The 136938-nt window shown below is 34.4% G+C and overlaps 16 protein-coding genes, 1 long non-coding RNA gene and 1 pseudogene across 35 annotated transcripts; 9 read left to right on the forward strand and 9 right to left on the reverse strand.

Moving 5' to 3' along the window:
• The first annotated feature begins 228 nt into the window (after positions 1–228).
• On the forward strand, positions 229–2966 carry LOC142547101 (glycerate dehydrogenase). Its single transcript, XM_075655183.1, has 13 exons — positions 229–541; positions 654–737; positions 867–1007; positions 1236–1357; positions 1430–1511; positions 1593–1665; positions 1742–1833; positions 1923–1997; positions 2156–2263; positions 2347–2424; positions 2509–2553; positions 2638–2752; positions 2833–2966. Exons 1-13 carry the CDS (start codon positions 419–421, stop codon positions 2853–2855), a joined length of 1161 nt encoding a protein of 386 aa, XP_075511298.1. The 5' UTR covers positions 229–418; the 3' UTR covers positions 2856–2966.
• Positions 2967–4145: 1179 nt separating this feature from the next.
• LOC142544877 (SKP1-like protein 1A) lies at positions 4146–5388 on the forward strand. Its single transcript, XM_075651904.1, has 2 exons — positions 4146–4526; positions 5051–5388. The coding sequence occupies exons 1-2, from the start codon at positions 4212–4214 to the stop codon at positions 5222–5224; spliced, it is 489 nt and encodes a 162-aa protein (XP_075508019.1). The 5' UTR covers positions 4146–4211; the 3' UTR covers positions 5225–5388.
• A 4395-nt stretch (positions 5389–9783) lies between these two features.
• LOC142547102 (glycine cleavage system H protein 2, mitochondrial-like) lies at positions 9784–12725 on the forward strand. Its single transcript, XM_075655184.1, has 3 exons — positions 9784–9974; positions 10961–11220; positions 12365–12725. Exons 1-3 carry the CDS (start codon positions 9899–9901, stop codon positions 12491–12493), a joined length of 465 nt encoding a protein of 154 aa, XP_075511299.1. The 5' UTR covers positions 9784–9898; the 3' UTR covers positions 12494–12725.
• Positions 12726–22343: 9618 nt separating this feature from the next.
• On the forward strand, positions 22344–26130 carry LOC142547103 (putative protein phosphatase 2C 60). Of its 3 annotated transcripts, none has more exons than XM_075655185.1 (5): positions 22344–22654; positions 23136–23562; positions 23656–24023; positions 24646–24882; positions 25427–26130. In XM_075655185.1, exons 2-5 carry the CDS (start codon positions 23244–23246, stop codon positions 25694–25696), a joined length of 1194 nt encoding a protein of 397 aa, XP_075511300.1. In that variant the 5' UTR covers positions 22344–22654; positions 23136–23243; the 3' UTR covers positions 25697–26130. The 3 variants fall into 3 exon arrangements, with proteins under 3 accessions (XP_075511300.1, XP_075511301.1, XP_075511302.1); XM_075655186.1 differs by lacking the exon at positions 22344–22654 and adding an exon at positions 22695–23019; XM_075655187.1 differs by lacking the exon at positions 22344–22654 and adding an exon at positions 22695–23015.
• A 429-nt stretch (positions 26131–26559) lies between these two features.
• On the reverse strand, positions 26560–30126 carry LOC142547104 (protein CHAPERONE-LIKE PROTEIN OF POR1, chloroplastic). 2 transcript variants are annotated; one of them, XM_075655190.1, is made up of 3 exons: positions 29626–30124; positions 28246–28606; positions 26560–26968 (listed from the first exon to the last, which is right to left on the reverse strand). In XM_075655190.1, the coding sequence occupies exons 1-3, from the start codon at positions 29971–29973 to the stop codon at positions 26793–26795; spliced, it is 885 nt and encodes a 294-aa protein (XP_075511305.1). In that variant the 5' UTR covers positions 29974–30124; the 3' UTR covers positions 26560–26792. The 2 variants fall into 2 exon arrangements, with proteins under 2 accessions (XP_075511305.1, XP_075511306.1); XM_075655191.1 differs by having other exon boundaries at positions 26813–26968; positions 28192–28606; positions 29626–30126.
• Positions 30127–33004: 2878 nt separating this feature from the next.
• Positions 33005–34407, forward strand: LOC142547105 (uncharacterized). Its single transcript, XR_012820588.1, has 3 exons — positions 33005–33123; positions 33651–33802; positions 33929–34407. It is a non-coding gene; the product is annotated as an uncharacterized LOC142547105 (long non-coding RNA).
• Positions 34408–35106: 699 nt separating this feature from the next.
• On the forward strand, positions 35107–40291 carry LOC142547106 (V-type proton ATPase subunit B2). Of its 2 annotated transcripts, none has more exons than XM_075655193.1 (15): positions 35107–35258; positions 35502–35566; positions 35883–35938; positions 36071–36169; positions 36570–36629; positions 37302–37417; positions 37508–37712; positions 38071–38199; positions 38282–38419; positions 38699–38849; positions 38948–39030; positions 39362–39409; positions 39497–39550; positions 39668–39751; positions 39848–40291. In XM_075655193.1, the coding sequence occupies exons 2-15, from the start codon at positions 35509–35511 to the stop codon at positions 40031–40033; spliced, it is 1467 nt and encodes a 488-aa protein (XP_075511308.1). In that variant the 5' UTR covers positions 35107–35258; positions 35502–35508; the 3' UTR covers positions 40034–40291. The 2 variants fall into 2 exon arrangements, with proteins under 2 accessions (XP_075511308.1, XP_075511307.1); XM_075655192.1 differs by having other exon boundaries at positions 35126–35254.
• On the reverse strand, positions 40095–44188 carry LOC142547107 (putative hexosyltransferase MUCI70). The gene is made up of 7 exons (XM_075655194.1): positions 43780–44188; positions 43515–43694; positions 43188–43256; positions 42908–43104; positions 42251–42666; positions 41785–41969; positions 40095–41446 (listed from the first exon to the last, which is right to left on the reverse strand). Exons 1-7 carry the CDS (start codon positions 43850–43852, stop codon positions 41076–41078), a joined length of 1491 nt encoding a protein of 496 aa, XP_075511309.1. The 5' UTR covers positions 43853–44188; the 3' UTR covers positions 40095–41075.
• Positions 44189–51339: 7151 nt separating this feature from the next.
• Positions 51340–55522, reverse strand: LOC142547108 (putative polyamine transporter At1g31830). Of its 4 annotated transcripts, none has more exons than XM_075655197.1 (2): positions 55129–55522; positions 51340–53091 (listed from the first exon to the last, which is right to left on the reverse strand). In XM_075655197.1, the coding sequence occupies exons 1-2, from the start codon at positions 55216–55218 to the stop codon at positions 51643–51645; spliced, it is 1539 nt and encodes a 512-aa protein (XP_075511312.1). In that variant the 5' UTR covers positions 55219–55522; the 3' UTR covers positions 51340–51642. The 4 variants fall into 4 exon arrangements, with proteins under 4 accessions (XP_075511312.1, XP_075511310.1, XP_075511313.1 ...); XM_075655195.1 differs by having other exon boundaries at positions 55093–55522; XM_075655198.1 differs by lacking the exon at positions 55129–55522 and adding an exon at positions 53946–54131.
• Positions 55523–56931: 1409 nt separating this feature from the next.
• On the reverse strand, positions 56932–68302 carry LOC142547109 (serine/threonine-protein kinase STY46-like). Of its 3 annotated transcripts, none has more exons than XM_075655201.1 (16): positions 67736–68302; positions 67394–67508; positions 61949–62012; positions 61648–61801; positions 61035–61086; positions 60540–60650; positions 60284–60334; positions 59776–59951; positions 59585–59692; positions 59345–59418; positions 59029–59204; positions 58519–58614; positions 58175–58255; positions 58046–58099; positions 57789–57923; positions 56932–57327 (listed from the first exon to the last, which is right to left on the reverse strand). In XM_075655201.1, the coding sequence occupies exons 1-16, from the start codon at positions 67927–67929 to the stop codon at positions 57259–57261; spliced, it is 1710 nt and encodes a 569-aa protein (XP_075511316.1). In that variant the 5' UTR covers positions 67930–68302; the 3' UTR covers positions 56932–57258. The 3 variants fall into 3 exon arrangements, with proteins under 3 accessions (XP_075511316.1, XP_075511315.1, XP_075511317.1); XM_075655200.1 differs by having other exon boundaries at positions 61916–62012; XM_075655202.1 differs by having other exon boundaries at positions 61648–61767; positions 67387–67508.
• A 10504-nt stretch (positions 68303–78806) lies between these two features.
• LOC142547111 (uncharacterized) lies at positions 78807–82657 on the forward strand. Of its 5 annotated transcripts, XR_012820589.1 has the most exons (5): positions 78807–79472; positions 80352–80471; positions 81124–81155; positions 81224–81269; positions 82404–82657. XR_012820589.1 is itself a non-coding variant. In XM_075655208.1 (4 exons), exons 1-3 carry the CDS (start codon positions 78915–78917, stop codon positions 81139–81141), a joined length of 696 nt encoding a protein of 231 aa, XP_075511323.1. In that variant the 5' UTR covers positions 78807–78914; the 3' UTR covers positions 81142–81155; positions 82404–82657. The 5 variants fall into 5 exon arrangements, 4 of the variants coding, with proteins under 4 accessions (XP_075511323.1, XP_075511319.1, XP_075511320.1 ...); XM_075655208.1 differs by lacking the exon at positions 81224–81269; XM_075655204.1 differs by lacking the exon at positions 81124–81155.
• A 3612-nt stretch (positions 82658–86269) lies between these two features.
• Positions 86270–87716, forward strand: LOC142547110 (NAC domain-containing protein 6-like). The gene is made up of 3 exons (XM_075655203.1): positions 86270–86562; positions 86639–86922; positions 87106–87716. Exons 1-3 carry the CDS (start codon positions 86397–86399, stop codon positions 87469–87471), a joined length of 816 nt encoding a protein of 271 aa, XP_075511318.1. The 5' UTR covers positions 86270–86396; the 3' UTR covers positions 87472–87716.
• A 284-nt stretch (positions 87717–88000) lies between these two features.
• Positions 88001–89306, reverse strand: LOC142544189 (uncharacterized). Its single transcript, XM_075651253.1, has 2 exons — positions 88435–89306; positions 88001–88016 (listed from the first exon to the last, which is right to left on the reverse strand). Exons 1-2 carry the CDS (start codon positions 89304–89306, stop codon positions 88001–88003), a joined length of 888 nt encoding a protein of 295 aa, XP_075507368.1.
• Positions 89307–91413: 2107 nt separating this feature from the next.
• On the reverse strand, positions 91414–101023 carry LOC142547112 (serine/threonine-protein kinase BSK1-like). 3 transcript variants are annotated; one of them, XM_075655211.1, is made up of 9 exons: positions 100357–101023; positions 100111–100246; positions 99678–99811; positions 99450–99555; positions 93476–93561; positions 93086–93274; positions 92462–92626; positions 92258–92371; positions 91414–91779 (listed from the first exon to the last, which is right to left on the reverse strand). In XM_075655211.1, the coding sequence occupies exons 1-9, from the start codon at positions 100690–100692 to the stop codon at positions 91729–91731; spliced, it is 1317 nt and encodes a 438-aa protein (XP_075511326.1). In that variant the 5' UTR covers positions 100693–101023; the 3' UTR covers positions 91414–91728. The 3 variants fall into 3 exon arrangements, with proteins under 3 accessions (XP_075511326.1, XP_075511325.1, XP_075511324.1); XM_075655210.1 differs by having other exon boundaries at positions 91414–91792; positions 99693–99811; positions 100357–101022; XM_075655209.1 differs by having other exon boundaries at positions 91414–91792; positions 100357–101021.
• Positions 101024–108488: 7465 nt separating this feature from the next.
• Positions 108489–111788, reverse strand: LOC142547113 (protein HIGH CHLOROPHYLL FLUORESCENCE PHENOTYPE 244, chloroplastic-like; annotated as a pseudogene).
• A 5754-nt stretch (positions 111789–117542) lies between these two features.
• Positions 117543–123491, reverse strand: LOC142547114 (mitochondrial import inner membrane translocase subunit TIM44-2-like). 2 transcript variants are annotated; one of them, XM_075655212.1, is made up of 14 exons: positions 123213–123491; positions 123019–123131; positions 122418–122501; positions 122212–122287; positions 121740–121784; positions 121190–121633; positions 121023–121091; positions 120122–120186; positions 119971–120039; positions 119809–119881; positions 119486–119590; positions 119318–119389; positions 118283–118345; positions 117543–117791 (listed from the first exon to the last, which is right to left on the reverse strand). In XM_075655212.1, exons 1-14 carry the CDS (start codon positions 123291–123293, stop codon positions 117654–117656), a joined length of 1497 nt encoding a protein of 498 aa, XP_075511327.1. In that variant the 5' UTR covers positions 123294–123491; the 3' UTR covers positions 117543–117653. The 2 variants fall into 2 exon arrangements, with proteins under 2 accessions (XP_075511327.1, XP_075511328.1); XM_075655213.1 differs by lacking the exon at positions 123213–123491 and having other exon boundaries at positions 122212–122340; positions 123019–123129.
• Positions 123492–126077: 2586 nt separating this feature from the next.
• Positions 126078–127648, reverse strand: LOC142547116 (uncharacterized). 2 transcript variants are annotated; one of them, XM_075655216.1, is made up of 2 exons: positions 127444–127648; positions 126078–127121 (listed from the first exon to the last, which is right to left on the reverse strand). In XM_075655216.1, exon 2 carries the CDS (start codon positions 127105–127107, stop codon positions 126178–126180), a length of 930 nt encoding a protein of 309 aa, XP_075511331.1. In that variant the 5' UTR covers positions 127108–127121; positions 127444–127648; the 3' UTR covers positions 126078–126177. The 2 variants fall into 2 exon arrangements, with proteins under 2 accessions (XP_075511331.1, XP_075511332.1); XM_075655217.1 differs by having other exon boundaries at positions 126078–127141.
• A 1086-nt stretch (positions 127649–128734) lies between these two features.
• LOC142547115 (protein DETOXIFICATION 45, chloroplastic-like) lies at positions 128735–136057 on the forward strand. Of its 2 annotated transcripts, XM_075655214.1 has the most exons (14): positions 128735–129281; positions 129809–129996; positions 130369–130512; positions 130626–130750; positions 132240–132375; positions 133019–133115; positions 133234–133334; positions 134428–134591; positions 134686–134757; positions 134867–134983; positions 135076–135171; positions 135259–135380; positions 135569–135620; positions 135715–136057. In XM_075655214.1, the coding sequence occupies exons 1-14, from the start codon at positions 128929–128931 to the stop codon at positions 135724–135726; spliced, it is 1779 nt and encodes a 592-aa protein (XP_075511329.1). In that variant the 5' UTR covers positions 128735–128928; the 3' UTR covers positions 135727–136057. The 2 variants fall into 2 exon arrangements, with proteins under 2 accessions (XP_075511329.1, XP_075511330.1); XM_075655215.1 differs by lacking the exon at positions 135715–136057 and having other exon boundaries at positions 135259–135392; positions 135458–135579.
• Positions 136058–136938: the final 881 nt, after the last annotated feature.

Raw genomic sequence — 136938 nt, forward strand, 5'->3', positions numbered from 1 at the left:
AATTCGAAATGAATTCCTGACGTGTTGTGATATATGAATTTAATCACATGATTTATAGATTTATTTTATCAAATCCCCGACAAAAATGTCTTCAAAAATTTGAAAAATCACTGTGCAGAAATGTACATGTACATGTATGCATGAGTTAATATGCAAGTTCTGTTTTAAGAACTCTGAGTGCTAAATTTGTCATTTAACAAGAAGATAGCTCCCCATTCCTCTACGGCCACCCGATGGTTGTATTATCTATTGCCAAACGAGAGGTCCAAATACTCTTCGCAATTCAACAATAATCTAGTGTTCAGCAAATCAAGAATTGTTTAAAAATTTGCCACCTCCAATGATACACAAATGAGATAACTGATAAACATTGAACACTACAAGCACACACTCTAGTGTGAAATTTATCTTCAAACAAATGGCAAAGCCTCTGCAAATTGAAGTCCACAATCCGAATGGAAAATACAGAGTTATCAGCACCAAACCCATGCCAGGAACCCGATGGATCAATCTCTTGATAGAACAAGATTGTCGGCTTGAAGTAATTTTCTTTGCTGAGAACCATAACCATTTATTCGGACTTTGTTTTTCCGGAACCTTTCGTATTGATTTTTGCTTTGATTCTTGTATTTTCTGAACTCTATGTGACACAGATATGCACAGAGAAGAAAACTATATTGTCTGTTGAAGACATCCTTGCTTTGATCGGTGACAAATGTGATGGAGTCATTGGGCAGGTTGATACACACATGTAGCCTTTTCTTTGCTCTGTATGAGTTAACGGATTTTGGGAGCCAAAACTTTCATGTTTTCCCATGGTTGTGTTTGATTTAGTCCATTTTTATGAGTGTTTTTTTTTTCTGCAGTTAACCGAGGACTGGGCGGAGACACTATTTTCTGCATTGAGCAGAGCAGGAGGAAAAGCATTTAGCAACATGGCTGTGGGGTACAACAATGTTGATGTGAATTCTGCTACTAAATATGGTGTTGCTGTTGGAAATACACCTGTAAGTTTATTTACTTTTGGTTGTTTGTGTATACCTTGACTTCATATAGAGATATAAACGTGGAAGAACAATTGTTTTGAATGTGTGACTTCCTGTGTGTGAAATGCTTGTTGACTGGATATTAGTGTAAGCATTTCATTCGGCATGATTGAAAATTTGTTCTTCCGTGAGAAAATACAGATGGGTATTCAAAATATTCTTGATTTTAACGGTGGCCGTGTTGCTTAGGGAGTACTGACAGAGACTACTGCTGAGTTAGCTGCTTCACTTTCATTAGCTGCTGCAAGAAGAATTGTTGAAGCAGATGAGTTCATGAGGGCAGGATTATACGATGGATGGCTTCCTCATCTGTATGATATTTAATCAACTTTTAATGCTTCTTGGCCAATGCAGCAACATAATTTGGCCATTTTTGGTTAAAGATTTGTAGGAAATTTACTCAAAGGACAGACAGTTGGAGTTATTGGAGCTGGTCGCATTGGATCTGCTTATGCTAGAATGATGGTAATTATATATAACTCTTGTAGGTCATATAACAAATCTGAAATGCTATGGGTACTGCTTCAAACTGATGATCTGTGATAGGTTGAAGGGTTTAAAATGAACTTGATTTACTATGACCTCTACCAAGCCACTCGTCTTGAAAAGTTCATCACAGGCACGCGCTCATCAATACTACTGATGCAGTTATAGTCCTATTCATTATCAGATATTTATTTACCTTGAAACTGCAGCTTATGGGCAGTTCTTGAAAGCCAATGGTGAAGAGCCTGTAACTTGGAGAAGGGCCACTTCGATGGATGAGGTTCTTCGAGAGGCTGATTTGGTAAGCTTCCTCCTGGTAAAACTTTGATTCCTGTGCAACTTATCACTGGGCCTTTGATTGTTCATTTTCTATGATTCAATATTTTGCAGATAAGCCTGCATCCGATCCTTGATAAAACAACTTACCATTTAGTCAATAAAGAAAGACTTTCAAAGATGAAGAAGGTAATGTAATATATGTTTTGAACTGATAAAATACCATAGCCTGTGGTGAACATAGAAGTTTCTTGGGGCACGACACACTTTACATGAAATTTGATTGCCTTTTCATTCGCCACAATTTCTATATATAGCTTCCTCTACTCATGCAAATCCCAATGTAGGAAGCGATATTAATAAACTGCAGCAGGGGGCCTGTTATAGATGAGGTAGCTCTGGTCGAGCATCTGAAAGCAAATCCTATGTTTCGAGTTGGTCTTGATGTGTTTGAGGTGATTGAATATTTATTCCTCCATCTTCCGAGACCTTAAAGCACTGTACTAAAACGACTAATCTACGAAAAAATGATCGATAGGATGAGCCATACATGAAACCTGGGCTAGCAGACATGAAGAATGCAGTTATTGTTCCTCACATAGCCTCTGCTTCCAAAGTAACATTATCTGTGCTTTTTTTCACCTCCTGAAACCATTTAAAAATCACGTTGAATACTTAAATTTCTACTCTTACGACGCAGTGGACGCGCGAGGGAATGGCTACACTGGCTGCTCTAAACGTTCTGGTACCCCATACCTAAATAAAATTACATAGCCATTATTAAGGCCTACAATTTTATTTGGCAACCTTTTCATGGTTTGCATTACAGGGAAAAATAAAAGGATATCCAGTTTGGTCTAATCCCAACAGCGTGGAGGCGTTTCTTGACGAGAAATCACCTCCGCCTGCTGCATGCCCGAGCATTGTCAATTCAAAAGCTTTAGGTAAATATCTGCCGTTCAAGCACAATATAATTCTTGATGTTCTTTCTTCCCCTAATCGTGGTTTCGTTAACTGGTCGCAGGTTTACGGATTTCGAAGCTCTAAACAAATGATATGCAGCCTGCAAGAATACTATGTATCTTATGCAAAGCACATAAACATGGAGGAAACTCCAAGTTTTTTTACCGTACTAAAAACTTTGGTGACACTGTTTTACGGGTGAATTTTACGAGAGGAACGAAAAATAATTATTATTTTAGATATGGATCTGATCGATCCGTCAAACTAATATAGACTATTTGTTATGTAATTATATTGTAGACAATAATGTCAAAACTTGAAGATAAGAAATATTTTAAAAAGATTTGAGGTTGGAAAGATAAATCAAAATTAAGGATCAAGGACTAACTGAGGTGTATTTAATTCAGAGTTTCGATGATTTTTTTAAATGATAAACTTTTATAGATTTGATAGATTTTTATTGACTTTTACAGAATCTCACATATTTATAAACAGATTTATCTAGATTCATGTAGATTTTTTTGCAATATTTTTATAGACTTTTGTGAATTTTTTTTTATATAATTTTATAAATTTTGTACTTAATTATAACATATTACTTTTTATTAATGTCTTTAAACCAATAATTAATTGACACACATAACCAATAATTTCTTTAAACCAATACCTCTAGACTTTTATAGAGTTTTTAAAAGTCAATGTTGAATACCACTTGACTTTTTAAAACTCTATGAAAGTCTATTTTGAATACCACTAGACTTCAATAGAGTATGTAAAAGTCGTAATTGAATACATCTAGACTTTTAAAATCTACAAAAGTCATTAAAAGTTAATAAATCACCTACATTGAGTACATCCCCCTACGATATTCACTTCAACGACGAGTTTATTTTTCAAATTCTATCTATATTTTATGATAAGAAATATATTTTTAAAATTATAATCCATTATGTACATGTAAAACGTACATTAGTCCGAGGTTCACCAAATATGCATCGGAGAATAAGGCAGCAGGTTTCCACATAAATACATAAGAGTTTGATTATTTATGATTTCATAATTAAAAGATTACAATCCAAAAGGAAATATATCTCTAAAGATTATATAAAAATACTTTTCAAACGATATCTTGGTAAGCAAGCAAGTTCGTGCAAAAATAGAAAAGTTCTCGCAGCCATATTTAATACGGTATAGATATTTTATTAGAGAATGTTTCCTTATCTAATATAATATAAAAAAAATTAATAAAATCAACAATTTCAATTTTAATTTTATAATTATAAAATATTTTGAATGGTTTTTTTTTAAAAAAAAAAAATTCCTAATGTTCCGTTCCGCGTATCCTAATGATTTTTCTATAAATATGACAACACATGCACAAAAGCTCCAATTTATTAATCTTTCTGTTGGGATTAAACAGTTAGAAATTCCAAAAAAATCATGTCTTCCAAGAAGATGATCAAGATGAAGAGTTCCGAGGGGGATATGTTCGAGGTGGAGGAGTTGGTGGCCATGGAATCGCAAACCATAAGACATATGATCGAAGATGACTGTGCTGATTCCGTCATCCCCCTGCCCAACGTCGCCTCCAATATATTGGCCAAGGTGATCGAGTACTGCAGGCGCCACGCGCAAACTGCTCCCGCTCCCAAGGCCGACGCTGATGTCCTCGGTATGATGGCCGATAGTGAACTGAACCAGTTCGATACCGAATTTGTGCGTGTTGATCAGGACACGCTGTTTGATCTCATATTGGTAATTCCAATCTCCCTCTCTCTCTGTGATTGATTATACAATTCTGCTGTTTTCAAACCTTCCCCCTTGTTTTTTTTTTTTTAAAAAAAAATTTACGTTTATGTTCATCTTTTGTCATCCAACTATTTTTCTTAATTTACCATTGTGATTGTATCTTTAACATGGATTTATTTGGATAAAGATAATGTAAATATATTAAATATGTAATTTTTAGAGATAATATATGAATTTTTTAAAGTGGATTTCGTGAAAACTAATTGGTGTGTCGATCTTTATATATAATATGGATTACTCCTTCACAAGACCTTGAAAGTTGTAGAAAATTAGTAGTATGGAAGAGATTGATCCTTGCAAATTCGAACCATCACTTCTATTTGAAGAATCAATGTTTTTTCTTCTCACATGGAAAGTTTTTGCGACGTACGTTGTTCTCGATTCATTGAGTAGGCATGTTGTGTTGCTCCTGAAGTTGGTATTGCCAGAATGTTTTGGTACTTATTTCAATCATCTTTATTTATTTTCAGGCTGCGAACTACTTGAACATCAAGGGCTTGCTTGATCTCACATGCCAAACTGTTGCCGACATGATCAAAGGGAAGACCCCGGAGCAAATCCGCAAGCAATTCAACATAAAAAACGACTACACCCCTGAGGAGGAAGAAGAAGTTCGCAGGGAAAACGCATGGGCATTCGAGTGACTTGTGCTTGCATAATCTTTACTTCTTGATATTCCTATCTCTTTATAGACCCGAGTAAATACAACGTGGGATTATGTTGTTGGTCTTTTCTTTTATTTTTAGTCGAATTGTTGATTCTGCTTTCTTAAGTAATATTTGATTACTCAAGTCTCATCGCTCCAATAACTTGAAACAATTTCTATCCACTAGTTTGAAACTTTGGATCCCATTAGGCATAACAAATCCAGCAACATACTCAAGTCGATCGATACACGTCCATTGTTCCTGCACTTCTTTGATGGAGGTGCGGTGGTATCGGGTGAGACCGACTGGACTAGAAGCCCGATCTCCTTTGATATGCAACTTAATTCAACTACTAAAAACCCATTGTTGGGGGCTGATTTTCAAGTTGATTCAGTTATGAGCTGGTGAATCAGTCCATGTCCAATGTTTCGGGGCCTTTTACGATGATTTATACACTTTCATATTGAATTTTTTTTATCAGTCCGTATTTTATCTTAAAAAAACCTATCTACAATTTTTTTTATATAAAACTTAAAATTATATGTTTTGTTACCAGAACATCCCTACCTTTATATATTAAATTACTGATTAATCGTATTCACTTCAAGTTCGAAACTAAATAATCATGAGCAAAGAGCTTTATCTAGCATAATTTATTGTGTCAACATGATTTGCAGATTACTATATTAAATTCGATGTTTACCCAATGTACAACCAAAGTAATCGTTTAGCCCGTGGGTTTGTGTTAAAAAAAATTAAAGAAAAACTAAATAATTTGCAAAATTATAATAAAAATTAAATAATACATAAATAAGAACGAATAAATTTGAGTAAAATACTTTTTCTCATCTTTAAATTAAGATTCAGTACCTAGTTATAATTTTTTTTATAAATCAGTACATGACAATGCCATAATTTTAGTTTTTAACTCCCCACAAATTCCAGTTTACATTTTTGCCTTTTTTGTTATTTACAATGGAATAAGAGTAAAATTTTTTTTGACTCACAAAATACTTATTTTGGAGTTTCAGATACTTGATTTGGATATTTGAATACTCCAGATGAGTAAAAAATAATGGATCTTCGAGGATTATCATAAATTCAATCATTGTTGGTTTTTCATTGAAAATGCATTAAGATATTTTATTTAGTTCATTTATTTAAAAAAAAAACATAGTTTATTCCTTGTCATGGAATAAGAAAAAAGTACATATTTTGAGTCTTTGACATAAAAAGTACATATTTTGGGGTTTCAATATTGATTTGGCTATTCGAATATCCAAATATTTAAGAAAATAATCGATCTTCGAACGATCACCATAAATTCAATCATTGTTGGACTTTTCATGAAAAAAATATTAGGATGACTTTTTCATGTCATATAATTTTATTAAAAAAAATATAGTTCATCACTCATAATGGAATTAAAGTATTTATTTTGAGATATAATGTACCTATTATAGGGTTTCAAATACTTGATTTAACTATTTGTATACTCCAGGTGTCTAAAAAAATACTGGATTTTCGAGCGATCACCAGAAATTCAGTAATTATTGATCTTTTCATTGAAAATACATTAGGATACTTATTCATATAATTTAATTTTTAAAAAAACATAGTTCATCACTCATCGTGAAATAAGAGTAATCACTTATTTTGACTTACAAAATACCTATTTTGGGGATCCAGATATTTGATTTGACTCTTTTAATACTCCGAATATGTAAGAAAGTACTGGATCTCGGGCGATCACCATAAATTCAATCATTGTTGGTATTTTTTTGAAAAATGCATTATGTAGTATTTGCAATCAGTACCTTATTAGTATTCATCCATAATATTTAAGTAGTGTTTGCAATCACTATCTTGTTAATATTCATCCAAAATATTTATTGATATTCATAAAACACCAAAAATATATCTAATTTGCTATCATACTTATTAGTATTATTCACAATACTGTTGATATAAAAAATACACAATTTTTTTCATGAGATACTTGACGTAGCCTCTTAAATACCAAAATTTGTTTATTTTTACTTTCAAAAATACACTTTGAATTTAATCTTGAATGATTTACTTGGCGTTCATGAAATAACAATATGATATATTTATATATAGGTATAAAAATACCTAATTTTTGTCATGAGATACTTGATGTGATATCATAAATACCAAAAAAAAAATATTTGTATTGTCAAAAAATAAATTTGGAATATAATCTTGAATGACTTATTTAGAATTCATAAAATGACATTATGATACCTAAATTGGTAAAGAAAGTACCTAATTTTGGTCAAGTGATACTTGATGTTGTCCCTTAAATATTAGTTTTTTTTACCAATATTCTTTCATTATATTTATGACTATTCATTTATAATAATCATTGATATTCATTCAAAATATTTATTGGTATTCATTAAATAATAACAGAATACTTAATTTGATATCATCCTTAGTAGTATTCATCAATAATACTTGTTGGTAATCATTCATTATATTTATCAATATTATGTCACTATACTTATAGTGTTCATTTATAATACCCATTAATATTAATTCATAATATTTGTTGGTACTCAATAAATAACATGTGAATACTTTTTGATATCATCCTTATTAGTATTCATCCACAATATCTATTGGTGGTTCATTATACTAAGGACTATTCATGTACAATAATCATTAATATTCATTCACAATACTACTTAGTATTCAAAAAATAAAAAATGAATACGTAATTTGATATCATACTTGTTATTGAGTGATTTGTGTTGGTGACGTACGTGAACCCAAAATATTATACCTAAATTGATACTTAAATTACCTAGTTCGAGTCAATAGATATTTTATTTGGTCTTTTAAATATGTTTATTCTATTATTTGAGGATTTGAAAAAATATATATATATATTTAAATTGGTAGTTAAAGTACCTAAATTGAGTTAGCGGGTACTCAATTTGACCTCAAAATTACCTAATTCGTTTTAATAGATAATTGATTTGGCATCGTTAATATCATATTTCATTATTTGGCTATGTAAAAAATATATTACGAAGTTAATATTGGGTGTCTTTGTTGGTGGCATCCGTAAAGTCAAAATATGATGCATAAATTAGTACTAAAGTACTTAATTTGAGTAAGTGGGTACTAGATTTGGCCTCATAAATATATAATTCGAGACAATAGATACTTGATTTTGCCCCGTAAATACCTTTATTCTATTATTTGGGGATGTAAAAAAATATATAACGGAGTTGATGTTGAGTGGCTTTTGTTGGTATCTTCATGAATTTAAAATAAGATATCTAAATTGATACTTAGAATACTTAATTCGAGTCAACGGGTACTTGATTTGGCCTCAGAAGTACATAATTAGTCAATAAGTACTTGATTTGACATCGTAAATATCATTATTTCATTATTTGGGGATGTAAAAAATATATTATACTGTTGATATTGAGTGGCTTTTGTTGATGGTATCGGCAATTCAAAATACGATACCTAAATTGATACCTAAAGTGCATAATTCGAGTCCATGGATACTTGATTTCGCCTCAGAGATACCTAAATCGAGTCAATAGGTATTTGATTTGGTCTCGTAAATACCCTTATTCCATTATATAAAAAAGCTCTATTGTGTTATAATTACGAGCCAAAATATTTTAACTATACCAAGTAACATATCATCGATACCAAATATCAAATAAATAATATCATCATTGCTAAAAAAAATTTATTATATTAATTCAAAATGAATTATATAAAATAACATGTTATTAATACCAAGTATCATGTTAATGTTACCTAAATATCACATTAATTATACTAACATATAAATGTCGAAACATTTAAGTGATCATATTACACTGATACCATTCAATCAACTACATACTTACATTTTCTAAATATATTTTTCCAACAATCATCAAGATAAAACACAAAATTTTCAGCATTCAATATCATTAAACAAATTCTTTTACTATTAACTTTAGTTGGATTATTAGTAAAAAAAAACACATAAGAAATGATTCGTATATTAAGTTAAAAATTGAGTAGATAAAAAATTGTCAAATATTTAAGACTAAAATAGTAAAATGACTATTTTTAGGGAGCTAAAATAAACATAAGTTGGTGTCAAGGACCGCAGAAAAAAAACTCATGAATACTAAATCTTAATCAAAACTAGTGCACCGACGCACGCGGTGCGTGCTTTTATAATATTTTTTATAATTTAATTGGTTTATATCTAAATGAGGATCAAAATATAATTATAAGAAATAGTGAGAGATTACACTGTAATTTAGATATATAAATTAAAAAATAAGTAGAAAAATAGAAGAATAAAAAAAATGATCTCAATAAGAATTGAAACCTATAACCTAATTTTTAAAAAATAATAACTTTATCCACTGAACTACACATAACTTATATTAAAATTTTAATATTTTATTAATATATATAATTATTAAAATAGACCATGACATCAAAATTAAATATTCTGATGTCAAATTTAATAGAACAGCATGGACATGGACCGATAGATTTTTTACCAATTAACCAAATAAGTTATTGCCCCACCAACCCTGTCCTTTTTCGATCGATCACCGCTTACCAAACTTTTCCCCTACACTGACGAAACCAAACACAAACGGCGGGCTCTGTTCAAACATGGCCTCTAAGTTGTGGGCGACGAGAGCTGCTTCGTACCTTAGGATCTCTGTTTCCAACAGATGTTTTGCCACCGGTACGTTTATCCATATTTGGTTCTTATTTGCGGATTTCTGGATCTTTCTTTTCGGTAGTATGAATCTTATTCATGACTTATTTGATCTGTGATTCTTGGTTTTGAAGATCTGATCTGTCTGACAGGAGTTCATGGATGGTTTTGTTTTAATTATGCATGCATTTCTTTGTGTGTGTATTATCTTATTCTTTGTGCATTTTTGGACTACTTACGAAATTATGTTTACGTTCTTGAGAACGATAAATAATTGCTGTGGAATTTTATCAGTTTGTTTAGCATGCCAATGTGTTTTAAAAGTGATCTGTCTTTTACGTGACGAAAAGTTAGCAATTTGCTGTTACCAACTCATCCTTCGAATATTTGAGACATTTATTACACTACTATCACATTTGTGATCAGTTTTGATGTGTTTGAATGTTAAAACCGAGTATTAGTTGGCCCATTCCAAATGTTAAAACGAACACAGATTGTTCTGATGTGGAAGTATTCGATATTGCTTCGTCTTCTTCGGAATCTTCCATATTCTATATTTGAGATTTGTTTAGCTCAATGCGTGTATGTTAGCTTTTTTCCAAATAGCCTCAATCTGCAAAGCGTATAAAAGCACCGGCTTGACTTGACATTAGTCACAATAATTAAAGTTGGTTGTTCAGGAGTAACAACAATTTCCAATGTAGTCCTTTGTTGTTGGTTACATGTTACGTCGATTGAAACAATGTAACGTGACACTTGAGCTCCTATTTTTGGTTTAGTGGCAAATACTAGTTTCTACTAAGTAAAACTATATGAACTTTCAAACTCAAGTAACTAAGTATGGTAGAATTGGTTTACAAACATGTTTTGTTCATTCATGGTAGCTAATATTGGAAAGATATTAACTTGCCTTGATCTGAATATATCTTATTTGAACTATCATGTTCATGAAATTCGACAAGGTTTTGTTCACATGATATCTATCATCAAGATCTCTCGTTTGACCTCTGCAGTCATCAAGGATCTAAAGTATGCCGATTCTCATGAATGGGTGAAAGTGGAAGGCAATTCTGCTACCGTAGGCATTACTGATCATGCCCAAGAACACTTGGGTGATGTTGTATATGTCGAACTACCTGATAAGGGTGTTGAAGTGAAGCAAGGTGCTAGTTTTGGTGCAGTTGAAAGCGTCAAAGCAACTAGCGACATCAACTCTCCTATTTCAGGGAAAGTGGTTGAAGTCAACACAGAACTCAATGTTTCTCCTGGTCTGGTGAGTGCTTCTGCTATCAAATTTTGAATCTGTCCTTCGGTGTTTTCACCAATTCGCAAATGGTGGTCGCAACCCTTTCTTCAGTAATTTCTTTCTTTGTCATTTTGTTTCCACCGGTAGTTTTTCCAATACTTCAGCTTGTGAAATGGAAGAATGAATGAGAATGGGACAGAAGAAAAAAATTCATCGGAAGAAAAAGTCCTGAAAAAAATAAAATAACAGCAAAAATAATATTAACAAAAGAGGAAGGGCTAGGAAGCAAGATGCCCATGTGGAGTTAGTGCTGATCTTATTGTGTTACATTATTGCGTGCTTGTTTGAGTTTGCTTTGAAATCCCCAACATGCCAAAATAACTGATTTATGCATTTGGTTGCTATGGCTCTAGTGAATCATAATTGATACTGCAGCAGAGTTACCTGATCAGAGTGTACCATGAACAACATAACAATGCGATTGATATGTTGTGTTTTTTATTGTCTTTCTTTCTAGTATTTTAGTACGTACCTTTGCTGACGTTTATTGCGCGCAGTGATGTTATTTTGAGAATCAGTGATACAATCTACAGACTCAAAAACTATACAACCACTCAATTTTTATAACGTCTCAGGTTTGAATAATTTATATCCAAATAATTATCAGCTATCAAGTCAAAATTTAACTTGGCACTTCCTATTCAGTGTCACCCGTTCTTTTCACGTCAGTGTATATATTTGCACTAATTATCTTGTAAAGAGGTTTAGGCAGCTATAATTCTTGGCACAAAAGCTGTTTGAATAGATGAATTTGGCAATGCTTAAAGGTTACTTATTCAGGTCGAGTGAAAATGCTAAAAGACTCCTTTTTGTTATATGATTTTGTGGTGCAGAATTTTGAGTGTTTGTTTTCATAGTTTGATCAAATTGTTTTATTGTGTAGAATATAACCGATGGTGAAGAGATTTATAGTAGGTAAGTTAGAGAACCATAAAGACTAATCTGCTGCTCAAGACCTTTATTGTAGCTATATTCTGATTGACGCCTAGCAATCTATACTTGATGAGTTGCTCTCTTTAGAAAATAAAATGTTACCATTGGCACAAACTTCAGTGCCGTGCTTGTCCCCATTATTATTCTCACCAACTGTGTTCATGAATTCTGCATTAAGATAAATGCTAGCCCGTATGAGAAAGGATGGATCATAAAGGTCGAGATAAGCGAAGCCGATGAAGTGAACAACCTAATGGGCCATGATCATTACACCAAGTTTTGTGAAGAAGAAGAAGCCAAACACTGATGGACAAGTCCTGTAATTCTTTGGAAAAATCTTTTCTTTTTTCAAAAAATAGTACTGAAGAGCTCAAGGTTGAAGAAGTTTAGGGAAGCTCCGTTTTCTTTTTCATTTTTAGCAAAAGACAGGTTGAAGTTCTTTGTGACATTATTGTTGAGCTTAAGAATAAAAGTTCTCACTCCAGAACCTGATTCTTTATGGATATTTGACTAAATCAAGGTATGTGTGTGATCTCTTAGATATCGAGTACGTAATTTTAATATGTCAAAGACAATGGGAGATTTTTAAAATCATCCTTCAAATCGTGTTTTCAAAGTTAACATTGGAGTTTCATCTGGATGTACAGTCTTAACTTGGATTTCCTTAACATAGAGAATTAGAGATAGAGACGGGGACGGGGATGGGGAATTGATCCCAATCCCCAAATCCGAAAAAGCGGGGATCAGGGCGGGTATGGGGGTGGGGATGAAATTTTCGAATCTGACATCGTCTTGCCATATTAATATTTTTGAAACGAGGATGGAAACGGGGATGAGAAATTGATCCCCGAAGTTTCGGTTTTGGGGATTCTCTGAACCAGAAAAAGCGGGGATCGGGGCGGGTATGGGGGTGGGGATGGAATTCGGGGACGGGGATGGCGAACCCATCCCCGTCTCGTACCATTGCCATCCCTATTTAAAGCACATGAAAATCAACTTTGACCCTACTTTTATTTATTTTTAATAAATAAATTGAAAAACTAATAATATTTTATGATATAATCATTAAAACTTTGAAGCACATTAAAACTTTGAAAGATATTTATTTCTGGTTCTACCTTCCATATTAGAACAAAACTTTGAATTCGATCGGAAATCAAAACTCCAGTCCTATAATTGTGGTTATCCTTATCTTTTGTCCCGTGAAAATGAGGCCTTGAAAGTTTAATTAGTTCAAACTAGGTAACCAAGAGGGAAAATAATAAGTGTTGGTATATGTTCAACTATGAACGATATCATTAGACCATGTAAGTGCCTCACATCTTTACGAAAACTAACATCATATATATATTGTCGAATGACTAAAATTAAGTCAGAGAAACACCACATAGAAAAATCCAAAAACAATGTTAAGAAAATATATAAAAACATGTGAATAACAACCAAATTGAGCTAAATAGAGAGCTTATTTTCAATTGTATGCCTCAGAGTTTTCGGACAATCTTTGCCATAAGAATCAAGCATGAAGTAATATTTCTTTAACCCAAGTCTTATTATTATTATTTTTCTGTTTCCTTTTAATTTTCCCAATGTAAAAGCTGACACATTCCCTAAGAGGGAGTGAATTGGTTGCCTACTTTTGACTAAAGTCCAAAGAATATATGAAGAAAGCAAAAAGGAACTGGGGGAAATTACACATAGAGGCTGGGAGTGTTTTACCTTCGCTCATGTGATATGCGCTGTGTGTGGCGACTTTCACGAGAGATGTCTTCTTGATGCGTGATTCTTGAGTCATTACATTTGTATATATATCCGCACGCATAGAAACTGAAGTCCAACGGCCTCGATTCATTTGCTGTTGCGAGGAGGTCCATGTCTGAGACCGCGGTGGGATTCCACGTAAAGACGCCCAACCCAAGTAAAATAATTCCAATTTCCTAGAAATTTATGACCTACTAAGCTAAAAAAATGAATTAAATAACATAAAATCCAAAAAGTAACTAAAAAATATGAGGATATTTCTGTAAACTCGCAATAATATATATATATATATATATAGAACAAATAAAATAAAATTTAAATTGAACAAAAAATGGAAACCAAGAAGAATAATGATAAAATCTGAATTTAGACAATCAAAATCAAATTATCAAAATAATTTAATATATAATCATAACTACGTATTAAAAGATGATATCAAATTTGATGAAAATTTTGAATAATTAATAAACCAAGTCATGTGAAATTCATTGCAACACAAACTTAACAAACGAAATTATGCTAATAACATTAGCAAATAATTGGAAAAGACTATCAATATCATCATTAATGATAAAAAAAACAAAATAAAACAAAACCACAAAGATATAACCGTAATTTCATAATTCAAGTGCCACTTTATAAAGTAAAAATATATAAATATAAATATAGATATAATATAAGGCAAAAACTTGTGTGAGACGGTCTCAAAGGTCGTATTTTGTGAGACGGATCTCTTATTTGGGTCATCCATTAAAAAGTATTACTTTTTATTGTGAATATCGGTAGGGTTGACCCGTCTTACAGATAAATATTTATGAGACCGTCTCACAAGAGACCTATTCATAACATAAACATTTGGTCATTGCAGTTTCACATATGTTTTTTTTTTTGGGCCAAATGCGCATATTTTATACAAGTTAACGTGTATAAGATAATGTTTAAATAAACTTATTTAAAATAACTCATGACCTCTCACGTCATATAAATTGTTTTATAATTTATGACTGGATCGATTAGGTTATCATTTTTGGCTACAATAGCTCGGTTCTTGAAATATCGAATACCGATGAATTAAATTGAGTTTGATTTTCAAACCAAACGAAAGATACTCAAAAGAATCTTTCGTAGAAACCGATTAAATATTTTTGCAAAGCATTTAAAATATATGTAAGTTGAATGAGTAAAAATATTTAAGTTGAAACATTTTATCAAACACTTGGTATGCAATATTTTGGTATTTGAAGAATACATAAAATGCTTCAACAATGCATCTTTAAAAGCAATGAAAATGATAAGTAAATGCAATAAATAAATAGACACAAATTTGTTTATGGATGTTCGTAGATAAACAACTTTTATGTCAACCCTTCTTCCCCTCGGGAAGAATTTACTAGAAAACTTTGATTTATATATTACCTTGTACAAACCCATTTCAACGTAGGAATTATCTCTTGCCTAATTGAAACTCCTAGCACACTCTTGATTGTAGGCCGCAACCTCACAATCCGCATAATATTTAATGTCTCTTATGCCAAGACTATAAACACAATATTTAATGTCTTTGTGTGAAAACTCACTAAACTAAACTTTGAAGTTCAACTCTTTTGTATATGTGTGAGTGATTGTGTGTGAGGAATTTATCCTTTACAGTGTACATCTCAAATGTATCATCACACAAGGGCTTGTGCTCTCAACTAGCAGATTTCTTCATACTAACTGCACATGCTTTGAATGCCCTTCAAAAGCTCTTGTTTGATCTTCAAAATGTTATATTTATAGGCTCCAACAATGATATATACGTTAGACCCAAGAATATGATCGTTTGGAAAGTTTTTGTACTGTTTCTGAAATTGCAACGGTCAAATTCGCCTTGTTAGACATTTTCTCAAGCTTTAATTGGTCGTTCAGCGGTTGGTCAGTGGTTGAAACTGGTAAACGGTTGAAACTGAACTGGTCAACGGCTCAATCTAGTGTGCTGAAATCAGTAAGGATGATTTCAGTTTGTGCCAAACTATTAGCTTCATCGTCATTTATCAACATCTTAAGCTTTGATTCAGACTTCGAATTCTGAAGATGATTTGTAGATCAACGTCTTATCTTTCCAACGCATACTGAATCGCTTCATTCCAATAATCGAGCTGAGAGATATGGTCAAAATATCGCAACTGCTCATACCCAACTGATTGTTATTTTCGTGCAATCAGTTTGGTCATTCAGCGAATAGTTTGGCCTAGATAACATCTGATTTTGCCCAACTGACGTGAGATACGAAATGTTTCAAATTGAATTTTCTGATCGGTCAAGTTATCGGATTGTTATTTGAATTATCCAACTAAGAGGTATCATCAAAATACTGAAACTCACTAGAAATTCAGTTTGACTAAACTCAATTTCGATTTCCTTCTTGTGTTAATATGTTATAAACGCAATAATAAGTTTTGTTAACATCAAAATCAGTATTATGAACATGAAATTTTCCAACCATTTATATATGATCTTATTTTAAAAACAAGTTGTTAAAGTGTTCGATAAAATAAGATAATGAAGCTTAAAGTTGTCCATGTGTTTGATATTATAAGATCTTTTTGTTACGATAATTATCAAAATAGCATGATATTATAAAATTGATACACATGATTATTTTTAACATGTACATGTAATATATAGTTTTATATTTTGACTAATATAATAATTGTTATTAATATAATAATATTCAATTTTATAATAAATATTATAGTAATTATAATAATTATTGTAATGCACATTTTTTTTAATGAAAATTGTGAATTTTTTTATATTAATTATATTTATGAATGTATACGTGTAAAATTAATAATCAGAAATTTTATTGATATTTTTTATAAATATTTATTTATGAGATAAAATGAAATTTTGGGCAAACTAGAAATTGAGGGGAGGATTTTGTTGGGCTCATGTGAGTCGGCTTGCGTGTATTGGGCTTTGGAAATCAAATGGGAAGGATACTAAATGGCCCACAAAACTGATCTGTGTGTGTAACTATATATGCACGTATTTACGTAAATGATGAATAAAACAATAATATTAACAATAAATTATTACAACTAATATCTTCATTAATTTATAACAAGTAAATTACAAAACCATATAAAACAAATATAATCTACAAAAAATATTTTTACATAAAACAAATACACAACTATAAAAATAAAATAATAAATAATATATAATGATGACAATTTTAAACATAATAAATGAAATCATTTCAATCTTATTATAGTTCATATTTAATATAACATAATGACAAATAACGATAACATAATAAAATTAAGAGAATAATTGTTACATGAAATTATGATATAAAAAAAAACCCTACGACAAAATGGTATAATGAGTTTTCTAATTGCAAATCATGTATTTATTTCACATTTAATAAGTTCAATTTAATTAATTAACTATTATTGGACCACTCATACCATAAAGTGGATACACAATTATATATGAGATCTACAAGAAAATTATTCATAACTAAAAACTCATAATACTCATATCTCATATCTGATACTGATTGATGTTTTCATTTCATCTTCTCTAATTCATATCTGATGATATATTGACCTCAAATCAATCTTCGAATATACTGAGGTTCACTGTAACTGATCAAACAAATCATCGATACGAGGGAGGGGATATTTATCTTTAATCGTTAATAGAAAAATAATTATTATTTTTTGTAACAAAATAAAAATGAATTATAAAATGTTAGGGAGTAGAATATTAAATGATTGGGAAGTTTAACTAAAACGTCAAGTAATTAAGGAAGTTTTCAAATTCCAACTCTATAGTCGTATTGTCATTAATATAGTTGAATTTTTCCTAAAAAAATCTAAGTAGACTAAATCAAGAATTCGAATATATATAGGTTTAATTTCAAGGCTACGTACGAATCTACTTATTTCTACGTACGAGTACCATCAAATTTAATGGGTTCCTCCAAAATTCCAAGTTTGAACATTAAAAACAATAACCCACAAGTTAAATAATAATTAATAGATTTTTTAGTAAGTCAGTGTGAGACGATCTCACGAATCTTTATCTGTGAGACGGGTCAACCCTACCGATATTCACAATAAAAAATAATACTCTTACCATAAAAAGTAATAATTTTTTCATGGATGACCCAAATAAAAGATCCGTCTCACAAAATACGACCCGTGAGACCGTCTCACACAAGTTTTTGCCTAGTTTTTTATATATTTTTTCATAAGCTAGTTCGAATTAGAAATCAGTCTTACAAAATTTGATCTGTAAGACGATCTCATAGAAATTTTCGTTTTTTTTTTTTTATTTCAGAAAACAATTTATAACTAAAAGAGGGTTATTTTGTATATTATTTAAAAACGTTAAAATTTTACAATTTTAAAATAGTTATAAATAAATTTAGTTTTTTATTATTATTTAGAGAATCGACTATTCTAATTAGTCGTAGTACCTTACTCTTGAGCAGCCCAGCTTAAGATATGTTATTATAATTAGTACTTTCCTTGCCTAGAAAAAAACAACATATATTAATGCTATTTCAAAATATATGTACGTATATAATAGATTAGGGCGATACAAAACGTCAGTATTTCTTCCATTGTATTTGGTGATGGAAAAATAGGGACGCAAACGAAATATGTCGTTCGTACGTATTCAGAGTTCGACTTAGTAAAAAACACGTTTGAGATTTTTCGTTAAGATTATCGAGACGAGCTCGATTTCAATTTCAAGCTCGACAATTTTACTAAGCCAAATTCGATCTTAAGGATATTCGATTCGTTTATATCGAGCTCGATTAGTTTATTGGGCTTTGAGTATACAATAACAATATGCATTGTCTCATATTGAAATCTGAGTGTAAGTGAAATGATTGAAACACTATAAAACGATAAGTCATACCTTAAATTATCGTATCTTAGTTAAGAATGTTCGACGAACTCGAAAATGATATTGTTTAACTGACCCATTTCACGAGCCGAGCTCGTTAAACACGGTAAATGAGCTATCAACGAGCCATCTCGAGCTCAAGCCTATAGATATTTTAAACGAGTTGAGCCCGAGCCTGATACTGTTCGTTTTGATTCGACTCGACTCGTTTACATCCCTAGACGTATGTAACAAATGATAACTCAATATTATTTTCTTAATTGTTTTAGTACATGAGATGAACCTGCATATTCTATTTGTTGGGCTGAATTCATTCAATTTCATCACCGGCAGACTCTAATTTTGAACAGTACAATTATCATTACTAGCTACTTTGTACACACAGTGTACAGTTTTTTTTATATCTATTGAGAGATAAAGTGAAATTTGACAAATTATCGAAGGACTAGACTGTTATTTGAATTGTTGTAATTAAAAAAAAATAAAAACAAAAGTATTTGTTGAAATTAAAAACAAAAACAAAAACAAAAACAAAAGTGTAATATTGGTATAACATGAAGACAAAATTAGAAGATCAAAAAACAGATCAAAACACTATTTTTGTCTCTGGTACAGAGATTCTGAATAATAGTAATAGATTACCTAAAATATACAAAATGTTACTTTTTTTTGAGTACGACGAAATAAGGTCATTATTATTTGAAAATGGCTGGCCGGCTTAATAATTGTGTGCATTGTATATATTATCAATTGCTCATAATAGATTGAATTCATTCTATACGAGTAACAAATTATATATATATATATATATATATATATATATATTACCTAGCCCTATTGATTTTTGAGAATCAAATGTTGGGCAACCTATTTATTAGGTTCAGTAAATTATTGACTTCTACTTTGGTCAAACCTATGATTTCGAGTTCATATTTGATCGTTACACGTATCTTCCCATATTCCACAGAAATATAGACATCTTTATTGATTACGTAAATTTATAAACGTCAGTTATACGTTTAGAAAAGTGATTAAATTTGCAGAAAGCTAAGTGATAAAAAATGAGAAGTGGAGCCGTTTTTTTTTTTTTTTAAATTACGATGCGAAGAAATTAAAAAAAAACGATTTTTGTTTTTTTAAGTGAATAATGAATAATCACTTTTTTGTAAAAGCAGCAAATAATCTCTATGGTTGAAAACTTATATTAGAAGAATAAATAAGAACATTGTTGGATGCAATAATTATCTATGTTGGTTAAAACAATCGAAACGTGGTATTTGAGCTATTGTACACGCAGTGTAAAAAATTTGAATTATACATTAAACTTCTCGGAAAGCTACTCAATATACTCGGTGTTAATTATAAACTGTTCAAATATCCACTCATAAGACTATTCAGTGTTGGAAGCTAATGTCTTAACTAGGTATTCATCCCCTGTTCTTCTTCTGACCAAAATCCGTTTTATCCCTCCAAATTTGATAATTGTAGATTACAATGCGTTCCCAGTTCCAAAATCTTACCTCTTTATTTGTTTCGTTCCAATTTTATCGGGACCAATGTTGACGTATTTATATATGCAGCTGCTGCGTTTTCATTTCGTCAAGTCTGAACCCATGCCACCGACTTGGTTTGGTTTATGCGCTGTTGCTGTCAAATTCTTTGGCTGTTCAAACTTGTTGGCCGAAAGAGAGATATTACGTTCGAGAAAGAGCTCATCTCTAGCCAAAATAAAATCACGTACGCCAATAGTAATTGAACAAGTTTTAATTATTTACAACGTGCGATTGATACTATTCAATTAATCTTGACCAAAAAGTAAAATGAGAGATTATATATTCATCCGTTTGTTTAGCTAACTTTTTCAAGCGCATTTTACAAGTAGAGATGGCTATATGTTTCCTACTTTCCTACCATCATTTTTGTAAATGGTAGTTTTATTGAGCATATTTACTCGAGGAAAACATAATGGAAGGCCACCACAACATTCCTTAATTGTTTGATCGAGTAGGCTGTTGATGTAACTAACAAAGTTGTTTTACAGTGTTGGACTTAGAGTATTTGGCCTATTGGGCTTGTTCATATTGAATGGAATATTGGACGAGTAAGGTCTTGATAAGTAGATGGTAAGTGAGAATGTCTCACATAGGAAAATAATAATAGCATTAGCGAGCTTATATTGAGTTACACTTTGTGAATATGTAAGAATGATTGGTCAAGAGACTCTCTCTCGCGCACGTAGACGAATGAGGTGCAAATCATGAGCTCGATTTGCACTGAAAAATGCTTGGCTTGTGTGCAAGTGTACGAGCCGACCAAGGTACACTTCGTGTCTATTGCTATTTTTATTTTCAAAATTCAATTTTGGATGACCTTCCATCTGCCTGACTCTCCTTATGGTCTGCCTGTTGGTGCTCATGCTGGACTGACTTTTGGCCTTTCGGTATGGAACCCGAATGTCTATATATAGAGGCAGCCTCAAGTCTTTCAAGAACACACAACTCACTCTCCTATATTTTCGTTCAACTCTCTTCTTTGTTTCAGCTGCTGCTCCTCTGCTCTATCTCGTGATAAATTTCAGGTATTTTTCAGTTCGTTGTTGTAGTGTCTCGTGCTAGGTTACTGCTGGTTGTTCCGTTGTATCTTGTGAATCAGACGTCCAATTTCATCCTCGAAGTACATACCGGAGGAGACAAATATGTTTTAAAGATAATGTACTTCGTACAGGCCTTGGTTTGGTTTATTTTAAGATTTACTGTGCTGTATTTTTTTCATCATATTGTTCACTGGTTTTTAACGAAAGTTTTCTGTAATTTATCCTCATATATATTATGCAACATACACAAGATGTAACACCTTCACGACATGTACAATTTTATTGGTCTTAGTTTTGAGCGAATAACAAACAGTCATGTTTTTGGTAAATTTTCATCTCAAATACATATAAATTGCATATAAGAATTATCCAATGCACCATTTAGTACTGTCTGAACAAGCAAGTAGAAAATTACCAAGTCAATCCTCTATTTTATGTGGTGGGACGAACTTAACCAAATTCGACAACTTTTAACACCATTTTGGTCAGTCGAGAAATTGCCAATCCAACCCAACCAGCTTGTTTTTATATGACGGGACAGACGGATCTTGCTGTTTAGTCCGGTTTTTCTACAGCTCTAACATCATTCTTATATATATATATATATATATATATGTATATCGATTTATCATTCTTATCGTATCATGCCAAATGTGGTATAATATACACACATACGCATAATTGATAATTTATGTGTGAAGTTGATGGATACATATGGCCTCTAGTTTTTAAATTTTCTCCTATCAAAATATTTTTTTTGTTAAACATTTAATTGATTTATCTAATCTAAATATAAAAAAGTATTTAGAATGTTTTTTTTTTAAAAACAGATGTTTATTCATTTTCTCTCTCTATATTTTCTCTATCTAAAAGTGTGTGTGGAGCCCAGAACCGGACCTCTCCTTTGCTGGCTTGAACCTCTCCATTGTTGAACTTTAATGGGGTTTGTCCACACTTTCCCTTGCCTCAATCAAGCACGCAATTCTATAAATACTCTGCCTCTCCTCTCCCTCTCCCTATAAATCTTTTGGGGTTCTTTTTTTTACTATTTCATCACCACTTCACATTCACAAATCTTGCTCTGCTTGAAAAAGAGAACTCAAAACAAAAACCCACTTCAGTTTTTTCCTTTTCCCTTGGATTTGATGGATCTAAAGATCTAATTCCTCTCACTTTCAGATTTTTTTTTCCAAATTAATTGTAAAGGTAACTTCTTTTCCATATCTCAATCTTGTGTATTGTTCTATTAAAAAAAGTTGTAAATTGAATTGATGCTGTTGGCGGCTCAAGGATTTGAAGACTTTTTTTGTTCCCTCCTGCTTTTGGGAGGTTGAACCTTCTAGAATTTCAACCAGTTGACCCAAAAATGGCCCGAGAAATCAGTTAATTTTAACCACTTTGTATTTCGGAGCCCTCCCTTCCCTCTTTCCCTCGGAGCTGAATTTTCTTGACACAGAGTCAGGTTCCTGGGTTTTTTGGATTATTAATATAGGACCTGTGTTTACTGGAAGGTCGTTTTATACTTTTATTAGTTTCCTTGTATCAACTTTCCGGAATCGGGCGTAAAGTAGGTGATCATAATGCATGTATATTGGTTTTCATTTTCTTAGATTGTTGATATTCGTTCATATTCTAAATCTGTTTGTTTTGTGTTGTGCTGGTCTCTGGTCTTACTTTGTGCTTGTAGGCGAGAGATTGATTTATGGTGATGCAATCGAGTTTAATCTAGGAAAACAGTTAGCCTCAGTGCTTGTTGGATGCTGATAATTTGATGGTGTTTCAGATGAGATGAGGGATGTTTTCTGGGTTATTGAAATTATTGAGGGCCTGCTTTCGGCCAAAGCCTGAGCGATATGCTCGCACAAGTTCAGACTCCGGTGGTCAACAAGATGGACTTCTGTGGTATAAGGACTCAGGGCAGCATTCTTGCGGAGATTTTTCGATGGCTGTAGTTCAAGCAAATAATTTACTTGAGGATCAGAGCCAACTTGAATCTGGTTGTCTCAGCTCGAATGATTCAGGTCCATATGGTACTTTTGTGGGAATTTATGATGGACATGGCGGTCCTGAGGCTTCTCGTTTCATCAATGAGCACCTCTTTCAACATCTGAAGAGTAAGTCCTGTAATTATTGTTCAATTGAGAAATTGGATCGGTGGTGATCTTGAGAAACCAAGTTTTATTTATCATATGCATCGATTTTTTCAGGGTTCACTGCAGAACATCAAACAATGTCAGTAGAGGTTATTCGGAAGGCATTTGAAGTTACGGAAGATGGCTTTTTCTCAGTCGTCAGCAGGCAATGGCCAATGAAACCCCAGATAGCAGCGGTGGGCTCCTGCTGCCTTGTTGGAATCATCTGCAGTGGAACTCTTTATATTGCTAGTCTTGGTGATTCTCGTGCTGTTTTGGGGAGACTTGTCAAGGCTACAGAGGAGGTCCTCGCCATTCAACTCTCGATTGAGCACAATGCGAGTCATGAGTCTGTGAGAAAGGAGCTGCAATCTCTACACCCCGATGACCCACAAATTGTTGTTCTAAAACATAATGTATGGCGTGTGAAAGGTCTTATACAGGTTGGTTCATTTGACCACATTTTGCTGCAAACCTTTATTCTGTGCTGCTATCGTTTCTGTTGGCTATTAATTCATGATGGGAACTACCGTGTCCTTGAAGTGGAAAAATCTTAATCAGATTTCTGTTGTACATTTCTATTATGAAGAGATGGTTTGGGGCCTCATTTGCTTTTGAAACTGTTCCTTCCTAAACGTGAAAGGCTGATGCTGTGGTGACATGTTTTTTGCCAGCTTCTCATGCATGATTTCTACATGATTAGCTGTGGCTTAGAAATGTGAGTTCATTATCTGCCAATTTGGTTCCATCATGATCCTCTTTCGATAGAAGAAATAATTGCACTGACCATTATGAAATCTAGAACTACTGAACAATTAGAGATGCATCCTTTAAGACAAAACGGTTGGACAAAATTTTTCTTTAATTCGCGTTATTTTTTGGAAATTCTGCAAAAAATTTCTTACCATTTATTTATCTATTTACTATTTGTGGGATTTGTGTTTAAGCCAGCAAATCATCTCTAAATATTCATTCTGCATGGGATGTCTGTCTTATCTTTGGACGAGCTACTGTTGCATTTGACCTTGGTCAGTGTTTTGTTGGTCTGAACGTGTCATTTTACAGATCTCAAGATCTATCGGAGACGTGTATTTGAAGAAGGCTGAATATAACAGGGAGCCACTGTATGCAAAATTTCGTCTGCGTGAACCCTTTAAAAGACCAATTTTAAGCGCAGAACCAGCAATTACTGTCCAACCGTTACTACCTCATGACCAGTTCGTCATATTTGCCTCAGATGGCCTTTGGGAGCATCTTACCAACCAAGAAGCAGTTGATCTGGTCCAAAATCATCCACACAGTGTAAGATATCTAACCCATGGAGACGATATTGCCTTTATTGTTTGGATTAACATAGTGCACTGCATGCTTACACATATTGAAACTACTACATGGACATCTGAGTGCTGTCTTCTCCTGTGTACCTTCTGTTCTTTATAAATTTATGAGAGATCGGCTCTATACAAGCATCTATCATAACTTGAAAAGAATGGTGACTCCTAGAATCTTAGTTTTGGTCCTTGTTAGCTCCAATTTCTGACCAACTGTAGCTGTTGTTATATTGATAACAAGTTTCTTGGCATGATGATCAAATACTATAAATTATGTTCGATAATATGTGTGCTGGCCAATGTCTAAAAAGACTAATGACGCTACTTTAAGTGGGAAAATATGAATCAGAGGCTGCATAGGACAAAGTAAGGGAAACAAACAGTGTCTACGTGCTGATGGTAAAAAAAGTATTATGTATTTAATTTCCATGTTGCATTCCATTTCATAAAAAATAAAATCAAAATTACCTTCTAGTCAGAAGAAAAGTATCAATTTTTTTACCTTAATTGTGCAGGGCATTGCAAGAAGATTAGTGAAAACGGCATTGCAAGAGGCCGCAAAGAAGAGGGAGATGAGGTACTCAGACCTGAAGAAAATTGATCGCGGGGTGCGTCGTCATTTCCATGATGACATCACAGTTGTGGTGTTATTTCTTGACTCAAATCTGGTGAGTCGGGCTAGTTCAGTCAAGACACCTAAAATATCCATTAAGGGAGGTGGCATCAATCTTCCTCCCAACATTCTTGCACCATTTACCGTGCCTATGGAAACTGGCTCTACTTGACTGTTCAACTGTTTCTTCTGACGTTATGTGAATACGGGCAGGTAGCTAATAGCAAAAGGGGAGCAGCAGCGTGGAATTCTTTAATGTGCTCTGTAATTTTAAATCGAAGACGAATCTCCCTATTATTTTGGTGCCAAAGTGAAGCAGGAAAGAAACCCAACTTCAAGGTGACATCCACTATAGTTTGTTTTTTGGAGCAGATTTACATCTGCATTTGTCTTCTATATCCCTATGCTCTTCACCTGTATTTTCTTTCTATCTTCTTATCCCTTGTAGATACTTGTGAAACTTGAGGCTAAATGACCTTGTTGACTCTTATTTTGAGATAAGTTTAAGCTAATAAGATAAAGGAAAACAGCTTGCAGTGGAAAGAGAATAGCTACTTATAAGTTATGCATATTTGTTCTTATGAGAAGATATAGATTGTTGGTTTCGATGATGGTGGTGATTCACAATGCAGCTTCAAGTTTAATTCTTTTCATTTAGATCTAGTCGATGACTCTCAATGGTTTGAGTTTGTGACTCAATTCTTTTTCTTTTGAAAAGTGGCGATCCTTGTACCTCGAACAGATAAACAACTTGAGGAGTTATTATCACGAGTTGATTAATTTCCCGGCAATTATTTGGGAAGAATCAGACTTTACAAATTATGTAATATTTGAGTTGGAAAAAGCTTAAACCATCCTTCAGCACTTTGACGTCATTCCCTGAACCATTTTTCGTAGAAAAAAATGACAAATTTCCAATCTGTTTCCGTGTAACAAGCAAATCAACAAAGTAAACTACCATGGACAACGTTTTCGGCAATAGTTTCTGTCCAAAATGCACGAAAAATATAATGACGGCTTAGGTGCCATCCAAAGTTTCAAGGCAACTGAGTACAATAAAGATGACTATTTTCAAGATTAATCCAGGACAGACACAAAACTGCTGTATAGATATAGATGGAAGCGAATATATTTACTACACATATTCTACCACATTGTACTTGATGGACAAATGACAGCATGGATTGGCTTTTGCGAGGAATTTCACACACACGCACCACCATAGCATGATAGAATATGCCGTATATGTCATCACTTTGTGAGTCATCCTATCTCAAGTATAAGGACACCAAAAGCTGTGAGAATAGTATAAATTCACTCACAACGGTAGCGGGAGAGTGTGTTCCCATAAACGGGACGATATCAACTTGCAACCAACTCTCAACTGCTGAACCCACTACTGCACCAGCCACAAGCCCTCCAATAGTAATCATCGTTGCCTTCCCTGCATAGACGTTATTATTCATGCTAAAATTCAAATATTAAATCCTAAAACCAGATTTGATATAACTAAAATTAAGACGCAAGTGATTTAGTTATAGGGTAGACTTCCTGCCATATCACCTATGTAAGAAGGTGGTAACTGTGTACTAAATTGACAGAGATTAATGTAGTTTTGGTCTGCTACTGTGCACGTAAAAAATTGTGGCCCAATTACATAAATGTTGTATGCATCACACGCTCTATTCACTCTATATCTACTATTTTAAAATAGTTCTATTATGACGGAATCTAGTAAAAAGAGTAAAACCAGAAATGGAATGAAGCTTATATATCCTAACTTCCAAGGACGTGATCTGGAAGCCACCCAGAGAATCCTCATCAAGACACACAAAACAAAATCACATTCGTAGCACGACGAGACTCGTTATATATAACTCAAGATCCAACAAGAACAATAGCATATTTCTGGAATGAGTATTCAAGCATGACACGAGGCAGATAAAAAAAAATGATTTCTGTAATATCAGTAAATTCAATGTTGTTACGTGCTCATTGGGAGCAGTGTTACAAATTTTTAACTTCATCAATTTTCAGACCTCGAACTTAAGGTTCCCAAGAATAACCAACATATGTTAAGAATCGGTCAACGATCTTTCATGTCTCTCTTTCGCTCAAGGAGCAAAATACAATGCTTATAGTTCCCCCACAAGTTTCTGTGAGTGAAAAGGAAAAATTACAAAGAAATCAAGGAGAAAGTTTCTTCAACGTTCTTCACAAGTCCTTTCACCTTGAACTACTACAGCATACCGACTAGCTTAGAGTTATTTTTTCTGGTTCCCCTGAAAGGAGCTTTAGTATCCTTGCTTGTTACATGTATCCACATACACTTACTCAACACGAATCAAGAATTTCAAGTGCAGTACGTTATTTCAAGAAAGTGAAATGGTCATACTGGAAAACAGCCTGCTTAATAGTTTCTAAACCTGTGAAGTCTGACAAGTGCTACCGTAGACAATCATATAAAAATAGGTTTTTTTTCGACGTTCAGAGAATTGCAAAACCAAGGACTTAAATCAATTAAATATGGTTAAACGAGCTCCTAACCAGAAACACGACATCAAACCTTTGCCCAAAGTACTATTATAGACAACCATTGACAGCCAAAAAATGCAAAACCAATAATTCAAATCAGCCTAGAATAGTTAAATTTAAAAGGGGGTTTACCAGAAATATAGCGTCAAACACCCTGCTAATGAATAATGTCATATGTTTTCTTACCCAACTTGATATTTTTCTTGGTCATGAAATACAAGGATGTCCCAAAACTAGTTGCTAAGATCAGGCCAGGCACATCAGCCCCTGCATATGGCGCCGTGGAAGATGCTGAAACTCCATTTACATATGTCAAGACCATTAAAGCCCCATAAACTCCAGCTTGCACACCCAAGTCACTGGTTGATGGTACTTCAACCGAGAGGGGTGAATTTTTTACAGTACTCTGTAGCCATTTAGGCATTGAATCCATTTTAGGAGCATTTACAGGTTTAACATCAGCATAACGAATGTTGCTATCCACAACTTTCCCCGCTCTCCTTTGCGATAAGCTTTTCATCAGCAGCATATCATATGCAGCCTCTAACTGTATGGTGATAAGCCATATTAAACCATGTATTGGCAAGAATGAAATAGCTCTATGCAAAGTCCTGATATATACTGCAGGGCACATATTTAAAAAAGATTGAAGTTAACTGGTCTACAATTTCAGAAGCTATGCATCTCTTATGTGGAAGCTTATGATAATCCAATCACTAAATGTTTCAACTCGTGTCTTTCATCAAATGAGCACATTTTCATGTGCATGCAATACGGGCACATTATCCTAACTCTGGTGGATTTTCTCTCATCTTTTATTTAATGCAGTTGCTTTTCTTTTTTCTTTTCGCGATTGTGGATTAGTGGAGTCTAGATTATCTGGTTTCTTTAGAATGAACGAATGATTGTTTAGCACCTACAGTTCCCCGTTCCCTCAACAAATTGATTTTCAAAGCTCAAATCCATCTTCATTTTTCCATACTTAAGGAAAACTGGGCAGTGCACACGGGTATTCAAGTTACAGTTCTCTCTTCTGCTAAATTGAATCAAATGTATCCTAGTTATTCATAGGGTAAAAAGAAATACTATAATTTCTTTTAAAATGTAGAAGTGACGAAATATAATTTTAATGCAGGCCACTCTCCCTCTTCCACTGAAGTCACTAATTGATATTGGATTCTAATTTGGTGTGTCTACAAAGTTAGGTGATAATCCTTGTACAGAACCGAAGACATGTTTCTTATATTCAACGTCTAATTAAAACCATGGATGAACAAAACTTGCTAGCAAATTACACGAAAACTAACAAAAATCAAGAACTTTTGTTCTCCTCAATTCCTCAAATCTTAAAACAAAACAGAAACAAAATTTTCACATAAATATATATATAAAGCCACAAACTTGAGCAGAAACCCGTAATTCCCAAACCATGAAATGGAAATATAAACACTATATCTACTGTAATAAGCAAATCCCACAACTTAGTTTCCACGAAAACATGAGTAATCGCTATTAGCAAATAGTAAAGACCCTCCCAAAAAAAATGTACAGGAAATTTCAACAGACCTGAGAAATTGCTTGCTGGTCATCTTTACAAGCAGCAACAAGTGAATTCTTGGCTCGAAGAATATCCTCAAACGAAGCCTCCTCAGGAACACCGAGGAGTTTAAGGGCATTCTCAACGGACATCTCGAAAGACGCCGAATCGTCAGCTCGTGAGCCAGCTTGGATCGGCAAAGCTAACACTCGCCGGGTGAACAGTGTACCCCAAGAACCACGACGGTCTGGCTTGAACGCCTTGATTATGGGAAACGAAGGAGGCCAGCGACCAGTTGGGGGACTGGGACCATATGAACCGGCCGGTCCGCAGGCCAGAAGTGAGTGATTTGGCCGGACCAATAGAGCTGTAACCATTTTCGTACGTGGCCGTGTGAAGAATGAAAGGGGCAAATGGCAGAAGCAATCAAGATTATTGGGGAGCTATCATGGTTAAGTAGTGTAGAAGCGAGGGAGATGATGATGTCGCCTTTTTGGCAGTAAGCTATTGAAATTCTTCACATGTATAATAATCATGTAATAAAATCATGTTTAAGATAAATTTTGATTTTTTTTGGCTTTCAAAGTTAATTTTGGAAGTACCAATAACATTTTTTGATCTTCTTCTCACGTGGAATTAACCAAATAAATGAGAGCAATATTTACCTATCTTGAATTAACATGTTTTATAAAATAAGTGAAAATCAGTGGTCCAATGTGTGCATAGGTTTGTCAAAGCTGACATCTATAATCTATGGATTGGAAAACGTGTGAAATGAAGATCACAATTAAAAGAATGGACAAAAATAATAGTTGAGATCGATGAATAAATACGTACTTGATGGTTAACATTGATGAAAATGTAATTTTATTCCTTTACTCCTGAGCACAACTAAACTAACTATATTACTATGTTGAAATACCTATTTATTTAATCATACTAACATCAATTAATATGTTGAGTGTGTGGTTGTTGGAAGGCCTGTCAAAGCATTGGAGCCAACACACTCTGCGTGTGATAATGGCCGAATGATGGCCTGAGTGGTGCCTAAAGTTGGCTTATTGTATGCCAATTCTGTGGCTGGGAACTCCACTCTTCGTAGTGAAGTGCCTTGGAACCTATGAATGGTCCGTTGTGAACCGCTGCATATTTTTCCATAGATAAGCAGAAAGAAATACGGCCACGACGAAGAGATTGTCACAAGATGTTTGCTTGCTGGAGGGTTTGCCCAGCTTTTCCCAGCAGTTAGCCATGCTAGTTTCAGAAGTGGGTTTTGTTGCAGAGCAGGGGATCGAGTTGTATCTCTTACTGAACGTAAGAGCAACAAGAAAGTAATAATTGTTGGTTCGGGCTGGGCTGGGTTGGGCTCATCACTTTGCTAACAGGTCCTCTTAAATTGCTTGATTGCGTGGATAACAAGTGTGCCACATTTGATACCATTTGGCAAGAAGTGTAGATGATACCAAACGGTGCCATATATGATGTTAAATATGGTTCTGGAATTTGGTTACTGTTCTTGAAGGTGGTTATGATTTTGGGCCCAAAATAAAGTCCCTCAGCCCTGATGATGCGAGTATCCGTGGCAAGTATCATGTTCTTGAATTTGGTCTCTCTTTGTGAGATGCGTACATGGTGTAGTTCCAGAGCTTGCATCTTAAAAAATCAACGCTTTACCATTGCTCATTGATTGGGAAATCTTGACTTCTACTTTATAGTGACTCTGTTGTGGGTTAAACTGTGTCATTGAGAATCTCCATGAAGTACATATATCATGAAGTGAAAGAGAGGGAACTTTTGCCCTTTAGAATTTCGAACTATGGCTGGTTACATTACTTAATACCAGTGAGTGATATTGGTTTGCCTTCGTTATGTATATTCTGTTTGAAAATAAGGATGAACATTGAAGTGTATTGGACTCGATGATTGCCGCTATGTCAAAAAGTATAACCTGTGGGCTGTAGTTAAAGTTCTAGCCAAACTTACTTATAACATACCAGAGCCCACACTATACATTTTTGTCAGTCCGTCGGTTTGTTGGCTTAGGTATTTTGTTGCTCCACAAAAATTTCATTCCAATAGTTTCGTTAAGTTGCAATTTATGTCAATCTAATGCATGACCTTTTTTCTTTTACAAATCGTTGATTAAGTTTTTGTTGTTGTACCAAAACTTATAAACGATTGTAAATGTGCAACTTAAATATTTGTAAATCGCATTACAATTCAAATACCATGTTTTGATTGCTATGCTAGCTGGGACAACCAACATAGTATGATGTGCTTGAATCAGCATGCAAGTTTTCCTTCAGGTTGAATATCCAATATTTCAAGATGTCCAGCAATTGTCAACTCCATTTTGCACATTATTTTACACTCAGGTGTGTCTCCCCTGGAGCAGTTAGACTATTTGAAACAAAACAACATTCTGATTATCACTAACTGAATTATCTCGCTACCATAGTTTGTTCAACTGGCATTCTTTGACCGGTTGACATCCCTTGATCTAATGACCGCAAGTATGCTCAATCACAAATTTACCTGGTTTGCAAAATAAAGCATCATAAATCTAATAATCCTTTTTGGCTTTAATAACTTCCGTTTGCAGCTATCGATTTTTACAATACAGACGCTGCTTGGAGGAAATATGATCCTGGTGAGAAGATTTGAAATTTCCATGGATTCTTTTCTATTGAAACTTGTGATCATGTTTGAGTAAATACATTTGATGAGAATATCTTTGTGCTTCTACACATTTTGTTCCACTTTAGCAATGTCGAGGGAAAAAAATATTTCAACCATGGATGGATTTCTTGAAATCCCAAGGCTGCAGGTTTTTGGAAGGCAGAAAAGTTACAGATATCCTCCTTAATGAGGAAACAGGTTGCATTCCTCAATTAATTTGTGAGAAAGAGAGTTTTAAGGCTGATGCCTTCGTATTGGCTGTTGGTGTCTCCACTCTGCAGGAAATAATACACAGCAGGCATATCCCATCAAAGATTTTCCGCTCCCTGTCAAATCTCTATCCTTCATCAAATTTGAAATGAAAACCTGAGCTACTTATAAGTTTTGTTTAGAAACCCAAGTGAATAACTGGATGTCAATTTCCAGTTGTGGTTAACATAGCTAATATCCAGGTTTTACTCGGTGGATTATGTGGCAGCTCAAACATTTACTGCTGAAATAGCTAATGTTAGTATGTTACCATTGCCTAAACCAACACTGATGTTCGACATGGGCCTGTGGGTTTTGAAGTGTGGCACTTGTGATATTCATTGTTGTGCTCTGTCAATTTGTTTTTACATACTGTTATTTTCACTTTATTGTAGTATTACGTGCACTTTCTGAAAATTCTGAACTTGAAAAGCATATATTTGCTCACTGTGAAGATTCGGCTTGATGGGAAGTTACCTATGCCTTAATAATTTTTGTTTTTTCATAAAGCTGCAAGAAATATGTAAAACATCTCTAGCTTCAAATTTGATACTGGTTCGTTTACTTTGTTCATCCTTTCTACACATCCATATGAACAGGTTAACATTCCATATGCGAGCAATGTATCATCTGGATTCGATGGTTCTTGTGCTTGGACATTTTTGACTTGAGCATTCATTATGACGAACTAAAAGGCAGTACATCGACAGTTATTGAAACTAAATTTTTAAGAAAACACCTCTCTTCAGTCTTATCCTCTTTGTATCTCATTTTTCTTTACATCTGCTTCATGAACAAACATAATAAAAATACAGTATAAACTGTATGTCTGATAATTAATAGTTGATATTTTTAGTGCAGTATCATGCCAATGACTTGTTGCCTTTGAAGATGACAAAATTATTCATAAAGTCGTTTTTGGCTCTCAAAATGTGTCAAGGACTTTGAAAATGCGAGGGTCATCGATAAGGAAATGGAAAAATTTCCAAAATTTCTGACTCGTTATTTTCCAGGTAACATTTTGAAAGTTTTGTCATTAACAACTTTGTCCATACTTCTTTTTCACCTCCGTCATCTGGCGAAAATTTTTAAGATTCAATATTTGGCATTTTATTTCTCGATCAAGTCTCCTTCACTTAGAGATGATAATTTTTTACCTCGAATCTTCTTTCATTGTGTTTGGGTTTGTACAAGTATATGATGCGAGGATCTACTTCGTTTCCGAATTTGTTCATGGCTGGAGATTGGATAATAAACCGCCATGGTTCTTGGTCACAGGTACTTTAAAAGAAAATGGAAATCTGAAATCATTTCAATTACTTAAAAAATGATCTTATCTAACATGAATCATTGGACTGCATTTTTGTCTTTTGATAGGAAAAATCTTATGTGACTGGACTGGAGGCTGCCAATAGAGTGGTGGATTATCTTGAAGAAGGAGCATTTGCCAAAATGATACCACTTGAAGAAGACGAACCTCACATTCAGTCGCTGCGATTCTTGAATCGAAATCTCAATGACATAAGGGCTCAGCTTCCATTTTCAAACTATTTCCTGCAATAGCGGCTGACCGATGAGCTAAATATGGAGCAGCCAGCCAGCTACGTAAATGCCAGTTTATGTCCATGAATTGGATAAAATATCTTAATATGTAAAGTTTGCTATATTGTACGTTAACATTTTTGGTTTTCATGTTTCTTAGTTTGGATGAAAGAAGGGAAAAGTTTCATATTCCTCTCCAATTGCTGAATATTTTCGTTTACTTTTTGGATAGATGCTTCATTCCCCGGTTACCTCAGTTTCCTTTACTTTATTCCTGAATATTTTCATGAATCTTTCCACTAGTTCTTCTGTCTACGTCGTTTCCCGAACACTTTGATATGCTTTCCTAAAAGATGCATCCAACTCCAAATTGGAGATAACAGAATATGCTGGTATGGACCAACGAGAATTTTACATGGTTCTGATATATGCTGTTTGAATCGCATTGGGCTTGTGCTTAAGAAACCAAACACATGGTTCAGGTCTAGTCTAAATGTACGCGGTGTAAGATGAGTCTCATGCTTATTTCTTTAGGATGTCAATTGTATTCGAGTTGATGGTTCAATTTCAAGACGAGTCTCATGCTCTATGTGCCATTCGAGTTTGGTGTAAATCCATCTTCAGTTCAGTTCAAATTGTTAATATGGATGCAGAAATCATGTTTCAAAAAACCACTATTATTTTTGGCCTTTCAAGTTATTTTATAGAGTCAAATAGAAGTCCAAAAGCCACAATTGCCTTGTTCTAAAAGTCGGGTACTTTTTTTTGCAATAGCTCCTCAATTTGAACAATTTTTTTGTAAAAGATTTGTTTCTAAACATTTACCTGAACCTTTTCTTAATAATATAAAATATAATAATAACAATAACAATAACAATAACAATAACAATAATAATAATAATAATAATAATAATAATAATAATAATAATATAAAACTATTTTAATAGTTTTGTATTTTACAAAAATGTTTAAATATAGCTTCTGTTTTTATTTATTTTTTTGAGCAGAATTGTCGATCAATTATTGAATTTAAATATGAGGACAAAATAAAAATGATGATAAAATTGTTATCATTCTTTTTCAACCTTTAGATCTCGCTTTCTGTTTTTATATGCAAACAATCATAATTATTGTGTTCGTTGCAATCTCATCTCTTCCTCCTCTCCCCAATTTGATTCAGAGCAAAAAGTAGGTATGTAACATTTCAGATCCAGTTTCTGTATTCAGCTTCATGTTTTCTGATGTTATGTGGAGTAACTTCTGATTTTCGTCGTTTGTTCATATGATGTACGTGAATCATTATCATGTCTGCGGATTTGGTTCATTATTTCGGCTTTGAAGTGAAATGAAACTCACTGCAACTGAATTCGATTGCTTTGAGTACCTTTTTTGTTAACCTTTATTATTTGGTGTGGACTGGTGATTCGTGGATTAGATTTAGTATGGGCGTGGCGGAAAACAACGTTGAAATGGAGGAAGGAACTTTGGAGATTGGAATGGGTACGTTCCTTTGTCACTTGTCTTTTCTGCTGTAACTGTATTCGTGCCAGCAATGATGGAGTCATACACATTCGTAAAATATTCATTCTTTTGCCATTATTAATGTGTACTTTCATGACACAAGTTTCTTAATGTGTGTTTTTGGAACACATATTAGTACCATGTATGCATAATGATGAGTTTTTTATAATCTAGTTTGTCACCGACTGATTTCTACGAGTAAATAATGTAGAATATATATTCCTTCAAGCATTATTTGGTCACCAAGCGAACACTTTAATTCTCTTCATTTTTTATAATTTTAATTTTTTTGCAGAATACAGAACTGTCTCGGGAGTTGCTGGACCTCTGGTTATTCTTGACAAAGTCAAGGTGAGTGCAGTCCTGCAGTGTATCTTATCATTCAGTATTCTTTGTCTCTCAGTATTCACTTGTAATTTTCTAAGTACTGTTCTGATATATCTGAGTAGTGTATAATAATGAATTTTACTTTAAATTGTTCAGGGACCTAAGTACCAAGAAATTGTCAATATACGCCTAGGAGATGGAACAACCCGACGTGGGCAGGTTTTGGAAGTTGATGGGGAGAAGGCTGTTGTTCAGGTGAATACCATCCAAGTTTATCAGTCTTAGTTTTTTGTCGGGTTCATCTTCTTATTTCCCACCAATTTTTTTGTGAGATCTTGGCTTATTTGGCTTGCCTTCAAAAATTTTCCTTTGCACAGAAAATCACAGAATCATGGTGTCACTAGCCTTTATGGCAAGTGGTGGATGCCACTTTTTTCTTTCTGTAGAAACTTAAAGAGTTTTAATGAGGACTCAGTTGAACTTCCTACCGACGAGATCCTTTTGTAGGAGTTATTTGTGTTATACAAATTTTACATGGTGCATTAATGTTTTATCACCACCTGTGCTTTGAATATACTTCTTACTTTAAAAAAGAAAAATACACACACACACACATACTTCTTGAGTTTGAAGGATTCTATCACTTTTTTGCCAGGTTTTTGAAGGAACATCTGGAATCGATAACAAATATACAACTGTTCAGTTTACTGGAGAGGTGCGGCTGTGCAGTAGTCCTCCCTTACGCTTTTTTTCTTTTGAATTTACAATGTGTCGGACTACTGTCGCCGAAGCATTGTGAACTTGTTGCTCCATGAGTATTATTGTTAACCCAAATATTTCGTCTTGCAATCAAAATAAAAGAAAATACACTTGTTTATTTGTTCGTATATATCATTGCTATTTCTTCGGTTTTATTTATCATAAAGTTTTTTTATTAGTCTCCCTGGATATCGCAAATTTTCCAGGAGTGGAATTTGTATTTGCTACTGAATCACAATACATTCACATTCTTGAACTGTCGGATTTGTCTTTCATCTCTCACTGTGCCCTTGTAGTACTATTGCTTCAACATTGCCTTTCCTTATCAAAATAGTTGAATCTATGGCTGGGATCCACCTGTTTAAAATTGGGTTGAAAACTGCTGTTGAACTTTGGTTGTAGCACTTTAGTTCATGGTCTATAAGCTCCAGGCAGTAAATTGACAAAAAATTTTTTACGGATAGCATTTGTTTACAAATTCTGATGAATGCTGAGAAATTAACTATTGATTTATGATTATGTTTTTGTATGGGAATGATAATTGTGATAATTTATGAAATTTCATTTCTTATGATCCTCAAGTTTTTGTTCATATTTTTTTGATAATGTATCTATAACTTGCTTCCAGGTTTTAAAAACACCTGTCTCGTTGGATATGCTTGGCCGTATTTTTAATGGTTCTGGGAAACCCATTGACAATGGGCCCCCTATTCTTCCGGAGGCTTATTTGGATATTTCTGGCAAGTAACACTGATGTATGAGTTAACTTATGTCCTTGTGTATACATGTTACCTGCATACTTGATGTACTCTTTACTCTATTTTCTTCAGGGAGTTCCATCAATCCTAGTGAGAGAACGTATCCCGAAGAAATGATACAGACTGGAATTTCTACTATTGATGTCATGAACTCAATTGCCCGAGGGCAAAAAATTCCTCTTTTTTCTGCTGCTGGTCTTCCTCACAATGAAATTGCTGCCCAAATCTGTCGTCAGGCTGGTTTGGTCAAACGGTTGGAGAAATCCGATGATCTTCTTGAGGTATGTGATCCCTCTACTGAAGTTCCGAGCAACTATTATTGATCCCTATGTGCCTGTTGCTGAGTTGAACTTTATCTTTCTATGCATGATATTATACATTTAGTTTTTGTTGCTTTGTGCCTTGTTTGTGTTGTTGAGTGAATTGCTGAAGCCCATATAAATGTAACATGGTGTTCTGCAGAGAGAATATTCTCTCTTTCTTGTTGGGAGAACCTTCATTCAGACCTTTGGACATGTTGTTAAGGCTTTCTATTACATGGGATAATTTATTACTGTATTTTGTACTTGGTTTTCTTACCTTTGATATCCTCAGCAGTCACTTTTTTGTTGGTTCTTATTATCTGCTTTTATGCTACAGCATGATGGAGAAGACAATTTTGCCATTGTCTTTGCAGCTATGGGAGTCAACATGGAGACAGCACAGTTCTTTAAACGTGATTTTGAGGAAAATGGATCCATGGAGAGAGTGACCCTTTTCCTTAACTTGGTAATTGTGCCCATTCGTTTATGTTTGCCCTTGTAAACTGTGCTGTTGTACTGTTTTCATTGGGTTATGATGTCCTCTGTAGGCCAATGACCCAACAATAGAACGCATCATTACTCCACGTATTGCTCTGACAACTGCAGAATACTTGGCATACGAATGTGGGAAGCATGTTCTGGTCATATTGACAGATATGAGTTCTTATGCTGATGCCCTCCGTGAGGTAACAGCACCACCAATGTCTGTCTTTGCTATCTATTTCAAATGAGAATCCTCTTATTTTCTTAGTCATTAGAAGTATATTGTACCACTTTTCTCTTATTTCAAGTGTTATTAGAAGTATTAATGCGTCTATGTCTATTATTGTAACAGTTGATGCGACATGCCTCTATATTTATAGCTCTTCATCTTTGCTGCAATTTACTACTTAAGTCAGGATATTTTTTTCTTAAATTTCTTATTATAGCTATGAGTGGCTACTGGAGTATGGATTTCTTTGTAGGTATCTGCGGCTCGAGAAGAAGTTCCTGGAAGGCGTGGATATCCTGGTTATATGTACACTGATCTTGCTACTATCTACGAACGAGCTGGACGTATTGAAGGAAGAAAGGGATCCATCACACAAATCCCTATTCTGACTATGCCTAATGATGGTAACTCGAAAGTAACAAAAAATCTGTTTCACTTGCTCTGTAATTTTAATTGAGCCTGATTTGATTTCTTTTTTCTTTATTTTATTTCAATTGGTCAGACATCACGCATCCTACTCCAGATCTTACTGGTTACATTACTGAGGGGCAAATATATATCGACAGACAACTTCATAATCGGCAGGTACAGATAGATTGACGCATGCCAATTAGCTTCTGATAGTACCTGTACAAACCATGGCACAACATTTGATAGTAATTATTTTGATAACTTTATTTGAATTATATTTACAAGAGGTTTTACTCTGAAACTTATGGAACAAAAAAATTATTTCCTGCTAAATTTTATGATAAAAGAATTTGATTCCGAAATCACCTTCACATCACAATTCTCTTTTTTCCCCTTCATCGAGTTTATGATGGTCTCCCTTGATATGGAGAGAGAGAGAGAGATGCATTTATCTTTTGTGTTGGGCAAAATTAACAAGATCAAATTATGTGCTCTGAACTGACAGATATACCCTCCAATAAATGTGCTGCCATCCTTGTCTCGTCTGATGAAGGTATGTAGATGGTCTTGTGTTGAGTAAATATGGGAAGGGGGTAATGTGGGCACACTATATGTTATATCTCATCTCAATGTATTGCAGAGTGCCATTGGGGAGGGCATGACCCGTAGGGATCACTCCGATGTATCTAACCAGGTATATAGTCTAATGTACAAAACCGATTCTGGTCTCCGAGGGCAGGCTCAGGCAAACTGCAGTTGCCTTTCTTGATTGTACTAATTTAATAATGTACTCTAAATTCAATATTCACAGTTATATGCAAACTATGCCATTGGAAAAGATGTCCAGGCAATGAAAGCTGTGGTTGGAGAAGAAGCACTTTCCTCAGAAGATCTGGTCAGTCACTTACTGAACACAAATTTGTTGTATCAATTTTTCCGGCTACAAAATAAGTGAGATAAACTAATTGAGCCACCCCTCATTTAAAAACAGCTATATCTTGAGTTTCTTGACAAATTTGAGAGGAAGTTTGTTGCGCAAGGAGCGTACGACACACGTAACATCTTCCAGTCACTAGATCTGGCATGGACACTGCTCCGGATCTTTCCTCGGGAGCTTCTTCACCGTATTCCAGCTAAAACTCTTGATCAATACTACAGCAGGGATGCAGCAAACTAACGAGAAGGAAATTCTTATGCTGGAGTCTGTGTTTGTTCTGGAGTCTGTGTTTGTTCGACTCTCCCTGTGCTATGTGATGTGTTATTATATGTACATTTTTTAAAGGATGTTGTATCCCCGTTATCTGGTTTGAAATAAGGGTCGAGTGAGATGTTCGACGAGCCCCAAGGAAAACAAGACTCTCCTGCCATGAAGAACATTATGTTTTTTTTGGTACAGACGACGTGCCTTTATTGAGTAAATTACACTATTTTAGAATATCGTTTCAACGAATTTGTTAGAAAATGTGGGGAGACGCCCTCGCAGTCGCTGAAAATGAATGCTTAAAATTGAGAAATTAACCTTTTTCAAACATCGAAAGATATCTCCCAAGATGAATTTTCCCCAATACAATGAACATGCACCAGATAATGGTTATTTGTAAAATATTAAATACTATTATTCTTTTTAATTACTCATTAAAAATCATCCTACAACCGCAATGATACTAAATTTACAGATATAAAATATAATTTTTTAAAAAAAATTATGACAGGCAATCTGCGTGATAATAATTTGATATGCTGCAATTTTCACAAATATAATTTCACTTTTAGCGTTATTGTGTGTAAACACGCGATAGCACTTCCAACAAGTCAATAACATAGCTTTTAGATATAACAAAGAAAAAACATTGCTTATTAAACTGCAAGTATTAGGTAATCACGTGCATTGTGTTAATTTAAAGTTATGTTCTAAAATAAAATAGTACTTTAGCAATTAAAAGTGAAAATCAACATTAACAAACATGTTGTCAGCTAATTTTGAAAAATAGATTTGAAAGAACAATGGACAAGTAAAAAGGAATAAAATATTCCACCAAAGTGAAGGTCAAAGAGCAGATCAAAAAAAGACATTTTAGATGAGATAAACCAAAACTGTTCGTCAGTGTTAATTTGTGGGCATTTTAAAATACCTTTGTATATAGCATCATTATGTTGATGGATTACAAGTACTTGCAAGTTACAAAAGGAATGTATACAACGAAAGTAAAAGACAAGAATCAGCCTGCTTTTGAGGTTCTGGCTATAGGTGGTAATACAACCAAATCAAGGTTTCCAGGATAAGTAGTCCACAGTCCCATTCCTCCCCTACTCTCTAACAATTCAGGATGTTTCTTAATCTCACCTATGGTTTTTGCCCATTCTACTTTAGACGAATGCTCACGGTTATGAGGATGCAATATAAAGATTGAATTGTATTCGCAGTTTGGAAACATAAAAGGTTTGAATAGTCCACCTGACCTATATACGACGTATCCAAAGCTTAGCTGATCTCTCGGTGTCAAGAGATGGACCTCGTTAAACCATAAGCAACTAAACAGATCGTTCAATGCAGTATGTTCACGAATGATGATGGCTCCTTCAGGCACATCTGAATTAAAGAAACCTCTGTTACTAAAAGAAGGAAATCTTAAAGCAGCAATATGGCTTGTGTGATTTGTGTGCTCAACACTTTATCACGACAGTTAGCAACATAATAGTGGTAAAAATATGGGTTTAGGATGAGATGTGACTAAGTGGTACAATACAAAAATCTACACTTCTTAATTCCTTGAATTTTTTGAGGATATATTTTTGGGAATGGTGGTTAGTCTAAAGGCATAGGCTCCATCTTCTACTTCCGTCAGAAGGAAATAAATACAAATATAAAACCACTAAAGAGGACAACACAGAAATGATGATGACATGCATAGTAAAATCATGTCTTACCACTTACGACACCCTTTTGTGGACTCCATGGCTCCATTCCTTCGTAGCGATACATTTTCATCTGTAGGTCAATTAGGGGGCGAGCATATCGCTTCCTTCGTTTGTTTGAATCCGCTTCTTCATATATACTCCGATGATGTTTATGCTGAGCAATGGCAAATGTTTGCTTACCACGCCACAAGTACCTGCAAAAGTGATCCCAATAACGACTCCGTTTGATTGGTTACATGTGAAAATCAGTAGCCAAAATCACGAGAATGTGTAGCACCTTACTGACCTTAGCAATAAATAATTTAAGACACTGTATTCCTAATTTTCCCATCAAGATATATAATAAGAGATGTACCCAACTCAACTATTTTACCATTCCTGCTGCAGCTTCAACCCAATCTCGATTCATAAAGGGGAGTCGGACACAGCTAATCAAGTAAAAGATATAAATAAATACGTTAGGATTCAATCATACCTCTCCAATAGAAGTAAGGGGTCAACTATAAGTTCCATTTTACCATCAATCCAGACGCTGTATCGTGCTTCCGGAAATAACCTGTGTGTTAATATCTTGGGAACCTTCCCGTTTCTTCTAGGTTCATCATAAGGCTGATTCTTAAGCAGAATCAGCCGCCAAACACCCACCCATAGCCCTCCATCAATATCCTCTTTTACCGTAACATTTTCCTTAATGAAGTCCAGAGATACTTCATCAACCACCATAAGAAAACAAAATAGACCCTGTGAACGCTGACTAATGTTGGATGGCTGGTGAGGCGTGTCATAAGCATCAAAGATGCCAGTCGCAACAACAAATTTACATTTCTTCACATATTTGATGTCACTTGAAGCCATTTCTGCACCGCCACCTTTCATAAAACCACAATGCACCTGAAGATATTATACATCTGTGGTTGTTAATATCGGATGTGTTAACAACAGCGAAAAATATAACCATCTATGATCTAGATTTTGGGCATAATAATAAATGGGCTATGTGGATGAGAATTTGGGTCAATTTCTGCAGATATCAACAAAATCAAATACGTAAAAGTGGAAGACCAATATTCAATTTCTCTAGAACGAAAGAAAGAAAAGAAAACTTTAAAAAAAAGCTCAATAAGTAATTCACCCTCATTGTAGGTTTGATTTTGAAGCTCTCCTCTCTTTGCTGCCACGTCTGATGGCCACCAAAGAGAGGAGATTGAGATCCATTGCCGGCAATATTGTCCTCCATAATGTATGACAGTCTCTGGACAAACTTTTCAGGTGATTTCGTCTTGGGAATAGCCACTTTATTTGGGTGATCAGCAACAGGAATTGGACAGCCTGATTGTGAATGAAAAGAAACAGGTTCAATACATCATTCCTTTACTTTATAATAAATTAATGTGCCAAATTTATAGTCTTACGATGTGGTGGAGTCACAAATCCCATTGTGTTTAGCATGCCAAAAATTTTGCTTTCTTTGTTACAAAGAGCTGTAAATACAATAAACAAATAAATAATTTGATAAAAAGGACTATCCTAGACTCATGTTTTATTCATTGTGGAAAGGTAAAGCGAAATCTTAACCATAAAAGCATATTACCTAGGCATCTTTACACTAGCAAATTATGGTACCACTTCAATTTCACTCAAACTTACTACTATTTCCATGGTTCCTCTTAAACATTGCAGAACTGGGGGATGGTCTAGAGCATCAGCAGCAAATGGGGAAGAAAGGAGAGGTGATTTACCAACAAAAAAGGCAACAGAAGACTGGCAAGACCAAACGTGAAACAGCAAAACGGCGAGAATCAACATCATCCATATAATCCCAGCTGTAAGAACCAATCGAATCAAACCCCTTTTCCAAATAATCCTCATCGTGTAATCTTGCGACACTTTCCCGCTATACAAGGAATCTCCTCCAGCAACTGCACCCAGACCATTCTTGAATAAACACAACCAAAATATCAAACCCGGCCAAATCAAAAGTCCACCACATAATGTTAAATGTACCTTTAGTGTGGTGATGCGGCTGATTTCTCCGGGAAGCCCGTAAAGAAACTGCGCGCTGAAAATCATTATCCATGAGCCTGGTTAATGCTTCAGTCCAGTATAAATGGGCTGTATCTCTTCTTCATCGGAATAACGTGTACACGAATCGAACAGCGGAAAGGATGAATATAACAAACACATTCACAAGATTTGAAATTGGAATGGGTTTTCAGTGTTTCTTGAAATCCTGCAGACAACAAGGCATAAGAATGCATACACAATTCAAAGTGTGCTGCTTCCAAATCTGCTGTCTTCCTTCTCCTTTTGTTTTCTGAATATCCGATTTCCACAACCTGTTCATGGATCTTCAAAATTTTCAACTGGGCCGAGCACTCCTCCATCGGGCTTAAATCGTGAAGCCCGACCCAATTATCTCAATTTCTCATATGTAAAATCTAAAGTTGTATATTTTACTGAAATTATTTCACAATTCTATATCAGATTTGCAAAAAATCTAAACACCTGCTATATGATAAAAACATTATATTCAAAAATAAAAAGGAATTTCAACAATTAATTCAATTGTATTATCTCAAAAGCAATCATTAGCCTCTTAATATATATTTTTTTAAAACCAAAATCCTCATAAAATATTGAAAATACGTAATTTACTTCATACAAAAGACAAAAACTTGTCTTTAAAAAAATATTACGTCCAATGGATACGTAAAACCCAAGATCGAGTTGAGTTTTCCCATACAAGAAACCATGTAATATTTCTCTTAAATTCTATGGTTTCTTACTCAACCTTACCGTGTGGATTGGAAAATATATATTCTGATAGATATATTGTGTGGATTTTGGAAAATATTTTAGATAAATAAAAATGACATTTTTGCACATTCGATATAATATTATTCAAAAAATTGATTTCTTAGTCGTAACACGAGATTGAGTTTAAAAAAAACACGTTAACAAGGGTAAATTATACAATTTTTATGAAAAAATCAAGTGTTGATAGACTTATTATATTTTTATGAGGGTGAGGTTTTGGAGCAAAAATTTTCACAGAAATAAATATAGTGTGTGTTGGGTCCGGAATGCTAACAATATTTATTTTGATACTAACAAAATTTGTTACTGTGTTTTTAATATATTTACTCAAGTGTGTAGTTGCTTGTTCAAGTTGGAAGTTTTGGATGCTAAAATACGGAATCAGCAAGGCTGAATTCAACGGACCTTAAATCAGCAGTGCATAATTCAACAGTTTTCGGAATTCAGCAGCGATCAAATTCAGCAAATAACCAGCAATGCGAATATGATCGTTTCAATATCACAAACATAACTACTTAAATCAGTAGTATTGAAATCATGAGTGCTGAAAGCAGTAGACCCCGAAAAACAGCAGAGTCCAAACCAATAGAGATGTCTACTGAAAAATAAGTAGCCGATGTAACCAGTAGCCGCTGCAATCAGTAGACAACACGTAGGTGCTGCTGCATCCATTAGATCCCAAAATTAGCAGAAAATATGATCGTTTCGATATTAGAAATAGAACAGAAATTTTAATAACATTATATTCTTGTATCTAACATTTATATAATACTTGAAGGCCATAAGTACAACTTAGAATATCAAATACAAGTTTTGGAAATAGATTCAAAGTATAGGCAGACTACATAAAGAAATTTAATAAAATGAGAACAAGCCCTAGTGTGATGATACATTTGAGATATACATACACTATAAAGGATTAAATTATTACAAACAATCATCCACACATATACATGAGAGTTGAGCTTCAAAGTTTAGATGAGTGAGTCTTCATACAAGGGTATTAAAGATTGTGTATGTAGTTTTGACATTATGTGGATTGTGAGGTTGTGACCTACAATCGAGTGTGCTAATGGTTTCAATTAGGCAAGAGATAAGTTTTGAGTTGAAATAGGTTTGTATAAGAGTTGTATAAACTAAAGTCTTCTATCTTCCTAGGTGGAAGAAGGGGGTGACATAGGAGTTGTTATTCTCCAAACATCTATAAACAAATTTGTTCATTTTTATTTTATTTCTTCTTGATGTAGTTTTAAGATGTATTGTTGAAGTATTTTTTGTGTTCTACAAATACTAAAATATTGCATATCAAGTGTTTGATAAAAAGTTTCATCCAAAATATTTTTACACATTGAATTTGCATATCTTTTTTAAATGTTTTCCGAAATGTTTAATTGGTTTTACGATAGATTATTTTGAGTGCTTTCCGTTCGATTGAATAACAAAACTTGATTTAATTTCTTAATGTTTAATATTTCAAGAAATGTGCTATTATAGCTCAATGCTTGTCCCCCAAACGATCCTATAATTTGGTATCAGAGCCGGTTGTTATTGAAAGAATATTTGAAACTGATTTTTATCTTAAAAATTTTCCGTTTTCAGAATTTTCTAACATATGTATGCATGGTTGAATTTTCGCAGCAACTTGGAAAACATTACATAAATCCTGAGTGTCCAAATGACAAACTGTTTTTTTACATTGAAAATTAGACTTATAGAAGATGACAACGGTATAAAATTTGCAACTTAATTATACACGAGATAAAACAGTTTATTGGTTAAAGTCAGACTATATGTGTTGTCACAGAAAATATGCTATGAAGAAATTTGGTTAGTCATCCCTAACTTTTAACAATTTTAAACTTTCAAAATTATAGGGGGTGATTAATTTTAAACATTGAGTGAAAGATAAACTTTGTGTTAAAATTATATTTTTAAAATCTATCTTTTTTATTCACATAAAAGGGTGATAAATATATTAGATGAAATCATTGTTTATCTAAATTTTGTTACTTTAAAAAAGAGGGAGATTGTTGGGTTTCAGAATGCTAAAAATCTTGATTTTGATGATAATAAAACTTGTAATTAAATTTTTAACATATTAACTCAAGTTTGTAGTTGTTTGTTCAAATCGAAAAATTTGGATGCTGAAATCGGAAATCAGCAAGACTGAATTCAGCAAAGTTGTTGTCCGCTGAATTCAGCGGACCTTGAATCGGCAATGTAGAACTCAACAGAGCATGATTCAGCACCGCAAAATCAGCAGCGTAGAATTCAGTAGCGGTCAAATTCAGCAAATTGCAAGCGACGTGAATATGATCGTTTCAATATCAGAAACATGACTACTGAAATAAATAATGCTGAAATCATGATTGCTAAAAAGCAGTAGATCCCGAATACAACAGAACCCAAACTAGTAGATATGGTTACTGAAAACAAGTAGTCGTTGTAACCAGTAGCTGCTGCAACCAATATACAACCAGTAGAGCCCAAAATCAAGAAAAGATGAGGAAAGTGGCTAGAAATACGAATATGACTGTTTCAATGTTAGAAACAGTACATAAACTTTACTAACAGTCATATTATTTTATCTAACATTTATATCATTCTTAAAGTTATAAATACAACAACTTGAAGATCTAATAAAAGTTTTGGAAGATGATTCAAATCATAAACAACCTACATGAAGTAATTAACTAAAATGAGAGCAAGTTCAAGTGTGAAAATACATTTGATATATACATATACTATAAAAGATTAAATCCTCACACACAATCACTTGTACATGTACATGAGAGTTGAGTTTCAAAGTTTAGATGGACGACTCTTCACACAAAGAAATTAAAGATTGTGTGTCTTACTATAATATCTCATTCCTATTCTCCGATTTAATGCAAATCACCGAAAATAATGGAGATCACAAAACATAAAACAAGCTAAAATATGACATATATTATTTTTAAACACGCTTAAGAGATAGACAACTAAAAATAGAGGTACTTGTCGATTATTTATAGCTCATCTGACACTAATGTTTCAAATTTAGAACAAAATATCGAATTCAAAACCTGATGATAACATACTTCTCGCCAACTAAAATAAACAGAGGTACTCATGCTAGAGGTGTGGTCTAAAAAGGACCACCGAACATATCCAACATAAGTCATGAATATGGATGGCATTTGTATTTATTTGAAAGTTGATGTATTTGTACTTACTTGAAGTTGATGTATATGGATGAAATTTGTATTTAAAACGTGATTAATATTGATTTATTTGTAGTCTGTCTTTTTGAAAGTTGATTAATGTATTTTAAATTAATACACTTGAATGAAACTAGAAAAGTGCACGTGCAACGTGCGTTGCACGTGAACAACTAAACTGCTGAAATATATGAATAAAATTTTGATAATATTTAAATGAATTAATATATGGATAGTAGTATTTATCGATTGAAATAAATCAAACCACAAAAATTAAAAATCATGATCATAGACGGTATATGAATCAGAAAAGTTGTCTTATCCACATGGCACATTTTTCAATATGTTTCTTGGTTGATTTTGACAACTCAACAACTGTTTGTCGTAGTTTTTATAATATGCGTATAACTATTTTGGTATACTCAACAAGTATATGATCATTTTTAACTTATTATGTTATTTAGAATCCTCATCGAAGATTTGACATGCTTGTAGTTTGCTTATCTATCACGACATTTTTTCAGTTTTCTACATTATTTTTATCCGGTAATCTTATATTTCGACTATTTATTATTATTTTTTGAATGATTTTTCAGTTTATGACAATCATCAACTGTAACTCCTAAGAAAAAATTCTTTTAGTCGTGATAGGTTTTCACTTGTGAGTAAAAATATGTATAACCTATATATCCTTCAACAACATAATCAATGAATGATGTTGTAATTTCTTCAAACATCGTGATATTTGTAATATCAATTTTATATATTTAATATCAATATTATTAACATATAGCTATAAAGTTAATAAATTAGAACTGTTTATATATAGCTACTCGGTTAATATAGCTACTCAAATTATTATATTAGAACTATTTCCTCGTTTGATTTGACGTAATTCAGGAAAGTCATCTTGTTAGTTATTTTTTTAGAAGCTTTGGAACGATGATTGCGTTCATCATATCATGGGGATATTATAGTTTCATTCTCATTTGTTGTGTCTAGAACATAATATTATATTATTCATTGAAACAAAACAAATGTTCTTCTATCGAGTTTACATTTTGTTTATAATATTTTATATCTTGTGGAACGACATACAAAATTAATTATTGTATTTTAAAAATTTTGAGAAGAGACATGAATAACATAATTAAGATGCAAATGAGATAATAAATATCATTCAAATATATATAAAAGTATTTATTTTATTCAATATCTCATCTAATAATACAACTGTTTAGATTTCATAAGCATTTTATGATAGTCAAAATTAATTTGATGAAATATTGTAGAATTTTATTTGCATTTCACTATTTGGCTAAGTGAATGTATTTGACGAGAAGTTTTCAATACTACCATTTTATATCTTATGAATTAGCTGATTAGTCACTTTGACTAAAAAAAAGACAAAAACAACCTCTTAACCACCTCGGAATATATCGAGATTATATTGGATAAAATAAAGTGCAATTGACTCAATGTCTCAATTTACTAAAAATTCACAAAATTGATCTATTGTGTCCACAAAGCTTTAAAATTATTCTCATATCATTATAAATAGAATGAGAATTGTGTACAATTTGTTTTTCATGTGTTTCTTTTTCTGGATGAAGAATTTTTTCTTTTTGAAAACAATTTTATTTTCTTAGAAATATTGACATTTTATATGATATTCATACAACATAACCAACTCTAGGGTAAAAAACTCATCTCATTGCAAGAACACTAAATGACAAATGAATCATATTATTTAGTAATATTTATTTAGCAGCATATATAAAAAATTGACCAAATGGCTTAAAAATAGTGTTTGAAATCAGTTACATACAAACATTTCTCTCAATCACGTATCTCAATTGACACATAAAGAGTCTGAAAATATCTCTATTCTAAATGGGAGAAAGAATTTTTATATGAACTTAATATTTATTAATAATTTATTTTTATTCAATCCGTCTCATCGATCTCCCTTCGTCTTCCCATTATTATCTATCATTAATATGATAAAGATTTTCATAAATTTGACTGCAATGTATACATTTAAGAAATTAATATTAAATTAAAATAATAATTATTTTGATTTAGTTAAGTACACTATTAATGATCATTTTATACTAATATAAAAAATGACTTAAATAACATCATGAATATGATGAATATTGTAAAACAAAAAATTGGTAAAATAGTAAGCTCACAATTAAAAGTCATATATTTAATAGATATTATTAATAGATAATATATTATTTAAGGATATTTTTTTAGCATCATATATCGAAATTGATTAAATACTTAAATATTTGTATTTGTATTGAAATCACTTACATACAAACTTTTTCTCTCAATTATGTATCTATGTTGATACATAAGTAGTTTAAAAATATATCTATTTTAAATGAGAAAAATATGTTTTATATGATTTTAATTTTATTAATAATTTAATTTTATTCAACCTCACTCATCTACATTCGTCTTCACATTATTACCTTAATATTCGGAATATTAACAAATTTTTAATTTATAACATTATTAAACAAAATGGTAAAATAATAATCCTATTAAACTAACGTAGAAAATAATTTAAAGAACCTTATGAACATGACAATTTATAAAACAAATAAAATGGTAAATAGTAAGTTTACAAATGAAAATCATATATTTATAAAAGTAAAATAGATGTAATATTATTATTTTTTTAAAATATGTAAATTAAATTAAATTTAAAAGTAAAATCAAATTAATAATTATATTGATTGAATTAAGTAGATTATTAATGATCATATTAAATTAACATAGAAAATTACTTAAAGAACCTCATAAACATAACAAATTGTAAATAAATGAAAAGGTAAAATTGTAAGCTCACAATTCAAACTCATATATTTATAATAGTATTAGATTATTATAATAGTTTTCTATGAATTTGATGTCAATGAATAATTTAAGTTTATTATAGTACTTTTCTATGAATTTAATGTCAATATATAATTAAAGTAATTAAATTTAAATTTAAAAGTAAAATTGAAATAATAAATACCTTAACTAAGTACTCTATTAATAATCATATTAAACTAATGTAGAAAATAATTTAAAGAACCTCATGAACATGACAGATTATAAAACAAACAAAATGGTAAAATAATAATCCTATTAAACTAACGTAGAAAATAATTTAAAGAATCTCATGAACATGACAATTTATAAAACAAATAAAATGGTGAAATAGTAAGTTTACAAATGAAAATCATATATTTATAAAAGTAAAATAGATGTAATATTATTATTATTTTTAAATATGTAAATTAAATTAAATTTAAAAGTAAAATCAAATTAATAATTATATTGATTGAATTAAGTAGACTATTAATGATCATATTAAATTAACATAGAAAATTACTTAAAGAACCTCGTAAACATAACAAATTGTAAATAAATGAAAAGGTAAAATAGTAAACTCACAATTCAAACTCATATATTTATAATAGTATTAGATTTGAACGTTCAAAGTTATTATAATCTTGAATACGCCACAAGTTTGAACATGCTTGTCCATTATATTTCAAATTTTATTCAAAAATTAAATGTCTCAATCTAAGTCATTTCATGACAAAGTTCCTCAAACGTACATAACAAATTGAGCTTGAGTAGGGATTGTTTCAAAATATTCATGTTCGAGAACATGTATAGATATATAAGAAAGCAATATTCGACTCATTTCCAAATCTAAATCTCGAGCAGTCGATGGCTTTCATTCTCATTTTCACCACAATCTCTGAAAAAAGGTGGCTAACCTCGTTTATTTTGTAAACTAAATATAACAGGTGAGAAATGTAACCAACAGAAAAAAAGAAAATTATGGGTGGATGATCCTGCAATATGAGGAATAACAATCAGGAAGGTCGGAACTTATTGAGAATCTGAACCATTGTTTTCTCTCACTGTACTTCAAACATGGCTGTAGCACAAGTCCTACCGCAAATGCAATCAGGCTAAGGGTCATCACTTTGAAAGAAGCCAAGCAAAGAACAGCCAATATTAGTGAAGTTGGAGGAATGCACAACAATACTGCCCCAAGGGTACCTACAGGGACCTTGTAAGGTCGAGTTGCGTCCGGATATTTCATCCTTAGCTTCACGAAAGCTATGAATTCCATAAGCATTCCAAAACAGTAGAGGAAGTTCTCTGCGGCAACAATCTCTTGAAAACTCAGCCAAGAAAGCAACATGACACCTGATGCAGAGAAAAGAATTCCCACTATAGGGGTTCCGAAGCGTGATCTCTTGCTAAAACACTCAGGAAGCATGCCTCGTTCCGCCATCCCAAGAAGCTGGAACGAGTCGCTGCTCATCTCAGCCACAAACATTCCCATGTTTGATAGAGCAGAAGCTCCTTGTACCCAGAATCTCAACCACACCCCTCCAAGAATCTTGGCAATATCTGAGAAATATCCATCGCTCCACAACTCACGGTCAAGCGGAATAGCTCCTGTGCTGATCAGGAGCGGAAAGAAGTATCCAAACACAACTAAAATCAGGGCATAAAACAGAGCCTTAGGGAGTGTTTTACCTGGATTCTCTACCTCTCCAGTTAGAGTACTGATTGAATCCCAGTAATTCAAATTCCAGAACAGGGTATTTAAGTACAACGCCCAATCGACGTTGTTAAAATCAAGCACAAACCATCTTGAAGGTTTCAATCTAGGAATAGCAACAATTCCCATAAATAGAAAAGGAAGCAGAGAAACCACCCCTAAGAATATAGCAACACTTCCAACTATGGTTAAACCCCTGTAGTTCATGTAAGTTAGTGCAACGGTCAGCACTAGAACTGCAATCATCCGAGGGAATCCATTTGCTAGAATTGGCATAGCTGATTTGAGATAGTCCAGGAATAGAACGGGATAAAGTGCATTATCGATAACACCACTCAACCACTTCATCCATCCTTGCTGAAATCCCCAGTAAGGACCCAATGCTGATGAAACCCAAATCACATATCCTCCATTCTCGGGGAACATGGTGCCCAATTCTGCTGTTATTAATACTTCTGGTATGCTCCATATGAATGGAAAGAGCAGAAAACCAAGCAAGGCCAAAAGAGGGCCAGCCGCCTGAACACTATCCTCAACACCAAAAGGTCCCCCAGATACCTCATAAAAAATCAGGAAAACGAGAGGAGTGATTGAAACTTTGCCAAAGGTTTCCAACTTGGATGCGACTCCATCCTCCAAACGGGCATACTCGGCATTATTTGCTTCCTCCATTTGGATCGATGTTAACTTAGTTGCTAAAACACGTTGCTTCTACATGTAATAAATGGTGAAAAGAAAAACAATTTTAGAGAAAAATGCGGACAATTACTGAAGTCAAGAAAGAAGAATCATGTCAATGGACATGTGAAGACAATTGTGTAACAATAGACTTGGATTGATTTCTTTTCTTTTAAGTCTGGTTTTTTTATTAATGAACTTCAAGCCAAAATGGCCTCCTATGCAGAAGAAAAGATAGCTTTAGAGCATGTATTCTATAACTCATTCAAGCACATTACCCATCAATTGAAATAGGTCAATACCCCAAGTTGGGTTTTTAAAATATGCATGTGAACATCAAACACGAATAAATATTTAGAAAAAGGTTCAATGAATGAACATAAAATCTCAGATTCCTCCATCATGCAAATTACCAAGAAACGAACCACAAAAAGCGAACGAGTTATAGACAAACAATCATGCCTCCCCAAAACATCACATAGGATACTAGCGACCACATAACCACACCACAATATCAAAAAAGTTGATTTCCACCAAACATAACAAGGTAGCGCAATTTGTAAAAGAAAAGTCCATAATCATTTGCAAACACTACATAGATATCACCCCATTTTTTTATGGGGAAAAAAAGCTAATCTTGCACCCTAAAATGATCGAAAGCAGTGTATACAGTGAGTATATGTCAGATACCAAAATCAGCGAAATGTTTGCCAGTTTCTAGAAATCTAATAGGCGTTCAACGAGAGAGCGAGAAATGCATTGCACATTTAAAATAAGATCAATGGCGAGGATCCAACAACTACATATGCATCCATCGAAAGAGCTTCAATATGCGAATCCCGTTACAGCAATCTCAAAACTTCACCAAAACCATGATGGATCCCTACCATGGAAATCTTGAGACGCTGTTTGGATGGCCACGTGTCATCGCTACTGGTCGCCACGTGTCTTTCTGCAGTAAGAAGGCAGAACCCCCATGCCAGGCGTCACAACCCGGTAGGAATTCTACCCTATCTACTTGCGTTTTACTTCCGATCAAATAAAGAATATATTTATCAACAGCTATGTTACTTTGGATTCCTATTTGGAGCAAAAACTAAAACAATTTTTTTGATTTCATTTATGTGTTAATAAATGGCTTTATTGTTTAAATTCATATATGTTTTAAGTATTAAAAATCGAAGACTCGCAGAACTTTCGTAAAAACTAGTGAACTAAATGGTGAAGAAAATATAGTAGAGCAAAACTTAAATTGAATCAAAACGAGGCCTGTACGAAGTACAATGTCCTTAAAACAGATTTGTCCCCTCCTGTATGTGCTTCGAGGATCATCTTGGACGTCTATTTCCCAGAATACAACGGAACAACCAGCAATAACTTAGCACGAGACACTACTACGACGAACTGAAAACATATATTTACTTTATCATCGAGATTTAACGGAGGCCAAATGAAAAGCTAACCATATGAATGCAAGAGAATACTTGAAAGAGATAAGATTTTCATATATTTGAAATGAGGAAATGAATACACTATCTATAAGCCTCAAAATGCACACCAAAAGTCATGCAAGATTAATTAACTCAATTAATCTTCCCAACTCAAGAATATGAAGAGCCAAAACTCTTCAATTAACTCAAGAATGTGGAAAGTCAAAAGACACCTCCACAATAATGAGTCACAACTAACTCAAGAATGTGGAGAGCCAAAAAACACTCCCATATTCATGAGACATAAATTTGATTCAAATTTTCAACACATACAGACTTTAAAGGTAATTTTTTATTTGAAGAAGGACGAAGCATGAGATATGAAAATACTCGGGTGTTGCGGGGTGTGCAACACACGAGATTGCCGAAATGTAAAAATCTAACTTTTAGTCAAACGAACTTGAAGTTAGATAACAAGGCCATAATTTGGCTAAAATATAAAATATGACCTTAAAGGTCATTATAATAGCACATACATTAATTTATATAGTTCCTCACATTGTTCCTTGTTGCATACTAAGAACATACGGTTTTAAGTACTTACAATCGATGCATCTTGTGTGAGGTTCCACATCCATACTTGCCAATCAGTAGACATTTCCATCCATGACTCGGTGAGCCTTAAATGGTCCTTCTCAATCGGGAGACCATTTCCAGGGTTCCTTGTCATTCGCTAATTCCAGACTCTACTGTACATATGCATTTTTTTATGGTGGCTGCAGCGCCTGTACTCCATCTCTCCACCCTCAAATTCAATCATATATCTCATTAACAATTGGATGGATCATCGGCCTTGGAGGTGCAATGATCACCAAAAAAGACTGGAAATAGAAGACTTACTCCCCACCATAACATCAGTTGGGGACACCCCAATGGTTTTTGTGGCTACACCCGTGAATGCAGTGACTGCCACTTCTGTTGGAATGAGATAATTTTCGTTCTTTCCCTAGTTCCTAAACACCCTAAAAGGCAGGATGTTCACTACCCTTGAAATAGGTTGACCATTAACATGTGAATTTATATATAATGGTATAATATGCTCAATCTATTATCCTATCTCCTCGACGATATAAAATTTTCCTTGGCCCTCCGACCATAGCTCCTCGAAGAACGGACTTTTCCATATCCACATAGTTTTGTAAGGTGAGGGAAGTTCCGTGACCCCCGGGCCATGGTTCCCTCAGTATAGAATTGATTCATTGGCCTGTGGCTGGAGGTTCTCTGTTGTCTGTGTGGCACACTTTTACTCTTATCTGTCAAAGGAACATTGACGGATGACACAACAACTTTTCGAGGAACTTGAACGCTCTCTTATTAATCTTGTTAGGAACTAAATTTCGAAAGACCCGACACGAGTTAATGGAATGATTGTAAGAGTTTTAATACTTACAATATTTAGTTCCTCCTTTTTCAGTGTCAACTTTGTTAGTTCCACAATGCAAATTTTTTGTTCAATCCGAAAGAACACTGGGTGTGGAACCGCCTATCTATTTCATGCCAAGTGATGGAATTTCGAGGAAGTCGTGCATAATAGGAAAATGGCGCACTTTCTAGGCAATTTGGGAACATTCTCAGCTTCATATTAGAAAAGTTGTCGAGGTTCGCCAGTTCTCCGCATAGTTTGGTGAACCTAGTGATGCTCCCTATTGTTGGCCGACCATCTTCCCTAGAAAATAGTGAGAATTTCAACACCCTGAAACCTTTTGGGTAAGAATTGTTGACGTCGATGAACTCTGGATAGAGTTTTTGAAATTCTGGCCTTCCAACCGGCAGCACCATAGAGTTCTTGCACCATCTCATTGATCGTTTCTGGGTCCATCATATGTACCACAGGTAATGTGTATGGGTGACTCGATGCCCCCAAAGGGACTTAAAAGGTCAATAGACGAGGACTAGGATACATTGAATCAAAGAGGGATGTTGTTCTAAGAACTGCTCAAAGGAGTTATCCTAAGACTAGTCAGTTCAAAAAATATCACTGTATGATAAGTCTTTGGTACGTGGATAGGACAAATGAGAGATGTCTAATGATAATTAAGGATAAATAACTAGTGTGAGTACTGATATGTTTGGTTTGTATGACTATGAAATAATGATATAATTTGAAATATGTTCAGTATAATCGATAAGAGAATGATAGTATTTGTAAATTAGCTCAGATACTTAAACTAACCCCGAATAAAATATAAAAATTATGGGGCTTTTTTATTGTGGAAACTGTGGAGAGATCATTTGCGCGAAAAGTGCATTCACCACCATCCGTACTGTGCAAATTTGAATAGACATCACTTGGGTGGGCAGGAGGACTACAACGGCATAATCCAGATTTCTTACGGATTAAATTGGGACTTACCAAATGCCAGAAGGACAAAGGATGTGAATGGATTGTTAACTAATCATATATTAATCCCTTGAACCAAACGTTTACAACCTAGTTTTTAACGTACTTCAAATGATGATCTTCAACCAAAGGCAAAAGGAGAAAAAGAAAAAGAAGAAAATCGTAACAAATCAAGGCAATAATACTGGCTCAACAATCTGAGTAATCCATTAGCAGATCCTCGCTTTGCATGGAATACAGGGTAGCACAAGGAACTGTACAGCGAAAATTTTATAACAACAAATTCAATAAATAAATTTGCTCAAAATTGGTGGTGAAGTGAGTTGAGTATATTATATGTTAAAGCATGCAACTGTTTCTCTCCGTAATCTATTGATGTCGCCCATGCCTCAAGCTGGAAAAAAATCCTCGACGTTTGTCTGTTCCATCTCCTCCAACCTGCACCAAATACATTGATCGTCATCTACACCAATCAACTCAGAAAATCGGGCACCCCCAAGTTTAAAGGCAGCCAAAACTTTGTAAAAGACATGTGCAATGTGATAATGATAATGGTAACCACATTTCCCTCGGGTAAAAATATGAACATAATGAACAAGGATAGCAGTTTTCAGGAAAGCAATAGAGTTGGTCGGTTATCCATTATGTCTTAAAGTGAGAGTTGGTTCAGTGTGAATCAGTTAGATGCTAGCTAATAAGCAAGCAAAAGATCCATCCGCTGCATTTACATTGATTGCAACATATTACATTAGAGATCAGCAATTACCTAGATGAAACAATACTTCAGGCAATTCAAACTGTGATTTGTTAAGTATTGAATCCAAACATCATTTGAGGGGGGAAAGGGGTGGATGGAGAGGCACTACAAGATCATTCAACAATATATGACGAAACAATACCTCCTTCGAAATTTTCTGTAAGCTTTCCGTTATTTCAGTGAAGTCAGGTCTCAAAGTAGGATCTTGCTGCCAACATCTCTCAAGCAGTTCAGCAAGCTTTGGATGAGTGCGTGTAGGAATAGTCGGTCGAAGACCCTAGAAAAAGAACGGAATCATGTTACTTAAACCATGGAGGAGAAAAGATTTGATTTAGAATAAATACATCCAAAACTTTTCTCCTTTCAATTAACATAAGAATTAGACGTAAAAAGCTATACCTTTTGCACCACTCCAACTGCCGCTTGCAAAGGGGTCAAGTGCTCATATGGAAGCTGACAAGTCAACAATGAATATGCTCAACTAAAGCAAGAAATGCTGCTTTCACATTTTTTATGGCAAAATTATACCTGTCCTGTCAGCAGTTCCCATAGAACCACCCCAAAACTGAAGGCATCAACTTTATGATCATAGGGTTTGTGTTCTATGACCTTCAAAAAGAACCAACTTCATGAGCAGGAGCAAATAGCAAGTACAAAGGTTTAAAACTAGAAACAGCATAATAAAGAGTAGGACATATGATAAGCCAGAAATGAATTGCATTTAAGACTGACTACAAGTTTATCACTAGCCTACATATGAAAATCCAGCAATTAAAAAATTAACTATAAAATTACACCACTATAAACACTCTCACTATCTTCAGATAGAACTGTATAAAACCCAAGTTCTGATTTATTATAAAAAGGACCACCTCAGGAGCCATCCACCGATATGTCCCAGTTTCAGATGTCATCACACCAGTTTCTGCTCTCACTCTGGCCACGCCAAAATCACCAACCTTAACAACCTGCAAACAAAGTTCATCTTGAGACCTCAACACAAATTCTTAATATGGACAATGCATGCTAAAGCACATTTGTTTTCTGGGTTTAAAAATGGATCAACCAAATATCCAGAAACTCACTATAAGATGCCAGGTACCCAAACAATTTTGTAGTTCCAACCAAAGAAGCAAAACGATTATATGCAACCCCATGCATGCAACTAATATCAAGTTTCAATTATCTAAGCTTTTCAATGTAAGAAGTACATCACACATAAAACAGATGCTAAATTCATATACTTATAATAAGAGAGCCTTCAGCTGCAAATTTATCACAAGTTAGGACGAGTCTGCAATTTGAAATATCAGATGCCATGCAATGCGATGAAGTAACTTTAGCAACATGATGTTATTCGTGCATTTGATGCTAATTCTTACTTCATTTTCATCCATCAAAAGATTGGCAGCCTTTAAGTCCCTATGGATTATATTGTTCTGATGCAAATAGTTCATTCCCTTTGATACATCGATAGCCACTTTGAGTAAAGATGGAAGCTTAAAGGTACCCTTTTGCTTGTGTAAATAATCATACACACTTCCCCCAGACATGTATTCTGCAATTCAAGACGTGCAAAATTTAAAACCAAGATTGCTGAAACAGCAACCGGAAAAAAGTTTTACAGTTCAAATTTATTCACGTGCTAAAGTAATCTGAGATGTGTATTTCAAAATGCATAGGTACTATAAATGATACCTGTCACTATACAGAGATTTGGAGGTTTAGTGCACGCTCCTAGGAACTGAACAACATTTTTGTGTCGAACTTTTCTGCAAGTTAAAAGTTCTGATGATAGGATTTTGCATTTGCACAAATACAAGGTTTTCAGATAGAATAATCTCTTCAATAGACGTCATCAGCAGGGATTAAAGCTAACAAAAAAACACCCCACTGTAGGTGGATGGTCAATGAATTCATAGAAGTGATGCGGCAAACCTCATTATGTATACTTCTTGGGCAAACTCTTTCTGCAGTTCCGCATTCAATCGCTCTGCCTTGAGAATTTTGATTGCTACTTCCTGACTGCAGTAAGTACCTTTATATCTGGAACAATGGACTCTCTTACTTACATAAACTGAACACTTAGCACCAAGCATAAACTTCAAGGTAGCATCAATTACACATACAGCTCACCATATGATCCTGATGCTACTTTGTAATCGTATTTCAACAAGTTTGAATCCATTTCCCAAACATCAGTGCCATCACTGGGTATTTCCAAACGATCAGATTCACGCTTTATCTCTAAGCACTTATGCTCGATAAGAGGAGACAAAGAATGCGGATTTGGCCGAAAAGTTTTCTGCATGGCAAAAACTATCATCAAAATAGTCTCACACTAGTGACTTCACTTCTGTATTATATACACAAGATATCAATAGATAACTTCAAAAGAACCATAGTCATAAATGAGGAGCACGACAGTGATATTTTCAAAACCACAAGCAATAGCTAGTTGCCTAAGTATTATGTTGTGATAAGTGTGAATCAATAAAAGCTCCAAATAAATATTGTGCATGAGTGAATAACCAAGAAGCAAAGTAATTCAATAATAAATCATGTAGATTTAGCCTTGCAAAATGCAATCCACATGAATTTCACGAAAGTCAGTTATCCGACGATGAAATAAATTACCTCAATTTTCAGAACTTCTTCCTCCAGTGCAATTTGGAGTTGCTCAACCTCCTGAAAAGTATAAAAAATTTGTTTTAACCCCAAAAAAAGTTAATGAAGAAAGAAACCTCATATATTCTCATCCATTTGCTAGAATGCATGACAGTATTGCGATCGTGGCATGACATAAAGCTTCACGCCATTCTTGAAGTTACATTCACCAAAATGAAGCACTCTAAACAATGCAAATGATAGTTTAGAAAAAAGATGGATGTGCCTCAAATGGCCAACCATCAACAACAAAAAAGTATAGAGAATAACCATCCACGGTCGAAAAAGCATGTGCTTCCTGGATGTTTAGCCCAGCTTCAGCTAATAAGGAAGTCAACTGCAAGGTAAAATCTTAATGGTTCATTCACTAAACAACGAAAACTTGCTCTTCTAACAGTACATGGAACAACAAAATGCCAGCCTTGTTGAAAATAATGACAAGAAAGCTCACTCTAGAACACTGGCTTCGTATTTAGGCAAAAAAATCTTAATAATCAGAATCATTGACATGTTCTACGATGTTTACCGAAGATCATAAGGCTTATGTCTTTATAGACTGAAATGGGATGTTGAAAAATTCTTCCAAATGAATTTTTCATTAAAAAATACAACAATAAATCCATTCCAGAAACCATCTAAATTTGGTCATCTCAGATTCTGCAAGAAAAATCCTGTCGATGTTGACGAGACTGATGTATGAGTTAGCAATCACATAAATAACCTGACTTAGTTTTGGCTTGTCTACTGTTGAGAAAGTAATTTCATGCATGGGCCTGCATAACATTCAATTATCAGAAGATGTGAGGATTATATTGCATAAAGCACATATATGACAATTTAGTGAAACAATAAATCATACATGGGCCTGCATAATATTCAATTATCAGAAGTTATGAGAATTATGTCATATAAAGCGAAGTGTGCATGACAGTGCTTTGAAACAGTAAAGCCACTTCCTTGAAAAAAAAAATGAGAAAACAGTAAAACCCCTTCCATTCAAAAATTGTCAGGTTAAGAACATTACGTAAGTTCATGTAACATCGTATCACAAGACTTAAGAGATTTGAAGGATTAGGAATGTTAAATTTTTCGCTTTAATAACACAGAAAGTATACATCAAAAGAATTAGGTAAGAATCCCCTTTAAATCAACAATAGTTTTCACATAGGACTTAAATTACTGGAACGAATTTGACAAAATGGATTACTTTTTGTGGCACAAAAATGAGAAGTTCAGGTGTCCTAGTACCTAAAATTTGTTGTTGTTAGAAGTTAAAGAGTCGAGCATTATCAAACAAAAACTAACTCAAAAGCTTACCATCCATTAGATTATACCTTGGACACTTTTCACCAGCATTTACAGCTCTGTTCCCATCTTGATCTTCTAAATTGCTTGCTTCCAGAGCAAGTAATTCAAGATTAGGACAAGAGCCAAAGGCAGGTGGTGGATGGATGCTTACGAAAAAAGGGAGTACAGATTTCAGAATATCTAATGAAAAACAAAACATTTAGGGGTCACAAACGCCGGTATTTTGATTATTTTAAATTATTAAGAGCCAAGATGTTTAAGGAAAGCATCAAAATGTTGGAATTAATAATTTACCGGTGTCCTTGGAATAGTTAAGCGTTTCAATACCTTCCCTTTTGTGGTTGGCGTGAATGGATCGAATCTCCTGAATTCCCGTCAGAGACGGTAAAACCTATAATGACAATCATATATGGCCACAAAAATAAATTAAAACCAAGGGAGAGAGATTTAATGAGAGCAATAGAAGAGAGTACATTTGATTTACTCCTGATAACATCCATTCACGAACCTTCAAATAACAAAATAAAGTTTTACCAGTAGACTTATCGCTGGAAGAGAACATGCAAAGCAAGAATTAAAATGTCACATGCCATCTTTTCAGACAAACAATTAGAAAACCAGATAAATACATGATTTGTAGGAACTAGGAAGATTCATTATTTAACACACTGATAATGAAATAAATTACAATTGCAACTTATCTGAATACTTATGAAAAAATATTTGATTTCTTACAATCTTTGACCGAAAAAAAAGAAAGAAAGAACACGGCAACACGCTAGTCATTAGAATAAGTTGCTAGTGATTTGCATACAATGCAAATCAGATATGTATAAAATCTGACTATCCTTTTCCTTCAAAAACTCATTTCAGCTATAGCCTATAGCTGAAGTAATACTTACCAAGACCTATGTTAAGAATTATGGTCCTGATTTTTTATTGTCGAAAGTGACAAAAGATGACAAAAAATAAACACAGGAACACACATGACTTATAGTGGTTCACTCTCGATGTGAGAGGTATGTCCGCTTGTCACCGCTATAAATTTCATGAAACCAAGAAAACAAAGATAATTTTACAAAAAACATGTCCTCTCCCATAACTCTTTTCTTGTCACTCCTTGTCTATCTATTCGTGAATTCTAATACAATGACGGCTACCAACAGAAATAAATAATATCAGAGATACATTAATAAATACAAAATACCTAAAATGCCCTTAAATAAATAATTAGGCTCCACACAAAATTAACAATCCCCCACTTGGAGATTAATTCACCATCATCGTTTCCACCTGCAGTGGCAACGACTCCCCATTCCTAAATGCAAAAGTCCAACTTAAGTTGCACATAACTTCAATGTCTCAACTGTCACATTCTTCATCAACATTGCAGCTGGATAACGACTTCATTCAATCTTCTCAAGAGCCAGAATTCCATCCTCCAACGCTAATCTTATGAAGCAATATCGAACATGTATGTGTTGAGTCCCTAGCATGATAAACATGATTTTTTGCCAAATGAATGGGATGCATACTGTCACAATATAACACGTTCTTTTCATATTTGTGACCCAGCTCTTCCAAAAGACTGCAACCAGATCATTTCTTTATTAGCCCCTGTTACTGCAGCATACTCAGCCTCAGTTGTAGGAAGTGCGACTACCTTTTGCAAAATCGAAACCCAACTAATTGCAATACCACCCAGAGTGTAAACAAATCTAGTAGTACTCTTTCTACCATCTACATCACCAGCCACATCAGCATCAACATATTCATGCAAGCCAAAATCCGATTTTATGAAGCATAAAGCCGAATTTTCAATATCTCTCAAATATCTGAGAATCCATTTCACCGCTTCCCAATTTTGTTTTACTGGATTACTCATAATTCCGCTTACATTCACTGCACGTGCTATGTCTAGTCTAGTAAATATCATTGCATACAAGAAAAAACCCATAACAGAAGATATGATACTTTGTTCATGTAAGCTCGCTCTTTCTCACATGAAGATGACTGGTCTTTGGATAGACAAAAGCGACAAGCTTAAGGTGTGTTCACTAGCTTTGCTCTATCCATGTAAAATCTGTGAAATACTTTCTTCACATATTCTTCTTGAGAAAACTTTAGAATCTCTTTGTCGCTTATAATTCTCATCCCACAGATTTGTTTTGCAGAACCCAAATCTTTCATCGCACACACTTCAGAAATTTCTTTTTCAACTTATCCATCTCCAACAGACTACCTCATATCATCAACATAGAGTAGTAGAATGATATAAGAGCTATCAAACCTTTTATACCATTGTATAGGTGTTTGTTTCAAACCGTACAAACTCTTTTAAAGTTTAGACATCATTTTCTCCTTTCCTTTTACATCAAAACACTGTGGCTGTTGCCTGTAAATTTCTTCCTCCAAATTATCACAAAGAAAGGTCGTTTTTACATCCATCTGCTGCTAAAGATGCAGATTTTCTTGCACCACTAACCCAACAATAGTTCAACCACCGGAGAGAAAATTTCAGTGTAATCAACTCCTTCTTTCTGCTGAAACAATCAATCTTGCTTTATAGCGCTTGCTACCATCATGCACTTTTTTTATTCAATAAGTCTATTTATTCTGCAATATTTTCTTCTTTTGTGGTAACTCTACTAAGTGTCATATTATATTAGACATCAAAGAACCCATCTCATAACGCATGACTAACTGTCACGTAATTGATTCATCAACCTGCATTGCCTCCTCATAACTTTCCGGTTCACACTTGTCAGTCAACAAAATATAATTGAGAGAATCTCAATAGTGGCCAAGAAATTCTAGACAATCTCCTCAATTATGGCGCATGAGTAGTTTCTGGTTTTACATTATCTTGGTCTGTCGGGAGTACGTTTTCTTCATTAATTGGAGCATCTCGTTGCCAATTATTCACTGGAAAATCTTTCAACTGAACTAACTCGGAATTGTTTACTTCAGAATTTGCATTTTATGAATGTTTAACTTGTATGTTCTTTGTAGAACACCTGCTCATGAATATTACATCTTTACTCCTCATAATTTTTCGATTTTGAATATCCCAAAACCGATAGCCAAACTCAGTATCACCATAGCCGATAAAGAAACATTTGTTAGACTTTGGATCAAGTTTGTTTCTAGCAGAAGCATCAACATAAACATAATAGAGATAACGAAACACTTTAAGAAAATAATAATTTACCTCTTTGCCGCTCCAAACATCCTCTGATATGTTGTAATTTAGAGGCACTGATGGACCCCTATTAATCAAATAAATTGTTGTTTTAATTGAATCAACCCAAAATGCCTTAGACAATCTTGCATGAATCTGCATGCTCCTTGCACGCTCATTCAGGGTACTATTCATCATATCAGCCGCACAGTTTTGTTGAGGATTTCTAGAAACAGTTTTCATCATTTTGATCTCATTCTCAGCACAATAATGCTTAAATTCAGCAGCTATGTATTGAGCTCCTTTATCAGATTTCAGACACTTCATTTTTAAATTTGTCTCATTTTCTACCATGATTTTCCACTTTTAAAAAGTATCAAACACATCACATTTATTTTTCAAAAAATAAAATCACACCTTCCTATAGAATCATCAATGAATGTCACGTAATAGTTAGATCCTTCAAGAGAACTCACAGTTTGAAGGTCCCAAACATCAGTATGCACCAACTCCAATTATTTTCTCTCATATCTTCTCCAAATTTAGAGAAACTGACTTTTTTTTTATTTCCAAAAACACAATTTTCACATTACTGAAGATCAAAATATTTCAATTTTGGTATTTTCTCATTCGATACAAGAATCTTCATCTCCTTTCCATTCATGTGTTTGAGTCTGCAATGCCACGAATCTGACTTGGCATAGCTGTCAGCAATAACAATCATATCTCTACAATTTGAAGTTATATAAAGAGTTCCAGTTTTATTGTCACGTGCAACAACCATAGAACCTTTTGTAATCCTTCACGCACCACAACAGAACGTAACATTATGCCTTTCATAATCAAGTTGTCCACTGAATTAAATTTCGCATCAACTTCGGTACATGTCTCAGCTTTTTGTACTTTCCACACAAGCCCGTTTAACATCTTTAACGAATATCTCCGATACCCATAATATCCAAAAGTTCTCCATCACCCATATATATTTTCCCATAATTTCCAGCAACATAATTTTCCATAGTTTCATGATGAGGAATAGTATGAAATGACGCACCTAAATCCAAAACCCATGAATCAATAGGACTGTCAACAGACAAAATTAACGTATCCTGAATCTCATCAGTTGCAGTGTTTGCAACATTGTTCTAGTTTTGTCTTTCTTTGGTGCCATACAATTATTTTCAGATGTCCTCGTCCCTCACAGTTCCAACACTCCAGATTTTTGCCAGTTATGGAATTACTTCTACCGTCTCTTGATTGTTATATGTCTCTGTTCCGATTAGATATTTTGTTATTCCCTTTGCCTCTGCCTTAAATATTTAAGATAGAACTTGATATTGTAGTTTCACCATAATCGATTATGCGAACCTCTTCTGCAAGAATTCTATATCTGATATCGTTAAATTTCATTTTTTCAATCCCAACAAAATTACTAACAGCAGCCGCATTGGTTCCCAACTGTTTGGTAAAGACGCCAATATACCAAGGCACAAACCTCATCATCAATATTAATTTCAACGGAAGACAATTGATTGACAATTGTATTAAACTCTTTCAGACATGCTGCCACAAAAGCCCCTTCTATCATCTTCAAATTAAAAAGCTTTTTCATAAGAAATATCTTACTATTAGTAAAAAGCTTCTCGTACATATCTGACAGAACCTTCATCAGGCTCGAAGTTGATTTCTCATTTCCGACTTTATGAGCCACGTTATTCGATAGTGTCAATCGAATGACACCCAACACCTGTCTATCAAGGAAATTTCAATAATCTTCTGAAATATTTATGGTTTCTTCACTGCGAGCGGTAAATGCAGCTTTTCAATTTTCACCACACAGATAGTCTTCTATTTGCATTCTCCAAAAATCAAAATAGTTGCTATCATATTTTTCAATCTCAAGTGACAAACCTTCTTCGCTAGCCATCAATCTCAAATTCAACATGACTCTCTATATCAGTTGTTAGGAATATGATCCCGATTTTGATTATCAAAAGTGATAAAAGATGACAAAAAATAAACACAATAACTACACAGGACTTATAGTGGTTCACTCTCGATGTGCGAGTTACATCCACTTGTCACGGATGCAAATTTCCACTATAATGAAACCAAGAAAACAAAGATAATTTTACAAAAACATGTCGTACTCTCATAACTTTTTTCTTGTCACTCTGTCTCTGTCAATTCGTGACAACTACCTAAAGATATAAATAATGTAAGGACTACATTAATAAATGCAAAATACCTAAAATACCCTTAAATAAACAATGAGGCTCCACACATGTATTAACAACCTAAGTAGCCTCGCTCGCTCGCTCAAATGTCATTCGCTTTGGCGGATCGTTTCAGCATTTCATTAATTTGTAAAGGTTTATCACTAAAGGTCTCGACTGTGACCTTTATAAGCTGCTGACAGAGAGAGACACCAAGCCCATTTATGTAAACCCATCCAGATATGTAGGGTTTCGAATAATAATATCAAGATAAACCACAGAATAAATCCAGAAATAAGAAGAGGGAGGTCAAATAATTAGTCTAGCTAACGCTCGAGACCGGGATTACATAATCTAATATTAATAACTATTCACCTGAACAAGTCGTACTTCAAATGCGGGCCTATTAGCAGGATCACGAGCCAGATCCAATAATCTCTTGTGAGTGATAACATCTTCTGCCATATCCACATTCACATCCATCGCGTACCTTCAAGTATTAGAACCATCGATCTTACAGTCATTACGTGTTACGTACAGATAGAGAGAAAGAGAAAGAGAAAGAGTCGTTCTTTCTAACATGCATGGTTTGAAAAACATGGCATAATAATTGATTTGCTACCTTACACCACGACTAGATCGGGAAGTAACGATATAAGTCGAAAAATTCTGTCTACTAAAAGATCAACGTGAATCATATGAAACAAAAAAATTAACCTGGTGGGAAGGCGTTTGAAATGCTTCCATAGATGATCGTTGAAAGCTGGCTCCTGAGCCTCCGGGTGGTCGACTTCCTGAAGCCGGCGCAGAACATTATTGTACACCTCCAACTTCTTCCCATGTAGCCCGCTCTTCCTTGGAGACGATTCCACCACTTTACTGCCGCAGCTGTCGTTAAGTTCCATCACCATTTAAATATCCGCCGGGAATCTGAGTCAATTCGCATACGACGTTCCTGATTTTGACACCAATCTTCAGGAATCACGCTCCGGGGTGGCGCAATTCACCTCAGCATTGGATTCAAGCGCTTCAGAGGTTTACGTGCAGTGAAATCTTCATGAAAATCACGTAGCAGATGCAGATTTTCGGAGGCTTATACCAAGATTTAACAAAATTATCCGTAACAAGTGGCGAAATAAAACAAAATTAAAATAATTATACAGGCGGAGATTATTTAAATAATGAAATCAATCGATATGCAGAAAGGGATTTTAGCGTTGATTTGAGGGGGGTTGGACTTGGGTTTTGAATACATTCATCCTTCCATCCATTTCTTCCGGCTCTATCCATGATGACTGTAATATATTATATTATTTATATTAAAAAGGTATGCTTTGATATATCCAAGTCGATTGGAATTGTCACGCCCCGGGACGAGGTTGGTTGACACCGGCGTTACTCTCAAATTTACATTCGAAAACAACAAGCCTCAGAGTACAGAATTCAGAAAACAGTCTTTTATTCATAATACGAAATAAATCAATTGTCTGTTACAACTCGAATACTGATGTTTTACAGCGGAAATGTAAAACCAGACATAACATTGTCTTAACAGATGCAGCGGAATTAACATAACATAAACTGAGAATAACAATCTTCTTCACCAGCCCTAGAATTGGATCTGCTCTTTTTCTTCTAATATTTCTTCCTCGTTATTATCTGAGATATGTTTGGTGGGTGAGTGATATGATTGTCACTCAGTAAGCAGGGGCGGGAATAACTCCCAGTTTTCGAAATCGTTTTCAACATAAACAGTAATACAATAATATACAGAAACTCATCTTTTCAGAACAGAAACTAGATTTCAGAAATCACAGGTTTCAGAACAGAAATCAGAATTAGTAAGCACTGAGCACGTTAGTGAATTTCATGGCTAAACTGATATCAGTCCCCTATATGTTCTCTCCTCTAAGGGGTGAGGTCAGAATCAGAATCAGAATCAGAATTCAGAAATGTTCAGAATATATATTCCTACCATTAGTTCACTAGGGAGTTTCAGTGCTTCAAAATCATATATCAGAAATCAAACATACAGAAACTGAACTTAGAAACAGAAGTATCAAACGGTTTTCAAGATATTTATATATAAGCCCACTTACTGTAATTTGCTAGAAATTTCGGTTGCTGAAGTCTGGTATCTGCTTGTCTCGCTACTGGTTTTTCCTCTGCTCTAGAATAAGCACTCTCTTAACTCAAATTCAAGTGATAACTCAGGATTTGTGTAACATCAATTTCAGAGGTTTTCGAGTGTTATTTATAGATAACTCAGGATTTGTGTAACACCAATTTCAGAGGTTTTCGAGTGTTATTTATAGGTCAAATTCTGACTGTTAGCCTCCAAATTAATAACCATAATCTGCATTTAACAGCCTTGATTCCATTTTAAATGCTTCAGTTACAAGTCTGAGTTGGATTAGTAACTGTCTGCCGGAATCTCGTTCTTCTGCTGCTAGATTATATCTGCTGGAATTCTATCTGCTGGAAAATATCAACTTCTGAATATCAGCTGATGCTGGACTTGTTAGCTTCTGCTGGAATTTTTGTTTGCTACTGAATATTACTAGCTGCTGTAAATATTAACTTCTGCTGGAGTTTTGCATAGCTGCTGAAATGCTGGAAATTCGGGTTCTCACATCCCTCCCTTCTTATGAGAAATTTCGTCCTCGAAACTTGGCTATACATGATCCTCGAAGAGATAAGGGTATTGCCCTCGCATCTTTTCTTTCAATTCCCACATAGCTTCTCTTTCGGTGTGGTTGGACCATTGTACTTTGACATATGGAATAGTTCGTCTCCTCAGTACTTGGTCTTTGTTATCCACAATACGAATCGGAATTTCTTCGTACTTCAATTCTTCATTCAAATTGCCCTCGACCAGAAGTGGTCCGGCTTCAAGAACATGACTTGGATCGAAAATATATCTTCTTAGCTGCGATACGTGGAAAACATTGTGGATCCTTGACATATCGGGTGGAAGTGCTAATCTGTAAGCAAGTGTCCCCACTTTCCCAAGAATCTCAAATGGTCCGACGTATCTGGGATTCAGTTCCCAGCCTTATTGAATCGGATTACACCCTTCATGGGTGACACTTTCACATATGCCTTCTCTCCAACTTCAAATTCCACGGGCCTTCTTTTCTTGTCAGCCCAGCTTTTCTGTCGATCTTGTGCAGCTTTTAGTCGCTCTTTGATCATAGCAACTTTATCTACTGTTTCTTGTATCAGTTCGGGTCCAACGATGGCTTTTTCCCCGACTTCATCCCAATATAGTGGTGATCGACATTTTCGTCCATACAAAGCTTCGTATGGTGCCATTCCAATACTGCTGTGGTAACTATTATTGTATGCGAACTCGATTAAGGGCAGTTGTTCGCTCCAATTACCACTGAAGTCTAGAGCACAAGCTCTCAGCATATCTTCTAGAGTCTGAATTGTCCTCTCTGTTTGGCCATCGGTCTGAGGGTGATATGCCGTACTAAGAGTAACCTTAGTCCCCATAGCTTGTTGTAAGCTCTTCCAAAAGCGGGATGTAAACCTCAGATCTCTGTCTGATAGTATGCTAGCTGGAACTCCATGCAATCGTACGATCTCGTTCATGTACAATGTTGCTAGCTTGTCCAAATTATAGTTCATGCGGACAGGTAAGAAATGCGCTGATTTTGTGAGTCTATCTACGATTACCCATATTCCGTCATGACCTTGTCTCGACTTTGGTAAACCAACTACAAAATCCATGGAAATATGTTCCCATTTCCATTCCGGGATTTCTAATGGTTGAAGAAGTCCACCAGGTCTTTGGTGTTCTCCTTTGACTTGTTGGCACACGTGACACTTGGAGACAAATGTCGCAACATCCTTTTTCATTCCATTCCACCAGAAATTTTTCTTCAAATCTTTGTACATCTTTGTACTGCCAGGATGTACTGAAAATTTTGACTTATGTGCTTCAGACATTACTTCTTGTCGAAGGTCATCAATGTCTGGTACGCACAATCGTCCTTTCATCCACATTATTCCTTTGTTATCCGTCTCGAATTCTGGTGATTTTCCTTCTTTAGCTTGCTCTTTCAGCTTCACTAAAGCGGAATCTCTATCTTGACTCATTTTGATTGTCTCTCGAAGACATGGTTGTGCTGAAAGTGATGTCAGGATCACCTTACTCATATTCTTTCAACTTAAAGCATCTGCTACTTTGTTGGCTTTGCCTGGATGGTAGCTTATCGTCAAGTCGTAATCCTTCATGAGTTCAATACACCGTCTTTGTCTCATATTTAGCTTTTTTTGAGTGAACAAATACTTGAGAGTTTGATGATCGGTGAAAATCTCGCACTTGGCTCCATAAAGATAATGTCTCCAAATTCTTAGTGCAAATACCACTGCAGCTAGTTCGAGGTCATGCGTTGGGTAATTTTGTTCATACGGCTTCAACTGTCTTGATGCGTATGCAATCACCCTTCCCTCTTGCATGAGTACACATCCTAAACCTTCTTTAGATGCATCACTGTAGATTGTGAAGTCTTTGTCTTCCATCGGTAATACCAACACTGGCGTGGAGGTAAGTTTTTTTTTCAAAGTCTCGAAGCTTTGCTCACATTTTTCATTCCATTGAAACTTAGAGTTCTTCTGTGTGAGCTTTGTGAGGGGTATGGCTATTGAAGAGAATCCTTCAACAAATTTTCGATAATAGCCTGCTAATCCCAAGAAACTTCTAATTTCTGTCACAGTCTTTGGTCTAGGCCAATCTGAGATTGCTTCGACTTTCTTAGGGTCCACAGATACTCCTGCTGCTGATATTATGTGTCCCAAGAATGCGACGCTCTCTAGCCAGAATTCGCATTTCTTGAATTTGGCGTACAGTTCATTTTCTCTCAGTGTCTGGAGGGTGAGACGAAAATGTTCTTTGTGGTCTTCTTCACTTGATGAATATACCAAAATATCGTCGATGAATACCACAACAAACTTGTCAAGAAATGGTTTGAACACCCTGTTCATGAGATCCATGAATACTGCCGGAGCATTGGTTAAACCGAATGGCATTACCATGAACTCATAGTGTCCATATCTTGTTCTGAAGGCGGTCTTCGGAATATCGTCTGTCTTGACCTTCAGTTGGTGGTAGCCTGACCTTAAGTCAAGCTTGGAAAAGACTGAAGCTCCATTGAGTTGGTCAAACAAGTCATCTATCCTTGGAAGTGGATACTTGTTTTTGACTGTGATCTTATTCAGCTCTCTGTAATCAATACACATTCTCATGCTTCCGTCCTTCTTCTTTACAAATAGAACAGGAGCTCCCCATGGAGATGCGCTTGGTCGTATCTGTTTCTTATCCAACAACTCTTGAAGTTGCTCTTTGAGTTCTTTCAATTCTGCTGGAGCCATTCGATACGGTTCTTTTGAGATTGGTGTAGCATTGGGCACTAAGTTAATCTCAAATTCCACTTCGCGATCGGGAAGTTCGCCAGGGAGTTCTTCAGGAAAGACATCCGGAAACTCTTGTATAACTGGAATATCATCTATCTTTAGAGTAACTTCGTTATTTACCTCGCTGATCGATCATTGCTAGTTAGACTTTCTAGGTTTGAGAAGTAGAAAGGAAGGATTTATGTTCCTTATCTTTACCACGAAGTACGATTTATTATTGGATTGGGGTTTGGCATTCTTATCCCGACAATCTACCATTACATGATTCTTGTCCAACCAATCAATTCCCATAGTACACTGTATAAGATCGGCACTTAATATATGCATATCCATACTTATTTTATTCTATCTTAGAATTACCACGGTTACTAACTCAAATCTTGAAACCAATATAGAATCTTAGAATATAACTCCTTATCAGCCGATTGCTTCAAGTCCCAATAATTATAACTTAGTTAAAATTTCTTTCAACCTTGAACGGAAGAAACTAAATCCTCAGACAATTTTTCTTTTACTAAATCTTTTCTTAATCAAGATTATGAGTCCAGCATGTTTTAACACAAGCAAGTTTTATTGGAGGTCCTTCACTTAGCATCCCAAATTTAATGTACATATCATTAATTATTGATACAAAATTTTTCCTACATCTGAATTTCAAAGCTTATATAATCCTTATCTCATATTTTCATAACTAATTTATTATCCTCGAGTCAAACAATTCATCTTAAGTTAGAAGCTTATCTTCGATAGGTAAATTTCCAAAAATGTAAGTCAACTTATATCAGATAGGTACATTCCCAATATGATTCAACTTATCTTGGTACATTTCCAAAGAATATTACATTTCTTTCTTTTCGTATGATAATACCAATCTAGTCTACCTTATCATCTCTCCATTATCACTGTTCTTTTTCCACTACATCTATAGGTACTTCTTCTTCTCTAAGCTCTTAATGTAGGTACTCTGATCAGTCATAATCTTTATCCAAAACAGGAGAGTGAATGTTCAGAATTGGTCTCAAGAGTACAGGTTGAGTTATAGACAATTACTGGAATGAACAAAATTAGTACTGTCTATGCATTCAATGGAAGAAAATAGCTCAAAATTTTTCGGTTTCAGAATTTCGTGAAAAATTTACTAAAAATCCTTCACATCATGAACATGAAGTGTACCAAATTTGGTGTAAAAATACTAAGCCGTTTGGAAATGAAAATTTCTCAAAGTTTCAAAAATCTGAAAAATTTTACGGAAATGATGATATCACTATCTTAACGAAGGATTTTGGGGTTCGTCGGTGGTGCTAGAACGGTTGAATAGTTTCAGGTTAGGTTCTTCTCGTCGAGAGCTTTCCAACGCCTACTCTTAATAGTAAAAATTCCTCCTGGATCAAAAGTTATGGCCGTTTGAAGTTTGCGCGAAAAACACCTCAACTTCCATGCCATTTACAAGGTCTACTGCATTCGCTTGCTGGAATACACTGTCTACTGCAATTCTGATGCTACTGCAATCAGTCTGCTGCTTTTCCAGCATTGTCTGCTGCTTTCCAGCACTATTAGAACCAGTCTGCTGCATTCCGAGTCTACTGACCCAGTCTTCTGCATTCAGATCTACTGGTTTCCATCTACTGGTTCTGGTTTCAGACTACTGGTCTGATACTACTGGTTTCCATCTACTGGTTCTGGTTTCAGATCTACTGGTCTACTAATTTGTTTCCCTACTGATTTTCCTACTGTACGTATTCAGTCTATCATTTCAGTGGTCTATTTCAGTAGCTTATTTTCAGTAGTCTATTACAGTAGCTTATTATCAGTAACTTTCAGAACTTATTTTCAGAAGTCTATAAGAACTTATTATTTCTAGTTCCTCCTCCCCAGATTATGAAACCCGGTTTGGCTCTGATACCACTTCAATGTCACGCCCCGGGACGAGGGTTGGTTGACACCAGCGTTGCTCTCAAATTTACATTCGAAAACAACAAGCCTCAGAGTACAGAATTCAGAAAACAGTCTTTTATTCATAATACGAAATAAATCAATTGTCTGTTACAACTCGAATACTGATGTTTTACAGCGGAAATGTAAAACCAGACATAACATTGTCTTAACAGATGCAGCGGAATTAACATAACATAAACTGAGAATAACAATCTTCTTCACCAGCCCTAGAATTGGATCTGCTCTTTTTCTTCTAATATTTCTTCCTCGTTATTATCTGAGATATGTTTGGTGGGTGAGTGATATGATTGTCACTCAGTAAGCAGGGGCGGGAATAACTCCCAGTTTTCGAAATCGTTTTCAACAGAAACAGTAATACAATAATATACAGAAACTCATCTTTTCAGAACAGAAACTAGATTTCAGAAATCACAGGTTTCAGAACAGAAATCAGAATTAGTAAGCACTGAGCACGTTAGTGAATTTCATGGCTAAACTGACATCAGTCCCCTATATGTTCTCTCCTCTAAGGGGTGAGGCCAGAATCAGAATCAGAATCAGAATTCAGAAATGTTCAGAATATATATTCCTACCATTAGTTCACTAGGGAGTTTCAGTGCTTCAAAATCATATATCAGAAATCAAACATACAGAAACTGAACTTAGAAACAGAAGTATCAAACGGTTTTCAAGATATTTATATATAAGCCCACTTACTGTAATTTGCTAGAAATTTCGGTTGCTGAAGTCTGGTCTCTGCTTGTCTCGCTACTGGTTTTTCCTCTGCTCTAGAATAAGCACTCTCTTAACTCAAATTCAAGTGATAACTCAGGATTTGTGTAACACCAATTTCAGAGGTTTTCGAGTGTTATTTATAGATAACTCAGGATTTGTGTAACACCAATTTCAGAGGTTTTCGAGTGTTATTTATAGGCCAAATTCTGACTGTTAGCCTCCAAATTAATAACCATAATCTGCATTTAACAGCCTTGATTCCATTTTAAATGCTTCAGTTACAAGTCTGAGTTGGATTAGTAACTGTCTGCCGGAATCTCGTTCTTCTGCTGCTAGATTCTATCTGCTGGAATTCTATCTGCTGGAAAATATCAACTTCTGAATATCAGCTGATGCTGGACTTGTTAGCTTCTGCTGGAATTTTTCTTTGCTACTGAATATTGCTAGCTGCTGTAAATATTAACTTCTGCTGGAGTTTTGCATAGCTGCTGAAATGCTGGAAATTCGGGTTCTCACAGGAATAGTTATTGTTTTCGAAATTATATATCAAAATATGTGAAACGAGTTATTCATAAAAAAAACATTATTTTTATAATTATTATAAATATAGATAAAACTGACCGTCATCTCGATCTACTAACATAAAATTTATTTATCCATGAGACCGTCTCGACCCCCTTAAATAAATTCTTTTTGCTATGAGTGGAATGGAAATTGTGACCAGCTGAGTTGGCAATTAGCTGGGCAGGAGTATGCACAACAGTCCCAAAAGAGAGATGAGACAATAGTTTATTTTTGAATGTCATTTTATAAACTTTTGATATGTTTATTACATAAAATTATCTTTATATGTTTCTTTGTGTGGGTGACTGTGGATGTCTTGGTAAATTTTCAAACATACATAATTCTATCGAATAATTAATGTTTTACTTGAATTAATATACTATGTGTGTGTGTGTGTCAAGTTCTAGATAAAAGGATTTTTAAAAAACTATTTCTATTCAAGAAGTCAAACAAAAAATTAAGTTTTTGTATTAAAAATATTTAAAATAAATATTATTTCTTTCTATAAACCAATAAATATTTATGATTTTTCTGTATGTAGCATACTAATTTAATCAAACAATTTCATAACTATGACTTTAGACCTTATAAAATTCAAGATTAAAAGTTATGAAACAAAGATAATAATGTTTAATATACTTAAAAAGACAAATTATTTTATCGATTATAACATAAATAGTAATGTTATTTTTTATAAATTATAACAATTTGTATTCTATTTTTTATTATTTTGTTGTGTAATTGTTCAACTATTTAAAATTTATATGACATTGTAGCGTTTTGGATGTTAAAATTAATTTTATATATTATAGATATAAAAAATTAGAGAATAAATTCCAAAATTCTTAATATAGGACTTTTTTTAAAATGAAAAATATTTGGCTTTTAAAAATTTTGGTTTTGACTAAAAATTAGTAAGTTAAAAATTGTAAAAATGTTTTTACATCAGCCAAAAACCGATGAAATTTGAAGGAATAAAAGAAAGAATTAACTAATTTGTCTATAAAAACATGAAGGGAGAGAAAGGAATTTGAATGGGAGGGGGGAGGGAGGGATATAAATGATTCAAATTTTTGAACTTCGTCCAAATATTTAAGTTGAAGTACAAATAATTTTTGATATTTTATAATTGTATTTTAAGTTTATTGTTTATTACGATCTCACGGTGGACGAGACGACTTAATATATATTTGAATTGAAAATTAATATTTTTGACATAAAATAATGTTTTTTCATTAGTTGAGTCGGATATGAAATATGTCTCGCAAAATTGATCATTAAGACAGTCTCGTATGAATTTTTTTGTTATTTAAAAACATAAGTTTTTTTTTAATATCAAAATATTTTTATAAAGTTTATAAAATTCTAGATTGAATAACTGAATTTATAAATTGCTCAAAACTAATTAAAAGTCATTAACTCCACCACATTTAAAAGTCAGTCTATTAAAGAGCCAACTATACTAACCACTTGAGTTTTTAGACATCTAATAAAAACATAATTAACTTAACCACATGAGTTGGGTTTGACAAACACTTGTGTGAGACAGTCTCAATGGTCGTATTTTGTTAGACGGATCTCTTATTTGGGTCATCCATGAAAAAAGTATTACTTTTTATGTTAAGATTGTTACTTTTTATTGTGAATATCGGTAAGGTTGATCTGTCTCACATATAAATATTCATGAGATCGTCTCACAAAAAACTTACCGATTGAATTTCGTCCACGTGGAGTGACTGACAAGGATTTATAAAACGGCCTTTTGGGACCTCTAAAGGACACCTTAATAATTAGTGTTTATCTCTAGTAAGATGCATAAAATATTTTTTTATATGGTCACGATGAAATAACTTATTGTGCACAATTTATAATATTATTATAACAAATTATCAATTAATTTTTTAAAACTATCAAATTATATATATTATGTTATTAAATTGAACACTTCATATTAATTAATTTTAGTATGTCACATCAATTTTATTTTACATTTTTATCATTCATAATATTTATCAGTTAACTTTGTTGTTGTTAACTTTATTAATTTTTTTTTTGTAAATTTCTCTATTTTTTTTTGTTTTTTCTTCAAATTATCTCTAATTTATCTAAAAACTCAAACTTATGCGATAAATCTTATATAATCTATTAATATCATATCTTAATATATATTTTTACACAAAAATTATCAAATACAAAAAAAAAATAATAATATGACGTTCATCGTGTACCACATAACACTAGTTTTACTTAATGATTAAAATCTATAAAATATCAGCCTCAAAATGTACTACTTCGAATATAACATCTACATTTTCTACGCAAATTTATTCACCGTCACAATATATTATGTACAGATTATGAACTAGAAAACTAGTCTTCATATACATATATGGATATAGAATTACTAATATTAAAACAAATCAAGCTCGAGCCTGATAATGAAAGCTCGAATCGAGCTCGAGCATCAAACAATCTTAATCGAACCAAGCTCAAGACTGATACTGTTTGGTTTGCTTTAGATCGTTTACATCCCTAAATACTTTCTTATTACAGCAAATCCATCCGAACTACGATAAAGTTTTTCTCGATGGATACAAATGCATGTTTACACTCAAGATGATGTTTTTTCACAAATTAAATGTACCTTTGGATCACGCCCAAGATTCTTTAATGGGCACTGGGATTTTTTTTTTTTTTTTTGCTGGGATAAAAATGGGCACTAATTTTGTAGAGTGATAAATGATGATTGACCATATATTTGAGAGATGAATTTGCTTATTTTTTAAAAATATATATAAAAAAATTTAAAATAGTTCTTTTTATGATACGAGAATCTGCATTCATTACCATTCAAAGTACATCGAAGAAGCTCCCGAACTGTTACAATAGCTTGTAAACCACTAGATCTGAACCCTTCCAAACAATTTGAATATAAAAGTTAAAATGTTTGGTTTTTTTTTTTTTTTCTGAATGAAAATGTTTTGCTTGTTGAGAGGGCAGCATTCACTAGATCCGAACCCATCCAAACAATTTATTGGCATAATCAATTAATTTTGAAGCACAATTGGGCCAGCCAGTTATGTGAAATCCGAGTAAGGAATTCTGGCCCATTTATCCGATTTTCATTTATTTTCTCCGCTCCGCACAAAAATGGCAAACCGTATTTCTCTTACCCATACGATTTGATATTCTCGAAGGCAGATTTTTGACGAGCTAGAATTTGATCGAAGAAAGGTGGAAAATGCCAAAGAAAATGGAAATTAACAGCAAATCAGAGGCGTCCAGGGCACGAAAAAGCGCAGTCGAATCCGAACGCAAAGATCGTGAATCACGTGAGAAAGAAGATCAGTACTGGCGTGAAGCCGAGGGAGCCAAGTCGCGAGCCGCTAAGAAGCGTGACGAGGAAGCCGAGAAGAAAGCCGAGGCAGTCGCTAAGAAAGCGGAGGTTCGCCGATTGGCCGAGCAGGAGGAGAAGGAGCTCGACAAAAGCCTGAGGAAGCCGGAAAAGAAGGTGAATCGTGTTTCGGTCCCCGTCCCAAAAGTGACGGAGTTGGAATTGAAGCAGGGTAGGGAAGAGGAGCAAGCGGCTATCCATCGGCGTGCGGAGGAGGAGAAGAAAAAGCAGAGCCGCTTAGCCGACGAGGAGGAGTACGAGAGGATGGTGCTTGTGGCCAACACCAATCGTGATGATGCAATTATAGATGCTAGGACTGTGGAGGATGCGATCGCCCAAATGACTGTGGCGGAAAGCTTACCTGTGGATAAGCATCCCGAGAAGAGGCTTAAAGCTTCTTTTAAGGTTCCATTTTAAAGTCTTTGTTCATTTCGATTAAGATCGTTCGGGTGTTTAATTGCTTGATGTAGTGTAAATAGCTATTGATTTTCTATGCTGACGGCAATCAGATGGGCCGGATAGCTCTCTTGCTACTACTTTATTTGGAATAGATTTACGGCAACTTTTTTACTTTTTCTGTGGAACTTCAGCAATACTTCTCATTTGTATGATGTTAGAATCAAATTTTCCCAAAGATAGAGTTATTTTATAATTTAACTCCTCTTGTGTCTACGCCCATATTTAGTATTAATGTCCAAGATATACAAGTGGAAATTGGTTGAGTATTGGCCGATTGTACATGGTATTGTGCACTAGGGAATCGGGAGCTCTCGTGTCATATTAGAAACTGTCTTGTGAATTCCATATTCCCAATTCATGGGTGTTCGTGTAAGTCGTATACAAACCAACTAATTTAGTTTAAACTGATTTGAGAATATGTTATTCCTTCTCAAGCAAGGAGTGATTGACTCAAAACTTCCTTTTCTTTCATATTGCCATCTTAGTCATTCTTATCTGGAAGTTTTTCCTTTTTCTTTTTCTAATTTTTGAATTTTTCCTTCAATTGGTAAAGGCTATTGGGAAGTTTGGAAGGAGCGGAAAGTTTTATATTGGTAGAGGCTTATTTCTTATTTTTGTTGTAATTGTATGCATTCAACTCAGCAAACAATTCCTGATTATCTTTTTTGCTGATTTCTTTTGTTTGTTTATAATTTCTTTTCTTTTTTGCTGATTTCTTTTGTTTGTTTATAATTTCTTTCTACATAATATCTGTGTTCATCCTTTGACATATCATGTTGACTTGTTTATACAAGCATAATTCTTTTGTAATTTTTATTTGTTTAGGCTTTTGAAGAAGCTGAGCTTCCGAGGTTGAAAAAAGAGAAACCAGGTTTAACACACACTCAATACAAAGACATGATCTGGAAACTATGGAAGAAATCTCCAGACAACCCCCTTAACCAGGTGAAAGATGGTTTATTGAAATGAGATCTCCCCTTTGACTACTACGGTCCGAGAAACACCACACTAGGAAATATTTTTTAAAACGAAGAGAAATTAGATCAATGTTCTGATTCAATGATAAATCTTGAGGTCAGTTTGAGAGGTTACACACTCAGCATCAATGCCAAAATTTTATGGAATAATGCGTCTCTGTAACGAATGAGACAACTAGCAAATAAAAACCAAAACCTCCGTTTCCTTTAGTCCGAGTTTGCTATATTTTTCACGCTAGCATATGCATGCTGACTGGCTCTTCGGAAATATATAACAAGACGCATCTGAAGCTTATGCTTGTGCATGGTATCTAACTTAAATGATATCCTATGCACTCGGATTACACTGAAACGGTGACTTGTTAGATACTGAGTAATTGGGGGAAAAAATCCTGGTTTAACCACGAACACCTAATCATTAGTAATTAAAATGCAATGCAATTTAGTAAAATGGCTGGTTTGAGTTTATTGTTCTCTTCTATTTTACAATTGTTTTCAAGCTTGATATACTTTTAACTACTGGTAGAGTCTTCAAGTTGCATTTGGTCATAATTCATTTGTTGGGATGTGGTTTCAAGTTTCAACCGAGATATGATATTATATTTAATTTGAATACATAGATTGCCGAGCGGGACTGATGACAGAGAAGCGTGTAAGTTTTTTTAGACTTGCATAATATATACTTGATTCTAATAAATATCAGCTGTTATTACTTCACAGTTCACACTCAGCCTCAATGTGCTATGTGCAGTTTAGCTTGGTTTTGGTAAGTTCAAATAAGTGTTCATCTTATATAGCTCGTATAGTTAACTGTTTCTATTGAATATATCCAATGGTGTTTGAAATTTATTGGTGCCTCTCCATTAGAACTTATATCTTGTATTTTACCTTCTGTATGATGACCGATTGATCCAAAATCCGATCTTGGCGACTTATTTATAACTTTTTTTCCTGGAATATATTATAGATATTTTATCAATAAATGTAGCAAATCGTGACACAAATATATGATAGTTTGTCATGCCTGAGCTTAATATAAAAGCCTAGATTTGGTCACCACACACACACACACATTTATATCATTGTAATATATATATATATATATATATATATATAAAACTTATTATCAGGTAACTAGGTTGGATAGGTATCTGGATAGAAACTCGATTTTAGTGGCTTGGATTTATCAGATCAGGCTTTACTGGTTCGAACTAAATATCCAATATTTCCAATTTCGGTTAAATTGGAAATTCTTAGAAGAAGAAGTTCACTTAACGATGAAAGTTTTATAATGAACTCAAGATAGAGATAACACATGATTGGTAAATGTTGAGATGAGTTTTTTAGATGTAGCAGAGTCTCTCTTCTGTCGGTTTACGTGTACAAGTATATAAGCTAGTAATAAATAAGGAATGTATCAAATTTACAAAATTTGTTTACGAACTACCCAGACAATAGAAAAATGATTTATAGAGCACTCAAACAAACTTTTTTTTTTATTTTTATAAAACGCATTTGTTATCAGTATCATATTTGTAATGTAATGATTAAAGACGTAGATGTGAATTCAATGTTAAAACAAAAGCGTTCACTATCGTTGTAATAAATATATATCTCATTTTTATTATTTATACTTACACGTAATGATATTATTATTTTATTACAAAATTAGGGGCAAAGTGCATCCAAGTCTCTCGTGAAATCTAGAAGTGACACATAACTCCTATGAAATATTTTTAGGCATTGAAGTCGTTAAGTAATTATGTGGGCGGATTTCTTTATTCCAGAACTTGAAAAATTGAAGTTGGAGTATGCTTAAATGCTATGATAATTAGCCCACGTATTTCTTTTTATATATTAATTCAAACTGAAAATGAATAATGTGTATCTACTTACTCAGGGTAGGGGTGGACAACGATCGGTTTGGTACGGTTTCACTCTACAACGGTTCGGTTTTCGGTTTTGAGTTTTGAATATCTCTAGTCCAAAACCAAACCATTTTATTACGGTTCGGTTTTTTTTGTAATACGGTTCGATTTATAGAGCCGGTTATATACGGTTATGTTACTTCAACATTTCACAAGAGATCTGGATGCACTTTACCCCCAAATTATGTATTAATGAACACTTGCAGTAATTTGGAGGACAAAAGGAGTCGCTAAGGTCACAAAACACGGCTGGTGGCGTTAGAGAAAATCAAAGGTAAAATCTTCTCCCTGCCCTGAACCTCATTGATTTATTGTACCTTCTGTCATGTCTCTCCCCTCTTTTCATAAATTTAATTTAACGCCACCAAATTCATCCTCCTAAATACTTTCAAAAAATATTTTAAAAGATGCATCTTTCTTTAAAAAAAAAAAAAGATTCATACCATAAATAAAATCCACAATACATTTGATTTATTGCATTACTTATGTAATCTTTATGCATGACGGATTCTACTTTCTTTTAACATAGTGTGTATGGCTTGATTATTTGAGAGTTGTCAAAAGGACCAATGGGAAGGGTGAGCCTCGCATACCACCATTTGGTGGGGTGAGGTGGAATATTGACAACCAAACTCGTTGATTTGGCGGGCTGAACTGGTCAACCAACCAATTTTTAGTTATATTTGACGAGATAAATGTCATTCGAGTGACTTAAGAAATTGCCAATCCAATCCATTTGTTTAGCCGAAAGTGACGAGACAGGTCAACCTGACGTACCTGGCCAGTTTTGACAAATATAATTGCATTTAAATTTTAAAGATAACAATACAATATTAAGTATTTAAATTAACTATCCAGCCAAATTTGTATAACACTTCAATAAAATTATTCATATGTCGGTGATCATTTTCACGAGCTACGTGTTTATATAGTTAAAATATTTATCTAAATTTAATATATATATATATATAATCTAAAAGTTGATTACGTGAAAATTTTCAAATAAATAAATAGATATACACTTTTATTATTAAGTACGGGGTGTTATATATATTATATATATAGAAAAGTGCGAGTATTAATTCCAGTCTTTTCTTCTACGTTGCAATGATGTATTCATATAAATTCTTGTGAGATAGATATCCAATCTAACTTATCTCATAAAAAATATTATTTTTATGTGAAAAATATTATTTTTTATAGTAGATATGAGTCGTGTCGACGGATCACATGAATATAAATTCATGAGACAGACTCACAAAAAATCTACTCGTAATTATTAAATTTGATTTATTTAAAGTTAATTAAATTTGAAGCCATGGTGAGTTTTTTTAAAATATCAACAATATACTTTTAATTATAAAAAATACTCTATTTTTATTTAATAAAACATATTATAAAACTTTATTTTAGTAAATTTTTATATTTCTTCGTAACTTTCATGTTCATTTTTCAGAAAAATCAAAACTACTAACATATTTTATTTAAATCTTTATCAACTTTTGAATTTTTAAATAATTATATCATTTTTAATATAAAAATTATTATAAAAAATATTAAATTAAATTTAACAAAAAAAACTATCTTATTTATATGTACACATAATGCTCGTAAAAGATCATTAATATTATATTATATTTATGAGCTTTTAGACGAATGCTAATAATTTAAGCTCGAGTCAAAGTACTTAATAACTCATTAACTCTGACCCCAGGCATAGTATTAATGAAGTAAAATATATTGATGGACCATTAATTTTCATTTTCCAATATTATATTGTTTATTATACATATATTTATGAATTATTATTATTATTGTTATTTTATCATTATGGATTCATGACTCGATAAATAGGTCTTGGTGTCTTCATGCCCAGTGGTGAAGCCAAGAATCCGATTCTACCCGGGCTATAATTTTAAACTCTAAAATCCTTTAATATTTTAAATTGATCTATCCGGGCTAATATCAAATTTATCCAAAATTCACATATAAATTTTTTAAAAATTTGTTGGACCCGCCCGGGTGAAAAATGTAGTGGCTCTGCCCCTCATTAAATGTAGTGTAAAGATAGATACAAAATTGATGAGTACCATATCAAAACTATATTTTAGATATTTAACTTCAAAATGTAATATTATTTCTCGATTACTTCGAGTTTGGTGAGCGTTCTCTTTAAGAGTTGGTCTGATGACTACAACAGATCACATCATTTTTTACATCTCATGCAATGCATTTCTCATCGTCAAAAACTATTTTTGGATATCATTAAATACTTGCAATGCATTTGTCAACGTGAAAAATTATATTGGGATAGCATTAAATACTTTAGGTAATATCCTAAAATAAGTTGGAATAAATATTTTTTTTACAAAATATATTCGGATAGCTTAAAGGAGAAGTTGAGAAGAAATTGTAGGCTAAGAAAAGGGTATATGATTTGTGGGACTTGTGTGGGAGAAGACTTCCAAGTCAAGTCCCTCGGAGACTCTTGACTCTGCTGTTTTCCTTCCAATGCCAGACACAATTATGCGCAAAATACGCGGTTTTTAGCAGAAATATTAAAAGATTTTTTTATCTTTTATATTTGAAAAATAAGATAAAATAATATCATTTTATATATATGATTATTTTTTCACGAAAAGTATTTTCTTTTTTTTTCCCACGATTATATATATATATATAAATATTAGTATTTTTAATTGTGAATATCGGTAGGGTTGACCCGTCTCACAGATAAAAATTTGTAAGACCGTCTCACAAGACCGACAAAATGTAAAGTTCAATTTCCATTATTAGGATTTTATCGCATGATCGATTCCAAGATTGACGAAATTCCAAAAGGTTGATTGGGTTATCTAATTTATAATTCACTCGTGGTCTAGACATAAAACAATTTTCTACATATAATATTTTTGATCAAATTAAGTTTTTTTTAATTAAAATATGTAGAGATTATATTAATATTAAGAATTTAAAAGATCATTTTCATAAGATTTTTTAGTAAATAAATAGAAATAATTATCCAAGTAGGATTTGTTCATCTTTGAAATTTATAATATTTTATAACAAAACGATTTTAATATGAGATAATACATGGTCACTTTGTCTTCATCGCACTGATGCGGCCCACCAAAAAGAACCCACATGAATTGAGTGACATTTTACACTCACGTGAGACGTCACTTCTCCTCGAAAAAATAATATTTTTCACATTAAAAATATTATTAATTATATTATAAAAAAATTTTAAATAATACATGTTGATGTTGATTTGAATGAAACATATTTATTTTATCTTAAAATTATAATGTGTAATGTGTTCATACATGAGTGAAATAATATTAGTTTTTTTATGTCAAAAGTATTATGGATTGAAACGATTCGTCTCACGTGTAGAGATCCATGAAATCGTTACACCTGAGACTTACTCTTATTGTTTCAAAATAAAGTTTATAATTTTGAGTGGAATTATAATAATTCCAAAACGATACTCCATCGGTCTTAAAATAAAGGCAAAAACTTGTGTTAGACAGTCTCACGAGTCGTATTTTGTGAGACGGATCTCTTATTTGGGTCATCCATGAAAGAGTATTTTTTTTTATGCTAAGAGTATTACTTTTTATTGTGAATATCGATAGAATTGATCCGTCTCACAGATAAAAATTCGTGAGACCGTCTCACAAGAGACCTACTCTAAAATAAAGCGTTTGCATTTTTTTCGCTTTTCCCAAATATATAATTTATTTTCTGCATTCTACTCTTGTTTGTAGAATTTGTAATTTCAGATACAAGGGGGTCAACAAGGAAGAATAGTAGTCCAGAAACCGCGTGAATCAGTCTTGAGATGAGTCTCTTTCACAGCACTCATCAGTATAGATATCCGAGGAAGAAGCCTCACTTGACAGAAACACAAGGAGTAGTGGTTGTAGCAATAGATTTATGCGTGAAAACATTTATTTATAATCATGGATGAACCGAGACTGGAGTTGAAGTTGCCGGGTTTCAGGTTTCACCCCACCGAGGAAGAGTTGCTCAACTTTTACCTCAAAACCAGGGTGATTGGCAAGAAACTGCGGGGAGATATCATTGGAGACTTGAACATCTACAATCATCATCCCCGGAAGTTGCCAGGTTATACATATATATAATCAAACAAGCTGTTTCTTTTAAAGAAGAATAAATCAATTGATTAATGAAATATGGACAGGGCTGGCGAAAATCGGTGAGAGAGAATGGTTCTTCTTCGTGCAGAGGGACAGGAAACACGGGAGTGGAGGCAGGCCTAACAGGACCACCGAGTGTGGCTTCTGGAAGGCAACCGGATCGGACCGCAAAATCCTGAGCATATCCGATCCCAAGAAAATGATGGGCTTCAGGAAAACTCTGGTGTTCTATGAGGGCAGAGCTCCACGAGGAAGAAAGACTGATTGGATCATGAATGAATATCGTTTACCGGATACATTCTCTCATCAGTCCCCACTTCCACACAAGGTAATCAAATATATCTCTCTACTTACACGAAACAATCTTGCATCATGTGACGTTTGACCATAGTTTTACGATAATTCGTCACATCCTTCCGTCATCAAGTCCTACGAGCCAAGAGGTGCCTAAATACTATACGTTATGAATTTGGTTAATATTCTGAGTTGGTTTTCTTGTTTGATGCTTTAGGACATAGTATTGTGTAAAGTATACAGAAAGGCGACCTCCATGAAGGCGCTGGAGCTGATGGCTGCAATGGAAGAACCAGCCATGGACTCCATCTCATCCTGCGATCCAATCGATGAGCAGGTTAAGAGCCAAAGTAGTGACATGGGATTCAAAAAAGAATATGAACAAGACACAACATTTCTAGTAGGGGAGGCAGCAGCAGGATCAGGGAGAGCTTGTAGCAAGTTGAATTTACCTAATGGGCATGAGAATTTGGCAGATCTGCTGCTGCCTAAACTGGACATGGACTGGACTCAAGACTCTTTCTGGGCACAATTTAGAAGTCCTTGGCTTGATAACTGCGCCAATTTCTTGCCACTCTGCTAAACTACCTTAGTCTATATTATATCAATATATGTACACTATTATGCATGTGCATGAATATCTCAGGCTTGGGTCTGGACAGTAGGGACTTGAGTTCGGACGCCGACACGATTTTGTGTTTAATGATCAGGGAAGAAGGATCATTATGTAAAGAACAACATGGCTGATAACATGCTTAATAATAGTGGAGTATTTTGTAATAAAACCACTGGTAATTTTCATTTATGTGCAACTTAGTTGATGATTTATCTCAAAATGGTTGTTTACATTGTATAAGATTTAATCAAAAAATTTGAACGTCTCCAACCTTCTCTGGACACTGCCAGGATGGAGTCTGGAATAGTATCGCGTCTCGTAACACCAGAATGTGGCATAATGCCACCAGTCTCTTGGTACAGTGACATTAACATCTTCCATCGAAAGATGTATGTTTTAATTCACATTAAAACTAATATTTATAAAAATTCATTTTATTTTTTATTACAGAGTATAAAAAGTGACACTAATTTCAAGTTTAAAAACTAAGTTAAAATCATGAATCACAGAGGCTGCAGGCAGGATACCCAGATTTTCAATCACTTGAATTTTACGAAAATTTTGTGGCAAAAGGAACATGACGTAGATATAATTTTCCATCAAACTTATGTTTAGTAACATTCTAAAGTCCTCTCTATATGCAGAGTTCATTTATATATAAAATAAATTATCCATTCGTAAACAAAAACATAAATTATCACAAGATATAAAACTAATTCCTAGCATTTGCCAGCATGACCGATTCTAACAATATTTGGGTCTGAGTCTAACTTTTAAAAAGAGACATCTGAATCATAATGTGTGTTCATATTTTTTTTAGTTTCATAACAATTTTTCAAATTAAATCAATACGTTAAAGACAATAAAAAAACTAAATAAATAAAAATATCAAACATGTCCAAAATGATCACTAAAAAACAACTGCCTAACAGTGAGCTAAAAATACTAATCAAGTCTGTATAATCAAGTTGTTCAGTAATTTCTTTCTCAATCGATAACATAGCCAATCCATTCAATCTTTCTTGTGACATGGTTGATCGGAGAAAAATTTTGATGAGCTTTAACTTTGAAAAACTTATAAAAGTTAACAAGATTTTATAAGCAATATGAGCATTTGGCAAATACTCATCCATTTTCTTCAAGTAATTCACTACATCAATGGAAGATTTTACTTCTATTGGTAACGAGCACCTCAAGAATGTCAACTTCGAAAATAGATCATCCCCATTAATATCAGAACAACCCTTATGAGTCAAAGAATTTTCAAGATTCTTGCACGTCCTCAACAAGGTTTCATCGTCTGCACATTGTAACCTCTCTAGATTGAACAAAAAACCAAATGTTTCTTCATATTTTTGAAACTGTCCAAATCGAGCTTTCATAGAAGAACGAGCTTGATCGATTATAAAGAGAAAGTAGTTAATTCGAAAAGATTCTGCAGTTGACTGTTTCACTTCTTCATTGTTACTTTCACCAAATTGTTTCTTTCTTCGAATAACACGTTTCTCTCGAAATACAGCTTCAATACCCATCTCACATGCCATTTCTTTAGCTTTAACCATGTCCTTATCGTAACCATCTTCTCTAAATTCTTCAAGAAATAAAACAATTCCTTGTAAAAGTTTGATAGCAACATCAATATCCATATTTTCAGATTGAAGAAATTTGCTCACAGTGTTGATAGCATGCAACAACTTGTACCAAATTACCACACCAAGCAAGAATTCAAAATTCTCAAGTTCATATAACGCTAAGGACTCAGCTTCACTCTTCGTTTTGGGATCTTCACTATCATTTGCCATGTCATACAAAGCATCTCTTATTTGTGCAATTTGCTCATTTATAGCTTTAACACTCTCAACATGACTTTCCCATCGTGTTTGTGACAATGACTTAACTGTCAAACCCTTCACGTGATCTTTGAAAATCTTTCACCGCTTGGTAGAAGAGGAGAACAATGTATAAATTTGTTGTATTACTCCAAAAAATGACATAGTCTTACAACAACAAATATCATTTTTAATATTCCCCCAGTTCTAAACAAATCACATATTTGATAGGAAAAATGAAGTTATTACGTGATATAAGCTATAATATTAAATGGTCAATTGAACTATGGGCTATACTATTAAATTTCATGGCATCAAACATGATTAGATCTAATTGAAGCTAGGTCAAAGGTTGTTTTGTGGTTTTCTGTTTTTATATTATATTTAGTTTGTCGTTTTGGTTATTCTTTTCAATAATTATAGTATAAAACGACTGTTTTAAATTCATTTAATAAATATCAAAAATTTCTCAAGGATGAAGTGTATTAGTTTTTAACAAAATAAATAGTTGATAATAAATATTGTTTTTTCTTGTGAAATTAAAATGAATTATGTTTTTTTAATTGTTTATGTGTAGTATGAAACTCAAAATCGGATTCAAACCAGTAAATTTTTCAATTTTTTTATAATTTTAAATTTGTGTCATTCGAATCTTTTTGAAAATAACAGGAAAATTTATATTTTGAGCTTCTTCAACATTCTGCGTACACCTTATTGCTTGGATCCATCTCAGAAGTGCGGCCTAGGCAAATTTGAGGCTACTAAATTTTGGACATTTTGTCTACACCTTATTGCTTGATCCATTAATATCATTTTTAATACTCCAAAAAATGACATAGCCTTAGGACAACAAAGATGGTGTTGGGCTATCTAGTATTACATATGATAAATTTTTTTAAAAATTTTTGGGCCCCAAAAAAAGATGGGCCTGAGTCATTTGATTCATTTGACTCTGAATAAGCACGGCCCTGTTTGTCAGTGCTCTGCAGTTCAAATATGCAGAGAATATGTTATGATCGGAAATAAATTTAGAGGAGATGAATAAATTTATCTAAACAAATTATTTTGATTGGATTAGCAACACTGAATTTTTATTCTTGTGGGTTCTCAGTAAGTCACTCTCTATGAACTGTGCAGAAATAGACAGACTGAGACTGTTCGAACAAATGATTTATCAAAAAAATCAGTTGGGTTCTACTGAATAGTATTTAAGATAGATAAACTGAGAAATAATAGGCACAAAATTGTTTATGGAAGTTCGAAAACTTCAAAACTCCTACATCACCCATTTTTCACGGAAGAATTGCACTAAAAGACTTTAGTAATTACAAACAATTTAAAATCACCCACTTTAGTAGGACTTAACATTATCTAACTGAAACTCTTAGTAAACTCCAATCTAAAATTATTTGAGTGGTAAGATTCTCTCACAATTACACAAATTTCACAAGGAAATTATAAGCACAAATTTGATCCTCACAATGATCATTTAATAAATTATCAACATGTGCTGGCTTTTCAGTTTGGCTCGCAGAAAACTTTTTCAAAGATCAGTTGGCTTTCAAAAGTTCAGAGATAGATTATGTAACTATGTAAGTTTCAGAGCTTGTTCAACTGATCTAATTATAGTTTAATCTACAACGGTAATCTTTTCAAAATAATATATATGTTTCCAAATATATATGTCGATGTCGTCACCTCATCATTATTTCTGACATGTCCTGGTAGTGCGCAGAAACCTACATTCTGTTAAAATTTAGTAACTTTTGGTGCGAAAAACTTTATCCGTTATTTCACCTGAGCTACGATGTTTTATCATTGATTATACTGATTCTTAGGAAAATGTTTGAATTTGGACTTACTGATCGACTTAGATAGACTGTTAGTTGAACTTCATCATTTAACCTTGAATCAGTTTGACTATCAATATCCTTCTTATGCTTTATCAGTTTGGCTCTGAAACTAGTTAAACTCCTTAGAAAACTTCTTCTAATGAGTATTCAATTTTCCTTCTTGAATTCAGTTAGATCATGCTCTGTAATTATCTGTTAGATCAGTAACCTTGTTAAATCACCAAAAATTAAAATGTTCCACCGGAATAAATGCAACATATGGGGCCACAAAGTACTTGTACAATTGCTGGAAAAATAAAAGCTACCTTCCAACCCCCAAAAAATATATAAACTTGAAAAGCAGAATGATGATCATCCTCTCCCACCAGCTTTTTGCTTCTTTTCTTCGAGTCCAGCAGCCTCCTTTAACATGTCAGCAGCATCCTGGTGCATGTCCAGTTTGGCAAGGGCAACCGACTGCATGTAGAAAGCTGTTGCCCAGTCTGGATGCACAATCTGTGCTTGCATTGCATCTCGAAGGGCCACATCAGCTTGATCAGACATCAGATAAGATAAACTACGCCGTGCATACACGGTTGGTGAAACCATAGTTCCTACGTCGATAAACTGCGTAATCAATAGGAAAACAAACCATGATAAGGGCAGGTGAAGTAAAGAAACATCACTTCACTTTTTACCCTTGAACAAATTACTCAGCCAATTATCTGTTGCTTGGTTTCCGAGATGCTTGAATCTCTCTTAAACATAGATGCAAAAAAGGGTGGTATCTGAATTTTTTCCTTTTTAACCTTGTTTTTTATTCATCTTCAATAGGGAATTTCTGCCTACAGATTTAGAATCATTACCACTGCATTTCACTAGTCATATTTTGTTTTGTCTCTCTAGTTAAGGCAGTAAGAGGGACTCGAGCTACAAATGAAAAGGAGCACCACCTGCTTTTCATTTCTGTACATTTACATTTTCTCTACTTTAATCCGGGATATTAAATGGATCAAGTTAAATTAAATTATTGTGCAAGCAATTACTTATTTACATCCCATAACAACAGCAGGAAAAAATGAAAGCCCAAACCTGTGAATAACAATCAATAGCAGTCTTAAAGTCCTTGTCACGGAATGCATAATCTCCGCGCTTTCTAGCATCTAACATATCTCTCATCTGCTGGGTCCATTCTTGAAACGACAACTGGAGAGGGTTACAAAAAAATGCAGTTAAAATACAGAACCTAACATTAGAGGGATGTGTATGTGCATCTACAACTATGAGAAATAATACCTCGTTTGTTCCTTCATCATCCCGATAGTGGGTGGTCACCAGTATTTGGTGTATTGCTGTGAGATCCATCCGAGAACAGGCCTCACCCATTGGTGAAAGAGGGCGCTGAGGTGTAGGGGGATCTTCTTTGTGCTTCGAAATTCCAAGCATGACATAAGAAGGAACCTGAAGCCCCGACGATTTGTGGTTAGATCAAATTACATCCAGTCACTTTCAAATTTGCAAGACGCAGTCTGTAGAATAACGAATGTAGCTTCACGCAACATCTGATATAAAGTATTCATAGGGAAGAGACATGCTATTGTGTATGGGAAACATTTTACTGCTCTTAAACCTTAAGTAACTGGATGGCTGGTCATTGAGATGACGTAAATTGTACTAAACTCTGTGAAGTTCAGAGGAAGACATTTTTAGCAAACAAGTGGCTATAAAGCGGTAACCATATGACAAGTTCCCAATGTCTATTATCTTAGAGGTGTCTGATTCTTAGTTTTCTATCAAACAAAAAAGAGGTGTCTGATTCGTAATTTATTAATTTTTTTTTAAAAAAAAAAAGATTCCAACAAGTATAATGAAAATAGTAGTACCAAATGAAAACACAAGGAATAGAGTTAAGATTCATACATCAGATTTTGGATGTAGTGGAGAAAGAGTAGAAACAAGATCCTTTACATTAGGCCTTTCCCTAGGTTCGTATTGCAAACAACTTGAAGCAAGACCAACGACTATTGTAGCTTCTTCTGTAGAAAACCTTCCCTCCAAATGTGAATCCATCAGTAGAATGATGTTTTTACCTCGTATCACATCAAGAGCCTGCACATAATTCGAGTTTAACAAACCATTCCAGCAATATAATAATTCATACATGAGGAGGGACCAGCCATTAATAATAAAGTTTATAATGTGATTCTCTAATTTCTAGAATTTTATGTGCGAAGAAGTAATTTAAGATACCACGTTGCCCATTTAAAGTACACTAGACCACAATGTAGTTAAATAATACAAGCTACTCACATGACTTGGAGGAATGTGCTTTCCACTTAGCAGATCCAAGAGTACAGTGCCAAAGCTGTATATGACACTTTGTGGTGTTACCCTTCCTATGATACAAAATATTGTCAACAAACTATGCATGGAAAATGGAAGCTAACGGTTGCTTGTTCATGGCTGACAGCCCAACACATTAACAATAATTATAATGCAACACCAGCAATAATGAGTCATGATAATGGAAATATCACAGTTTTTTTCTTTCGCTTTTGGGATCTATGATGGCTTTTCATAGAGTTTTAAAAAGAAAGTTGTCATCAAAGAAGCTAAGAGATAATTTAGAATATACGACAGGAAAACATAAATCGACGCCCATTACAATCAAATATGCCATTACATTGGGTGGACGATTATGTGAATTATGAAAACATTAATTGAAGCTTGAAAGTCATATACATCATTCACAAGTTCGGTGCCAGATAAAGAGTAACTTAAAATGTGAAAAATTTTGTTGGGTGCCCAGTGGAAGCTTCATATCCAGTTAGTCCTTGTGTCATAACCAATTCTGCGGACCAAGCAACACATAAGCGGTCGAAAGATCTGGTTTACAAGATACACACGCACGGCCGATTTAAACCAAAAGATTAGGATCTTTTTTTTCTTAGCTGTTTGATTTGTTTTCGATAGGATTTGGTATTTAGGATCGGGTTGTTATCTTTTCAAATTTTAGATATGGTTGGTAGTTATCTCTAGGGTTGGGAGCTAGGACTCTTTTGTATTTATACCCATTCAAGGTTGAATAAAGGAATCAAGAATTTTCCAGCATAAACACGTACTAAGAGATCGCGAGGTTCTCTCTATCGAGCCTCACCCGTATTCTTATAATTGGTCGTCGAGGAAGGAAATCTAATAAAACAACTTGGAATCTGGATTCCAAGGTTTCAGTTAGTAAGCGACCCGTTACACGATCAGTTACAAGGGAACACGACAAAGTGGTATCAGAGCAGGGTGTAATGGGTGATTCGGCCATTTCGAAACAACTGGATGCATTCATGAAAATGTACATAGAGGACAAGAAGGCACAGGACCTGATTCAGCAAGGATTTCGAGAACAACTGGAAGAGCTTTCCCTCTCCTTGGCGGCGGTTCGAACAGAATCCCTGCAAAATAATGATGTTGACAGTAACGTGAGGGGCTCAAACGATCCTCGACGCGGCGGACCCGAGAGGGGAGAAAATTTTTTCGGCGGACAGCGCTATACACGGCTAGACCTTCCCCGATATGATGGGCTTGCTGATCCACTCGGGTGGCTCACCCACTGTGAATTTCTCTTCCGACATCAGAACACACCGATCCACGACCGAGTAGGGATCGCAGCATTTCATTTGGAGGGGGATGCGCAATTATGGTTCCTAAAAGTAGAAGAGAACAGCCCCAACATGACGTGGAATGAATTCAAGGAGCAATGCCACTTACGTTTCGGCCCAATCCTACGCTGCACTAAATTGGGAGAACTCTCTAAATTGAGACAGACGAGTTCCGTGGAAGACTACCAGAAAAAATTCGAACAATTAATGGCTAGGACGACCAACCTATCACAAGATCAGCTGGTGGAACTTTTCATTAGCGGACTACAGGAGGGTATTGCAGCAGAGGTCCTCATCCATCTTCCGCTGGACTTACCCAGAGCAATGCGCCTCGCACGATTATATGACGTACGTTCCGTTGCGCGTTCCTCCCATCCTACAAACCATATTCGCCGTAATACTGCCCAGCAATCAACAGGTCCGTTTATCCGGCGACTAAATCGCGCCGAGATGGAAGAACGCAAGGCGAAAGGATTGTGTTATAATTGCGATGAATTATATCTTCCAGGGCATCGCTGTAAGAAGTTGTTCTGGATAGAAGCCGTGGATGATGCAATACAGAACGATGGCCGAAATACCCCTATTGATGAAGAAGAGCCAGCGGTTTCAATTCATGCTTTAACAGGTACACAGGGGGCACAAACCATGCAAATCAAGGGCTCGATCTCACGTAATTCACTCCTTGTCTTAATTGATTCGGGCAGCACACATTGCTTCCTGGATAAATCATTAGCTCAGAGTCTGGGGCTCTCAATGGAACCCAAAGCTACTCTCCGGGTCTTGGTGGCAAATGGGCGACGAATTCCTTGTGCAGGAGTTTGTAATAACGTGGTTTTACGATTGGGAGAGTATAAATTCTGCATTGATTTTGTTATTATTCCCTTGGGAGGTTTTGGGGCGATCCTAGGGGTCAATTGGCTCAAACTGTTGGGTTCCATCCAATGGGACTTCGCCAACATGTGTATGCAGTTTATGTCTCATGGGCAGAAGGTTACTCTACAAGGAAACATCACGGACCACCCTAGATCAAGTGGCCACCTCGCTGCCATACAATTACAGAAGGGCAGGGATCAAGAGCTACACGACCTCCTCCTAGGATTTTCAACAGTCCTTGCGGAGCCTTCGGGCCTACCACCCCTCCGCAACTTCAGTCACAAGATCATTCTAGAACACGGGACGAGCCCCATTGATGTCCGCCCATATCGTTATGCACACTCCCAGAAGGATGAGATAGAGAGGCAATGTACCGAGATGCTGTCCAAGGGGTTTATTCGACACAATACATCTCCGTTCTCCTCACCAGTCATCCTAGTTCCTAAAGCCGATAAAACTTGGAGGTTTTGTGTCGACTACCGGGCTCTAAACGCAAAAACAATCAAGGACAAGTTTCCTATACCCATCATCGAGGAATTATTGGACAAGCTATTTGGTGCTTCCTTCTTTACAAAACTAGATCTACGCGCAGGCTATCACCAAATTCGCATGGATCCCGGAAGCATTCCCCTGACAGCATTCCGAACGCACCATGGGCACTACGAATTTGTGGTTATGCCATTCGGCCTCACCAACGCACCCGCCACATTCCAAGCCCTTATGAACTTTGTGTTCCAAGCGTATCTACGGAAATTCGTTCTCGTTTTTTTGACGACATTCTGATTTATAGTCCTACATGGGAAAGTCATTTACATCACCTGCATATAGTTCTCACTACGCTGCAGCAACACCAGTTGTTCTTAAAACGCTCAAGTGTTTCTTTGCTCAACAGGAAGTCGCATACTTGGGCCATGTGATCTCCCAATCAGGGGCTAAGGTTGATATGTCCAAAATCGAGGCCATCGCAGATTGGCCACAACCAACCTCACCAACAGCTTTACGTGGGTTTCTCAGGTTGACGGGATATTATCGTCGTTTTGTCCGAGATTACGGATTGATTGCTGCACCGTTGACTGCTCTGATTCGGAAAAATTCCTTCAAGTGGTCCCCGGATTCTACCACAGCATTTGAGAAACTTAAAAAAGCCCTCACTACGACCCTGGTTCTCACTCTTCCGAATTTTTCCAAGCCCTTTGTCGTTGAATGTGACGCCTCGGACTCGGGTATTGGGGCAGTACTTCAGCAAGGCGGCTGTCCCATTGCTTTTTTCAGTCATTCATTCGCCCAGCACCACAGAAAATTACCAGCCTACGAGAAGGAGCTAATGGGTTTAACAAGGGCAATCCGTCATTGGCGCTAATATTTTTGGGGCCAACCTTTTGTCGTTCGCACAGACCACTACAGTCTCAAGTACCTACTAGAACAACGGATTGCAACGCCATCCCAACAACGCCGGCTTTGCAAGTTATTGGGGTTTGATTTCACCATCGAATACAAATCTGGAAGTTTTAATACAGTAGCAGACGCCTTGTCACGACGAGATTCTTCCACGATGTGCGTCACAGCTGTCTCCATCCCATCGTGGGATTTTCTAGCTGATATTAAAGCAGAACACGCCCACTCAGACGAAATACAGCAACTGATTAAGAAAAATACAGGTGCGCAAACGCAGCCCAAGTGGGCTTATGCTGAAGGCATTTTACTGTATAATTCGCGTATATTTTTACCCAAGACGTCCCCATTGATATCGCGAATTCTTGGAGCCCTGCATAATTCATACCATGAAGAGTATCAAAAAACGTTTCAGCGAGTGCATCGCGACTTCTATTGGGCAGGTATGCGACGCCAGGTGAAGGACTTTGTGGCCACTTGTTTGGTTTGCCAATGGAATAAAGTTGAACATCTTCAACCGGCGGGACTCCTCCAACCCCTGCCGGTACCTCACCAGATTTGGGCAGATATCTCAATGGATTTTGTGGAGGGCCTCCCTTCTTCACATGGAAAAAGTGTGATCTTCGTTGTGGTGGACCGCTTCTCAAAGTACGCTCATTTTATTGCAATCACTCACCCCTATACTGCTGTATCAGTGGCCCGCATATTCTTTGACTATGTGTTTAAACTGCATGGCCTACCCGAATCCATTGTCAGCGATCGGGATGTCACTTTCACAAGCTCATTCTGGAAAGAACTGTTTCGGTTGCAAGGAACCAAACTTTGTTTCAGTTCTTCATACCACCCTCAATCAGATGGACAAACGGAGGCTGTTAACCGAGTTTTGGAAATGTATTTACGTTGTTTTACTAGCGATTACCCAAAGAAGTGGGGGGAATGGCTCACTTGGGCGGAGTATTGCTACAATACAAGTTTCCATTCTTCATTGCGTGCCACCCCGTTCGAGGTCATCTATGGGAGACAGCCGCCTAGACTCTTATCGTATTGTCAAGGGGTAGCTCGCCTCGAAGCGGTAGATCAAGCACTGATGTCTCGAGACAGGGTACTCCGGAACATCAGAGACAGGCTACTGCATGCACAAAATCGGATGAAGGTGCAATATGACAATAATCACCGGGAACTACAATTCAATATCAATGATCTGGTCTTGTTAAAACTCCAACCGTATCGCCACTTAAGCCTAGCGGCACGAGCAAACAGGAAGTTATCTCCATGTTTCTATGGACCTTTCAAGGTGTTGGAACGTATTGGGTTGGTTGCCTATAAACTCGAGCTCCCTGAGACTGCCAAAATGCACCCCGTTTTCCATATTTCATTCTTAAAACCTTTTCGAGGAGCAAAAACATACGAAGCCACGTTACCAGCTCTCCCCTCGGGCGAGCAGCTACTTGCTCCTCAAGCTATCCTCGACCAGCGAGTTCACAAGGGGAGAACGGAGTTGTTAATTCACTGGCAAGGGTTGTCACCAGCAGAAGCTTCATGGGAAGATGTGGCATTATTTTCAGAGCGATTTCCAGCCTTTGTGTTTGCGGACAAACACCAATCTCAGGGGGTGGGTGATGTCATAACCAATTCCGCAGACCAAGCAACACATAAGCGGCCGAAAGATCTGGTTTACAAGAGACACACGCACGGCCGATTTAAACCAAAAGATTAGGATCTTTTTTTGCTTAGCTGTTTGATTTGTTTTCGATAGGATTTGGTATTTAGGATCGGGTTATCTTTTCAAATTTTAGATATGGTTGGTAGTTATCTCTAGGGTTGGGAGCTAGGACTCTTTTGTATTTATACCCATTCAAGGTTGAATAAAGGAATCAAGAATTTTCCAGCATAAACACGTACTAAGAGATCGCGAGGTTCTCTCTATCGAGCCTCACCCGTATTCTTATAATTGGTCGTCGAGGAAGGAAATCTAATAAAACAACTTGGAATCTGGATTCCAAGGTTTCAGTTAGTAAGCGACCCGTTACACGATCAGTTACAAGGGAACACGACACCTTGAAATCAGATGAGATTTCAGGAATAGTTACTTCATCTTAAAGTAACCAAGATGTCTCATCCACTAACCAGTCCTGCCATTCATAAGCATGTTTTTCAATCAAGAACTTTGGACTGATCATAAATCCATGAGAACAAGTGCCAGATTAAATTATTGAGCCAAAGAAATGGAAGATCAAACAAACAGCATAACGCAGGCCGGTAGATCCTCATGAGTGGTACAAGAAGGATCAATAGACTCAAACCTACAAATGTTTCCACACACAAAAATAAAGAGTTTCCCTCAATAGAACATCCAGCAAAATTACCATTTTTTAGATATTCTGGGGGAGTGTAGGCAAGATTTGTGCTATAACTTTTTCCATCCTGACTGTTTTTCATCAAGCCAAAACATGAGAGCCTAGGATCACCATCCTGCAAAGTCCAATCATATTTACATCATTCAAGGTCTAAAAAAAAATAATAGCACAAGAATACTCTAGAACAAACAAGTAGGCAGCTGATTCTATTCACAATGACAAATCATAAGACAATACTCCATCGAAGAGAACCCTGTAGGCATTGAGGTCGTGGTACAACAGATGACCTTCATCGCCACAGTATGCCAAGGCTTCAGCTATATAAAGTGCCACTCTCAAGCGCATGGCCCATTCAATGGTCTGACTCTCCCCTATAGAATTTAATGGGATAATAGCATCACTAAAAACTGTCACAATGGATAAGAGTGTGTGTGTGTGTGTGTGAGCGGGCGTAATGCAGCTATCCCGCAATCTTGATTATCAAAATAAAAAATTACCAAAAATCATATTCTTCTTAATATCATCTTTAGGTCCCAAGTGCTACATTAATTTATATATCACTTCAGGAAAGGATTGTGAAGAATGACATTAACTCATTGATGGGGCATTATAACAAATTTGACGCTGCTTAAAAGCAAAATCCGAAATGTAAGAAACAAAGATAACATACAATGAAATAAATGCTTAGCAAGTGTATCATTGGGCATGTATTCTGCAACGAGCAACCTCTCATCACCATCACAGCAATACCCTATTAAATTTGCCAGCCTTTGGTGCCTCAACTTGCCGACTCTCCATGCCTCCTCCTACAACACAAATCAATGTATGGCATAACTCAACTATCTCAACATCCCTCCGCTGTAATATTCCACCAGATTAGATACACGTATTAGTGTCTATCATAAAATTGCAGTACCGCAAACTGTTTCGGGTCCGACCAAGCCATCTTAGGAAACTTCTTGACGGCGATCCACCGGCCGTTCTGGAGGCGGCCTTTGTAAACAATATTCGGGGCTTTTTCACCGCTTTCTGAGACAATAAAATCCGGGCTGAAGTTATCTGTGGCAGACTTGAGGTCCGCAAAGGTGAACTCGGAGAAAGATGGAACCCCGGCGGCAGCTACCCCTGACCCCGAGTCGGGTCCTGCGGTCAGGTGTCGGCCGGTAGAATTTTGAGCTGGGCCGTGCGCCTTGACCTTATCGTTCCCCAGCTGCGCCTCATCTGGAGGAAACTTAGAAGCTAGGCAGCCCATGGCTCAAACACTCCGCAATACTGTTCAAATACCCTCCTGTACTTATCTGCTCAGTGTATATGTAAAATCACCCTTCTCACTTTCAGGTGCCAAGACTATGATTATTTATTAAAGAAAAGAGCCCAACAATCCATACAGATTTGAGAATAAATTGGAACAGCTAAAATCCTATTATATATCAATAAATAAAAAAGGGATCTTTCTTGGTTTCGCTGTTTGTTCTTGAAATATGATATAATAATTAGTAGCAGACGATCAAAAAGCTTAATAATCTCCTCACAGTTTTTCATCAATCTTCAAACTTTGTTACATGCAGTTAAAAGGATTGTTGGCCGGGTTTCCTACAGTACGAGGGACCATATATATATTAATCTATACATACACATGTCCAAGGTTGTTGGTATTTATTTACTATTAATTATGAAAGAATTAATGATTTGATTTAGTGGAATTTCAGGCTGGTTTAGCTGTGGAATATTGAACATTAAACATTAAATTATGGCAAAAAACTCATGTGAGATGGTCTCACGGATCGTATTTTGTGAGACGGATCTCTTATTTGGGTCATCTATAAAAAAACATTACTTTTTATGCTAAGAGTATTACTTTTTATTGTGAATATCGGTATAGTTGACATATCTCACATATTAAGATTCGTGAGAGCGTCTCACAAGAGACCTACTCTAAATTATGAATAGTTCTCTTGTAAGACGGTCTCACGAATCTTCATATGTGAGACGAGTCAACTCTACCGATATTCACAATAAAAAATAATATTTTTAGCATAAATAGTAATATTTTTTCATAGATGACCCAAATAAGATATCTGTCTCACAAAATACGATCTGTAAAATCGTCTCACACAAATTTTTGCTTTAAATTATGGCTAATGATTCTTGATGACGTTTAGTCCATTCAAATGAAAATTATTTATCATTCTTTTCCTTTTTCTTTTTTTTTAGTCAATTATAACTGAATATGATGTCATCCGAACCCAACTTAATTTGGATCCAATTTTTATATGATAATTACTATATATTAAATTTGAGATACTTATACTAACTTGATTTAATCCATCGATGTGACACCCGACAACAAACTAGACATATAACTTGAAAAAATACACATTCATTCTCTTATTTTGATCTTTTTTAAAAAAAATCCATTATCTTGTTCAAATTTTGTAATCTATATTTATTAAGGCTCAAACATTTCTGATTTGTCTACATTTATTATAATTATAAGTAATTAAATAAAATTTATAATAAAAAAACTACTTTAAAGTTAGAAATATATTACATTAAAGTCAACGTATAATATATTAATTTAAACACAAAAAGCAAGTTTATACCGTCTAATAATGCTTACAATTTCCATTTCCGTGATTAATATCTCAACATAATATTGGATGAGGGAGATGTTCTTATCCAAAGAGGACGCGTCGCATTCTAGGATGGATCAGATTGATCGATGAAAATATTAACACGGAATCACCATCATTATCTCAAACATATGTGAGACGATTTCACGGGTCGTATTTTGTGAGACAGATCTCTTATTTGGGTCATCCATGAAAAAGTATTACTTTTTATGATAATAATATTACTTTGTATTGTGAATATTGGTAGGGTTGACCCGTCTCACATATAAAGATTCGTGAGATCGTTTCACAAGAAACCTGCCCCTCAAGCATATCTATTTTTATTTTTTTTAGAAAAATAATAAAACAATCTAAAGCAAGTACTAATTATTGTGGAATATCACAATCATATTAATAATAATTATTTGGACATACTTTGTAATGAAGAAAGAAAATATTCTGATCTAATTAACATGAATATTCAATAAAAAAAAATACTATTAAATATAACAAAAAAAAGTGAAATATATATTTAAGACAATCGAAAAAAATAACACGTGCATCCGAAAACGAAGATGGTATAATTTTTCGAAGATCCTATAAAAAATATAAATGTTCCAATTACTACTTTATTAAATATGAAAGAATAACATATCCTTGGCTTTTAAATCATCATGGCTTGTAGTGGCTTCTCTTCTGTAACGCCAGCAATTATGAAATTCGCCGTCCAAATATTGTCTCATTTGATGGAATAACTCGCACTCACTAATTTTTTTTAATCATAAAAAACCCTTTCCACAGCATTTAATTTTCAATAACTTCTCATTAAAGTTTTAAAACAAGTAAAAAATAAAGTCCTCACTTTCAAAATCATTTGGCATGTTCCTCTAAAGTGGCAATGTGTGTGTGTGTGTGTATATATATATATATATACTAGAAAAGTGCACGCGCGTTGCACGTGAACAACTAAACTGCTGAAATATATATAAAATTTTGATAATATTTAAATGAATTAAAATAAGGATATTAGTATTTATTAATTGAAATAAATCAAACTACAAAAATTAAAAATCATGATCATAGACGGTATATGAATCAGAAAAGTTGTCTTATCCACATAGCACATTTTTCAATATGCTTCTTGGTTGATTTTGACAACTCAACAACTCTTTGTCGTAGTTTTTATAATATGCGTATAACTATTTTGGTATACTCAACAAGTATATGATCATCTTTAACTTATTATGTTATTTAGAATCCTAATCGAAGATTTGACATGCTTGTAGTTTGCTTCTCTATCACGACATTTTTTCAGTTTTCTACATTATTTTTATCCGGTAATCTTATATTTCGACTATTTATTATTATTTTTTGAATGATTTTTCAGTTTATGATAATCATCAACTGTAACTCCTAAGAAAAAATTCTTTTAGTCGTGATAGATTTTTACTTGTGTGTAAAAGTATGTATAACCTATATATCCTTCAACAACATAATCAATGAATGATGTTGTAATTTCTTCAAACATCGTGATATTTGTAATATCAATTTTATATATTTAATATCAATATTATTAACATATAGCTATAATGTTAATAAATTAAAACTGTTTATATATAGCTATTCGGTTAATATATCTACTCAAATTACTATATTAGAACTATTTCCTCATTTAATTTGATGCAATTCAGGAAAGTCATCTCGTTAGTTATTTTTTTAGAAGCTTTGGAACGATGATTGCGTTCATCATATCATAGGGATAATATAGTTTCATTCTCATTTGTTGTGTCTAGAACATAATATTATATTATTCATTGAAACAAAACAAATGTTCTTCTATCGAGTTTACATTTTGTTTATAATATTTTATATCTTGTGGAACGAGATACAAAATTAATTATTGTATTTTAATAATTTTGAGAAGAGACATGAATAACATAATTAAGATGCAAATGAGATAATAAATATCAATCAAATATATATATAAGTATTTGTTTTATTCAATATCTCATCTAATAATACAACTGTTTAGATTTCATAAGCATTTTATGATAGTCAAAATTAATTTGATGAAATGTTGTAGAATTTTATTTGCATTTCACTATTTGGCTAAGTGAATGTATTTGGCGAGAAGTTTTCAATACTACCATTTTATATCTTGTGAATTAGCTGATTAGTCACTTTGACTAAAAAAAAGACAAAAACAACCTCTTAACCACCTCGGAATATATCGAGATGATATTGGATAAAATAAAGTGCAATTGGCTCAATGTCTCAATTTACTAAAAATTCACAAAATTGATCTATTGTGTCCACAAAGCTTTAGAATTATTCTCATACCATTATAAATAGAATGAAAATTGTGTACACTTTGTTTTTCATGTGTTTCTTTTTCTGGATGAAGAATTTTTTTTTTTGAAAACGATTTTATTTTCTTAGAAATATTGACATTTTATATGACATTCATACAACATAATCAACACAAATGACATATAACAATAAAACATGTTAACTCTAGGGTAAAAAACTCATCTCATTGCAAGAACACTAAATGACAAATGAATCATATTATTTATTAATATTTATTTAGCAGCATATATAAAAAATTGACCAAATTGCTTAAAAATAGTGTTTGAAATCAGTTACATACAAACATCTCTCAATCACGTATCTCAATTGACACATAAAGAGTCTGAAAATATCTCTATTCTAAATGAGAGAAAGAATTTTTATATGAACTTAATATTTATTAATAATTTATTTTTATTCAATCCGTCTCATCTCCCTTCGTCTTCCCATTATTATCTATCATTAATATGATAGAGATTTTCATAAATTTGACTGCAATGTATAAATTTAAGAAATTAAAATTAAATTAAAATAATAATTATTTTGATTGAGTTAAGTACACTATTAATGATCATTTTATACTAATATAAAAAATGACTTAAATAACATCATGAATATGATGAATATTGTAAAACAAAAAATTGGTAAAATAGTAAGCTCACAATTGAAAGTCATATATTTAATAGATATTATTAATAGATAATATATTATTTAAGGATATTTTTTAGCATCATATATTGAAATTGATTAAATACTTAAATATTTGTATTTGTATTGAAATCACTTACATACAAACTTTTTCTCTCAATTATGTATCTATGTTGATACATAAGTAGTTTAAAAATATATCTATTTTAAATGAGAAAAATATGTTTTATATGATTTTAATTTTATTAATAATTTAATTTTATTCAACCTCACTCATCTACATCCGTCTTCCCATTATTACCTTAATATTCAGAATATTAAAAAAAATTTAATTTATAATATTATTAAACAAAATGGTAAAATAATAATCCTATTAAACTAACGTAGAAAATAATTTAAAGAACCTCATGAACATGACAATTTATAAAACAAATAAAATGGTAAAATAGTATATTTACAAATGAAAATCATATATTTATAAAAGTAAAATAGATGTAATATTATTATTTTTTTAAAATATGTAAATTAAATTAAATTTAAAAGTAAAATCAAATTAATAATTATATTGTTTGAATTAAGTAGACTATTAATGATCATATTAAATTAACATAGAAAATTACTTAAAGAACCTCATAAACATAACAAATTATAAATAAATGAAAGGGTAAAATAGTAAGCTCACTTTGGGGACCCGGACGCTAATCATCTTCTTAATCATCTTTGGGGATTTAATTATCAATTAAGATAAAAAGGGTCTAAAAATTTTTCTTTTTAAAAATGTAAGTGCGGAACGTAATGGAATTTAACTAATATACATCTCAGTATAAAAGTACAATAATGTACAACCATTATTCAAACTAGTCTAAGGTTCAACTACTAAATTTCAAGTATTAAACCAAGTCTACAATAAGTCCGGAATCACCACTCTAACTCATCTTCTCTCATCATCTTCTTGACACTGATCATGCCCCACCTGTTGTCATGCACACATACTAACAAGACAACAGCCGTATACTCCGGTGAGAATAAATCCCAGTATAAATAATGTATACATGCAGTTAACTGAATTAACATAAAAGCATGAATTATATCTTATCACATGTAGCATAATCAAACAACATGTATCAATACCAGTCTGTAAATAAAACATGAATTGTAATCTACGAAACATAAATCAATACGGATCTGTAAATCAAATTCTAGTCTCAATATCTACGACTCGACTCATCTCTCATCCCAATCTAGGGATCCCGATGAATAAGAACGTAACAAGTCTCCCACCTACTACTACCAGTCGCGGTGGCGGTACGTTCCTATTTCTGGACCTTGGTCTAGCTGTATCGAATAATCTACAATAAGAACAATGTCTGTATCTTAAGCATATCGATACACCAAACGTCCAGTGTCTTGGCGTATCTACCAAGACTAAGCCTAGTCTGACAATGTGCAATGGGTCAGTGACTATACTGTCAAAATCTAACCCCTCTGTCAGTGACTCTCACTCAATAGCTCTCTGCTTTCTACTTCTAATTCAATAGAATAAACATAATCATTAAAATACAAAGGTATAAAAACAATACCATACAAGTATGTGGTTTAGGGAAACTCGAGTTAAATCTAACTCAAGTAGATCTCCCAATTAACATCAATTTATACCTTTCTATTCTCGGTCTGATGAAGACGAAGTCTCGTATTCCAATCTGTCCATACCCAGTCTGGCAATGACAATCGCATAAATACAATATCAGTATATAAATTGATTCAAAACCTGTTCAGATCATTACTCAAATCAGTATATAATCTGATCCATATTTGAACAAGGTACAATCTAATTCATATCAACGATATCACGATACAATCGAAATCATTACTGAATCTGATCAATCTAAATCAACTGATGTTTCGACGGCATAACGATACAGTCTTGATAACCTCGTCAATCTCAACATCACAGAGATACTATCAGAATTCATAATCAGTATCAATACAATTCATAATCTCAATATCGGTACACTTAAAATCAGTAATAACTCAACTCTGATATCAAATCTCAATCAATTCAACTCTGAAAATCATAACAATTGTATAAACAGTCTATTCTTTAATCTGACTTCAATTATACAATGCATACTGTAGCAGAAACATCATATTTGATTCATATTCAATTCTGACAATATCATAATTTCAAATCATGTCTAAACGTAACAAAACTTACGTCCAGTTGTAGCCTGCGTTGATAGGAACACAGTACTGAAGTCGGATTTAAAATCGGACGGGCGGATTTTGTGAAATCTTGATTTAGAATTTCACGAAGAAATTCCTCAATACTTTCCTTCGATTCCTTCTTTTCTTTGCTTCTGAAGGTTGGCTTGTGTCTTATATATATATATATATATATATCTCGTGCATGCAAGGCAAGTGGCTCACTCTTTCACATAACACGTCTCGCGCATATGCGCGACACAATCCGCGCATATGCGCGAGACCTACGGGTCTTGGCTTTTAACCACTCGCGCATATGCGCGAAAGTTTCTGGACGGGTCGCGCATATGCGCGCCTTATCTCGTGCATGTGTGCCGATGCTTCTGTAATCTTCCCGCATGTGCGCCGATACCTGTCGCGCATGTGCGCGGGGACTCTTCTTGTACTTCATGTCAAATCTTCTTTCGGTTCTCCCGGTCTGATCCGTTCCGTTTATAATCATCTTAATTAATAAATAAATCATTTCAAATTAATCTCAGATTACAGTAATAAAATTTCGGGCATTACACTCACAATTCAAACTCATATATTTATAATAGTATTAGATATTAGATTATTATAGTAGTTTTCTATGAATTTGATGTCAATGAATAATTAAAGTTTATTATAGTACTTTTCTATGAATTTGATGTCAATATATAATTAAAGTAATTAAATTTAAATTTAAAAATAAAATTGAAATAATAAATACCTTAACTAAGTACTCTATTAATAATCATATTAAACTAACATAGAAAATAATTTAAAGAACCTCATGAACATGACAGATTATAAAACAAACAAAATGGTAAAATAATAATCCTATTAAACTAACGTAGAAAATAATTTAAAGAACCTCATGAACATGACAATTTATAAAACAAATAAAATGATAAAATAGTAAGTTTACAAATGAAAATCATATATTTATAAAAGTAAAATAGATGTAATATTATTATTTTTTTTAATATGTAAATTAAATTAAATTTAAAAGTAAAATCAAATTAATAATTATATTGATTGAATTAAGTAGACTATTAATGATCATATTAAATTAACACAGAAAATTACTTAAAGAACCTCGTAAACATAACAAATTGTAAATAAATGAAAAGGTAAAATAGTAAGCTCACAATTCAAACCCATATATTTATAATAATATTATATATATATATATATAAACGTGGGATTTGACAGCTAAATCGAAATAAACATATTCAAGCTGTGTTTATAACATCATATAATACAAACTATAATCAAAGTTTTTAGTGATATAGGAAAATTTGGTAATAATGTGACAATAAGAATCCATTCTCAAAAAAGTTAAAAATGAAAATAATAATCCAACATGAAGAAATTGTGATCAGAAGTAAATGTCAGTTTGCTTGGACTGTGCTTTGAGGTCTTTCAGCTTCTTCAATATGTTAGTGAAATAATCCTGCAGATATTTCTCTAGCGTACTAATATCTTTGGCATCCACTCCAAGAAGATTATATGTCTCAGCCATTGGGTTGGAGAAAACAGTATCACTACTGAGAACCTACAAAACAAAGAATTAAATCATTGGAATTTTGTCTTGATTCCAACTACAGGTCATTAGCCCACTGTTTATGAAGCAAATCTATCGACGATTATTCAAGATGAGTACAGATATTGGCATGCCTCAGGAGGCTCAGTTCAACTGATAAAAGAAAAAAAAAATTCATGGAAAATGGTTGTGTTGTGCAGAATCAGGAAAAAGTGACGAATTAATACCTCAGAAAACGCCAATCTATCAGCGACATCGTTGGTCCACTCAAACAAACGAGTCAACTGGCGTGTGAATCTTAAAACTGAGACAGGAACTGTGGTAACGTTTGCATCTTGACCAGCGAGTCTCTCGCACAAGCTTATCACCTGTAAAGATTACGCAACAGGATGATTTGAAATCATAATGTTGGTTTTACAGTTAGGGGCATGGCTGGGACGAGAAAGATTGAACAACACATTCTCGAGCCACAAGAACACCGAGTGTTGGAAATAGACACCATCACATTTCCAGAAACAACTATTCTCTCAAATTGAGGGCATTATTCTTTACCTCTTGAGTTGTCCATGCACGAGGCCCAGCAAAAGTAAGGAGTTTTCCATTGATATTAGAGCTATAAATGTTAATCGAGCAATATCCTGGAGACATGGTAATTGTTTGAGGACCTTAATTATATGCTAAATTACCTGATTAAGCTATAAAAATTTACTTGTGTATCCATATATGCTATTCTTGTGGGAGCATCAGTACCCCAAACAGATTTGTCTTCCAATATGGGCACTGCATACTGTCCAATCAGACCCTGTAAAGATTGGGAAACACCGCAAGTAAATGAATAATCTGATTCAGATGTCAAAAAAGTCACAATGAAACATAACAAAATGACTCAGAAAGATGGTAAGGAGAGAAGAATCCTGTAACAAAAGTTTCTCTTCTAAGAGATTGGGGACAAACTGGATTGTTTTTATTAAACATATGTTCAATTTCCCCAGTGGAAAATTCCTAAAACTTTATCTTCATAGTTGGTATATCCTGAGATTAAGTCTAAGTTCAAACTACAGCATGTCACAGAGAAAAGTTGTAACAAACTCTACAGTAAACAAACAGTTGGGTGCAATTTTTCATTGTTTTTTTAGTTGATCGAGCCTTGTATTTATCAATTGCATCACGGTCAATGAGGAAGGCGAGAGTTCCAAAGAAATTGGAAGAGAAATTAAGAACTCCAAACATTAAACAAAAAGAAGGAATTCACCTGCATGAAACCGCATAGCCGGATTGTGATGTGGTTCAGGCCTGAATCGCGGAGAAATTTCTCGGTGCAGTGTTTGATCTCCATAAGTGGAACTTCAGGATGCTTATCACAGTTATGGATTGAAAAGAAGACAAATTTTTGGATTCCCATAGCCTTTGCGCATTGAATGAGAGCAACTTTTCCTTTCCAGTCTACCTAAAGTGAAGGTGAACTAAGCATGGCAGATTTATGTAAAAGATTTCAAAATTATTGTAGAAACTCAATAACCCTCTAACATTGATCGATATCCTACTCTGTAATTGGTAAAATAATCAGATTATTGGTAAATATCCTCACATTTTTTATTGGTTCCTCTGGTCGTCCTGTAGCACAATCAATAACTGTATGGATGCCAACCAACGTAGCTGGTATTGTTTCAGGTTTGCTCAAGTCTGCCTGCTCAGAAACACTGTGATTCAGTACATTATCTTACCACGGAGTAATGACTTCCGTTGATGCCTAGATTTCAGATCACACAGTAAAAATGGGCACATTGTCAGGCTACATACACAAGTATTTTCATCAGAAATCGATCCTCAAACAATCAATGTTACGAAGAACCAAAACTCTGGACGACGGAAGCAAAGGAACACTGAAAGATTCGGTATCGACTCCCTGGCATGAACGTTAATATCAACAAATGTTTACATATAGGACAACAATATGGCAAAAGACTCAGATGACGAGATTTAGATTCCATTAGGTGTCATATCTCCTCCCCTGGCTCCTCGTCTATCAGTTTTAAACTGTCTTTGAATTCTTGTAATCTCTACCGACCTCACGACTTCCATTTTGTAAATGAGGACTTTCTCTCCATGAATTGATAATTGATTCAAAGCTAGACAACATTTTGCCAATCCCTCACCTTTTAATACAGAAAAGGGTTTTAATAAAACAATAAAAATGATAAAACATGAATTCTTCCGGTTTGGCAAAAGTATGCAACACCAAATCTACCTTGTGTATTAAATTACAGTTCAAATAACATCGGGGTAAAACACAGCACTTTGGCAAAAGGAAAAAAAAAAGATCAAAACACAGACAATCCAAATTACAAAAACCGCTCAAAAACCAAGTTTAGCAGGGTTTCCATTTGCGTTCAACTCACTTCACTCACGAGTAAAGTGCAACGTAATGATTATTGTACTAACATCAAGCTAACACATTGAGCAGTGAGTTTACATTGACAACAGTGGCGCCCCAGTCACGTAGGAAATCAGCAGGAGCAGGGCGAGGCCTGACGAGGCACCTAACGTCGTATCCTTCATCCAACGCCCGCCTCACAATCTGCCTGCCCAATGTTCCCGTGGCGCCTACCACCAGTATGCTGGTAGGCCTCACAGGAGCCTCCGGAGCCAAATTTACAGCGGCGCATTTGATCAGCGCTCCATTGCCCCTGCCTAAATCAAAGCTAAAGACAATCACAAACGATATCAACAAGAAAGTAGAGCAAGTAAAAACCGTAGCGGAGGAAGAGGAGGTGGACGCAACGGAATCCGGAGCAAAAGTGCGCCGCCAGGAAAGGGAGGTTTGCTGCGGACGGCGTAGAGTGAGGGTGGGAAATTGGGGGTGGAGAGTAGAAGCGGCCATAAATAATCAACCCACTTCAGCTGTGCTCTCTCTCTCCGCTCTCCGTGTAGGAGTGAGAATGTAGCGTAACAACAGATGCGGAAGATGCCACGTCTGCAATGTCACGCACCACATCATTTTTTATTTATATTCTAATAAAACTTTTTTGTTATCCAGAGGTCAACAAGTTATTCAATTTCAAGGAAAGAATTAAGACATATAACGGTGTTAAATTTTATTACGTTGGCATGTGTTAAATTTAATTAATTATTTAATTTTTGATAATCACGATGAAATTTTTAATCTATTTATTAAATAATTCTTCGAGTTAATAAATATATTTAAATCTAACAGTTCAATTAATTCTAATTGAATTTTAAATAGATCTAAATACATTAAATATTTGTGAAATTTCAGTTTTCATCTAAAACCACACACTGAGACCGAATATTATTTATAGGTGATCATGTTATTAACAATGAAATATTAAACTAAAATCAATCAATAATTAAAGTTTTAAAAAATACTAGATTGAAAAGAAACCAATATCAAACAACGTATTGTTTTGCTCTATTGTTGTCTTAGCCTAAAAAATTTTATTACATAAAATTAAAACAAAGCAAAGGCATAATGTTTGAATTAATAAGAATAAAATCTAGGAAGTAATAAAAAAAATCTCAGCTTGATTAACGTGATTCTCTATTTGAAGTTGTCTTTCTCCTCTCTCTCAAATCCTGACAATTCTCTTTTTCCTCCAAGTTTCAAGAGAATGTTGTGTACTGTTTCCTCCCAGTTTTTCTTCTTCATCTCTTTTACATGTAATTACGTATTCTTTTAGCTCCTCTCCTCATTATTTTTCTTAGGGCATCCACAATAGTAGATATAATACATGCCACGTCATCCAAATATTCTCTCCATCTAAATATTCATCACTGCACACCATTGATTTGTGTGTCAGAGCAATACCCGGTCCCGGTTACAAATTTGTAACCTGGTATTGCAATTTTTTTTTTTATTTCTTCAAGCCAGACGTGAGTTTCACGCTGACTTGAGACACGTGCGTGCATTGCACTTGCGCGTTAAAACCTGTAGTGGACAATTAAATGAAATCCGAGATCGACCAAACCTGGGTCGACGAAAACATTGGTCGACCAACAATTGATCGACCATTTGGTTGACCAATTGGTCGACCAATTGTTGCAATTGGTCGACCAATTGTTGGCGACCAATTGTTTTGGTCGATCATGGTCGACCATTTAAAACATTGGTCGATTATTTGGTCAATTAAGAACGTTAAATTTTGAACGTTAGGTCAATTAAGAACGTTTGGTCGATTATTTGGTTGATTGTTTTTTCTGCACAACTTTATTTTTTCTGATCAATTAAGAACGTTAGGTTTTGAAAGTTGGGTTTTGAACGTTGGGTAACATTCAAATTTTAGTCTATAAATACATAAGTTTTTGATAAATTAAAATTCATATTTTCAACATCCTACATACATATTTCTCTCATAAAAAAATTTCGAAATGGATAATAGTTCCAATAATTTTTTAGTGATCTTTTGAACTCTCCAAATATCGACGAAAATTCAAGTGGAGAAAATTCTCTAGTTCGTCCGAGTGTCCAACATCCTCCATTTCCATTTCTTACACAGCAACCACAGAATTTGCAACATTTTTCATATCCACCACCATATTTTTTTAACGCCCCTCTACCTCCGTGGAATACATGCCCCCCAGAATATTGGCAGAGTAGCCAATATTTTGTGCAAGCTCCATCCCATAGAATTAATCATGTTCAATCACCGGGGCTTCAATCAACTGAATCGAGAAGGGCTAGTGTTGATGCAAGTGATAGTGATAAAAGGGGTAGAAGCACCTTACTATATGTGTGGTTTGTCATGTCTTTTGTTTAGTATCTTAGTGAATTACTAATTTTCAATTATTATTATTATAAATGTTGTTTTATGGTTTGTAATTTTTTATTATTAATGTTATAAATATTGTTTTGTGGTAAATTAGTTTTGTATAGTACGTTATAATTTTTTTAATTTTATTAATATTTATTTTATTCAATAAAAATATAATACTAAATAATATATGAACGTAATTAAAGTGGTTAAATGATTTTATTTAAATAAAAATAAAATATTAATTAAAGTGATAGTGGGACCCATAAATATTTGGTTGATGAGATATTTGATTGTGAAATACGAGATATTTGAGTAGAGAAATATTTGATTGATGATGTGGATTATGGGGTCCACAAATATTCGAAAGAAATATTTTTCTTATTGTGGATGGCCTTAATGGGTAATGATGCGATCTGGGTGAAAAGGATGAGCCGGGTCAGGTGCCCCACCGGATCTGCTATCAATATGATGAGGGAAATAAGAGCAAACTGTTCGGATCAGAAGCTTTCTTCCTTAGGCAGCCGAGAAGATCTGCAAACAAGATAGTAACCACGTGAATGGGCGCCGGAGGAGTGTTCGGCGTGACCACTCCGATGCTTAAGTCAGTGAAAGTCTCAAGCAAGAAACCAATGTAACCAAGTGATGGTTGTGAAATTGATGTTAATGTGGGCAATAAATGAGTAATAAATATGTGTATTCAATATCTGAATAGAGAGTAAATGCAAATAGAGAACCTGATATTTATAGTAGATGATGTAATGATGACCTCGTTCTTTGTGCTGATCATTAATTATAGTAGGGCGGCTGATTATACCCTATTATTCTGACATGTCAAATCTCGACTAGTCACTTCTACCTAATATTATTAACCACTTGGATTGGTGTCAGAGATATATCGGCCGCACACACCCTACTTTGTCGGCGTAATTAAATGCAGCACTCATCGAAGAGGCCCGGGTAGAATGCCTCTTGGGAATTTACATGAGAGCCCGGACATCCAACAGCTGGGAATATTATGTCCCAGGTGTTCAACGGCCCGGCCCTTTGATGAGCCTCTTTACAGATTCTCCCTGTCAAGTTATACCTTCATTATCTCGGGTAGCCTGAGATCCGGGCTTCTGTGCATCTTACCGTCTTACTGACCCGGATCATGCGTAACTCGGTAAAGATCCATCCTCCTGACCCGGGCACTATCCATAGCCCGGGACATCCCGGGGTATCGGGTAACATTTTTAAAAAACCCAAAATCTCCACATGAAGTTCTAAGAAATTTGTCACAAAATCTCTTTTTATTGTAAATTCACACATGAATGAGACTACAATTGTAAAAATTTCCCCTTCCTTGTCATTGCTTTCATTGTGTTTTATAAAGAAGTAGAATAAAAATTTCTTTTTATTCTTTTATTTCCTTATTTGTAATATTTTGTTGCCCTTGATAGAATCACATTATCTCCAAAATTAGCATTTTTTTCTTTTGTTCAAATCTACAAATATTAAAAAATGAATCAAGATAAGCATAAGATAAGAGATAATGACTCCAAATAAGCACAAGATAAAAGATAACAATATCATATAAGCACGAATATGATAAAATAAAACCCTAAAATCTCTATTCAGATTTATCAATAAGTCTCACGTTTCACTTCCTTTCATTATGGTATGTGGGGAAATATCCCTCCAAATGCCCCTATTGTGGGTGCTTTAAGGATCAAGTGTTGGTGGTACATTGTTTGAAAGCCCTATCTTCCTTTTTCAAGTATGTTTTTAATTGTGTCTATATTGGACTTGTTGGGATAATCGTGTTGAAAATATGAAAAATATTTGTGTTGAAAATTATAATGTTGAATGTCGAAAATTGGGTAAAATTAGGTGTTGAATATTGAAAATTAGTGTGTGATGATGTATGTAATGATGAAATTGTTTTTGGATTGTTTTCCAAAGAAATTATATAAATAGGTCTCCATTTGTAAAGATTTGATACAATTGGGTGGAGAGAAAAATATTATAAAGTGTGTAGTTTGGTAAATTTTGAGAGTTTGAGATTTTTACTTTTTACCATAAATTTTTATTTTTTCACAACAGATCGGTCCATATTCACTGTTTTTCCATATTCACTGTTTTTTCAATTGGGACAATTCAATCTCTATTACTATGCTAAAAACAAATTTTTATTTATTTATCTATATTGAGCTTAGTGGGTTCATGTTTTTCAATTGAACTAATTTCAATTTTTATTATTGAGTTCAAATTGGTCTTTTGCTTTGTCTTTGTCATGTATTGACGTTAAGCTTGAACATTTTTCATGAAACCAAAACCTAAATTTTTTAGTTTTATTTTCACTAATTTTTTCGTATTGACAAAAATCTAAACAACTAGTAAAAAATATACTTTCTGGACTTTAAATTAGATTTTAAAAAATATAATGTAAAATGACAAAAAAGAAGAAGACAGAATTGACAACAAAGAAATTAGGGTTTTTGTTAGGTTAAAATAAAAAAGAAGAAGACAGAATTGACAACAAAGAAATTAGGGTTTTTGTTAGGTTAAAATTTGATTTCGTCAGTAATGATGGATTTTGTGACCCTAAATTTTTTTTTCAAAACCTTATTGGTATATAAAAATATTTTTTTCCTTGTGTGTATATATATTTATGTTTATTACTGTGAGGACCCGGACGCTAATTCATGTCTTAATCATTATTACTGTCAAATATAACAATTAAGAAAAGTGAGACTAATTTTTTTTTCTTTTTAAAATATAAATGCGGAAACGTAATGTAATTTATTTAATATACATGTCAGTATAAAAGTACAAATCATGTACTGCAAGTTTCTATCTCAACTAGATTCAACATCTATACATCAAGTGCTGAATCTTATTCTGATTCTGGGCCCGGATCTCCACGCTAACTATAATCTCTCATCCTCTTCCTGATCCTGATCCTGATCCTGTCCCACCTGTTGTCAAGCACATATACAAACAAGACAACAGCTGGATAATTCCGGTGAGAATTACATTCCCAGTATAAATCATGTATACATGCATTTCTTATAAACAGATATAAAAGCATGAAATCGATATTCATAACATGTATCAAATCAGAAACATAAATCAATACAAACTCTGAATCACACTCCGTGACTCACAGACTCTGACTCGACTCATCCTAATCTAGGGATCCCGATCTGAATAAGAACATACACCCACCTACACTCCCGATCGGGGTGGTGGCACGTTCTTATTCACGGACTTTGACTCTTTCCATATCGAACATCAGTAATAGAAGAAACTCCAATTCTATCAACTTCGATATAACCAAACGTTCGGTGTCTTGACCTATCCGTCACAGACTTTGGCACTTTCGCCAAATCAGTATCTTGTGACAATGTGCAATGTGCCCGTGACGATTCCATCACTAAATTGATCCGTCATCGTTTTGTCATATTAATATTTTTGAAACGGGAATGAAGACGAGGATGAAAAGTTGATCCCCAAAGTTTCGACCGAAAAAACGAGGACCGAGACAGATAAGGAGTGGAGATGGAATTCGAGAACGGGGATGACAAACCCGCCCCCGCCTCGCCCCGTCTCATTGCCATCCTTAGATCCGCCCCTGATTTTCAACATACTTCTCCTTTAGCGATGGCTGCTCCATCTGTTGATGAAATACGCAAGGAAGGGCATTCAACCAATTCCGGGTTTTGTTTTTCAACATTGTCCTCGCCAAGCTAACCAATCGGCACACTTTCTCGCAACTGAAATGATTTCGATTGGCTCCATTCCTTGAAATGCACATTTTGTTGTAACGCAGGTTATATCGTATTATATATTAACTATTATTTAACTCAAAATAATATTAAAATTCAACGCATTATTTTTGGCTTACTTCGGGTAAATTCGTTTAAATTAACCTCACCCCACCTCATCTTTTACACGAGAGTAGAAATTGCTAACAAAATCAAAAGTGGCCTAAAAAAATTGGGTTTTAATGAGATGAGAGAACAAAATCCTCATCTACTCCAACATTATTTCTTGTTAATGTTAATAATTAAATGAATGAGATTTAAATGAGGGCCCTGACACCGAGCTGCTGCATTTCTCTAAGCTTCCATACAGAGTAAGGAGCGGCATAACCATCTCCAAGTTGTTCAGCATCCAACTGCTGCATAGCCCATGCATAATACACCGTCTGGATTGTATCCTGTTTCACAAACATACTTCAATCAAACAATCAAAACATCACATTGTTCTGATTCCAATGGAACTCACAAGACTTGAATTCATCAAGGGCATGCAGAAATTAACGAATGATCGTGCCAACTGCGAACCGATTGTTCACGTGCATTTCAACAACTATTACGCAGCCATTCCATCAGAGGCAAATATGGGTGACTATCTAGAGCAGAATCCTTACAAGTTTCCGGATCTAGGAAGGCTTATATTCCTCAAAGATGATTCTCAGGGTAGTCACGAAGGAAGACTGAATAATACTCCGCTTGGAAACATCAATTCATTCAAATAAATAAGTACGCGAAGTTCAATTGATGGCTTATATAATTTAACTTCAATGATGAGAGATGAACAGGGTACCCACAAGCTAGACAAAACAAGACCCAACTATAAATGCTTCTTCCCCATTTAATTTTTTTATTTATATTTAGAGGTTCGATGCAATAAAGGTCTCAACTTTACCTGACCACCTTCCGTTACTGAACCCAGACTATCGCGTACGCAGTAGACTTGCTGCGTTTGAAACTGTGACAATGTCAAACCAAAATAGTTGTCAGTGCCAACTATTGAGCATTTTCCGCACGAAACATCAAATATGTACGCTTGGTTTATCAACAGACGAGTTCTTCATGGAAAATCAGAATGATAATTCCACAGAGACCAGCAAACATCCTCAACCATTTTTCTAATCTAAACTAAAGTACCAAAATAGGGGAGGAGAAACAGTTGATTAAGAAGGTAAATTATATCCACTTGTACAAGGCTTGTCCACATCATCCCTTCCGAAAATCTTAATTAGGTTCACCTCCATAAATGTCTAAGATTTTACATTCGCACACTCAAGGACTTCATCATTTGGGTGATTGATATTACGTTTCAGAATAATAAAGGAAAAATTTTATTTATACGCATACTATTTCAAAATTTTATCTCACCAACATAGCCGAACATACTAAGGAGGTTTGATGATAAGCAAAGTGATAATAAATGAAAGCCTAGATGCAGCTAACTGTTGTCAAGTAAGTAAATACAAGTTCAAAATTAAATGGCATTTTTTAATCCTTGATCAAATAGCAATATCAGTATAGCAAAAGCATCCAGAAACTTGAACTTCTACTCTAGCAATATCAGTATTATATTTCAATCCTTGATCAAAGTACTTTTTCCCTCGGACTATTCCTTAAATTTTGTAATTTCAGGATTATTTCAAGTTTATATTATTCAATAAGTTATTAGTGGATGTTGGTTTCAGGGGACACAGTTGTAATTATGCTGTTAGATGATTTACTAATTTGGACAACATACTATAAAAGTATATATAATCTACCCCATTTGAACTTCTACCATATGTCAATTTAAATCCAGGAATAAAAAATGTAACGATTTTTCCTCTAACTTTTTCAAGAGGTGATGTGTTCATGTCAATAGGAATATAGGATGTATTCCCATGATTCTCCACACAAAAGCAAAGAAAGAGCAGACAAGGCGAGTTCTTACTGCCACTATTATAATGGGAGTGTCTCCCATCATTTTAGTCTCTCGAACATCGACTTCTGATATATGCAAAATCTGCAGGGAAGACACAAAGAAAAGAAATATGGACGGGGTTGACATATTCCTATGCAATGAATGAGAAGCACAAAAAGTGGTACAATGTATTCTCACCTTGTTATCAAAAAAGATCCCTTGGCTTTCAAAAGCTTTACGCTCCTCTATACACCGCTCAATGACGTGAAAAGTACAGTACTTCTTCAAAACATCCGCATCACCCTATAGACAGCAAAGCACATAAAAGCATACATCAAGTTAACTAAACAATGTGCCTTTTTAAAGTTACACTTTTTGTATCCAAACTAGAAATATCAATCCATTTTTGGTAACGATATCAGACCCATGGAACACCGAATTAGATATCAAATACAACCCTTGCCCTCATGGACTTGAAGACTTACTTTAAAATAAGCAATAAGAACGACTTGAAGACTTACTTTAAAATAAGCAATAAGAACTGGTTTGACCACTTCTTGAACCTCAGCTACAAATTCTGGTAAAGAAAAAGTCCTGCCACACAAAGTCAAGTGAGCGATATAACATTTCTGAATAGCACAGTTATCTTTTTATAAAACTTGAACAAGGACAAGTTATCTTACGGGTCTCTGCGACGAATCTCTTTAAATGACATGGCAGCGTCTGATTCTCCCAGAACAGTCTCACTAATACTGGCAAACAAAATAACAATTTTTAGTCATGTAAATGCTTTAAAATTTTAAATAAATTTAGGGGGAAAGGGTGGTAAGCTACTCTTGGATTTTGTGAACAACTGGGTGATCACTAGTCTCCCATCTCTCCCACATATCTTCTGCAATCTGTATTTCAGCAGCAAGGATGAGCTGCCAACGCTAAAATAAAAAATGCTGGAAAATCACCTAAGGTACAAATTGAAATATTATACATAAGTTTTTTGACCACTCATGCCCCTTTTCTAAAATTTTATAAACAATCCAAGAAAGAGAAAGGATTCTCCTAACATACTTAACCTCATGAGATTTTTTAGTATCAGCAAAAAAGGCTAATTAAGAGCAATTTTATAGGACCATAAAACCTAGAAACTTAAGCAGAAAGATTCATCTCACTTTAAACTGTCACCAAATATCTGTTCTCCGCCATGCTTATCTACAAACAGATTATGCATCTGTGATTCATAGCATGACTTTGGGGATGGTTGTGTACTTGTGTATAACAGGAAAGTGGGAAAAGCAATTGGCACGTGAAAATCCAACTGCCGTGACTGCTATTAAATAAACTTAATAATAAAACATGTAGACAACTTAATGCGACTAAGTTCTCTCAATATAAATATCAGTTAAATAGTAGCATCTTGGACAAATACTACATGCGGCAATTCAATTTCACTGTGCAAAACAAATGAATAAGACAGATTATTGCTAGCAATATATCATTTTAATCACACAAGCCAACAGAGAAAAAAACAGGCCTATCCACAGTCATTTGTGCTAATTTCTTCATTAAAGATATATGACTGATGAATTATCACAAAAAGTAGAATTTATGTATGAACTCTTATTTCGATCTTGAGTGGCAGACACCAGATTGAAGAAATTGCGGATGTTAGCAGTGTAGATAAAAGTTTAAATAGCGCAACAGAGAGAACTAAAATATCATATTTCACATTCAAAATTACCTCCTGGCTCTTTTCAAGTACAGGTTCACTTATCCCCCTAACACGCTTGAACATAGGATAGCCTCGCATCTGAGACATCAGTAAATAACATAAGGTGAAAAAGGGAACACAAAACATAAATAATCCAGCATACAAGATAGAAGATACGGATTCACATATCATATCACCTTATTCTTGAATGCCTCCCATTTCTTACTCCATGGGGATTGTTTCGAAGGCACCGCGACAATATCAGTCCGGGTACTTCTTTCAAAGTTTGAGGATGATGCAGCAGACGAAGCATCATATTCGAGACGCTTTCTCCTATTCGGATTGCCTTTCAACTCATCTTTCACAATCTCATAGCTCTTCTTTACCAAGTCAACGGGCCTCGCTTCCTTCACTTTGTGGAAAGCTAAAGAAACCTTGGGAGAAATGGAATAAAAACCATTCTTCAACTTGCCAAATAGAGTTTTGACATTATCATTAGAATCAGGTTGCTGTTGCTGCCCCTGTTGCTTTTCTCCTCCAAAGGCAGACTTGTCTCCACCATTGCCATTTGAGCAATGACTTGATGGAGTTCCATTGGATCCTGTTGGCTCTTGCTTTCCAGCACCATAACTTTCTTTAATCTGGATAAAGATTTAGACAGTTTGTGACTATCAAGTTTTCTATACTGAGTAATGTCACACAAAATGGCAGCAGACATTTGTTCAATCAAGCACAAAAACTTCACACCTCAATTTTAGCAGCAGTAATCTTTTCTTCCATGTCAGCATAAACCTTCATGAAAACAAAGTAACCCAAAAGTCAGTAAAATATGTAAACAGATAAATAACCAAAACAGTCCATTTTTTAATCTAATCAGTCAGTTGTTCAAGTTTAAATTAAATTCAGTCATTTCAGCCATCATCCCGTCACTCGACTTTGCAAGCTCCTCGGCGAATTGGAACCACAATTTGTATTCATGGCCAGATCATCCAGTTTTGAAATATTAATTTACAAGCAATTCATCACAACCGCAAAAAGTTCTGCAAAATCTATTCAAACCAAGTTTATATCTGAGCAAACCAATAGACATCAAAGTTGACTCTCAAGTATTGTGTACTTGAGGTAAAAAGCTTTCCAACATGGAAATACAACCAGACGGGTAAAATTCTGGTCACCTTTCAATGCCATTCATTACAAGACCAATAAGAGAAATTTATACCTTTTTTGCCTTTGCTTCAGTCTCTGTCCAAACATCATCAACATGCTTGTAGAGCTGCTCAGTAGTCTGCTTCGTTCTGCATTTCGCCATTTCACCAGCTCAGAGCTCCCATTGAAAGTGTCTGCCAGCCTTGACATACAACAGTATGTCTCAGCCTCCACGATACAAGTGCTCGCTAAACAAGAAAAAAATTGTAATAATATTACCTAGCTTTCAGGTCCTCTTTAACCCCTTTTAGTTCATTTGCCTTCTCCTTTAATTCCTCAACGGACTGTTGAAATTCCTGGTTCCTACACCAACAAACGAGTCTCTTGTCTCAATTGAAAAAACAAATGAGCATGGTATTGATTGGGTGCATTGCAAGTTTGTCAATGGCAACAAGTATAGCAAAGGAGGTTTGTGCTCAGATGCAAAGATAACTGCAAGAGAGCATCAATATCACAACTAACTTCAGTTCTGATAAGCTCGAAACTATGTGGTCACGCACACACAAAAATAAAAAAACAAAAAATCATCGCTGACCTCCTTTTCCTCTCAGCTCATACACCAAAAAGGCTTCATAAAATTAGCAGGGTTAAAATAACGAAGGCTTGCAAAGAAAAGATGCCTAGTATTACCAAAAATTGAACTTATATTTCGCATCCAAACCTATTCCAGCAAAAAACATACATAAATGTAAAAGAATCAAAACAAGAAATAATTGAACATAAATACCGCAATAAAACTGAAGTATCAAAGAGAATGTCGTATATTCATAAAAAATCAAGACGAAAAAGAAGATACCCAGTATTTTTATTTACACATTACCTGTCAACTTCACCTTTAATCTTATTAGAGAACTCATTGAACACGCTGAACTCACGTCTAAGCATATTCCCATAGGACGAAACGAACTGCGGCCTTTCCCATCTACTCGAGGCCTACATAGAAACAACCGCACAAGCTATCACCAGAGCAATATGCCATCTTTCATGCATACGGGAAGACCGGGAAGCGCGTACCTGTTTGGATGCTATTAATTGTGGTTGAAGAAGCATATGCTTGTTGATCAAGAAATCTCTAAGGACTTTTCTGTTGGCCATCAGACCCGGCGAGGAATTTCTTCTTCCCTAGGAAAATGCGGGAAGAGACCAATTTCTTAGGGTTCTGTCGAGCGTGCTGTGTTTCAACCTCGGCAAAAGACAAGGCCTGGCTCTGTGTGGAGCAAAAGCTCAACTATTCTTTAAAAAAAGGAGAAGGCAAGGCAATTTTCTTGCCCTAATGCAACTACCGTAAGTTTCAGGTTCTGGTCGACTCATTTATTTATTTATTTTTAATTTATTCTTTTGTAGGGATAATTTTCCTTAAAGAAATTTACAATTAAGCCCTTATACTTTTTGATACATTATCATTACTCCCAAATTTTTTAAAAAATTGTCAGCTAATCGATCAAATAATTTAATAACAATATCCCTAAATCTCAAATATAAACGTGTGGTAAAAGAACTTGCCGACGTAATGGCTCCGTTTCGACAAATACTTGTAAAACATTTTTATAAATGTTTTAAAAGTTTTTTTATGAATAAATATGATTTCGGACAATTATTCTATAAAAATATTTTCGGCTGTTTGGTTATTCTAAAAACATCAAAAAAATCTTCCAATAGTTCTTCAAAATCTATACTTTACAAACATTTTGCAAACACAATTTACAAAAATCTTATCCAAATACGTACTCTTAGGTTTTCTCACAATGAAATACTAAAAATGTTTTTAAAGAATTTGTCCAAACAGAGCCCGACATTCAAAATGACAAGAATAACCTTTTAGTCTTACATTCAAATTTCACACGCTAAATTCGATTAATCAAAGTGCAAAACGATGTGGGACGGACCACGATGCATTACAACAAGATGGCAAATAGAAGCAGAGAAAACTTGACGATGCTGCAGTTCTTATGGTGCTTCAAAGAGCTACTTCAGAAAAGGCCAAGAAAACAGAAGCATCAACAAATTCAAAAGGTGGAAATTATGATGATTAACTCTGGTAAAAAGAATGAAGGAACTTCACTTTTTAGTGATGTTAGGCTGTTATGCATTTTAAAGCTGGATATAATTGTCCGTTGGAGGAATTGGGAGGCTTCTCGAATTTATTTACACATTCAGAAACTTGTATTCGACCTTCTTTTAAAAAATTTAAAACATTTGTTTATCTGTGTTTGGTTGAAGGATAAAATAAACTAATGATTAATATGTAAATGATAAAGAAAATGATTGTTGTAGAAATGTAATATATGATGTAAAATAATATTATGTTTGGTAAGATTTTTAGGTGTGGGATAATTTTGAATTTTTTGATGAGACGACAAAATTGCCCTTTTTTTTCTTCTTCCACTACGGCTGCGGCGGTCCGGCGGCGTTGGTGCTCCGACGGTCGAGTTGGCAGCGACGGTCCGTCGACGGCGGTGCTGCGGCGGTCCGGCGACGGCGGTTGCGAAGACAGCGGTGCGACAGTGGTCCAGCGGCGTTCGACGACGGTGGTGGTCCCGCAGCTGATCCGGCAGCCGAGGTGGTTCCGGCGGTCCGGCGGCGGTCTGGGGACGATCCGGCGGCGACGGTCCAGCGGCGGTCCGGCGGCCAAGGTGGTTCAACAGCGATGAAGGAGGAAGGGTAAAAGTGGAAAGAGAGTAGAAATAGAGAAGAATTGATAATCCTACGGATGAAGGATGTATTATTTAATCACACTTAATACAACCTAATTATTTATAGGAGGGATTGAGTTGGTTAAATAAAAATCGTACCAAACATTAGATAAAGTGTGATAAAATAATCTATCATATTTAATCTGGCAAACCAAACGCAACGTAAGATAATTGTTTCTGCACTCACTGTGCATTTACACCTCGTTCCATCGTGATTATCATTTCATGAGCATTGGGATTCAATTTTTTTTTTTATTAATTGCAAGATCAAAATCTTTATAGTATTATTTTTTATCAGGATATTTGGGGGAATAACTTGGGTCAAACTTCATTTTCTAAAAAATGATCATCTCCGTGTGTATTTGAATATTTTCAAATGTATATGAGAACGTCATTTTTTTAAAAATGTATGACTAATGTTATTTTGCTAACACTTTTTTTTTTACCTTTGTTTCTTTAGATTGCAAAGTTGGTTTTGCAAAACATCATGGTTGATTTTTGTTATAATAGTTCGGTTTTCTCTTTTTCCCAAAAAAAATGATTAAATATTGGGTGGTGAATCATATTTTGGGTGATTGCGGCAAAGTCTACCTTACAGTCAATAGTTGGACAAGATTGTTCTCACTACAGCTAAGGTCGTGGGATAAAATATTTGCGCACATTTAATTTTGAATTATATGCATGTTTTTATGGCATGAATCCAAGACAGCTGATCGTTTTTGGTATTGAGAGACTAAAAAAATTTAAATTTCGCAGTGTTTTCAATATGTGTTCCGGAGAAACCCAACATAAACTTTGTTCCCATCAATCAACACCAGGCAAAAAGATCAAACAAGAACTTGGAATAAAACAAGAACTTCTTCCAAGTTCCATTGTGTATTGTTTCTCTTTCTTTTGAACCTTTTTCTTTACTCTGATTTCACAATAAAAAACTGTATTCGTTATCCTTCACTCCGGTTTCCTAAAATTCGAAAATTCATCTCTTCACAACAAAAAAAGATCAACCATTTTTCCAAATAAGGGATCTGATCACAAAGTTGTCGCTGATTATTTTTGGGGTTTGGTTGTGGGATTGTTGAGTGATAGTGTTAATTTCTCACTACTTGAAAAAAATTTGATTCTTCAACATTTTTCTGAATATGTTTTCAATTGTTTGATTTTTCCTAGCACTTTTAACATATAAATAATTCATTTTCTTAAAATGGTGAACCATCTCAACTAGTTGCCAAAACATAGTTTATCAATGCAAACAACACAAACTGGTTAAAATGAAAGTACATAAATTCTTAGAACAGAAACCTCTTTGAAGCATTTTTCCCAAGAATTGCCTCCCATACCAAAAGAGAAAAAGGCCCTTTCTTTTCCAAATACTCCCTAACCGCTTTCTCTTCGACAAAAAAACCCTTTTCTTTCAACGAAGAGATCACACTCCTAGACTCCTCCTGGCCCTTCTCTCGGCAATACCCATCAACCAAATCCGTAAAAGTCGCCATATTCGGTGAATGTCCAGCCTCGAGCATTTCAATACAGAAACTGTACGCATCCTCCAACCTCTTCCCTCTGCAAAGTCCTCCAATCAGCACCTCATAGCTAAATGCATTTGGAAGAATCCCATTACTCTGCATTTTCTTGAATATTCTCACCGCATCATCGAACTTGTGTGCTTTACAGAAGCCATCGACAACAGCAGTGTACACGACCACCTCAGGGATCGAGCCCTTCTCACGCATCAACCCAAAGAGCTTCATTGCCTCTTGCACCAACCCATCTTTACACAACCCATCGAGCATAGCCACTGCATTAGGGACCAGCCCCGTCTCCTTCATCTTCCTGAAAATCTCATCTGCATCCCCCGGAGGCGATGGCGACTCAACCGTTTCCTTTTCTGATGTCTTGCTAACATTATTTGCAGATTCAGATATAGAGGGTTCTGATTTGCGATCAAAACCAAGTTTGAATCTTTCAAGAAAGTCATCATCAGCTGTGCTTCTTGATGAATTCAGACTTTCATTTTCACGACCACGATTGAATTTTGGGAATTTATCGTTTCTAGGAGGAGGTGACTGCCTTCTCAAGGGCCTGTTTGGGATTGGATCGGGAGGGTGATCACAATCCTTGCCATCACCAACAGAGGAGCATGAACGTAGTTGCAGCAACAGGCGAGCATTGGAAAGTGATTTCTCACAACAAAATTTAATCTTGAGCAAAGTGGACATTGGTATTGGATATCCTGCAGGAAATTCAACCAATCTATTTCCTTTTGTCACTAAACATTGATAAGCAAAAATTCAACAACAAACATGACTCGAGGTCCGTAGGGAGGACTCGGATGGGTCCGGAGTTAAAAGCAAGACTCTATGCAATAGCTAATGCTACCAGCTTTGTAACTTGTAAATACTCCAATCCAATACATAAAATAAAAGAAGCAAAACCCACAAAAAAAAATTGATGAATCAAAAAACACATTCAATTCAAACATCTAAACCCAAAATTTGAAATCAATATCTAACCGAAGGCCAAAAATAGCAATACTAGCAGGTAAACTACATTACCTCAGGAAACGCAAGTGTTAAAATTCCTCAATAACTTCCTCTTCTCCACAAATCTCAGGCAGGCCAACAGGACATTTCTTTGTCTCTTCAAAATTTCATTAGGAGAACGCGAAAAGGAACAAAGATTTTAGGGTTTTTCTGTTGAGCTGTGTTCCAACCTTTGGCTAATTTCTTGCCCTAATGCTGTTTGGTTCGCAGAAACAAAGTGAAACGAAGTATTTTTTTTTAAAAAAAACAAAATATATTGTTTATTACAAAAATTATTATTTTTAAATACTTATTTAAATAATTTTTTTAGAAATCAGAATTTATCTGTTCTACTTTTTTTTTATAAAAAATAAAATCACTCTTTACCGTATATTTAAACGTGAAAATCGATTATGTTTTATTTAATAAAAACATTTTTAAAACTTATACTTATCTAATGTTTTTCTAAATGTGTTTGAAATGTATAAAAAATGAGATTTGAAATTGTAACTGGATTTTAAGTCCATGGAATTGTAATTCTATTTTGGCTTTTTATTAAGATTTAAAATGTAATTTGTAATTTGATTTGAAAATTAGAACATAATATTTCTTATATTAAAAAATTTTGTATTGCTTATTTTTAAACTTCTTTTCTTATGATAATATCGTATAAATACTCTTTTTTTTTTTATCAAGGACAAAAAATATTTTTAACATATAACAAATATTTTTATTATATATATTTTATAAGAAAAAAAAAATTAAAGTTTATTGAGATAAAATAAAGTTATCAAATTTTGATAAATTGAGTTTTTAGTATTAAAAATAATGTAGTTTTTTAAGAGAAAAATAATTCATCTAATTTTTTTAATATAAAAAATTTATTTGATTTTCTCAATATATATATAATATAATAATGTGAATTGATAATTTAGATTTTTGAATAAATGATACTTTGTATAAATTTTACAAAAGATTTAAAATTTACAAACAAGTTATATAAATTTAATAATAAAGTAATTTTATTGTTTTAAGAATTCAAAAATCCTATCAGTTTTAAAGAATTACATTTAATTAAATGAAATATCATGAAATTTCGTCAAATATCAATCTCATTTAAATTGCATGTTTTTGTATGGAAACTAGCGATATCATGAAATGAAATATAGCGAATTCTTGAGTGACAGATTTCTTTAGAATAATAAATTTATTTATTTCTATACAAATTTTTAACATAATTTTATTATTTATAACATAATAAATAAATAAATAAATATTCATAATTTTAATTGAAAGTAAAAGTAGCAAAAAGGTGACTCTTTTACAAATGAGGGATGTCATAGATATTTGCTTGTATAAAGAAAGATTCCGGAAGCATGAACGTCGGACGATCCTAACCGACTCAGTCACGAGAACGTGACGTCTTCCTTTCCTCTTTCAAATTTGAACTGAAATTTTGTAATCTTTTAAGTTCATTTGGGGGCGTGTGTACATATTTCGAGAATCAACATAAAAACAATGGCGGTGGCCGCACCATTCAGTGCTGGTGCGTCGGTATGGAGTCGATTAACATGTTGGAACCGTAGAAGGGATATTTCGTTGCACCAGTCAACAGGGCTTCGAGTTCATTGTGGGGCAGACAACTTGGGGAAACATAAAATTATTGATGGTCGACGTTTTGAGGCTCGTTCTCTGTCTTTCGAAAAGGCAAAAGGGTTCACGAGTTATCCGCTCGTTCGTCATAGGAGGCACTTGTTGTCAAGGTTCGGTAACCACCGGAGTTCCGATTGTGGGGTGCAGTCTCGTGACGTAGACGAAAACTCTGCAATACAAGAAGAAGACTTTCTCTCTAATTCAAATGGAGGACACAAGTATGATATCCTTTTACTGGGATGATTTTGAAAAATGGCCCACATACAAGCATTTCAAAAAAAAAAAAGGCCTCCCCAGTGTTTTGTTTTCCATTACTTCTGGTTCCGGCCTCAATTTTTCAGGGGCACTTCAGATACATAGTCTATCTCACATCTTATCTTATCTTAAAAACCAAAAAGCGCCATCTTTAATGCTTTTACAAGCTTTGCACCATGCAGAACACATAGAATAAGTCCATTTAAAAGTAGGAACTGATGCAAGTGCGTACATAGTTAAACTTCAGTCCATATTTTGGAGCTGTGATATTTATTTATATGAAAATAATGCGGAACTTCTTCGTTCCTATGAATACTGAAGTCTGTGGCACCTAGTGATGATTTAATTTTAGGTCTAAATTTATTTGCCTATCTGTAGTCTAAATGCCATCGATCTTCTTGTCAATAAAGAGAACTTATGTGTCAGATGATTATAAAATATTTATGATTTATCTTTCTGTTAATCTTTATTCTCATCTAATTGTTTCCAGTGAGTTGAACTGCACTGCTTCTTCTGGGATCATTAGCACCGAGGATGACTCGAGGGAACCTCCCATCAGCACGTCTTTGTCAAAAGATGTTAAGCAAGAGCTTGTGATGCTCACTTTACCAGCAATTGGGGGACAGGCCATTGAACCTCTGGTACAATTGATGGAGACGGCATTCATAGGAAACTTGGGTAAGGTTTGATGCTTAGGTATTTGACCTGACTTCTGGGTTGCTTATCCTGTAATTTTTTCACATGATCTATGTAGTTACCCTTCTACTTTGTATACATGGCATAACTATGAATATTGTGAGTTTGCTTGAAGGTCGATGAGATTAATCCTTAAACTTTTGACACGCGCCATGATGAAGTGAATTAGCTTTCTTTAATTAATTTATTCAAAGTGTGATCTAGTGATGTATTCTACTTCAACAGCTAGATATCAATATATGAATGCATTGTTTTTTCTTTTTTAGTTTGCATTGCTACTTCTCACATGGTTGTTATCTATCAGGTTCTGGCATTTCATTGCTCTCACAATTTACTAGCATGTTTCTCATTTAGGTTCCGTGGAGTTGGCCTCTGCTGGTGTCTCCATGTCTCTCTTTAATATAGTCTCAAAGCTTTTCAATATCCCTCTCCTCAGCGTTGCTACTTCTTTTGTGGCCGAAGATATTTCTAAGAATGCGAGCAGATTTCACACATCCGGTAGATTTGGAATTGTTGGATATACACTTTGTTTTGAATAACAAATGTAAGTTTCTCTTGATGATAGTGCTCTTTTAATTCAACTTTAACTTTTCTTTCCTTTATCGTTGCAGAAAAAAGGGTGCAGCTTTCTTCTGTGTCCACAGCTTTGCTTTTAGCTGTTGGCATTGGCATCTTTGAAGCTATTGCCCTGTCTCTGGGATCTGGACCGTTGCTAAGTTTGATGGGAATATCACCAGTATTCATTTTCCTGTTCTAAGTTCTAACATTCTATAAATTATATGGCTCTCAATATTTTACCTTTTGTTAATTTTTTCCTGGTTGTATTGTACTTTCCATATTTAACTATCTTGACAATTTGTTGCTTAGAAGTTTGACTTATTTTGGTGTGGTATTACTCGTTGGCCAAATTGTAACTTTTGCCAAATTCTAATTATATAAGGTTTGATTGTATTAATTTTTTTGCTTCTATTTTGTGCTAAAAAAAAATTATCAATCTTTTGTTTGGAATTGAAGGCATCTGTCTGGCTTTTGTCACCAAGGGCGTTATGTGATATTTGATCTCTCGACCTTTGCCCCCGGAAATGGAGAGATCATTGAACTATTTATTTGTAGCTAAGCCGTGGAGATCAAAATATGTAGTCTTCTAACATTTGCTGAGTTTTTTATCGTCATCTGTTTTTTAATCCAAAATAGATATGATTGGTGACGTGGATATTGAAACACAATAAGTAATATTGATTTACTTTTTGTATTACTCCCAAACCTGCGGTGTTTCGTGGCTTTAAAGGAAGGAAAACTCAAAAGAACGATCACACATTTATAATCTATGCAACATGGATACTTCTAATTCTTTTCTTCTGAAGTATCGGATACGATATGTTGATATGTGTGTCGGATACGGCAAAATCCGTGTCGTTGACTTTTTATAGGTTTGATCAGTCGAATACGTCTTGGACACGGCTAGAATACGTCATGGACACGACAGATATACGTTTATGGATACGTTTTTAAATCACGGCTCTGAAGTTGTGCATTGTATATATTTACATAAATATGTATATATATTTCTACAATATATTTATATAAATATATATGTATATATACCGTTTTTATTTTTTAAATACTAAATATATATATATATATATATAATATTTATATTTTAATAATTGTCGTATCCTAGCCATTGTCTTATATTTTCAAAATTTGTCGTATCCGTATCGTATTCGATACGATATCCGTGCCCGTATCCATGCAACATAGTTTATCATTCATTGTGTTTTTATGTATCATGTGTTAGATAGGGCTTGATGGTCAATTTGTTCTTGTGCTACAAAGTTTGAATTTGATTAAATTAATGACTATATATATATAATATTTATATTTTAATAATTGTCGTATCCTAGCCATTGTCTTATATTTTCAAAATTTGTCGTATCCGTATCGTATTCGATACGATATCCGTGCCCGTATCCATGCAACATAGTTTATCATTCATTGTGTTTTTATGTATCATGTGTTAGATAGGGCTTGATGGTCAATTTGTTCTTGTGCTACAAAGTTTGAATTTGATTAAATTAATGATTATTTGGACGGAAGGCAATAAACTTGTGCCTTGTTAACTTGTCATCATCGTGCTCTTAACTAATCACTATGTGACCTTCTACTGCTACATTTGGCATTTAAATTTACACGTAATATTTTTGTAAGTTTAACTGCCATTACAGGTCTCTTCTATGCGTATTCCAGCACAACGATATCTTCTTCTTAGGGCTCTTGGTGCTCCTGCATTTGTTGTCTCTTTGGCTCTTCAAGGCATTTTTCGTGGTTTCAAGGATACAAAGACCCCTGTGATTTGTTTAGGCAAGTTTTCCTTTGCCTTTTGGTTTAATTGTGTTCAAACAGTTCGATAATGTAGCTAGTCTTTTTCTGAAATGAGAGCTAATGAAAATATTTTCTTACGAAGAATGATTAAATAGGTATATAATGCTGCATGATAAAGTATCTCATGACGCCGCTGTTGTGTGAAATGTATGTAATGCATTTCTTCATTGGGACGAGCGACTTTTAAAGTTCATTTGTCACATGATGGAAATACATTGTTTAAGAAGTTATATCTTATAATAGTGGTGGGGACTGAGGATTCATAATGCCGAGTATCTAACATCAATGTAAAAAATCTGTTTTTCTAGTTAGTTATATGCAAAAGACTTGGTTTAACTTGCATTCAACAATTTGTGCATTCTTTGGTGTGAACTTTACCCTTAGGAACTCAAATGCTTTGTGGTTGGACGATTATAAATTCATTTCCATAAACAGTCCTTTTAAAATTATTTTTCATAAACGACTCTCTTTTGCTGCAGGTTTCAGAAATTTTACTTCTGTGTTTCTCTTTCCATTGTTCATTTATTATCGTCAGATGGATGTTTGTGAAGCTGCCATTTCTACCGTTGTATCACAGTATGTGTTCAATTTCCATTTATGGGCTCTGTTTTTTTTGCTGCAGGTTTCGGAAATTTTACTGCTGTGTTTCTCTTTCCATTGTTTATTTATTATTTTCGGATGGGCGTTTATGGAGCTGCTATTTCTACCGTTATATCACAGTATGTGTTCAATTTCCATTTATGAGCTCAGTTTTTTTAACTCCTCTGTTATTCTGGGACCCTCCGTGTTTGCTTCACTTGAATATCTAGATTTAATATTCATGTTGCTTGTGCCTAGATATCTTGTTGCTTTTTCGATGATTTGGAACCTGAATAAGAGAGCTGTCTTGTTGCCTCCAAAACTTGGAGAGCTGAAGTTTGCTGATTATCTGAAATCAGGCAAGCATTTCTCGTTCAAGTTTTAACTAAAATATTTAAACGCGTTCCACAGAATGTTATTTTGAAGTGCTTCATTTGGTTGATACGAGGGTGTTTTTTTTACTTCCTTCATAGGAACAACCTATTCATGCTCAAAATTAGCTCTATGGTACTAACTAGCTACTGCAGATAATCTGTTTTAAGGTTTCTAATTGGTTTGATTCTTTAAAATGTAGCATACTATCATTTTAGACCTGCTTTTCCAATTGTCATCCGATTGCTGATCATGCTTAAAATTGGATTTTATATCTGTGTTTTCTATACGACTTCTCTACTCCGTTTTTAAGATTCTCTTTCCACACATACTTTATCAGAAGTTGGTTGACTGAAGTCTCCCCCTACCCTAAATGTTCCCTTTAAAGAGTTCTAAATTTTTAAAGCTTACCATGAAGGTCAGGGCTGATAATTTTTTCCTATCCTTATAATTTTAGTTAGTTTTGCAATAACGGTTGACCTACAGACTTGGAAATACACAACGTAAGTCACTCAAGAGTTGTTCCTTGTTTTTAATGTTTTTAACATGCGGAGTTTATTTGTCACTTAGAGTGTGACTATATGATTTTAAATTCATGTAGCTGAAATGTATTAGAAAAATCATGTGACAAATCTATGACTAAGTGGTATGACTATTTTATGCAGACATTGATGAGATACCACTGCTAGAATAGAACTGCAGTTAAAATTGAGATATCAATATAAAAAGTTTCTGCATCGTTGTACTGAGGTGTCTGAACTGTGACTACATGTGAAAAATAGTCATTTCCTCTCTTGTTCTTGTATGTGTATTTGAAATACCTTGCATGCTAGTTTATCTTTACATTTAAGAAATAATACGTGACTTCCATATAAATTGGATATTCTGTTGTTCAAGTCACGGCTATGAGGAATATGACGATTTTGAACACATCGAGCATGCTGATCAGGTTCAATTACTATAATTTTGACGTGGCCACGACTTTCATTCTGGAATACACTCTCCCAATACGTAGTTTAGTATTATTTGGCTCATTCAAATATCGAGGACATATTTTATTTGAATGTTTGTGGTCATCAGGTGGTTTTCTTATTGGGAGAACACTTGCTGTTCTGCTGACTATGACACTTGGTACATCGATGGCTGCACGCCAGGGCCCTATCGCGATGGCTGCTCATCAAATATGCTTACAAGTATGGCTTGCTGTATCGCTTCTCACAGATGCACTTGCTACTTCGGCTCAGGTTATTTTTATGGTTTTACCCCCTTTTCTGTCTTTTGTTTTTCTAGGTCGCTTTAATCCTTTTTCCAACTCATTAAGTTGAGCCATCTATCCAGGCCTTGATTGCTAGTTATATATCAAGAGATGATTACAGGACTGTTAGGGATCTCACACAATTTGTGTTGAAGGTAGTACTTGTCTTCTTATTCAGTAGGTTCTTTGGTCAGCTTAAGTTTCTTTGTATAACTGATTCCAATTTTTTTTTTCCTGATTTAAGCTTTATTGTTGTGTTTCTAGATAGGTTTTGCCGTAGGTGTTTTCTTAGCTCTGGTTCTGGGTGTTTCTTTTGGTTCTTTGGCCGAATTTTTTACGAAGGAAACAGAAGTACTAGGTGTTGTTAAAACTGTTGCTTTGGTAAGTGATAAATCCAAGTCTTTCTGGAAGCATTCTCGTTAAAGGTAGAAACAACAATGTCTCCTAACATGATATTGCTGCAAATGGTGCAGTTTGTGAGTGCCAGCCAACCTATAAATGCTCTAGCTTTTATCTTTGATGGACTCCATTACGGTGTTTCGGATTTCCCTTACGCAGCACGTTCTATGGTAATATTCTTCACATCATGTGATAAAGCTTGATAATGGGGAAAAAGCTCTCATATACGTACATACATATATGGTTGTAAAATGCAGATGGTGGTTGGGGCTGTGTCTTCTGCGTATCTGCTAAGTGCTCCTACCATCTTCGGACTTCGGGGTGTTTGGTCAGGCTTGACTCTCTTCATGGGATTGAGGATGGTGGTTGGATTTATAAGGTGAAATGTATCGTTTATCTATTAATGTTCTTGAAATGCCGCTCTCTCTTTCTTGGTTTTACACCCGTTTTTGCCAGTACGTTGCGCCAAATAAATTTTTCTTCATACAACTAATTTCATTGGCTTGAAGAAGAAAAGACAAAAAATTTGGCACAATCATTTCTAAACTATATTTCTTCTACTTTCAGGTTATTGTCGCACAGGGGTCCGTGGTGGTTCCTGCACGTCAACGAGGCCAAGGTTAATTCCGAGTTGTTCAAGTTGAATCGGATGGATATTTTTATTACTTTTATCAAATAATATTATTTATCTTCTATTGTTTTGTGACTTTCAGGTCACTGGGTGAGAAGTTGAGAGTTGAGGAACGCTTGCCTGGGAGCCAACCCAGGAAACGACTGATAAAAAACAAATACTTGCTAGGAAGCCTGTAGAGAATTCTAGATTCGAGACCGTGCAGCACCTGAAGAAATGGAGTATTTGGTTTTCTCATTGGGGGCAGACGTGCGGGGTAGTTTTAGATGATGACAAGATATTGTTGAACCATTACCGTTCTTGTTTATACATAGAGACCAAGTTTTAGCTAATGTACAAGGCTTTGACTGAACCATTCATTGTAACTTATATTTGCGCCACACGACAAGATATAATGGTGTACCATCAATCAATTTTGAACTCAACATCGTGTTAAAACCATCTCGATATATTGCTTTTCCGCCAAGGATCAAATTACATTTGTTTGCATATTAAAAAAATTCGGCACTTTGCACATCATTATTTGACAAAACCCAAAAATTAATATATATAATCAAATCACTACAATAATGAAGTGTGAAAATATGTTGAAAGTCGGTCGAGATTTGCAATGACAGCATCCACAACTTCTGGAGTGGTACTGCTTCCCCCAAGATCTTTTGTACAGTATCCACCTTCAGATATTACACGCTTCACAGAGGTCTCTAGTCTGTCGGAAAATGAAGGAACTGCAGGTGTCTCAGCAAGCAGCAAAGCTACGGGATTTGCTGCCTTTGTTTCTACTACTTTCTCATTTCCTGCTGAGGCACCTTGCTCGAATATGGATGATCCGCCCCGACATTCCCTGAAAGGGATCAACCCATTGAGTATCGCTTTAAATCAAGAAGATATCATTCATGTCAAATCAAATCAATACAATTGATGCAGATTTGTAAGTAAACGTCGTCATAACAGATAAGGTTGAGTATGTATGATCACATTCTTTGATTCTAGATTTTTGGTGGTCGGTGCTCGAGGGTCTTGATTTAAAAAATATGAGCAATTGGAAATTATGAACTTGAGTTTAAAATAGCTGCATGGGATCAAGTAGTAGTATGTCTTTTCCATCTGGAAAGGAGGAAAAGCTCTCGAAAGAACTCACGATGACACCAGAATTCCAGCAGCTATCTATGCAACCAGATTCCCATAAAGTTTAGGAGTTAACTGCTATTTCTTGTGTATTTCAAGGCTTCAAAACTCAATTAAACAAATCTCTTCCAAACTAAAAAAAAAAAAAAAAACAAGGGAGAGCTATTATTAGAAACCA

The sequence above is a fragment of the Primulina tabacum genome, chromosome 5 (assembly GCF_025594145.1).
Source record: "Primulina tabacum isolate GXHZ01 chromosome 5, ASM2559414v2, whole genome shotgun sequence".
Taxonomy (NCBI): Eukaryota; Viridiplantae; Streptophyta; class Magnoliopsida; order Lamiales; family Gesneriaceae; genus Primulina; species Primulina tabacum.

What these genes read in the sequence shown, in the direction of transcription:
- LOC142547101 (XM_075655183.1), top strand. Translation starts at nt 419, where the DNA reads ATGGCAAAGCCTCTGCAAATTGAAGTCCACAATCCGAATGGAAAATAC. An exon ending in GTGATGGAGTCATTGGGCAG is followed by an intron (nt 738 to 866) that starts GTTGATACACAC and finishes TTTTTTCTGCAG; the next exon opens with TTAACCGAGGACTGGGCGGA. An exon ending in TTGCTGTTGGAAATACACCT is followed by an intron (nt 1,008 to 1,235) that starts GTAAGTTTATTT and finishes CGTGTTGCTTAG; the next exon opens with GGAGTACTGACAGAGACTAC.
- LOC142544877 (XM_075651904.1), top strand. Translation starts at nt 4,212, where the DNA reads ATGTCTTCCAAGAAGATGATCAAGATGAAGAGTTCCGAGGGGGATATG. An exon ending in CGCTGTTTGATCTCATATTG is followed by an intron (nt 4,527 to 5,050) that starts GTAATTCCAATC and finishes ATTTATTTTCAG; the next exon opens with GCTGCGAACTACTTGAACAT.
- LOC142547102 (XM_075655184.1), top strand. Translation starts at nt 9,899, where the DNA reads ATGGCCTCTAAGTTGTGGGCGACGAGAGCTGCTTCGTACCTTAGGATC. An exon ending in CAACAGATGTTTTGCCACCG is followed by an intron (nt 9,975 to 10,960) that starts GTACGTTTATCC and finishes TGACCTCTGCAG; the next exon opens with TCATCAAGGATCTAAAGTAT. An exon ending in TCAATGTTTCTCCTGGTCTG is followed by an intron (nt 11,221 to 12,364) that starts GTGAGTGCTTCT and finishes TTCTGCATTAAG; the next exon opens with ATAAATGCTAGCCCGTATGA.
- LOC142547103 (XM_075655185.1), top strand. Translation starts at nt 23,244, where the DNA reads ATGTTTTCTGGGTTATTGAAATTATTGAGGGCCTGCTTTCGGCCAAAG. An exon ending in CCTCTTTCAACATCTGAAGA is followed by an intron (nt 23,563 to 23,655) that starts GTAAGTCCTGTA and finishes CGATTTTTTCAG; the next exon opens with GGTTCACTGCAGAACATCAA. An exon ending in GTGTGAAAGGTCTTATACAG is followed by an intron (nt 24,024 to 24,645) that starts GTTGGTTCATTT and finishes GTCATTTTACAG; the next exon opens with ATCTCAAGATCTATCGGAGA.
- LOC142547104 (XM_075655190.1), bottom strand. Translation starts at nt 29,973, where the DNA reads ATGGTTACAGCTCTATTGGTCCGGCCAAATCACTCACTTCTGGCCTGC. An exon ending in ACCAGCAAGCAATTTCTCAG is followed by an intron (nt 28,607 to 29,625) that starts GTCTGTTGAAAT and finishes ATCACCATACAG; the next exon opens with TTAGAGGCTGCATATGATAT. An exon ending in CAAGAAAAATATCAAGTTGG is followed by an intron (nt 26,969 to 28,245) that starts GTAAGAAAACAT and finishes ACGTCTATGCAG; the next exon opens with GGAAGGCAACGATGATTACT.
- LOC142547106 (XM_075655192.1), top strand. Translation starts at nt 35,178, where the DNA reads ATGCAAACAATCATAATTATTGTGTTCGTTGCAATCTCATCTCTTCCT. An exon ending in CCTTGTCTCGTCTGATGAAG is followed by an intron (nt 39,410 to 39,496) that starts GTATGTAGATGG and finishes AATGTATTGCAG; the next exon opens with AGTGCCATTGGGGAGGGCAT. An exon ending in CACTTTCCTCAGAAGATCTG is followed by an intron (nt 39,752 to 39,847) that starts GTCAGTCACTTA and finishes ATTTAAAAACAG; the next exon opens with CTATATCTTGAGTTTCTTGA.
- LOC142547107 (XM_075655194.1), bottom strand. Translation starts at nt 43,852, where the DNA reads ATGGATAATGATTTTCAGCGCGCAGTTTCTTTACGGGCTTCCCGGAGA. An exon ending in ATTTGTGACTCCACCACATC is followed by an intron (nt 43,105 to 43,187) that starts GTAAGACTATAA and finishes ATTCACAATCAG; the next exon opens with GCTGTCCAATTCCTGTTGCT. An exon ending in ACAAAAGGGTGTCGTAAGTG is followed by an intron (nt 41,447 to 41,784) that starts GTAAGACATGAT and finishes TCTTTAATTCAG; the next exon opens with ATGTGCCTGAAGGAGCCATC.
- LOC142547108 (XM_075655195.1), bottom strand. Translation starts at nt 55,218, where the DNA reads ATGACAAGGAACCCTGGAAATGGTCTCCCGATTGAGAAGGACCATTTA. An exon ending in TCACACAAGATGCATCGATT is followed by an intron (nt 53,092 to 55,092) that starts GTAAGTACTTAA and finishes TATTACATGTAG; the next exon opens with AAGCAACGTGTTTTAGCAAC.
- LOC142547109 (XM_075655200.1), bottom strand. Translation starts at nt 67,929, where the DNA reads ATGGTGATGGAACTTAACGACAGCTGCGGCAGTAAAGTGGTGGAATCG. An exon ending in AAATCTCTGTATAGTGACAG is followed by an intron (nt 59,205 to 59,344) that starts GTATCATTTATA and finishes CTTGAATTGCAG; the next exon opens with AATACATGTCTGGGGGAAGT. An exon ending in CAGTTGGAGTGGTGCAAAAG is followed by an intron (nt 57,924 to 58,045) that starts GTATAGCTTTTT and finishes TTCTTTTTCTAG; the next exon opens with GGTCTTCGACCGACTATTCC.
- LOC142547111 (XM_075655204.1), top strand. Translation starts at nt 78,915, where the DNA reads ATGCCAAAGAAAATGGAAATTAACAGCAAATCAGAGGCGTCCAGGGCA. An exon ending in GGCTTAAAGCTTCTTTTAAG is followed by an intron (nt 79,473 to 80,351) that starts GTTCCATTTTAA and finishes TTATTTGTTTAG; the next exon opens with GCTTTTGAAGAAGCTGAGCT. An exon ending in CAGACAACCCCCTTAACCAG is followed by an intron (nt 80,472 to 81,223) that starts GTGAAAGATGGT and finishes ATTACTTCACAG; the next exon opens with TTCACACTCAGCCTCAATGT.
- LOC142547110 (XM_075655203.1), top strand. Translation starts at nt 86,397, where the DNA reads ATGGATGAACCGAGACTGGAGTTGAAGTTGCCGGGTTTCAGGTTTCAC. An exon ending in TCATCCCCGGAAGTTGCCAG is followed by an intron (nt 86,563 to 86,638) that starts GTTATACATATA and finishes AAATATGGACAG; the next exon opens with GGCTGGCGAAAATCGGTGAG. An exon ending in AGTCCCCACTTCCACACAAG is followed by an intron (nt 86,923 to 87,105) that starts GTAATCAAATAT and finishes TTGATGCTTTAG; the next exon opens with GACATAGTATTGTGTAAAGT.
- LOC142544189 (XM_075651253.1), bottom strand. Translation starts at nt 89,306, where the DNA reads ATGGCAAATGATAGTGAAGATCCCAAAACGAAGAGTGAAGCTGAGTCC.
- LOC142547112 (XM_075655209.1), bottom strand. Translation starts at nt 100,692, where the DNA reads ATGGGCTGCCTAGCTTCTAAGTTTCCTCCAGATGAGGCGCAGCTGGGG. An exon ending in CGGACCCGAAACAGTTTGCG is followed by an intron (nt 100,247 to 100,356) that starts GTACTGCAATTT and finishes TTTGTGTTGTAG; the next exon opens with GAGGAGGCATGGAGAGTCGG. An exon ending in AGCACATTCCTCCAAGTCAT is followed by an intron (nt 93,275 to 93,475) that starts GTGAGTAGCTTG and finishes AATTATGTGCAG; the next exon opens with GCTCTTGATGTGATACGAGG.
- LOC142547114 (XM_075655212.1), bottom strand. Translation starts at nt 123,293, where the DNA reads ATGGCCAACAGAAAAGTCCTTAGAGATTTCTTGATCAACAAGCATATG. An exon ending in ATTAAAGGTGAAGTTGACAG is followed by an intron (nt 122,502 to 123,018) that starts GTAATGTGTAAA and finishes TTGTTGGTGTAG; the next exon opens with GAACCAGGAATTTCAACAGT. An exon ending in GTTGTTCACAAAATCCAAGA is followed by an intron (nt 120,040 to 120,121) that starts GTAGCTTACCAC and finishes TTTGTTTGCCAG; the next exon opens with TATTAGTGAGACTGTTCTGG.
- LOC142547116 (XM_075655216.1), bottom strand. Translation starts at nt 127,107, where the DNA reads ATGTCCACTTTGCTCAAGATTAAATTTTGTTGTGAGAAATCACTTTCC.
- LOC142547115 (XM_075655214.1), top strand. Translation starts at nt 128,929, where the DNA reads ATGGCGGTGGCCGCACCATTCAGTGCTGGTGCGTCGGTATGGAGTCGA. An exon ending in ATTTCTACCGTTATATCACA is followed by an intron (nt 133,116 to 133,233) that starts GTATGTGTTCAA and finishes GCTTGTGCCTAG; the next exon opens with ATATCTTGTTGCTTTTTCGA. An exon ending in TGCTGATTATCTGAAATCAG is followed by an intron (nt 133,335 to 134,427) that starts GCAAGCATTTCT and finishes TGTGGTCATCAG; the next exon opens with GTGGTTTTCTTATTGGGAGA.